The 144,179-nt window shown below is 39.2% G+C and overlaps 5 protein-coding genes and 1 long non-coding RNA gene across 6 annotated transcripts; 3 read left to right on the top strand and 3 right to left on the bottom strand.

The window, feature by feature from the left end:
* The first annotated feature begins 5,424 nt into the window (after nucleotides 1-5,424).
* On the top strand, nucleotides 5,425-8,260 carry LOC130099320 (uncharacterized). The gene is made up of 2 exons (XR_008808377.1): nucleotides 5,425-7,377; nucleotides 7,486-8,260. It is a non-coding gene; the product is annotated as an uncharacterized LOC130099320 (long non-coding RNA).
* Nucleotides 8,261-11,306: 3,046 nt separating this feature from the next.
* Nucleotides 11,307-30,897, bottom strand: klf13 (Kruppel like factor 13). The gene is made up of 2 exons (XM_056264934.1): nucleotides 30,123-30,897; nucleotides 11,307-13,091 (listed from the first exon to the last, which is right to left on the bottom strand). Exons 1-2 carry the CDS (start codon nucleotides 30,571-30,573, stop codon nucleotides 12,766-12,768), a joined length of 777 nt encoding a protein of 258 aa, XP_056120909.1. The 5' UTR covers nucleotides 30,574-30,897; the 3' UTR covers nucleotides 11,307-12,765.
* Nucleotides 30,898-73,386: 42,489 nt separating this feature from the next.
* Nucleotides 73,387-94,026, top strand: LOC130099318 (transient receptor potential cation channel subfamily M member 1). Its single transcript, XM_056264933.1, has 27 exons — nucleotides 73,387-73,619; nucleotides 80,254-80,330; nucleotides 80,747-80,948; nucleotides 81,393-81,606; nucleotides 81,963-82,087; nucleotides 82,240-82,411; nucleotides 82,994-83,168; nucleotides 83,464-83,587; nucleotides 85,166-85,238; nucleotides 85,327-85,427; nucleotides 85,525-85,695; nucleotides 86,497-86,631; nucleotides 86,846-86,896; nucleotides 87,057-87,197; nucleotides 87,282-87,311; nucleotides 87,405-87,697; nucleotides 87,914-88,142; nucleotides 89,442-89,570; nucleotides 90,001-90,132; nucleotides 90,356-90,484; nucleotides 90,609-90,860; nucleotides 90,946-91,120; nucleotides 91,512-91,532; nucleotides 91,685-91,829; nucleotides 92,019-92,221; nucleotides 92,314-92,446; nucleotides 92,518-94,026. Exons 1-27 carry the CDS (start codon nucleotides 73,542-73,544, stop codon nucleotides 93,995-93,997), a joined length of 5,190 nt encoding a protein of 1,729 aa, XP_056120908.1. The 5' UTR covers nucleotides 73,387-73,541; the 3' UTR covers nucleotides 93,998-94,026.
* Nucleotides 94,027-94,549: 523 nt separating this feature from the next.
* Nucleotides 94,550-106,097, bottom strand: LOC130099316 (ras-related protein Rab-8B-like). The gene is made up of 7 exons (XM_056264932.1): nucleotides 105,872-106,097; nucleotides 102,861-102,921; nucleotides 99,366-99,426; nucleotides 98,325-98,402; nucleotides 98,042-98,131; nucleotides 97,720-97,836; nucleotides 94,550-96,420 (listed from the first exon to the last, which is right to left on the bottom strand). The coding sequence occupies exons 1-7, from the start codon at nucleotides 105,993-105,995 to the stop codon at nucleotides 96,328-96,330; spliced, it is 624 nt and encodes a 207-aa protein (XP_056120907.1). The 5' UTR covers nucleotides 105,996-106,097; the 3' UTR covers nucleotides 94,550-96,327.
* Nucleotides 106,098-108,956: 2,859 nt separating this feature from the next.
* Nucleotides 108,957-110,771, top strand: rps27l (ribosomal protein S27 like). Its single transcript, XM_056265037.1, has 4 exons — nucleotides 108,957-109,109; nucleotides 110,097-110,205; nucleotides 110,295-110,405; nucleotides 110,562-110,771. Exons 1-4 carry the CDS (start codon nucleotides 108,978-108,980, stop codon nucleotides 110,588-110,590), a joined length of 381 nt encoding a protein of 126 aa, XP_056121012.1. The 5' UTR covers nucleotides 108,957-108,977; the 3' UTR covers nucleotides 110,591-110,771.
* A 425-nt stretch (nucleotides 110,772-111,196) lies between these two features.
* dnaja (DnaJ heat shock protein family (Hsp40) member A) lies at nucleotides 111,197-122,903 on the bottom strand. The gene is made up of 8 exons (XM_056264931.1): nucleotides 122,809-122,903; nucleotides 122,346-122,493; nucleotides 121,048-121,222; nucleotides 120,789-120,893; nucleotides 120,449-120,676; nucleotides 120,144-120,374; nucleotides 119,835-119,935; nucleotides 111,197-111,841 (listed from the first exon to the last, which is right to left on the bottom strand). The coding sequence occupies exons 2-8, from the start codon at nucleotides 122,475-122,477 to the stop codon at nucleotides 111,626-111,628; spliced, it is 1,188 nt and encodes a 395-aa protein (XP_056120906.1). The 5' UTR covers nucleotides 122,478-122,493; nucleotides 122,809-122,903; the 3' UTR covers nucleotides 111,197-111,625.
* Nucleotides 122,904-144,179: the final 21,276 nt, after the last annotated feature.

Below are 144,179 nucleotides of genomic sequence, written 5' to 3'. Positions count from 1 at the left end.
TATTATTAGTAATAATAACATTATTAATATTTGTCTGCCAAATAAAAGTCATGTTGTAATAATATACAACTTTCAATATTATAATTTTCTCCACCTATGAAACGACTTTACCTTTTGACTGAAACAACAAATGAATTCCCAATAAATAAAATCAAGTCTCGTCTAACTTTTGTTTCATTCTGACATTCATCAGAATATGGAAGTAAAATAGGTTGTGAATGCCATTTCATGTTAACTTCGAAGGGATATTTCATCCAAAAAATGAACATTTTGTCATCAATTACTCACCCTCACGTCGTTCCAAACCCGTAAGACATTCACTCATCTTCGGAACACAAATTAAAATATTTTTGATGAAATCTGAGAGCTTTCTGTCCCTCCATTGACAGCCTATGCAACTGCCACTTTCAAGCTACAGAAAGGTAGTAACCCATGTGACTCCAGTTGTTTAACCTCAATTTTATGAAGCGACGCGAGTGCTTTGTTTGTGCAAAAAAACATAATCTACCACTTTACAAAATATTAATCTCCAACACGCTTTTACGCAACAACATCAGGGCTGTGCTTAAGTACATTTTTATGCCCTTCCCTCACAAACTTCCCTCCATCTTGTTCCGTTGGATGTAGCTATGTCATTGCTTACGTTGCGCAAGTGCACTACTGGCGGAACCTTTGAAATGTGTTTAAATGGAATCTTTTTTCTCATGAATTTGTTTTACACACCATTCTATAGGCCTGTATTTATGCTTAGGGTGAAAATGATAACAATACAGTAAACTATAACAGTCAACGTAGCTTCAAGTATTAAATGTGGTTAAATGTCCAGATAACTCCAATCTCATACACTAGAGTTGTGTGGGTTGGGGGTAAATTAAGCACGATCTGCAGTGAGGTCACAATCATGTTGCGTTGTGGTCTATTGATCTGCCTGAAGTGTGTCATATTCTCAAAAATACTCAAAATCGAGGCATCGAGGGTCTGTCCAAATAAACTCCCCTTCTCCACCAAGGTAAACACACTTCAAAATGGTGGCGGGAATTCCACCGAGGGGAAGTATTTTAAGTTTGCGGGGGTTTTTTATTTTTATTGCAACTGTTTTAATTAACAAAAAAAGAAGAGTAGGCCTATGTTACAAATTCTACAGTAGGCTACAAGAAAATATAACACATGTAACAGAGTTGCACACAGTGGCGTCATGCCCATTCAAAGTGAGGGGGTACGTGCCCCCTCAGATTTTCCCTCCTTAGTGTGACCAGAAGTCCCGAAAAATATACTAAAGCAAAATCTTGATATAAAATATTGAAAACTGTCCGTCTAAACTTTAGTTTTTTTACGCGCGTCATTTGCTCTTGACGCGCGAATGGATTCAAAGTGTTCACGCGTAGGCTATAACTAGACGCGGTAGGCGCGAATTTGACGCGCTATTCGCGTCTGGTGTGAACGCAGCATTAAAGGAGTGATTGATTGGTCGCGTCACTGTGTGCAAAAAAAAACTTCGTCCGGGCCTTATAATGTCTGATGTCGGGTTAGGCCTACACAAAGCAAATCATCTACAAAATGATTTAGTTTTCCTATTTAATGACCGACAATTTAGTTGTAATAATAATTTTGCCATAAGGCTTATTAGCGTTAGGCTATAGCCTGAAAGGTCTGATTTAGCCTACACACTGTTACAACAGTAACACATTTTTTTTCACAATGACATTTGAGTTCATGATTTTAATGGGTTTTGTTTTTTGGCTGACTAAAGACTAATGACAGACTTTAATCTTTGAATTAAAAAATATGTTTTGGTTCAGGTTCATTTCAAATTCATTACCTTTTAATGTAGTCTAATATCATAGTAGGACTACCCCCCAAATCCCTACAGCATAGTTGTTATACAGATCGCTATACATATTGCATTTGATTTGATTACTTTTTTACATTTCTGTCAAATATTAACCATTTTCAAATAAACGGGGTAGTGTTAACCATTCAGCACTGAAATCTGTCAAACTTCTTTCAAAGTCCTTCATCACATATTAATATTAAAATAACTTAATTTCAGAGCACCACAAAGTCAGACCTCAGCACCTGTATGTAGGCTACCTTTAATGTAAGATCGTTCTTGGTCACATACCAATTTAAAATCATAACATAAAAACTGCAATGGTACTGTTTTTAAAATCATGTGTAGTAGGCCTAAGTGTACAGTAAGTGTGTGTGTGTGTGTAAACATGCTTTAATGAAGTAGACTTCAAAAGCTTTTGAATTTGAGCTTACAGTTCTTTCATCAACCTGTCTTTTACATAAACTTACAAAATAGATACTTTAACTTAGTCCTCAGAATCAGATGTGTTGCTGCTAGCTCCGTTAAGGTATTTCTGTCCCTCCCAAACTGCATTGAAATGGTATGTTTAGCAGCCAGAATTTAAAAATTTTCAGGGGGAGAAGCCCCCTGACCCCTCCTAACATGATCCATATCACCCGTTAGAAAACAATTGCAACGTCTCAGATTGTGCCCCCCCAGAATTTTGGCTTGCATGACGCCCCTGGTTGCACACTACGGGGTTTAATGTAGATATTCATAAAGACATTAACTGTCTTTTTCACTGCTTTTTGCTTCATAGAAAATCGAATTGAGTCGATATAAAGCTCCATTTCTTTCTTTCTTTCTTTTTTACAAGAAAATTAACATTTGTGAACACGAATTTTGCCATTAAAAGAATAACATGTATTATATAAAGGGAAGTTTGCGAGTGTAGTTAAACGCAGCCTTGCTCTCGCGTCCTCACAACACGCATGCGTCGTGGTGCTCTCGTGAACGCGCGCGCGCGCACACACACGTACACTTCCGCCGTTCAAAAGTTTTAGATCAAAAACAGTTTTAATTCACAGAAGTAGGAGAGTGTGAAACTAAGTTTGTGTCTCTGATATAGAAAGAGGGATAAAGTAGGAGAAAGCACAAGTGTCTCATGGATAGGGTTGCCACCTATGTCTGATAAAAAACCGGGACATATTACCCGCCCAAATGAGGGGGGGGGGGGTTTGGGGGGGGGAGAGAGGGGTGTTTGAAGACCAAAAATGAACGGTTGAACACCAAAATTTAAATTTTAACTGTAGGCCCGCCTATACACCAAATGCTGCGCAAAAATATATCCTATATTCGCGTATTTTCAGATTTTTGTTCATGATTTTTTTTTTGCCCCTTTAATAAGCATTTAAAATATTCACAAATTATATGGATAAAATGGTTTTCTAAGGCCAAACACTATATTTCTAAGGCTATAGATGATTTATAGGCTATTATAAATGTTTCTGAAAAAGTAACGAGGCATTTTAATTGTTTATTAATAAACTAGTATTTTCTAAATCGGCTGCAACATATCTCCATCTCCGCTGTAAAGCAGATGCGCCTTTAGAGAAGAAATTCATATGGATTACATAATCAGACTGTATTTTCTTTTGATTCGAATTTGTTCGTTTAAAAGTGGACATTTCAAGCTTTAGCCTATGGGCTTGTTTATTTTGAGACGCGATCCAGTTCACGGAGACCATAAAAGAGCGCGACTGATTGTTTTATTTTATTTTACAAAAGCACAACGTTTTCTTGTTATTGTGAGTTTACACAAATAAAAGTAGTTGCGAATGATGTATTGTTGCGAATGATGTTTATTTTCTATGACCAGAAATGATAGAGTAGTAGGCCTATTTTAAGTTGTTTCCACTGTTGATAGAAAAACGGAAGTGCTCGCGCCCGCGCCTCGTGCAGCAAGCGCGCTCCACACTCAGATTACATGCGCTTCTTATGCGCTTCTTGAGGCAGACTCGACTCACACTAGCACACACACGCAAGGTCTCTCGCTCTCTGCCGTTGCGCGCGCTACACAGTTTGAACATACATATTCACGTAGCCTTTCGAAAACCGGGACATTCAGTGTCCCGGGAGAGTGCGTAAATTTCCCGGGACAGGTTATTAAAAAGAAGGACAATCCCGGTAAAACCGGGACAGGTGGCAACCCTACTCATGGACAGACAGAGCGACAGGAGGTGAGCAGAACACACTGGTCTTCTCTCAGCATATTTTTAGCATTTTCATTCTGCTTAAGAAGCTTGAAAATGAGAATAACCAGAAAAGTTAAGGCCGCTCAGTGTGGGTGGTTGTGAATTTATAAAGTGTTGCTCATTACATAACTGAGTGGGACAAAATGTGGGCCACTCATTCTCTAGTTTTGAATCAGCCCTTATTTGATATTCCAATGGTCCAGATTTTCAGTTGTGAGAAATATATGACTTTACACACATAGGGTATGATGCAGCGCACATGTTCCAGGCACATTGCTCTTTTGATATCTCACCATCTTGACCCTCTATATTCAACACCGGCCTTGTTCAGTGTTGCAAATGACAAGAACACACAAATGCCACCTGTTTTGTGGTCTCTGTTGACATGTCCCTGCATCAGTTACAGTAAATATTTGCATGAGTGCACAAATGTCAAAAACACTGTAGGCTTCTTCCTGCAGACGGACGTATCTGAGCGCATCGTTCTACACAACAGGCATCTCTCTGTTCTTGGTTCTTACTGGCATCCTGCTGAGCAACAAGTGCAGCCATTGGCTGTGCACTAAAGGGTTCGGTGAATATGTGATGCTAAGTCTGCCTAGAATTGTGCTCTTCATGCCAGAGCTTTTGAAATTCAGAGCCAGGGACTGCAGTGCGCTCAGGGCTGCCAAATACAGTGCATGTCAAGGGTATCTTTAAGGAGTACAGCCTGTATTGAAGTTAGGCCTACTGAGCATACAAATAAGCAAGTCATTATAGTTTGATGGATTTTTCTAGCCTTAATTGGGATAACTTTGATAAAATACTTTGACTTAAAAAAAAAAAAAATTATGTATGATATCATACCCTTATATCATCCTATCCAGGTTTAAATGCGATAATAACAGGCTGGCTGTAAAATATCCAGTTTTATATGGGTAATAAAATAAATCAAATAAATAAATGCATGCATTAACATGAAAGATACATTTCTTTAAATGAAATAAAATTATAAAATCATTTAAATTTTATTTTTAAATGTATTTTAAAAATATGACATTTTATAGATTTAAATATGAGCTGAAAATAATCTATAAAATAAGCTCTGAAAAATAGCTGATAAATTAAACAAAACTGGAGATTTAATATATATATATATATATATATATATATATATACAATTTAAATATATATTTAATATATAAAACATTTTATAATAACATATTACATTTAAAAATATATATTATAATAATTTATTCAAATTAATGTAATGCTTGGATTCAATTACAGATTTTTGTATTACTATTTTTTTTAAATATGTAAATATTATATTTATTTTAAAATGTTAAATAGCTGTGCACATCTATGCTTAAACATTAAAATTAAATCTATATTGTACAAAATCAATTTAAAAAATACACTTGGTAAACAAAAAAACGAGACAATCCTAGTAATGCTTCTTATTTATGAATTTATTCTCAAATGTAAACTTCACTATTTCATGCATACAAGTTAAGACAGACAACATACATTATTTGACAAATTCTTGTTAATTCTCATATTTGCATAGGACATAGTCACAATATTGTCTAACATGTAAAAAAAAAAGGTCATAAAAAGATACAGCAGAGCAACCATAGACCAGCAACAATAATATAATCTGATTAATTCAAGGAACTGTACAACTGTAATACTTCACTGTAGTGATTTGGTTGATTGCAAATCAAAATAAAATCAAAAATAGTTTCATTATGCGGCAGTTGTCTTGAATGAGGTTATGGAGAACAGAACTGGCCATTGCTAAAGAAGAGCTATTGTACAAAGTACAGAGGTGCTGGGAAATAGAAACCCAGCGCAATGTAGTCACTGGAGCAGGCATCACACGGTGTCGTTAAAAGAGATTGTTAAAATACAGACGAATACGTACAATAGGAAGGCAAGTCGAGTTCACGCGGCGAACGTCTACAGGACAGCATGAGGCCGCTAGTGCCTCATTACGATTCAATATACAACATTTATTGAAATCTCTACAATAGGAGAGTGTTAGCACACGATGTGCTTAACTGCTATGTATGAAGAGGGAGGAATTTGAAATAATTTCGTTCCCATATCGGGAACAACGAACACATGATTTCACAGGTGTCGGAGAAAAAAGTCAAATGGAAGCGAGAATTCGTTCAGTCTTTCAGATGGCTCTTTCACAGTGTCTTATTTTCAGACCGGGGTTTAATCATATGGGAAATGTTGGCGTATTAATTTGAAATGAGTTTCGGTGTTCGGTAGGGGGTCGTCTGCATGATTCTCCCCAAATTAGGGTAGTTTGGTCACCACACCTGGGGATCAGAGTCAAATGGGCGCCCTTCGCTTTTTACAGGCGTGAGGTTGTGCGAACCCAACCACACGATTTGGCAGACGACCAGACTAACAGAAATGACCACAGCCCTCAAAAGCAGTTAGTGTCTCCTGAGCGGAGCAAGAGACGAAACATAAACAACAGTCGAAACTAAGCCACGGCTAAGACTTCAATCCACATCCACCATTAGGTTACCATTACGCAGACCTAAACTTTTCAGCCCATGGCATCGTAAATATCCATTTCTGAAGTTACGCTCACTGTCTAGTGATTCCCGAAGCGTGTCAATGTCTGAAGCTTTGTTAACCTGGATACACAATCACTAAATGGCATTTAAACATCCATAGGTTCTTTGGAGAAACATCTAACTGCAAAAACACAGTGTAACTTTCAACAGTACGAGATCTTTGACTGCACGGTGGGACTATAAAGACAATGCTGTACAGTTGTTTTGTATGTGGATTTATTCCCAGATATGTATTCCTTGGGACTATATTAAATCAAAAAAGCCTTTCCAATGGCTTAGAATGTGTAAATAACGGTTAACCAAGTCGAACATAGTTGATTTTGCATATCCATGTTGAAAACAGCCTAGTTTGATTGATTCCACTAAAAATGAGTTTAGGGTGCATTCATCTTTTGTTTAGAATCTGTCAGCAAAACAAATATTCTTCGGAAACTTTCCAACTAACGCGGCATGAACATTCATTACTTCGATCCTGAAGCCTTTGGTAACGTCTTTAAAACAATAATTCAATAAGAGACTTCCAATGCACCCAATGCCAAAAGTGAGGGCGAAATTACATGTCGTGGCACTACAGCATCCTTGGCAATCGCATCCTACAGCTCTTTAAAGTAAAACGTCATCCTCCTTCAGCACTGAGAACATCAGTTATTCAAACTGACCTTATTTTGCATGGGAAGACAATATTGGAACTGATAACTGCACACTTGTATGGAAGCCATCTTGTCTGTTCTCTATTCTGAGAGGGTCAAGGGTTCTGTTTAATGTATCAGAACATGGCTGTTTCTTTCGGTAAAGAGAGTATGTAGCAGTTTACAGACAAATAAATGTCAGAAGGACAGCAAAGAGGAAAAAAGTTAAGTACCAAATTGAACTATAGTAACAAAAGTCATGTAATACATCACAGTCAAAAAGAGTAATTGCAAAATAAATACATAAAGAAATTAAGCTTTGATGCATTGGTTGGATATAACTAAGCAGCATATTTATAGCAAATGTAATTGCAATCCTTTGGAATGGTCGAGCTTTCACATAGGATGGTGGACAGGTTAATTTCTGAGTTTTCACTTTTACTAATATGTGCATTTGTTCTGTACAACAATGACAAATGAAGAAAAACAACTAAAGGAAACAAAAACTACATCGAGATCACGGCAAAGGGGGAAAATTAGAAATACTTGCGAATCTAAAAACATCATTCACCCCGCTACATACACATAAAAACGTACATCACTCTTAGAAAACTGTACAAGGTCATTTTTATCTTGACTATCACTGTATATGATCAAATAAAATCACCCTTCTAATGCCTTTGGCACATTTTATAGAACTAACATGCAGTTTGTTGAATGTAGGATTCAAATGCAATCAAAATCATTAGTTGGATTTTGTGAACAAATAGCCTTATACAAAACAAATCGTTTCTGGATGAGTCGGGAGTGTGGGTTTATGCAATCCACTGGTAAAATGAGTTACACGAAAGATGATTCGCTTTCAATATGATGCTCTGTGGCTCATAAGACCCTGATAATTCATAAAAAATATTGTTTTAAATTTACAATTCTTTCAGATATGAATTCCCCTACCCCACCCCATCAAAAAAAAAAAAATCATTTTCATAACCTTCTTGATTTTTTTTAGAGGTATGAGTTTGAAAAGATACATGACAGAAAAAAAATTAACACATATATGTGGAATTCTAACGTTAAATAACAAAGAAAACAATAAAACATGAATGTGACTATCTACTCACAATGCTGTGGTCTCTATGGTAATGCGATATCGAACTTGATTGTGCGAATCGCACTCAGTCTCACGCAATGCTTTTGAGAAGTCAGGATATTTCCCTTTTTTTTCAACTAAAACCACCTTTTACCCTCCATGTTTCTGAATTTGGTGGTTATACACCTATATCCTGCTCCTGACAAAGAGCTTTCAGTGTCTTTCAGTGTCCAATTTTACTAGCATCGTTGCAACAGACCGAAAAGAAAGCCTTATGAAACACTAACAAACTTCGCAAGAAATATCAGTTATAATAATAATAACAGCTAAGATCTGAACACAAAGAAAATCAGAAAAATTACACCACAATGCAGAAATATAACAAATAAAGGGAAATGAGTACATCCATGGGTTGTAAGCCGAGAAACGTAGCAGGTACAGTTTGACTTGTCATGACCTAGACATGTTTCCACCTGTGTTCAATGGTCTTGCTTCGCATTCAAGTAGTATCGGTACAGTGAAAAATACAGAAACATAAGCACACGTGTTCGGTTTGACATGTAATTCACACTAACCCGGGCTGACTGAATTTCCATTGAGAAAATACATTTTTTCAGTAAATATTATAAGGAAAAAAATATATATTTAGTCGTGTATACTCTATCTAACCAGTACCCAAATGCGAGAGACTTCTGCTGCCTGCAGGTTTCGGGTTTTCGAGGTTCACTGAACGATACCCAACATGTTTAACCGGGTTTGAGAAGTACTAATGAAGAAGAGGTTGGTTCAGACCGGCCTTATTCCGCCCTTGTATTTCCTGAAATACCCTCTCCTAACCGGCAGTTGGGGGAATTTGCAGATACAATCAAGGGCGGTTGAACAGATACTAATATAAAATGTCTACAAATGAGTAAAGATTCTTGCACACAGTGAACATATGTGGCCAGCTTTCTTTGGAAGTAAAGCTGATGTGAAATTCTGGAGGAGAAATACGCTAAAGTTGGCAACGTCGCGATGGCGATGGTTGACGTCGCATCTGAAATAACTGTCGGGGCGAGGGGAGTGTGCAACCCCAGCTAGACGGCTTTACGGGTGGGTTTATTGCAGAAATAATGCCGCCGTGGCACTGTTTATTTTGATTAGGGCTGTTTTCTTTAGCTGAAAGCCATGATTATGTGTTTTTTTTGTTTTTTTTGCGGGCTATGAGAGAGGCCCTGGGAGGGGGATGGGGGACTGTTAGGAAGGATAAAGGGGGGACAAGGCCTGGCATTCACAGGCCTCCCCACCTGCTCCTCAAACCCCGGAGCGCTCGTCCAGCTGGGTGGCTCTGATGCTGGTCTCCCCGCACTGGGCATGGAGGGTGTGCAAGGAAAACGTGCAAGATAATATGAGACGAGAAAAGACAAGATGGCTGGTTTTGACTAATGAGCTTATGAATATAAAGTGAAAAACTGTTACAGAAAAGTTATTAAATGAATATTAAAGTGTCACTTTAGGAACATTGCCCGTGTGGGAAAGTGAGACCGTGAATGAGGCGGCACCACAATAGTTTTGATAGTGGTGCCTCAGTTCCTGGAGGGTCTTGTATGCCTTTCGCCTGAGCGAGTAAGGCCCCGGTCGACAGTTTCTCATGGTGTCCCTTCATCCTCGGAGGCTGAAGCAACAAAGGACGGCAAATTCATTGTTCAATTGATATGTATGAATATGTACAAATCGAGTAGTAATGCCTAAAGCCCCGTTTTTATTGAGTTAAGTTTGAAAGCAGCTGTTCATTGAGGTAATAAGTGGACACACTGATGTATCAGTGCTCCGTAACAGTAAAAAAAAAAAAGGATGTGCGATTGTTTCCCTGTGCTTGTGAAAAAGTACAGTCATTTAAGGAAAGTGTGACTGATCTCTTCTGAGAAATTGACAGTGCCGAACTGGAGGAAAAAAACACTGATAACATCTCATTGGAAAATTCCCAACATGCTCAACTCTGATAGCATATCATGACCATTGTCGGTGAGACGTTATGATTTGGGCCTCAACTTCCTATTACAACCCCCCCGCCGGCTGCTTGGATGCTATCCAATCAGACGAGGCCATTTTCCCTCTTTAAGCTCCTGCAATGCATTGTGGGATGCTGTTGGCGGGTGAGAGGGGAGTAGTGCAGAGGGGAGGGAGGTTTCTGTGTGAGAGAGAGAGAGAGAGAGAGAGGGAGCTGACTGGGTGTTTCTTTTGCTGGAGTGCTCAGCTCCTGATAAAGCTTCAGTCTTTATCTGTCTCGCTATGGGTCAACCCCCTCTTTCCTGCCTCCTGCAGATAGCACTCTTTGTTCTCATGGAGGCCTGTTGCTCTCCTCACCATAAAGTGAGTCGGCCCTGATCATACACACTCTGACAATCTAATTCACATTGAGTTGTATTATCTGTGTCCTAACTAGTGATCGACTGATATATCAGCAAGGCCAGTTAATCTGCTGATAATTGGCCATTCTGGCGATAACAGTGTCCGACAGACGAATATATATATAAATATATATTGGCTAGGCCGATTAATCGGCCAATATTTGGTAACTTTGAGATTATCAGTATCGGATGATAACAGTATCTTATAGAGAAGCCTAAATAGATTTTAGAATCATTGTTACCAGTGGACTCTACGATCTACTTAGGCTCACAATGTTTTTGGAAAATGCAGCCGAGGCCAATTATTCTGTCAATATTTCTCCATTTTGTGATTACCAGCATCATCCAATAACCACGTCAGACAGACCAATATATACCAACCAGGCTGATTAATAAGCCAATTTTTGGGCATTCGCCATGTCAATTACATGGTTTTGATTTTCGTTTGTTTTGCAATCTCAGATTCAGATTCACATAACTGTATATTAATCTTCAAATATGGCAGCAATATTGTCACCTCACTAATTGTAGCATGGCGCCTGGTTATGACACTGATATCTTGCTTTTAAACTTTTACTTTGGCCCTCCATCCATCTCTCTCATACGCCCACTCCTTCTCATCAGCTAGAGTGAGCGAGACAGAGTGCGTAAAGCTCCACTGTAATGCTCTCGTCTCCCTGGCTAGTGTGCTATGAATAGCCCTGTGTAGGATGATGCAGTTTCCTAAGTGGAAGGCCTCTGCAGATGGACTTCTGCTGCCAGGACTTCTGCTGTTACCTGAGAGAATGCCAACATCCCTCCCTCCCTCCCTTCCATCTTCCTCTGGGTGGAATAAAAAAAACTGTTCTCTCGTTCACACCTTGGTCTTTGGTGGATTCTGCTCATGTGCTTTTTGTCTTTATTTTTATCTGAAGTAGGTGTACATCCAGACAAGTCCCTTTGAATGTGTCGTACTGTAGTGAAAAACCCTGAAGTTGATGAATGTGCTGTTTTTATTGAGGAAACAGCTGCTTTGAAACTTCAGCCTCCAAAATTTCAAGGGGAGTTTAGTTTAGTCCACTGAGAGAAGTGGTGCTGTCTGTTCTCTTCCTTGGGTGGCTCAAGCATGTAAAAGTGGATTGATCACGACATTCATGCTATATTGAGAGGATTCCCTTTGAAACAGCACAGCTCTTTGTGAGTACAGGGTTATCGGGAGTTAGAGATGTTGAAAATAAAGTCATTTCCAGTCTCAAGACAGAATTACCCCCCAACCCTTCGTATCTGCTGAGAGGTTCTGCCACTCTCTTTAAAAGACTGATTTACAAACATTAAAGAGTATGAATGACTGTTAAAACCCAGAATTTGCTTCCCCTGATGTGAAAACCAACCAACTCAACAAACAAAAAAAAAGAGTGCAAAAGTTCCTTTTGTCCAAGTGTAAGGCTGTTTCTTAATGTATGTTTATCTTCATCATGTTCATTCTTTCAAGCTAACGAGGCCATCCCTGAGCAGGGCGCAAAATTCAACCTCTGTTGAATTTCGGAGTAAAGTGATGCTTGTATTGTGCAGTCAATGTGAGTATTAAAGGAGAAAAAAACTGTTCTGAATCCTGAGGTGTGTGTGTGCCCCTCTCCCTCACCCGTTTTAAATAAAAAAGAAACATCTTTACCTGTCAAACCTTTCAACTTTTTAGTTCACTTAAACAGAGCGGTTGTATATGAAAGAATCAGCAACAAAAAAAAAAAAAACATAATGGAAAGAGGCTGTGGCCAGAAGCTATAAAAATACAGACATATGGTACATCATGTAAATATTGCCATGTGGAAAAGGCATTTTCTTTTTTGTGTTTTTTTCTCTTTTAGGGGTTGCACAAGAAAATTGCACTACAAGAAGCAGTTATGTACAGTACAGTACACCACAGCAAGCGACGGGGTTTAGCATGGGCGCTTATTACGCCGGTTATTTTTTGGGGGAAAGAAAAACAATGGATAGAGAAGAAAAAAATCAGCCTGGAGACCCAGGCGCTGTGGGCAGAAAGTGCGGCCAGGTTAAGGCGAGTTGGCTGGGCTGAGGGCGGGGCTAAGGGTGGGGCTTGAGGCATCGGATCGACTGTAATCGCTGAGGGAGCCGGGACGCATGCTGCCCGAAACGGTGGCGTTGCCACCACCATGCTGCCTCTTCAGCATGGCCGGCTGGAAGTCGGAGTGACGGCGTGCATGTTTCATCAGGTGGTCGCTCCGCATGAATCGCTTGTCACAGAGGGGGCAGCCGAACTTCTTCTCGCCCGTGTGGGTGCGATAGTGCCGTGCCAGCTCATCAGAGCGAGCAAACTTCTTACTGCAGTCGGGCCAGGTGCAAGGAAAGGGGCGTTCTCCTGTGACAAACACAAAAAAGCAAGCAGAGCACACAGCTGTTAGAGTTATTACATACATTCATGATCAGTCAGACATATGTGATACTTTCAAAACAGAAGAATCAGTAAAGATATACAAGCATCTACAAATAAGTTTCAGCTGTGCTTCAGAAAATGTGATTGTTGAGACTTTGCTTTGAATTTGTTTTTGAAAAAGTAAAAAACAAGGTGTTAAGGAGGCCACATCATAAACACCACCACGCGTCGCTAACAGCGATAAATAGGGCCAGCGGTGCCAACTGATGTGAACCTATTTCTTTTTTTCAGTCCTTATGTGGACAATGAACTCTTTCAAGAAAGAAAGTCCTACTGGGGCCTTTTTTTTTTTCTACATGGCCCCCGTTAAGCCCGTGCCGACATGCCTCGTTGGTATAATATGCTCTTTTACACTGATGTTGAAGCAGTTTTGTGTTTTCTCTTGGTATGCTAACGTGTAGCATTCACTGAAGAAAAGCCAAACCTAGAACAGAGCACAAAAGCCATACAGGTCCCATACAACCCAAGTTCACACACTAGAACAGCTAAACCACCACAGAATCGAGATCAGTTCACACTAAAAACAACGGTGAATGACCCAGACCATTCAGGTCCAGGTCATGCAGGGGTTTACCTTCCACGGATGGCTTTTAAATCCCCAAATGAACAGTCTTTAAACAGACGTGAAAGACCTGATGTGGCACAACTATTTAGAAGCGGCTCGTGAGAGTGTGCTAATCCTCTCCTATAGAAGCAAAAGTCTCCAAAAAACTTAATTTTTTTCCTTTTACAATCGCTAAGCTAAGTGAAAAGCCCACACATTAAACCAGGAATGCACTGCATTAAAAATGAACCATATGTTCCAGTCCAGTAAGCATTGCGTCATGCTAATTGGAGAATCATGAGAATACATGGGGGACATGTATCATTTTGACTGCTCCAAAGAGGCTTATGGGATTTACTGACTCATTATTGAGATAACTGATGGACACACAAACACATACTCGCTGGTTTATGTGGAACTGGCACACATCTCGAAACGGCCTAGCAGAGTATTTTTTCTTCCCCCCCATTACCGCCACATGTTGCAAAGCCAGACAGCAAGTTTAATTAGGCAGGTTAACAGTCTCTACTCTGGTACCCTGCCCCAACTTGTACTCAAACATGAAACTAGCAATGAGCCAAAAGCATGGGAAATTATACCCTACCCCTTCCCCTTCAGGCAATAAAAGTGGGCTTTGACACAAATCTACCCAAAGCCAGATGGTACCATATATCTCGGTGCGGTTTCCTCAGAGTTTCATGTAAGGCGAGTAGATGTGGTACCAACGCCCTCTTTCTTTGTGCACAAAAGGGCCCACATGTCAGATACAGCATGCATTTTAGTTCCATTTCATTTGCTGTCTTCCACCATGAATGTGCGAACTGCTTTACTTATTTTACCAGCTTTTCAACAGCCGTTTCACTCCCTGAGCAGTGCCACCACAAAGGTCTTGAAACCACCGTTGAAAAACGTATGGGTTCTGTGTCTGCACTTTGCATAATTTTTGAAAAGCAAAGAACAGGAAAAATATCCAGACACCTCAGTTATTACTTGGTTAAATTAGACAGAGTACACAGTGATCCAGACAGCTTGTTGCTGCTGCCTTTGTTTTGTGGTTTCCCCTTAAGGCCTCAAAGAAAAACAACTTCAAACGAAACATATACGTGATACCAAATTTATGTGTGGGACGACAGCTTTGCTGGGGTCCCTTCCCCCTACTATAAAACACTGAGAAAGTGAGAGAAACAGCAGGCAGAGTGAGTCTAGACTGTCTATCTCTGTCACTCACTTTCAGACAGATTTGCTCCCACCATTTGCACAAACACACATACAAAAATGCATGATGGCATATGCACCTCACACATAGACCCTTTTAACATTGTCAACAAACAAAACCTTCACACGCTCACGAGAATAAAATCTGTGTGAAACTTTATGTTCATAACAACGTCTGTGTAGGTTCACTTGTATCGACCATATATTATATCCTCCCACACACCCATGCTACAAAATGCACAAAAATACACAGTTACGCACACACAAACACTCACTCCCACTCTGAGTAAAGCAAATAACTTCTCAGCACTCTCATTGCTTCAAAAGCACATCATCTGATACTCATTTGCCACACACATATTCAAGCCCATCCAAACATACCTTAAGTATACGAAACCACAATTTAAATCCTCTAACCTTCAAATGTGCCACACCCACGAGAACTAATTTGAGAGGGCCACTGTTGTTTGACCTTTTTTAAACATCCTGGATCTTGTCATGATTGTGGCGTATAAACATAAATACACATCTAACATTAGCGTAGTAGGAATTGGACAGAGCGTTGGGCGGTTTAAGATTCTTCCTTCAGTGACGACAGGAGCCAACCTGTAATTTACCGTCTAATTAATTCACGAAAGCGTCTGTGGGAACTCAAGGTTGTAAAGTGTGTGTTATGAGTCAGGGAAAAAAATGGAGGAGCTTCACAGAGTTGCAATAGTATGAATATTTTACAGGTTAAAACAGAGATGAGCAGGACTAGGCCATGTAATGGTGTGAATGGTGACATCAATACAATGCACAGGTGTTAGTAAGTCTAATCCTCACGTGAGCAAAGCAGTTGAATAGGGCAGGTTTAAAAAAAATCTCAAATTCAAATCTTTGCAGTCAGTATTTCAATATTATTTATATCATATTATAGTATTTATTAATATTTTTAAATTAGTTTTTGTCATTTTATCAGTTTGTTTTATTATTTATACAGATTTAAATCATTTTTATTTCATTTTTATAATTTTGGTACTTCAACTTGAACATATCTATTTCAGTTCAAAAGTTTTTTAAGTTTAAGCTTTTCATCTATTTTAATCTTAATTTTTTGCTTGCATGGTGCGACCATAACTTTCAACTGGGACACATTTCCGGGAATATTATCACCAATGAGGACACTCTTGATGTGGCTCAGAAGTAGGCTTATGTAAAAAGATAGCACTGTCCAGCATGGGGCAGTTTCATAACAGATGGAAGTTGCTGCGGCACTATCCAGTGCATCAAGAACCATGCAAAAGGGACAATGAGGACGCTTCTGCATTTTGTCCCTCTGGGAAAACAATAGTGAGTCCGCAACCCATGGTGAAAATGTGTCATGTTGTTCATGCAAATGTCCATGCCAAAATTTATGTAAACTTTACTTTATTGACCCCTTGCCCGTGGTTAATTTTTTTTAATCGCAGCATTGCAACGTGTCACTTAATAATAATAATGGTTTGTATGCCATAGGCACTGGCATGTCATCATACTGATGGGCTACAGCCTCTCTGGTGTGGTGCAACCAGCTCTGCATGTGCCCATGTCTTTTCGCAACTGGGGACAGTAATTAAGAGAGATTAAGATTTGACCTCCATGTTAACGAACACAGTGACCCAGTTACCCTTTGCAGTAGTTACATCACACCTGCTAGTACGGACATCCCATAACGAAGGTAACTGAGCAACAGTGTTTCCCTTCAGAGGTGATACCATTATGTCACAGACAGCAGCCTTACATAAATGTTCCCTTTCAGGGCCACTGGGTCAGTGAATAAACTCATACTTATATCTTCTCTCATGTACAAAAACACATCGCAAATGTTCGATTGCACAGAGGCCTGAATAAAGAACAACTTCAGACTCCCTTGAATCTGTAGGAAACCGAAGAAAAGGGCCTTTTGAGGTGAACAGTCTATGGCACAGACATCTGATCAGGCCACTATCTGAGCAACACAAGTGCAGACTGAATGTCGATCCAGGAGACTTGGTGTCGCTCACCTGTTCCAACAAGAGCTACCAGCATCTCTGTGTGGGTGAGATAAAATTCCTCAGGTTTCTTCAACCGTGAGGCCACTTACGCAGGCAGAGACGTAGGTAGGAATGGAGACAGCCAGACACTGTGTGAGAAAGGCAGGCAGACATTAAGACAGGCAGGGAGGACCTCCAGTGGGAGGTCTTACAAATCCTTTATAACCATGAGCTCAAAGTGCACTCTAGGCTTGCTCAAGGGCAGCACACACTTGATGCCCTAGAACATGCTCTGAAATGAGGTATTCCAGAGATTAAAATCTGCAAGTCCCACGTCAGCTGCTGTCATTCGGAAAACTGAGAAAATGTTTATACTAAGGTAATTAGACAAAGATTTTACATTAATCCTACAGATACCAAACCACACCCATGCATAATGCCCAAACAAAATGGAAGACAGGAGTTTACTGCAGAAACCTTTTGCTATTTGTTCATTTTAACTTGCAGGAATGTCCAGTCAGGACCAGGAGAGTGGAAACTGATCTTAGATTAGTATAAAATACCTATTTATAACCTTAAGTATCTAGAAGGTTACTGTGAATTTGTCCATGTTTTTGCAAGGTTTATTGGCAAGAATTTTACAGACAGTATACATGTGCCTTCAGTTACCTTTAGCCAGAGGCAAAGCAAAAACAATACAACAGATGTAAACTAGAACAAGACACGATGCTTTTAATATCATATGTATTCGATCCCAATGTTGCAGATGGTGATCCCAATTAGATCAGAAGTTCCGAATCAGGGGTACAGTCCTAGTCTCTGGTCGTCCTCTGAATTCATTATCTGTGGAAAACCATAAGAAGCTCCAAAATGGCACCACAAATGTAGTTGCAGCACTTACACAGCAGGTTGTAATTTGTTCATTCTGGGTCATACAGGAATCTGCCAGCTCAAGCCCTCAATGTTAATGATAAGACTGCTTATTTGGGACACTGACGACCTAGACAGGCCTCTTCGCAATCCTAAAGCTTCCTAAACTGTCTGCAAGTAAGTTCTCAGCTTGTCTCAGTACAGCAAACTGGGTAATTTCTGAAAACTACCCAGGTTCCCCTTTCTGCTAAGGCTGAGATGTTTGCCCAGATGACCTCATCACTACCCCATAGGAGCACGGAGTTTTGGAAGTGGATGTAATCCCATCAGCAACCAAGTTGGGAGAGAGAACGGGTTGTGCCCTCCATCCCACCGAAGTTGCCAAGAAGTGAGTTCACAGAGACCGCAACACACCATGGAGACCAAAAACCACAAAGTTGGGCAAAAACATAGTATTTACTTACACTATAATTGTGGGTAATTTAACAAATTATCGTCATATCTGCATTAGACACAACTTCATATTAATCCCGTGAAGGTCTAGTGAGCAGATTGCTGACTGAGCGAAAATTTTCCAGCATTCAGAGACAAGTGTGGGAATGAAAGAAAAAACAGAAGTACAACACACGTATGTGCTAATGGAGGAAGGGGGCGCGGGGTTGACTAACCACATTGAGACTTGGTGAGTCAGATCAGGCTTTAAGTACTCTGTTCGTGCCAGTGACTTTGAGAAACTGAGGATTAATGCTAATGGATGTGGGTGTAACAAAGACATTACGGCTAGGTCAGGTGCAACGATTAGGACTGGAACAGACTTGTCCAGAGACATTGTGACAAAGGCAACTATGTTTAATTTATCATCCTCTATTGTCTTTGATGAAAAACGCCAAAAAACACTTGCTTTTCAATTGCACATTCTCCTCCCAGGGTTTTAATGCTGTTGAGAAACAATAGTGCTGGCCTTGTGTCTGGCAAGAGAGCCTTCACCATCAGGCATTTCAATCAAGCCTAGTAGACATAACTCACTCCTCCCAGTCTCTACAGCACATGTGCACACACGGTCCTAGACACTTTATATGAGAAAGCAGCCACAACTGCTGCAGATTTACGTCCCCTACTCTCTATTTTCCCACCTTGTGAGGAGCGCATCTCACAGCATTGCCCTACTCATGATTACAGCCTTGGAATAGACCTTTCTGCGGGTCCTGGCCTAACTGGGCCACTAGGATTGTTTTGCAACACAGCTTAATTATTTTAACTCCATTTAACGAGGGACATTAAGACAGCTGTAGCCATAAGCCTACAAATGGTAACAGGCAAGAGCAGGTGGGTGGGGTCACCCATTGCTCTGACACTTGTACGGACACAAAGCCTGCTAAATGTCAGGACACTAAGCTAAAATTATATTTTTATATCTACAGACAGATAATATCAGAAATTCCTTGAAGGCTGATCTTGAACAAGCGTCCTCTTTTCAAATCCCAATTTTTATGGACACATTTTCCTGTCCAGCTGGATCATTTCTTTTGTCAACCATGAAATCGTCCAAACATTAATCAAAGCTGTTTGAGGTTCTGGTAACGTCCTTGAATGATGCAAAATTTAAAAGGGATAGTTCCACCCAAAATGAAAATTCGGTTATCACCCGAGCGCGTGTGTGTGTGTGTGTATGAGTGAGTGAAGAACAACGCAGTGCTTACATCAAACGTGTTTACGTGAATACCCACCAAGGTGGGCATTTTGACATATTTCTGTGCATATTTCACCATTAAGGCGCGCAACCGATGACAAAGGCTACTATGCTTGTGTTCACACAGAAAGCATCCTGTCAGTAGCGGATTCAGTTCTCTTTCACAGCTTATTGCGCTTTTAATATTTCTTTTTAATATCAAGCACATCCCGCTATTTACTTTCTCATTCATCCATGTGTCTTTTTTAATATCTTCAAACAGTCCCCCCACTGAAAGCTGCACGGATTATCATACGGACATAAACACGACACCCAGTGAAATACTTCGAAATGTCTTTTGGCACAGCAGAGCACCATTTTCAATAAAAGGATACATTTTAGTCCAGTCACTTTTTTATATAGTTTTACATTTTCGCTGCTGTTCTTAAAATCTATTTTGTTTTTCACCATTACCACAAATAAGTTACGTAGCTGCTTGAATAGGAGTGAAGGAGCTCTAGGTTACCATAGAAATGTAAGTGGTTTGCTGCTGATTGCTGTCGCGACACTCGCGAACAGCACTGAATACACACTTTGGCCGGTACAACCTGAAATATATTATTATTATAAACTTTTCATGAACTTTGGTAGGCTGTAAAACAAATGAATTGTAAATGGCTGATTTTTCGGCAGAAACCTGATCTCTAGTGATGCGTCTAATTTGTATTCGTTTAGCCTATTTGTTGGTAAAGGGTGAGAGACTTGGCTAGCCACATGATTTTTGTCAAAGAGCCAGGTGTGGCTTGCGAGCCATAGGTTTCCGACCACTGCTTTTTAGACTATATTTTAATTGTTTGTTTTCTGCAAAAGAAAACAAAAGTTATTCATTTTTTGAACAAAAAGTAAATAGAGTAAACGTTCATTTTTGGGTGAACTACACCTTGAACATATTTCGTTTCTGAAGATTTACCTTGAGTAGACATCACTGACAGTGAGATCTTCTCTATGCGAAACCACCAAGCCAACCCTTCCCCCATGACTGTCCACTGAATGATCCTTTTCATCCTACAGCCACGCCTGGCAGAGCACACAGGCCCGGGTCCTCCACATACAGATTTATTAGACAGTAAAGGGGTCAAACATCTCAATGGAAAGAGCTAATGTCAATATAAAAGCCTAGGAGGCAACCAAGGTTCTGGCACAGAGCAGAGAACAACCTCTCTCCTTTTCTTTTTGTGGCTCCCCTCAATTTTCATTTCAAAAACCCAAATGCATGCATTGCTTCTGCAAATGTAGAGAATCATCAAATCAGATTGCCAGCAGATGAAGCTGAGCAAGTGACCTACATCAATGGAGGGCTTTGACAACGGATTCCACCCTGTACCCACCCCCACACTTCTGCCTTTCTGTACAGTAAATCCCCACCCACAAATTGCAGGGTTAGCGCCCCACGTTAAGTTTGCGTGAGACTCTAAGTCAGCGGCTCATGCTTTAGCAAGCTGAAAATACAGCTCCACACTAGCTCCAGATCCCCTTCTTCCTGCACAGAGAAATCGACACCCATACATAGTAAATGTATGAAAGAAAAATAGCTCAAACTATACAACGCTTCAGCAGTTCTTTCACCTTACACCCTCACGGGTGGGTGGAGAGGACACAGGGCAATGGGGGATGGTTGGGTAGGAACAGACTGGCTTTTATATGACGCTGCCAAAGCTAAATTAAATAACCATAAGTTCAGCAGAGTACGAAAGGTACTTATAGGAAGCTGAGGCCTAATACCAACTCTATGGTGAGATAACTATGGCTGAGTTGGTCTAATGTATGGTGAATTCTGAGTTGGTTTTTGGTTTTTATAGTAGCTAAAGACTGTATGCTTTTCTTCATATGAAAGAAAAATAAGAGAGCTGTATTCCCGTCAGTGAGGGCTGCTTCAGGAGAGATGGATGACTGCAAAAGGGCGGATAAGCGCATGATGAAACACCCAGGGGGCTTTAGCACTTCAGCCAATCATATTTCAGTGAGAGAGAGATGCACCAAAGCATGGTTTCTACCATTTACACAGGAGGCTGACTGTAAAAATCTGACACAAAGAGACTTTATCTTCACTGAAATGAGAAATGCTAAGTGGACAGAACCGGTGTGTACAGACAACTGGGTCACTACTTATGTTTTCATTCAAAGTTGCGAATTTAACTTATGTGCAAAATGGGAATATCGCAAAAAAAAAAAACAATAAACATTTCGGAGGAAGATGCCTGCTGTTTAGGAATGTAGTAGTCTAAAGCCTGGAACACACCAAGCCGACGCCGACGAACTAGCGCCGATGAAAGCCGACTGTGTTGTCGCCTCTCGTTGCCTCTCGTCGGGGTAAAAAGCTGCACTTGAACACACCGAGAGAACTACAGCCGACTGTCAGCTAGAATGCGCGTTCTGCGCCTGCGTGTAAATGAGACAACTGTTTATTTCTGCAGATATATTCTCTATATTCGTCATTCAAAAAGGGGAAACCGACGCTGCCGGCTGCAGATACACAAACCATAAACAAAGCAGTGCGTGCTTACCGTTTTAAATATCAATCCTGCTAAACACTTAATTTATTCCACTCCGCTCGTATTAATATTGAAATATTCGCCAAGTAACACCCAGGTAAGATGACGTAACATAAGAACAGCCTTCTATCTGTAGAGTTTTGACTTCTATGCTCGCTGTTTTGCTATTATTCTCGTGCATGACTCTTTCACTCAGCTGAACAGCCAATCAGAGTTCCCTCTTTCACCGACGGCCCGACGCCGATTCAACATGTCGAATCGGCCGAAACAAAGCCGACGAGGACCAATTTCAGCCGACGGCACGGAACCGTGCGGAACACACCGAGGAAACTCAGTCGGCCGACGCACAAAAACTGCCCGACGGCCGACCGTCGGCTTGGTGTGTTCCAGGCTTTAGACGTGTAAAGATCGGCCCGCTGGTTAGTCTAGTTATGGCATCCAATCGTGGAGTCACATGATTTTTTTATGCCCATCAAGGACTTTCTTCTGTAAATGTGTTTATGCCCATGGTTTCTTATCGGATAACAATCTACCAGACTCAACATTTTTTTAATTTATGTGATTCTTGGTGTTTCCATTCAGCAATTTTTTTTTGCAATATCCCAAAATGCACATAAAAATAGGTGGATGGAAACATAGCTAATGTCATGAAGAGTGTCCACGATAAATAAAGGCAAAAATCTTTCAAATAAAATAAAAATTTAGTAAAGCACATGTGCCAAGTTCTTAGAAATGTACTTTTGACATTCATGTTCGTTTAATATGGATTTAAAAAAACGTATACCATTTAAGAATTTAAGAAGTTTAAAATGCTAATATCATGCTCTAAAAATGCCATGTGGTGAAACATTTGGGAACACTTTACTTTATTGCAACCTTGTTACACGTTACATGTATTTACTACAGTAATAACTATAAATTAGGCATAATTAAATGCAACTAACCCTAAACCAAACCCTAATCCTACCCTAACCCTATAGTAAGTACATTTAATTACTATTACTCAGAACTTAAATGTATAATTACACTGTAACAGGGACACATTCAAATAAAATGTCATTTAGAAAAATATATATATATATACATTTTTGGGGAGTAGTAACCTAAGACATTTTACAACCTAAACTTATTTTTCTGATATTTTTAAAGGCTAATTGACCTATTATAACTAATTTCTTTTAACTTCTCTTTGTTCTAATCTTCTCTCAAACATAAACACAAGTACACACATAAAACTCATGTGACCCCTGTTTAACATAATTCCCAATTAATGAGCATTGCGTGTATCCTGAATGACAAGTGGGTCAGCCAAACCCAGGCACTCTTGGGCATCTAACATATATTCTGGTGGTTACAAGGTATCAGGCCAGGGGTGTGGAACGGAAAATAGTTTTAGTCAGAGAGAGCAGATTCCTTGTTGTGAAGCAATCACCCTCACACTGCGCCCAGACCCACCCCAGCCATGGCACTGTGCCCAGCACAGGGCAAAAGTGCCAAGGTCCAGCCCATCCTCTAAAACCTTCCACCTGAACCACGGGCAGGATGACTGCACAGGATGTCGTGTCTGTAAATAACCCAGTGCAGAGGAAAGAAAAATGGCTGACGAGTCAGTTTAATTTTGCACGTATTTGCTATAAACGTGGGAGGAGGGTGTGCTTTAATGTGCACTTTAACCAATGGTCCAATCTATTGTTCGAATGAAAACATTTGACTATGTACACGGTTTTTATCCATACGCTTAATTCTGTAGCAAAACAATGTCATCTATACATTGTGCACACTACTGTATCTCCTGGGACTCTTGAACACAATATAAAGGATCACGTAAGGAACATAATGGTTCACCGTCCGAACAAAAAAGCTAACCAACTGTGAAATATGTGATTATGGGCTTTGTTTATGTGTATGTTAAAGAGGGGTGCTGCTGGGGATTGAACCTAATGCGTACTAGCCACACACAGAGGCAGCATGACCTTTTCTAATGGCCCGATAATCACGTAATTCATAACAGTCAAGGCAAGTGGTGGACAACAGAACTACATCATGCCGAGATGTGATTCCAAATTAAACATGTTTTAATTTCAACAATCTTGTTAAATTAGTTAAGGATAAGTGTGAGGTTATCAGTTTGTAAAAAGCCAATCCTGTCTTTGGTGGCACAATGTACTTGTTAGCATCCTTCTCCCAACAAAGCTGCTTTAGCCAATCTTCCTCATCAATTTGTGACCAATTCTGTCCTCTTATTCTCTTTCGGTCTGAAGAGGAACCCCGCCTCCTCATATTCACAGGAGATCAGACAAAGCTGTCTGGTAACCTTAGACCCTCAACCTGCTGTGTTCCCCTTCTCTTCCCCAACCCACTCAGCAGAATGAGCAATTTGTGTACCGCGTTTGCTCTCATCTTCTACGTCCCACCGCTCCACTCGCTCAAACTTACCATCTCAATGCTACGGAGGATTACAAAAAAACCTCTGAGGCCTTGGAGGTGATCTCATTTAATCTCCCTCGCACAGCACATCATGCAACAGTGTGATCTGAGGCGTGCTATCAATATTCAAGACTCTCTCAAGTACTTAGTGGCTTGATGTGGTAACATGCCCCTCCACTTCCTTGGAGATATTCCCATGAGTAAAAGGACTAGTGATTCAGGTCCTGAGTATCCCAATCAGAATAATGAGTCTAGGATCTGGGCCCAGATGACATTATAGAGTTGTCCCGGGAAAAGATTAAATTATGGGGTGAGGGAGATTAACCAAAAACACAGGGGCCACATGTACCCATTCTGATCACGAGGATCTGTCATGGGTTTGCCACTGAAAGCAATTTGTGAACCTAATGAACTTTTTCATTTAACCTTGACTTTCAAAAAGCATCAGAAAAGAATGCTAACAAACACAATTATGGTGAATTTGAACAGGATTATATGGGAAAGTGATTTAATCGAATGCAAGCCAAAGGAATATTTCGGGTACAATTTCTGTAAAAGTTAAGATCAGGTGACTGCATCTGTGGCATAATGTTGTTGTTGGGTTTTTTTTCCCAACATTTTTAAGTGAATTGTCCATATTCAGGGACATTAAAATACTCACTGTTATAATCGTACAGCCACAAGACAAACAAAACAGATGGAAACCTGCAAAAAAAAAATGCTTACTAATCTTTTATGTAAAGTTGCATACAGTTTGTTGAAAATTATTATTTAAACAGATTTACAAATCAAATAACACGTTTGAACAGATGTGCTTCTCTGCTTTTAAATTCTCAAAAAATTGTAAGTACCTTTTTTTTACTAGTTGAAATTATATTTTGAAGTAATCAGCATTATTGAACCCAAAATATTTCTTTAGAAAGGAAAATGATGTTTTTTTTGCATTGCGTTAAATCTTTAAATGTGTAGAAACCGAATACTGTAGAGGTAAAGTACTAATCCAGCGGTTTCACTTTGAAAGTCAGGTGTCACAGTCGCATGCAGAATACTTTCAGAGGAACTACATTTACGAGAAAAGTCACATGCACCGAAAGGACACCATGTCTTTTTTTGCATACTGAACCGCCAGAATACGTCACAGTCATGGCCTTGGCTTTCTTCTCAAGCCATGTCACTTCCTCTTCCTGAACCGAAACCTGCAAGTTTCGTGAAAATCTGTTTTTTTTTTTGCTCCCGGATGGCCCCACACCCATTTAATCTGCATATATGCCTACCACAAGTTCCTTTTCTCATCACAAGTCAACTGCAGTCTAATAAAGTAATGAAAATGTTATAAATTATCATCTGCAAGCACATTGTGCACCATTACAGTTAACAACTCATCGAATGCAAACCAAGCATCTCTCTGAATCTGTCCATCTGTGATTATTAGGATGATTAATTAGCCCTTCCTCATTCAGCCACATGCTGGTTGGAATATTTTCCTTTCTTTCTACCCTCTCCAACTTTTCATGTGTGTCCTCCTTTCTTGCCTTGAGACTCAGCACAGCCATAAAACATCTGTCAAATATTACGCTTGATGCTCTCCTAGGCCAAGTTCTAATCTTAACTTGACTATAACAGTGGAGATAAAAGTTCAGAATGCACCCAGACAACAGAAGCAGTGCTAGTACAGACTAAACTGAAACCATCCTCTCGAAAGGTCACAAGAAGGTTATTTTACCAAACTTATCTAAGTAAAGGACACTCTGTAACCACAGGTTACCACAGAATTACTGAGGACAAGAACTTACAATACATAGTCTTTAAAAAGAAAACAAAGCTACAAATAGATCCTGAACCTAAAATTGTTGGCTTGGCAAACGTATGTGGTTTGAGATAGTTAGCGAGATGGAAAGGGTCTTTTCAGTCTGCAAACAAGTGCTTTACAAAGAGCTAGTAACAAATTCCTGGGAAGGGACATAAAACTTTTTTTAAAAGACTCTGACGCTGACATAGTTATCTCTATTAATGCAATAATGTCTTCAAAAGTACAAAGTCAAAGGTTCCTTCCATTTAAGAACATTACAGTTTAAACAACTGCATTTGCGGCAGTGGATTTCAAAGCATTAAGTTGAGCCCTTTGCAATATTTCAATGTTGTATAATCGTGAGAGTACATCTGCTCCAGCTCTATCATAAAACGCCTTCTTTTTCCAGCAAGCTTGCACTTGTGATGGTTGGGCCCTCCCCCCCTTTCCCCAAGATTTACTCATTCAACCGTAGAGCACAAGAACACTGCAAAAGTCTTGTAAACAAATGAAATATTTACACTTTATTACGAAGTTGCCATGACAGAAACATGCAACAAAGAAACATATCAAGACCTGTTGCACATGTCAGAAATTACTAATCGTTTTTATGAAAGCAGTTTGACTAGAGTGACTGCATCTCTGCGCATGAAGGAAAGCCCAAGCTTTTATCCTACCGCTGTACTATATGACTCCATCGACCACACTGTGCTCTGAATAGAAAGCTGGATGCAACCCTGTGCCCAATTCCTTCTGGATTAAAACAAATGATCCAAAGCAGGGTTCAACCCAGAACCAGCAGGGAATTCAGGGCGTTTGCTGAAGTCAAATGAGGTCTTTAGTACTTTTGGCTCCCCCAAGTTTGTTTTTATAACTCCGTGTTCCCCCTTCAGTTCAAAAAGCAGCGTGTTGCTGGGAGAAAGATCCATTCTCTCTTTGCTCCATTGGTAGAGACTGATGGAAAATCCGCTGAGTACTTAAGAAAGGCTTCCATAACAGAGCAGGTTGGCTGAGCCTGAACTCAAATGACCCACATTCTCTGATTACCAAAACAAATGAGATGGAACACTCATTGTTTAACCGAATCATGGTCAGATCGCCACCCGGTGACTACAGTGAAACCCAATCTAAATTCTGGAACTTAGAGAATAACCCAACAGAAAGACAGGGAGTGAGGGAGGTCTTAAATGCACACCATAAACAAAATCACCAATGATGAATTGTGCTGTTTATCTGCTCTAGATTACTTACTCTGACATGTTAACACAAAACTAGACACATATAACCAACACCATACACTGGACCACAACTGGAGCTAGAGTTTTACAAAACAATATGCCTGAATGCAGGGTGGTATTTGGTGTGTTCCGACATAAACATGTCATTATATATACTGTTAAAGGCCAAACCTATTATCAAGCAAAGTAAAAACTAAAAGAAACGGCAACCGTGTAGATGACACGCCCTCCTTAAGTACTTCAAAGCTAAGTTAGAGTATTATATACAAGGCGTGTACTGGAAATCTGGTCAATCCACACTATATAATTATTTTAATGTATCTATGTAATCGTTTAAACTATTAACATTCTTTTAATTGTTAAGATATGGTTTTGGGCGTAGTCTTGCCAGCCTCACAAGATATGATTTTTGTGGTGGCAGCAAATCCTGATAAGCATGCAAGACAAGATGTGCAACCAACATTTTCAACACATTTATTGTTGCTAGTACATCCTGGTTGTTTTTTTATACCTGACAAGAAGTGCTGCCTTTGTTGAAGTTTCAAAGATGACAGTTTAAAGTCATCGTAAGCAGATATGTCAGATTTTCAGAACACCAGAACCACATGAGATGAGTCACTATGGTTGATTATAGATTCTGGATTAGTGAGAATGACTAGTTTACTCACATTTGTGTTACATTGTTTTACTTTTTATGTTATTTATTTTTAACTGTAGTGCTTTAATTAGAATGCTAACAATGTGCTGTGATTTACTTGTTCAGTTTGCACAATAGTTTTACTTCAAAAAAAGATTTATACAGGACTACCTTAAGATTGATTCATTAATGTGCAAAACTGCATGTTTTCAGTCAGTGGATTGCCCAAAACAACTAGTTTGAAAATAAGTACACTGTAAATTTTTTTAAAAAAATTGTACTTAAATTTGAGGCAGCAACTTTTTTTTTTTTCAACAATGTGTACATGTCTCCTCCCCCAATATTCAGATAAGTGATCAACCAACATGAGTTTTTCCAATTACACATTCTTAAACTTCTACATCTGGTAAATCAGGCAAAGATGATGATAAAGACTGGTTTCACAGACCAGGCTTAAACTAGTCTCAGACTTAAAATGCATGTTTGAGTTGTCAGTGCTAGTTGCTTTCAGTTAAGACATCTCCCAAAATATGTCACTGCCATTGTTTTGTCTCAAGAATGCAAATCAGTCATGTTTTTTTTCCTATGGCACGTTTATAAGCTACTTAAATGTCCTAATTGAACTAAAGTCTAATCCTGGCTTAATCTAAACCCTGTCTGTGAAACCAGGCCTGAGTGTATCAAAATTGAACCATCACACAATTGACACCAGATGATTGACAGAAACACTTAGCTGTGTCTGAACATTCATCATTTTAAGTAACTAGGTTGTGTTTCTGGAAACCCAGACACAATTTACACACTTATGCGATTTTTCTCTGATCTGAGGCCATAATGCCTTTTAGGTGTCAAGAACGTTTCGATTCAGCTCAGCGTTTCCTGTCATGAAGTCTATCTATTGTCTGACGAAGACAGCAACACATAAAATGATAGCGGCGGATTTGCACGCCACGACGCGTGAAAACGTGGTACAGAACGTGTAATTACTCTCCTAAATATATTTTCCATTCTAACGGTCAATTATAAAGGCTTGAGGTGTGCGCCGACTCCGCCGAGGGCGGGCACTCTGTCTGCGCGGCTCCGCGCTCGGCTGGTCGAGTCTGTTGCTGGCCAGATCAGCTGGCAGTCTGTCTGACGGGGGTGTGGCACATCACAACAAAGAGCTTAACAGTCAAACAAGCAACCGCAGAAGTCTCACCAACCCCCATCTTTTATTCAGTTTTCATTTTCAACCCCCTTGAATATAACTAACGGACTAACGCAAAGAAAAAACGCGAATCTGCTCTTTTTGGACCGTTATTGTCTGTCTGGCACCGCGAGCTACTACCAGTGCACTTTTCGCAAACCACCACCACCATCGACTCCTGAAACTATAGACTACCAAGACTTTTATGAGTGATTACATCATGGGGTTCCTGGCTTCTTTGCTGCAGTGTTAGATTTAATTGCGTGCAGATTTTTGTTATGCCAAGGTATTGAATATAGACTGTGCTACAACAAGTCTGTATGCACGAGCACATATGTTGTCAATGGTTTGTTATGCTATGTCGTGTTGAATGTTTCTTCTATAGTATTGTTGTTACTATTATTTATTTTATTGTTTTCTTTGCTGTCACCGTTCCTATTGTGTGTATTACTGCTTTAGGAATTGTTCGCAGAAAAAATCATACCAATAAAGTGCTTTTTGAAACTCCAAACCGGTGGGCTTGTATGTGTGTGTTGAGGTGGCTCATATATAGGCGAGGCTCTGGGGGAGAAGAACTGTTGCTGTTTACCATATAGCTTCCTCATGGTGGGCGTGACAATATTTACGAGGCTACATCGAATAATATACTATTCCCTTCGAACGACAAGTTAGAGTAAATGCACGTTTTATCAAATATACCATCGTATTCAGTGCGACAACAGTTGTCCCGTCAAGTAAAACTGAGCTTGTGCGGAACATAATGTGCCCGAATGTGTCGCGATGTTTACATTGGATCTGCGAAACGGCAATACACTTGGCAGGAATGGAAACTGACCTGTATGTGTCCTTAGGTGGGCTTTGAGATGGGACGATTTGCCATAAACTTTTTCACAACCTGAATAGTGGCATTTGTGCTTTTTCTGTGGGGGTTCTTGTTCAATTCGCCCCCTAAATCGTTTGTTTCTTTGTTTAAGAGCAGGGTCGCCGGTGATGGTGGTAGGTGTGGCAGAGTTCCCATCATCTCTGGTCGGGGTTGCTGTTGGTGGCGTGCTCTCCTCTTTTACTTTTGCCTGCTCGGCAAAATTGGTGGGGGTCTGTTGATTAAAATCCGCCAGAATTCTCGCCACCACAAAAAGAGATGAGTTGTCTTTCAAAGGCTCCCTGGTTTCTTCTCCATTCCTCTGTGCAGACGCAGTTTCGGGCTTGATCTCTCTATTCCCTTTTGGACCGTGGACAATTGCTTGGCTGGACATTGACACAAGGCACTCTGCTGCGAAGTGATCCATTTCGTTTTAAGAGTAGAAATTCTTTATGACATTCAAACCCAATGACAGCAGACCACTGAACTCAGTAGATCCCCTTTGTGTGGTGCTGAATAGGCAGCTCTCATAAGCAAACTCACTTTGCACTATCTTACCGGCTTTTCAGCAACACTGACATCCTGCATGTAAATCATGCGAGATCAAGCCGTGAGCACGCGACACCGACTGCTTTCTTCCTTTAGAGAGAAGTTTCCGGTGATGAGAGCTCTGAAAACTTGTCTTGATTGAGTATCAAAACTCCCATCGTGGCTGTAGTCCTCACGACGATAAAGTGACAGTATGCTGTGCGCCGATTAGTGCTGATTGTATCCATGCTGGGGGCGTGTCGGCCGGTAGCGCTTGGCAACGTCATCCGAGCCACGCGCACTCATTGGATGGCGACGTGTCCCGGAGTTCGCTACCTTACTTGCCCCCACCAAACTTTTACAAAGTATAAAAAGGAACTCCACTCAGGAAGGAGATTATTTTAAAGCATTACATTTCTATCCATAGCCTAATTTAAATTGGTGGTTATCATATATAGTGAAAAATGGTCTACAGCACATGTGTGAATGAAGCAAAGCAATAAAGATTTCCCCTCACCCTCTCAAAGCATTCTGATCAAGATTAGCAATGTAAAAAAAGCAGGATTAGGGTCAACACTATATCAAATGATCTACTGAATGGCAGAACAGTGCTGCTATAGCTCACCGTCACACTTAAGCCCACCCCAAGAATGGAAACAGTATGGAATACTGTAAAATAATTATACAGTCGGCTCCCGTTCAAGTCAGACACTCCAAGGGCCAAGTGACACAACTTTTCTAAATAAATAGCGCATAGACACTGAATCCCAGACTGGAAAATATATTCATATTCCTGCATTACACAAGCAGACTGTGGGGGTGATGGAGATGGAGATCAGTGTTTCAAAAGTTACTTAATCTTTTATTTTATATGAAAGCAGGAGAGGAGAAAATAAAGGGCTGAACACCAACACTTCAGCTCTAACGATGCACTGTTCTCCTGTGGGAAAGCAATGTACTCTCTTTCAGTCCTATTCACAGTACTTCTCTGGAAAGTTCTAAGTGTTCATTGAGAGCAAGGCTATATGGCATTCAGAGAGCCATCTGGTTGTATTACTTTACATATTCTTTCACCACCACAAGAACTGGCTGTTCTTGCATTTCATGTAGTGTTTCTGAAGCAAATCACAGCATACCGACAAGACGGCAGTTCAAATTTCACAAGATGGCTGCCTCACGTCTCAAATGGAAGAAAATGACCCCTAAAAAGATTAATTATATACAAATATTTATTCATAATTGTAATTAATTCTATTATGTGTTATTATTTTATATTAATTTTTATATATTTTACAGAATTATTTTTGCTCTTTATATAATATTCTGTAAATGATTTTCTACACCTAAATGTTCATTGCATATTAGAATGCATTTATTAACATGTCTGTGATTCAATAATAAGTGTAAGATAGACCTAACATTCTTGAGCAATGTTTCTCCAAGAACACACCACAGGATATAAGTACACCTCACCATACAATTTGACTTTTACCACTCAGCAAAATGCATTTTTTGATGCCAGTGAGAACATTTAAATGAAACTCAATGTCCCACACATTGAATATCTGTGTTCTTCTCTCAACAATCAATAAAACGTTTCAGGAGTGTTGAATCACATTCTCGATTTCACCACGCGAGTGAGATGACTCAGCCATTCTCCTATACTATCAAGAAATATTGTATTCCCCTGGGGCTCTGCATCATTAGGCCACTGATGATTGTTACACTTGTCCTCTCTGGCTTTTGAGATGTAATCCCATTGGACTTACAAACAGTTTGTGAGGACAGTCTGACCGTACGAACAGGTGGAACTGCCCAATGAAGGCCATGCTGTCCTAGAACACAAGGCCCATATAGCCGTGTGGGCTGATTAGACTGTTTCCTTGTATGGCACATGGGAAATTTAATATAATCTTTTTTATTGTTTATAAATACAGAACTTGACTTAATTAGGCTCTTTCTGCCTTTGTCAATATAGGATAAATTTAAACATTTATTTTCCTCTGTGGAACACAAGAGAAAAAGTGGTTAGGACAGACAGACAGACAGACATACAGACAGACATATGACAGACAGACAGACAGACAGACATATGACAGACAGACAGACAGACAGACATATGACAGACAGACAGACAGACAGACAGAGAGACAGACATACAGACAGACAGACATACAGACAGACAGACATACAGACAGACATACAAACAGACAGACATATGACTGACATAAAGACAGACAGATAGACAGACAGACAGAGAGACAGACATACAGACAGACAGACAGAGAGACAGACATACAAACAGACAGACATATGACAGACATAAAGACAGACAGACAGAGAGACAGACATACAGACAGACAGACAGACAGAGAGACAGACATACAAACAGACAGACATATGACAGACATAAAGACAGACAGACAGAGAGACAGACAGAGAGACAGACATACAGACAGACAGACATATGACAGACATAAAGACAGACAGATAGACAGACAGACATATGACAGACATAAAGACAGACAGATAGACAGACAAAAAGACAGACATACAGACAGACAGACAGACAGACAGACAGACAGACAGACAGACAGACAGATAGACAGATAGACAGATAGATAGATAGATAGATAGATAGATAGATAGATAGATAGATAGATAGATAGATAGATAGATAGATAGATAGATAGATAGATAGATAGATTTAAACTCCCTCAAAGCCCTGTCAGCTTTACCTAAGCAACTTGATATGTTTTACAGAGTCATTATAGGTTGAAACTGATACTTTCCAGTCATGACTCATGTAGGTTGTGCATGTGATTCCTTTCCCTCACTAAACAAGCAAAGAAGGACACTAATCTGTCAGCTCTAACAGTGTCTATCATAATCACCACTTGACTGCACGCTTCCTAACAACGTGTCATCGTGATCTGAGAGTATGATTGGCAAACACACCTCAAAGGACTGAAGGTCACATAATACAGTTCAGTTTGTCTCCTTTCTGTGGAAGCCATAAATTAGAAATGACCTGCACTCTCATCAAGGCCTGACTCTGATAACCAGGGCTTGATTGCTGCAGAGGATTTTGTGAGGCCGTTTCTTTTTTTCTTTTCTCTCTTTCTCTCGGTTATGTTTTTGTGTGTTTTTACATTGACCTTACTGCATTTAAATGTCAATTCAGCAGCTCTGTCACATGTGAAACTCAGAGGCTGTTTACTACTTGTGGTTAAGCTTTGTACTTTTGATCTAGAGTTGGGAAACGTATCATTTCCCATCATGCATGTAACAACTCTTCCTGTTCGTCTTTAGACAGTGTCTTTATATGTTGATCTTGGACCAGCTTTGTCTCAGACCAATTCTGATTTTAACCATCAAAAGACAAACCACAGATCTGGCCTCAGATCAGCTCCCAAAGACAACTTCAACAACACGCCTCTGCAGACTTCAGCAGCACACGACATATAACAAATGTGCTTATACCTACAAAACAAACCTGATCGTGAGAATAACAACCTGCATGAACTTCCCGGATAACATCAACAGTGCTCTTGCATAATATACTGACTGGTCAATCATTTCACATGGTGAAATTTCCTCCCTTGTCCTTGGCATGGTTTCTGGCCTCAATGACTCCTGTGGATCACACTGTTCTGCACTGTCCCAAACACCACAGAACAAACATCCCACAATATATTAAGCAGTTTCTAGATAAACTGAGAACAATGAGATTAATGTATCATAGATGTTAAAGGGATAGTTCACCTAAAAATAAAAATTCATAAGTGTCTCTGATTTTTGCCCAAAACTCCAAACTGCAGTTTATTCAATCAGTGTCCAGAACTTGGCTTTGTTCCGGCTGGATATTTAGGTTGCACATGCAGGGCCGTCGCTAGTGGGGTGAAAGGTGGTGACAATTATAGGGGCCCCCGCTGCCCAGGGGGCCCCACAAAATCCAGCAGTTATACTATTTAGGCCCCTGTAGTATGAATAATTCTAATATTTATATTAGTTGTATGCCTGAGATTTAAATGAAAACCACAAAAACGTGCAATTTGGGTAAATATTTTTCCAAATATCTGCTTCTCTTACCTCCATAAAAATGGTTTAGTCCGACCTAAAGTATTTATTAATTATTCAGTCAGAGTCAGTGACAAACATCAGATGGACCCAATAAAATTGTAAGTCCCGCCCCAGCTCGTGAACAGAACCAATCAGAGTTGAGGCGGCAGCCTGAAGTTAACGATGAACTTGGTGGAAGAGCAGGAGACTGACTGACTGAAAAATGTCGGGGAAAAGAAAACATAAATCAGGGAACCAGAAATGCCAGGAAAAGACGGAGAGGGAGGCAAGGAGAGTGGTTGTATCCCAGTCGATCAAGACGTTCTTAAAGACCGGTTATATATTGTTATTTCGCTGGGAATTAGAAAACTTCCATCTACAGTCTGCTGTGTACAGTCATTTTTTATTATCGGTGCGCGCCACAGTCGACCGAATGATTACGTGGTCTAATTCCTGTCTTTTTACACTATTGTAACTAGAGTTTTAAAAAAATTACACGAGTCACGACGCATTGCATTATGCATCTGACCTGCCGGCTGATGATATTTAAAACATAGAGAAAACACGAATACAACACACTGCACTTGGATGAATAAATGTATTCGCTTTATTTAATAATATTACCAGTTCCATATTATCTTTATTAAAAAATAAGACAATTAATGGTTTTATTTTTTTAATTAGACTGCATTCTTGTCAATTTCTAAATGTTTACTTTTTGATTTATGAATTATAACAGACTGATGGGGGGAAAAAAGTATTACTTTTTAAAAATTGGTTTTATTATTATTTAACAATTTCTTGCTTTTTTGTTAGTTTTTATTAGTTGTAATTTTTATATAAACATTTAACTTTTAAAATAAAGGTTTTACAACTACATCACCATCTTCTGTTATGTGGGCCTCCATGTTCATCTATTGCACAGTATATAATATTGGTGGAGGGTGGTGGGGGCCCACATCAATATTTTTTCAGGGGGCCCCGAATCCTCTAGCTACGGCCCTGTGCACATGCCACAAAGTTATTTTGTCAATCTCAGCAATAAAGTAGCGAATTGTCATTTACAGTTCAAGTTGTAACAATTAAGTCACTTTAATGTCACATAAATGCACTGTCACATAAATGCATATTTGAAATATATAGTCTGTGTCGTCTGGGACAACAGACCAAAAATGTTGATGACTTATCCTGCACCACACAGATTTTTGTCCAATCAAATGCTCTCTAGAATTAGAAAGTCCAGCCCCTAAATGTCTAGCAAGTAGAAAATGTCTTATGAATAAGTGATTACTAAAAAAGTACATTCTATATAGTATGAATGTGTGTGAATGTAAACCGGATGTACTAGATTTGTCATGTTGTCATTATCACGTGTCTTAAGTTGCGTCACTTCACTGCCATTTATTAATCCTCTCCCATGGCCTCATGAAGGCGGTGGGCCGGACCTCGAAATTAGGAATTTAATACTTACCTCACCGCTGTGTAAGTTTTTTTTTTTTTTTTTGCTGAGGTCATGTAAAAAAATCATATAAGTACTACAGACATTGTTTCCAACTTTGTTGTATGAAAATTGGACACAAAATGTCCTTACAAACTCTTACTTTTTTAAACCGGCAAATAAGCAGGATTACTAATCATAATGTTAAAAGCATTTTTGTTGACAACCAAAGTAAATAAAGACCAAAGTTTCTAGAGTGGAGCCAAATGAGTCTTTGTCGGTGACCAGGAAGCTGCGTTCCTGAGAATTAAATTGTGATTCTTTGAAACTTTAATCATAAAAAATTTAGTTTTAGTAATGTAGTTCAGTAATACTGAGGTAAAAATTAGGTGTAATTTTACACTTAGCTTCAAGTGTAAAAAGCCCTGTAACCCCCTTTTCCCACACTGTAAAAAATTTCTTGTCAAATTAACAGTAACTTACTGGCAACAATTATCCAGTAGTTGCTGTATTTCATTCAACAGTAAAATTACTGTAACACTAACTACAGTAGTGTTAAGCATACTGTAAAATTAAATACATTATTTTACTGTAATTTTTTTATCATGTTGAACTACAGTATTACACCGTTAATTTTTAATAATACTGTATAGTATTATACAGTTATGAAATGTTATTTTATTTCTTTTATAGTGCTACTGTGTAACCTGTAGAATATGTAGAAAATCCGTAGAAATATTATTTTAACTGTTACTGGGAAATAGAAAAAAGAACAATTGAAGATTTAACTGCACAACCAGGTTTATTGTGTATTTTCAAACAATACATTAGTAATAATAATGTAATATAATACAACAATAAAAATCTGTTTTAAAAAAAGACTAATGAACAATTTATCATTAATAATTAAAATCAGTGAACAATTCATGTATTTCAATTCATGCAAAAATTATCCTGAAGAGGTAAAATAGAAACAGGTGAGGATGAAGGCCAGGTGAGGAAAAAAGTGGAAGAGCAGCGACAGCACTTCTGATAATCCTGCAAGAAATGATAAGCACAAATCAATCAGAGGCTAAACATTCAACTAATAAATAAAAAAAACTAAATCACATTATCAACACCTTTTAAGGGGATTTTTTTTTGCCTATGGTATCCACCTTATTTTTCACAGAAGAGTGGGCCGGTTTCATACGCTTACAGTTATTTCTAACTGTACACAAAAGCTTGTTATGCTTCTTGATATTGCAAACTGGTATTCCTGACCCTATTATTTTAATGTATTGAATTTGTCATAATTGTAAACACTAGTTTGAGGCACAAATATTTTTATCATTTACAGCATTTGTTATTCATCTCTTATTTCCTTATAGCGGCTAATGAAGTCTCGCACATTCACAGAAAATAGCTTACTTCACTTTTGAAGTTGAAAAATAAGGTGGATATACTGCTTGCATGTTGTGTGGCATACATGGATATACATATATCGACTATATTAGGGGTGGGGGAAAAATCGATTCACATATGAATTACGATTCCATCTTCTGCGGATTCAAACCGATTCACACAATTCAAAAATCGATCTAAATGTTTAATAATGTGATGATGTTGTTTCAAAGAAGGACAGTTTAGAGAGTGCACAAGCTTGAAACAGAGGAAGCATTATGAATGAAGCTTATACTACAGACTACAGAAGTTCATATCAATATCTTAACAAATAGAAAATAGTCTTAAATAATGTTTAGTTAGTCGAGCACACTTCAGGCTTTTCTTGCGATCTTTCCATGTACAGGTAGGCTACTTTAGTTTTTACATACAAGAAACACGTTCAACATGGACACGCAAACGGTTTTCTGTGGTAACGAACAAATACCGCCTATAAAAGAGCATGAACATGTCCTGTATCAGAGGCTAAAGTAATAAATATTGAGAATGCAATGGCCCTTATTCTATATCTGACTCCAAACAATCGGCCACTGATGAGGGCTGCGTTTCCCCAAAGCATTGTAACCTTAAATTAATTATAGAACATTTACCACCAATGGTCTACAATCAATTTAGGCTTACGATGCTTTTGGTAAACGCAACCCAGATCCTGATGATAGTCAGTTCCTTTCATAGATATGTCTGTTGACTTGATGCTAATTTGAATGATGAAAAAGATGCGTGTATGAACGCTGAGCGGCAGCGGGCTAGATTAAATTAACGCAGATATGAGGTGTATAATTTAAACTAAATAACTCCCACTCGATTGGGAATAGTAGCTGCTGTTTATTTCTATGCTGTTCGATTTTGAATCAAATTTAAATTTGATATATGCATAGAATATATTTAAAATCTATGATCAAATGTAAATCTATGCATATATCAAATTTTAATTTGATTCAAAAGAGAATTGATTTTTGAATAAAATTGTGACCCCAAGAATCTATTTGAATCGAATAGAAAATGTATGGTTTAAGTCATTTCCGCCCTTTTGGGATTTTTCAAAATACAGATTCAGACACAAATAATTTCTACCGATATGGGCTCCGCTGCACATCCCTAATATATCTTACCTTAATGATTTTGCCAGTCATATTCTGCAAAGTCCCTGATGAAAGATGTGTGAATTCAAAGACATGTTCTTCCTCCGAACAACCTTCCCACTCTTTCTGCTCCCCTGGAACTGTGATGTGCATTTTGAATTTTCAGGATTTATCCTGAAACCTGTAAATAAATAAATAAATATTTTCCAACTGAATAAAAAACAACAACTCTTACGGACCATTGCTTTAATTATAGTCATTCTAACTGCATTCTAATAGGCTTCATCGCGCAGTTTAAATGGATAGTTCACAATTCTGTCATCATATACTCACCCTCCAGTTGTTTCAAACCTGTATACATTTCTTTCTTCTGCTGAACACAAAGGAAGATATAAGAATGTCAGTAACCAAACAGTTAACTGGGCCCATTGACTTAGTATTTTCTTTATCCTACTATGGAAGTCAATGGATCCAGTTAACTGTTTGGTTATGAAAATATCTCCCTTTTGTGTTCAGCAGAAGAAAGAAATGTATACAGGTTTGCAGGGGCGTAATTTGTGGGGGGGGGGGGTGGGGGGGATATAACCCCCCCAATATTTAAATCTATGCATTACAACCCCCCTATTATTTATACCATGATCACAATATCAGGAGGCATACCCAAACTTGAGGGTGATGATGACAGAATTTTCATTTTGAAGTGAAATCAAGCTTGACTCTCAAGGCGTCGTTTTTTTCCCTTCAAATGAGTAGTCAGTTTGCACATAGTTAAAACAACAATTACGATATTATAGCTGACAATACTGTAAATGACATACCTAGCTTTGTCTTTGGACAAAAATGCACACTTTTGAGCGCTTCCATCAGATAGACTGAGGTAAATATGAGCGCGCAACTGCACAAGGTTTACTGGCTGATCGTCAGGTCCTCACAGACGAGTAAATAGTGATTTACACGAAAATAAGCGCGAATAAATCGATAAGAGGAATCGTAATGTTAATTTTTATAACAATAATCCGAATCCTAACCTTGGCTATCCGATTTCAGGACACATTTCTCGATTTTCAATTCCCAACCCTATGAAAATGTAGGCTACGTTACCCGCAGGCGCTTCCACCGACTTAAAATGGTAAATAACAAAATGTTTAGATCATTCTGACCGTATACGTGGTCAGCTAATAACTGTAAAGTTAACAATTAGCTAGAATCCATGTATGCATACAAATAATAAGATTTATTACTTACCAGATGACGAAGTTCCCCAGGTCGGCAGAAACAGACACGATCGATGCACTGACATGACAGTCACAGAAGAAAAACTCGTTCAAACTCAAATGCGCCCTCATGCACCCCCCACTGACAGAAATTAATACTGTCATGGTCACCCCATCCTGAAAATGTTTTATGTAGCCTAAAAATAACGTTGTTATACCCATTTTTCCTGCGGAATTGTGTGTGTTTTTTTTCGCGGTCAATTTGCACTGCTGTATTTAGATTTACAGTAACTGATAATTTCCCAGAATGCATTGAAAATCAACAGTAACATACTGTCAACTGTGTGCACAGAACATAACTGTTGAAAATACAACATAATACTGTGACAACATCTAAATCTACTGTAACTTACTGTACATAGGTTATACAGTAAGAAACTGTTGAGAAAAACTGTATAATCCTGTGAAAACAACAGAAATCATTTACAGTGCAGACAAGTTGGGCAAAGTTTGTGCAATGTACACACTTATGGGTGAACTTGCAAACCATAGAGAGTACAGTAGCTGAAAAATCCATATTGGCATTTAACTTAAACTCCGAAGACATCCGAGATTTGCCGGCTAATGTTGGATTTCACAGAGAATGCTACATGCACTTCACCAACAAAGAACACATTGAAAGAGCACGTAAGAAGAGAGAAAAGGCAGCTATTAACAGTGAAGGTTTGTATCAAATGTATAATTTTTACATACAATAAATACAACAATATGAAACAGTAGTGTGAAAGTAGTTGTCCAGCTGGAAACCCGATGAAATCTGAGTAAGCGGTAGCTGTTCTCTATAATTTATACCCCTGGCTGCACCAGAAACGCCTCCTATTCCCAAAACGTCACCCATACAATCAGAATAAAGGTTTCCAGCCAATCAGAATTAAAGTTTGAAGCGAAATCGATGCGCCTCTGAAGCGTAATCCGCTTCTTGTGGGAGTGGCAAGTGCTAGGCGGTTGTCTGTTTGCAAGATGGCTGATGTTGATCGAGCATTCATCGAGAGAGTCACCGCTCTGTATTTGCTCTGGAGAGCAGAACAGCAGCGTAGGGGTCATCGTTCGCCGTTCTTGGGTCCACCGGACCCTCCGGAGGTGTTCCCAGTTTGGCGAGCTTGACCATTTGCTCCAGGAGCTGCGCCTGGATGACGGCCGCTTTCAGCGGTACTTACACCTGTCCTGCGCCCAGCTTGATGACCTGTTGTCCCACATCGTAGCGAGGATCACCCTCACCAGCCTAATCTGTCATTTATTTTTGCTGTGATTAACCTGTCCTGTTATTTCTTTCTCACATAACACTGTCCAGACACGAACTATGTTCTTATGCACTAAAGTATATTGGTTTTCTTTACATTAGAATAATATGTTTAATATAATCTAGATTAGATATGGAATAAATAGCATTCAATACAAAATTGATATGTCTCATATATTGAAATCAAGTTTTTATGTGAAATATTTTCTTTGTTGTGCATTAGAACCACACCAGGCATTTAGTCATATTACAAAATAATTTATTGAGACCAAACATATAAAATAAGTTATTGAGGAACATATAAAATAACATTATAAACTGAAAAGCGGGCCTGTCCCCGTTTATCACGTCCCTTCTTTAAGCAGCAAGCAGGCTTAAACGGCTCATTAAACGGCTCATTCGCGCCATAGGACCTCCAGACCAACGTAAACGCGTCTTTACATTGACTTAACATGGAAATCAATCGCGCCAGACGCTCTATTCGCATTTGGTATGAACGCAGCATTAAAGAACAATCAATACAGTTAAACTAGTATCATGTTTATAGTCTGGCGAGTATTTACTAAGCATAACCTGAGTGTTATGTAGTTGTGTGTGTGCAGCAGAAGAAAAAAATATATATATATTTTTTAAAAGCCTCACTTCTGATGGCTTTTCATTCATCAAATAAAGCCCCGTTCACACTACAAGCGACAAAGCGACACGATACCATTCATTTCAATGGGGAGCTGGCGATTTCCGGCGACACGCGCGACAGCGACCGTTGGCGACCGGATGGGGCGTGTCTGGCGACGCGACAAAGTTGAGATCTGTTTAACTTTATGCAAATGAGGAGCCAAGACACACATAGCCTTAAGTCACTTGTTCTAAGCCAGTCGGCAAGGTAGCCGAGGCACACATAGCCATAAGACACTAGTGCTATGTCAGTCAGCAAGGTAGCCAAGGCCCACATAGCCTTAAGTCACTAGTACTAAGCCAGTCGGCAAGGTAGCCAAGACACACATAGCCTTAAGTCGCTAGTGCTAAGCCAGTCGGCAAGGTAGCCAAGACACACATAGCCTTAAGTCACTAGTGCTAAGCCAGTCGGCAAGGTAGCCAAGGCACACATAGCCTTAAGTCACTAGTGCTAAGCCAGCCGGCAAGGTAGCCAAGGCACACATAGCCTTAAGTCACTAGTGCTAAGCCAGCCGGCAAGGTAGCCAAGACACACATAGCCTTAAGTCACTAGTGCTAAGCCAGTCGGCAAGGTAGCCAAGACACACATAGCCTTAAGTCACTAGTGCTAAGGCAGTCGCAAGGTAGCCAAGACACACATAGCCTTAAGTCACTAGTGCTAAGCCAGTCGGCAAGGTAGCCAAGGCACACATAGCCATAAGATACTAGTGCTAAGTCAGTCGCCAAGGTAGCCAAGACACACATAGCCTTAAGTCGCTAGTGCTAAGCCAGTCGGCAAGGTAGCCAAGGCACACATAGCCATAAGACACTAGTGCTAAGTCAGTCGGCAAGGTAGCCAAGGCACACATAGCCGTAAGACACTAGTGCTAAGTCAGTCGCCAAGGTAGCCAAGACACACATAGCCTTAAGTCGCTAGTGCTAAGCCAGTCGGCAAGGTAGCCAAGGCACACATAGCCGTAAGTCACTAGTGCTAAGCAAGTCGGCAAGGTAGCCAAGACACACATAGCCGTAAGACAATAGTGCTAAGCCAGTCGGCAAGGTAGCCAAGGCCAAGGTAGCCAAGGCCCACATAGCCGTAAGACACTAGTGCTAAGCCAGTCGGCAAGGTAGCCAAGGCCTACATAGCGGTAAGACACTAGTGCTAAGCCAGTCAGCAAGGTAGCCAAGACACACATAGCCTTAAGTCACTAGTGCTAAGGCAGTCGCAAGGTAGCCAAGACACACATAGCCTTAAGTCACTAGTGCTAAGCCAGTCGGCAAGGTAGCCAAGGCACACATAGCCATAAGATACTAGTGCTAAGTCAGTCGCCAAGATAGCCAAGACACACATAGCCTTAAGTCGCCAGTGCTAAGCCAGTCGGCAAGGTAGCCAAGGCACACATAGCCATAAGACACTAGTGCTAAGTCAGTCGGCAAGGTAGCCAAGGCACACATAGCCATAAGACACTAGTGCTAAGCCAGTCAGCAAGGTAGCCAAGACACACATAGCCGTAAGTCACTAGTGCTAAGCCAGTCGGCAAGGTAGCCAAGACACACATAGCCATAAGACAATAGTGCTAAGCCAGTCGGCAAGGTAGCCAAGGCACACATAGCCATAAGATACTAGTGCTAAGTCAGTCGCCAAGGTAGCCAAGGCACACATAGCCTTAAGTCGCTAGTGCTAAGCCAGTAGGGAATGTAGCCAAGGCACACATAGATAGTAAAACATGCGGTCCCATTAGTACATGTCTTGCCGATAGATCTGCTTGTTTTGGGGAGGTTTCGGTTATATCCCTTCCTGTCTATGTCATCATTGTGCAGCCATATACATATCTGCCGATGCAGCAGCTTGTTTTCTCACTCATCAAGCATATGTATAGAACTTATACTGTCTGTTCTCTCATTACCCTGTGCAACTGTGTGTGGTGAAACATTGCTTTATAATGTACAGCAATAGTGTTCTTTTCAGCTTCTGCACAACAGTTTTATCGGCATTGGGTGTACAACCTGTAAATTATCTGTTTAGATGTTTGTGTTGAAGAGGGCTCTGCCCTTTTCTCTTGTCTCCTGCTTTGTTGGGGGGTTAATTCATGTATGTTACATGTGCAGCAGCAGCAGCATGTCTTGCATGCTCACAGCAATGTCTGTGAAGGTATTCGCAGTAGCAAGTCTCGGTACTTGCTCTGCAGCAGCAGCAGCGTAGCAGATCTATTCCGCCAAGACCAAATACATTAACATTGCCATATCCATTACCATGCCAATCTCTAATATCATATTAATGAGAGTTGTCATGACAGAACTGCTGTTATAACATTTTTTCTTTTTTTATTCAAAAATATTCACCAATTTGTTAGCTATAGCATGAAATATCTGATATTCCAATTGTCAAATATGTGCAAGTGGATGTGTTTTGTTGTTTAAACACCTTTATAACTATCGCATCACATAGTTGAGCTGTATGTGCCATGTTACTGTGTGCCACAGATCAGAGAACCGAATCAGTTGGATTTACAACACGTCAGTTCATCCACTTCTCCCTAAATACATGAAAGTGGTCGGTGAACTGGGAAAAAAATAGGGTAAACTTTAAAGTTACTTACACAATGTGTGTCTGATATGATTAAAACGTGTCGTCTAATTATAATGAAAAGGATTATTATAGCCGCTTCCATAGACATCAGTGTATATTACAAACTCAAATTCATTGTTTTGCTAGTACTTATGTGATTTTAAATGTCTGAAACCTAAAATAAACATTATGTGGTTGAAAACAATGAATAGTTGTGATATATGACATCGCTGAATGCTTCTGTCTCTGGCTCAGCGGCAGCCAATGCGCGAAAGCATGTTGGGATTTAGCAGTTGATCACGTGATGCACTGACCACTCTAATCACACCGCTGTGATCGTACTTGCGAAAGGGTTAACTGTAGATAGTGTTCTTTTCAGCATACGCTTCATTCTTCTTCCTCCAGACATATCGCTGATCCATAGTGCCGAAAAAGTCTAGTTTTGTTTCATCGCTTCAGAGAAGAGAATCCCAAAACTTCTGTGGCTTATTTATATGATTTTGAGCACTTGTGCTTTTGGGTCAGTAGTGGTGTACGTCTTGGAGTTCTGGCATGGAAACCGTATGCGTTTAATACATGCCTATAATGTGCAAGCTGAAGCCTCAGTGTCTGTTGCCACCAAGTCTTGCTGCAGGTCTTTTCCAGTCACTCAAAGGTTTTTTCTGAACATGCCTTCTCAGAAATCTGGTTGCAGCCATTGATAGCTTCATTTGTCTGCCCCACCCAGGTAGTGTAATCACTGTACCTTTAACTTTGAACTTGCGGACTATGGTTCCAATGGTGTCTCTAGGAACATTTAGTGCCTTCGCTATCTTTTTGTATCCTGTTCCTTCTTTGTCAAGGGCAATGAAATCTTCTCTTACCTTTTTGGACCATTCTTTTGACTTAGCCATTTTTCTAACATGCAGTTAAACGTGACACTCAAACCTACCCAGTTCAGATATTTCATGTGTTGTAGCTCAAGCACACCTGGTGCAATTAATGAAGCCCTTGATTAGTTGCATCAGGTGTGCTTGAGACAACACCTGTTGTGCAGATTTGAGCTGTTGTAAGGGATTCTATTCAGGGGGTTGAATAATTTTGAGACTGCAAAAGTCATTAAAAGTTGCATTTTCAGTTGAATTTGTGGAAACCACTAGAAACATTTGTTGTGTTGAGCTATTTCAATTCATTTTGTTTGATTTGTTCATTGCAAACAGCTGGAAGTCTGTAAATTTAGCCAATAAACCAAATTTGCAATGGGGGTTGAATCATTTTGATTACAACTGTATTTTTTAAAGAAAGTCATTAATATGGCCCCAACTTCCTGTTTCAACAGAACATACATTGGCATAAGAATCCAATCTGCAGTGTTTTCAATGCTAACATTTTGATTGTTCAAATTCAATAACCAATGTAGTTATGTTCATTAGCAAAAGTCAGTGACAGGCTAAGTGAAGCGTAGATTGATTTTATTTGGCGGATGCTTGCTGAGGCTAGCAGTAACCCACTCTGAAACAATTCTGCAGCGAAAGACTTTGTCGTCTCCACACAATACAGCCAAAAAGAACACATTGGAACAAACACACTTAAACTAAGTCTCCTACTGTAGATGTCAGTAAGGAGCAGCTCTATTCATGAGGCATCAGTCAGTGGGCTGGTGGGACATGTCTGATGGAGGAAACCCTCATCTCTATGTCTCTCTTGCCCTCTCTCCATTCAACCGCACAGTTTGACCCCAGGCTCTGCATTAGCACGCCTTGATGATGGCATGTGTAGAGGGCCTTTTGCCTACCCCTATTCAAACTCAGCAATGATATGTAATCTACATGCAAACTATGTGCACTATGCTCGTGTAACCTACATCACACAATGGCATGGCCTTAGGGCACATGTATGTAATTTACTCAAGGTAGAACTTTGAACATTGTTGTTCCTGTTCTTTAGCAAAAGACCGTTGGCTTTTATCAAAAGACTTTTTCCATGATGGAGTTCCACAGTGACCACCCACTTTTTTAGGAGCCTTTGTTACAGTATTTTTTCCCATTCATTTTCTTTATAGTGATTTCAAGTCGAGTAAAAGGTGCAAGGTGTAATTATTCTTTGAGGGAATTAACTTTTAACCATTACATGCCAAAATGTTTCACTAATCATTACTACATATTCAGGTCTTTAGCGACCCAGATCTATATCTAATACTGATGGATCTCTACCTGTCGTGATAATTGAAAACTTTTCTGATTTTAAAGTAACTACGGAGCCCCCCTAGTCCCACTTTGTCAAAAAAAATTATTATAACTATCTCGTGGCCTCAAGATAGTAACTCATGGCCTCAAGATACTATCTCGTGGCCTCAAGATAGTATCTCGTGGCCTCAAGATAGTATTTCGTGGCCTCAAGATAGTATCTCGTGGCCTCAAGATAGTATTTCGTGGCCTCAAGATAGTATCTCGTGGCCTCAAGATAGTATTTCGTGGCCTCAAGATAGTAACTCGTGGCCTCAAGATACTATCTCGTGGCCTCAAGATAGTAACTCGTGGCCTCAAGATAGTATTTCGTGGCCTCAAGATAGTAACTCGTGGCCTCAAGATACTATCTCGTGGCCTCAAGATAGTAACTCGTGGCCTCAAGATACTATCTCGTGGCCTCAAGATAGTAACTCGTGGCCACGAGATACTATCTTCAGGCCACGAGATACTATCTTGAGGCCACGAGATAGTATCTTGAGGCCATGAGTTACTATCTTGAGGCCACGGGATAGTATCTTGAGGCCACGAGTTACTATCTTGAGGCCATGAGTTACTATCTTGAGGCCACGAGATAGTATCTTGAGGCCACGAGTTACTATCTTGAGGCCACAAGTTACTTATCTTGAGGCCACGAGATAGTTATAATAAATTTTTTTGACAAAGTGGGACTAGGGGGGCTCCGTAAGTAACAATTACAGAAGAATAAAAAAAAACATATTTTGTTATCTTTTTGAGCTTGTAAGGGTTCATTTTGAGCAGATGTTTTATACCATCAACACTGTCCTCATCGGAGCTCATTTCCCAGTAAATTCAGTATCTGGCTTATATTTGCAATCTCTAACATATTCTCAAAACGAAATAATTTTCAACATCGCTGACAGCTTCTTCACCAGATCCACCATCAAGTCACAGTGACACTAATATTAGACTGCAATCAGAACTTGCTCTGCAGTAAATCGCAGAGCCATTTCAAGTTTTGCTGATGATACTTCCTATTCTTTTGTTTTCTACCTGTGGTAATTATGAGTGAAACATCACGTCATCATTGTGTATCAGACATTGCCACCTTGTGGAATAAAGGTGAATTGCATTATTCAGTCATCAAAGATTCAATTATTGTTGTGTAGAAAAAAATATACTTACACAATTTGTAGAAAAAAATGAATGGAAAAACAGGCATTTTATTATTATTTTTTTGTGTATCGTTTATAATGAATAGATTGAGGAATACTAAGAAGGTTGATGTCTAACTTTAAAAAATGAATGAGGAGGAGGGTAGCAAATGACGTCCTAGGTCACTAAAGACCCGAGGTATGCGTTTATTCGTTTAAGTGTCAATCCAATAAAACATTGCAAATTACCTAATGGAACAAACAAATGCTCCCCCTACAACAGTCTTAAAGGGGTGGTTGAATATGATTTACTTTTCTAACTTTAGTTAGTGTGTAATGTTGCTGTTTGAGCATAAACAACATCTGCAAAGTTACGACGCTCAAAGTTCAAAGCAAAGGGAGATATTTGCTTTTAAAGGGGTCATATAATGGTACATGCACTTTTACAAGTTGATTGTACTGAAATGTGTGTTAGCAGTGCCTGTACACAAACATCATATAATGATAAAAATCCATCCAGTGTTTTTGTTTTAACCTCCTTATATGTTTTCTCCTGCCTCAAATCGAGCCGTTCGTTTTTGTGACGTCAATAAAACGGACGCCCCTCCCACGATTGTTGATTGACGGGAGCGTTTCAACACAGACCCGCCCTTGCACATGAGGTAGCTGTCAATCATAGTCTGCGCGGCACGGACCGGACCGGCGCGGTCATTGTTGATGTGCCGGAGCACTGTCTATGAGCAGAATGGCGTCTAAGCGATTGTGGTGTTCTGTTCTTGGGTGTATTAACGAACACAGTCATTTTAATGTTCCTGAATCCGAACCGCTAAAGACGCAGTGGCTGAGTTTTGTTTTCGAAGGGAATATTCCACACGAGCAACGTCAATGCTTTCATGTTTGCGCGAATCATTTCACACACCAGACTGCTTTATAAAAGAGGATCAGTATAAAGCTGGATTTGCTAAGAAGCTTTGCTAAAAAGGATCGGTACCAGATATTCGTGTTCCTGCTGAACCTCCAGAAGAACGGAAGTGAGTGAGACGTTTTATTAAACTTTATATTAATATATTAATCTTTGCAAATCGCTAGCTGCACGCTTCACAATGAATGCGTCTAAGGTTTACACTCAGGGTACATTACGGCATGTTTTCTATGTATGATGTTCTAAATATAATTCATAATTCCACGTTTATACTGAACAACGCGTTATGGTTATTGTGTTATTGTGTTACAAACGGTGTATGCACAGAACAGAGGGGCGGAGTGCGCGCAGCTCATGATCATTTAAAGGCATATGCACTGAAACGGCGTGCTGAAAACAGAGCTGTTTTTAAAATAGGTGTTTTCTTACAATACTAATGAGAATTTTTAATTAAAGTATATTACAAACTTTTAATTTAGACCCTAAAGAATCATATTAGCTTGTACAAAAATGGCATTATATGACCCCTTTAAAGAAATAGTTTTTTAAGGACTACAACAAACGGCTGGTAGGGATTACACCACATTCCTCCAGGGTTAGTGACATCACTAACCCTAGCATTTACATAAGCCCCGCCCCTGAACACAATTTATAGATTATCAAGACAGAATATGCTAATCAATGAGTAGAAGTTAACTACACATAAGCTACATAAATTCATCAACTAACCACTCAGAAATGTCCTGTTGTTTCTACATGTTGCCACTTCTTCTTGAGTCTCTCCATTATTGTCTGACTCCGTTTGAACATAAACATTGGCATTTTCAGTGCATGTCTGTGTGAGGTAAAAGGACACAAGCTGTTGAAGCTCCACCCCCTGTTCTGAGAGGAGCAGCTCATTTGCATTTAAAGGGACAGACACAAAAACAGCGCGTTTTTGCTCTCCCTAAAAAAATTACAATGCTACATGCTATATAAAAATATCTGTGGGGGTTTTTTTAGCTAAAACTTCACATACACACTCTGGGGACATCAAATAATTATTTTACATCTTGTGAAAAAGGTATTTTAAAATTACCCCATTAAACTACTTATATATTTGTATTTAACCTAGAAAAAATGCATTGATTTGTGATTTACCACCAAATTGACACTTATGGTCCAGTTAAAATTTTCAAAAGTTTTTTAATTCTAATGGTTAAAATCTATTGAATGAATGGGCTTTTTTCTTACTTCCTGTACCCTACTGTTGCAGTCTTTTGGGGCACAATCAATAATCACATATAACATCCATCCCACCCCAACTTTGTCATTCAGGATAAACTATGGAAATTGACAGAACATCAATATTCCAACATCCACACCTCACTGCAGATGTCAATAGGGTGAACATATGATGAGCCAAACAGGCCATGCCCTCTAGCAGCTAATAAGAGAACAGATTAACAAAGCTCTCATTAAATGAGAACAAATCCTTTTGAAACACAAAGAGGTCACAGGCTGGATTTGAAGTCAACTGCCACACTGAAAAACACCAAGATCATTGTTAAAACCATTAAATGATATTTTGAACACAAACGATTTAGATCAGAATTTATTTAATACTGTCCTCGTTCAATATCGTTTCAAAAACAAAACAAAAATTTGGATTGTTTTTATTGATTTTTTTTTTTTTTTCGGGGGATTTGTGCTTGAAGGAAATGTTCTCAGGGCAGTCAAACTGACCACAATAAAAACAAGGCTAAACACAAACATAAAATGACCACTTACTCTTTATGGAAACTTTAACTCCATAGGTCTGCATAGTAAACATCTATATTTTTAGTTATATTACTTGAAGCCAATGCAGTGGGTGTGCATTTCTGCTTTCAAACTTGATTTTTGTCAGGAAATCTTATGAAACCAAAATGAAAATTGCAGCTGGTAGCACATGAATGTAATTTTCCAGTGCCTGTGGCTTTGTAGCTTGTTCTTTTGGTGCTCAACAATGACTCCAAAGGACTGTGATATACAGTCTATAGGTATCCATTGTGAAATGTGGATGTAATTATAGCTACACGAGATATACCCACATACAATAACGCATTTTTCAATAAACAAGCAAATCCAGTACATTGGCTTAAATAACAGTATTAAATGCTGACCTCACCCTTGTTGAGTAATGTATGGATTTTATGGCATATTTTTTTTGCGTGCAGGAGGTAGCCTTATATGTATTATTGCATGTTCTCACATGCTGAGGTTGTAATGTATTTGTTATTATCGGCTTGAATGGAATTCATTAGTCACATCTGACACACGCTCTTTGCATTCAAAATTGGACTTTGGAAACATAAACAATCGAGCACTGTACACAGAACCACTGTTATCGAGTTGCACAAGTGTGGATAAATCACAGGCAATAATGTGAATTATCTTAAACAAGAGCTCAGAGTTAGGGAATAAGCAGAGATGATTGTAACACTTTTTTGGTTTGTTTATTTATTCAGAAAATGTATAGCCTAAAGCTTTGAAATTTTGCCTAAAATATACTGTCAATTCAAATTAGGTTCCACTTTATTTCAATAGTCCACTTTAGACATTCTACATTCTACTAACTATAAGTAACTTTGCAACTACATGTCAACTAACTCTCATTATACTGTCAGTAGACTGTTATGTTATGGTTAGGTGTTAGAGTTCGGGTTAGTATAAGTTGACTTATAGTTGTCATGGGTGGTTGTGGGAAGGCAAACACAGACGAAGATAAGAAATCCAAAATGAAAGGTTTAATGGTAATTCTGGCAAACAGACGATCAGGTAGCAACACACACTAACCAAGACGGTGAACAGACAAGGAGTGACTGAAAAGGAAGAACTTATATAGGAACACAAACTAGGAAACAAGCAACACAGCTGAACAGAATTAACTCATAATGAGGTGATCATGCAACCAGGAAATGGCGGGAAACAAAGGAAGGCATGTGACGTGAAAATAAACTGAATGCATGATAACTGAAATATAACAGAACAGACTGTGACAATAGTCAGTAGAATATATGTTGGGGAACCATCAAAATAAAGAGTTAGCAGATATTAAGCATACAGTCTACTAATACTCTAATGACAGTAGGTTGACATGTAGTTCCAAAGTTACTTATAGTTAGTAGAATGTCTAAAGTGAACTATGTGTTACCTAAAATTATAACTAAAATGGGTCAGATAAAATAAGACAAGATGTATTGGAAGTAGCGAACACCTTTGAAATGGATTATAAAAAAAATGTGGGCTGGGGACTTTGTTCAATCCACTGGTTGTTGATTGGATGGAGTCAGATCAGTCAGATGAATGCAAGCTTATAGTCAATTGTAAGAAAGGGGCGGGGTTTATGCGGATGGAATGATTGGGTCCAGCATACGCCACCAGAGAGAAGTCGGCAATTTCAAGAAGTCTACAAATATTTTGATAAAAAATTACAACGTAAACATAAAACATATGGATGAGTCATTCACAATGAGATCAATAAAATGCATTTCTGTCATGACAACTCTCTAAGTGTTTGGCATGGTAATGGATATGATAATGTTGATATGTTTGGTCTTGACTAATGGTGGAATTGATCAGCTAAACTGCTGCTGTTGGTTTTTGCTGCTGCGGCAGAGCAAATACGAGACTTGCTACTGCCGACACGCTGCTATGAGCAAGTAAGACATGCTGCTGCTGCTGCTCATTACCTGTAGCAGACAGGTGGAGCTGGGGAAGGTGGAGGATTTATGAAAGCAAACTGCAACAGCAAATGCTGGCCAAGTATTTGAAGGTTGAGCAGCGAGATCATTGGCTACTGATACAGTAGGAACTAAAAAGCTGTGCCTTATAGAGAATGATGTGATTGCAAGCAGATTGAGTTAAGGGTCGCTCTCAAAAATATATAATTTTTTTTTCCTTCACAAAAAGAGACATGCTTTATGCTGTAGTGTAGCCTAGCGAATGGGGATGCAGCAATTCACTGATTTTGTGAACTGAACCAACCGATTCATGGAAAAATCTTATTTAAAAAAACGATACATTCATGAATCAGTCATCTCATCACTCTTACAAACACCAATCATATGGTCAACTTTTATGATAGTGTTATGGTGTTTTGGGATAATTTGGAGCATGACTGCTACCCTATTAATTTTCAATATTTTAAGAATAACATACATCAGTAGGGGGGGGGGGGGGGGGGGGGGGGGGGTCATGTCTGGCACAAGAGAAAGAGTAAATGATTTTTATTTTGTGTTGAACTATTACTTTTATTTCAGAAGCATTTTAAACATTTATAGCTACTATTAAAATAGATTTTTAATGCACCATCTATTAATACTTCAGTTCAAGTATCATAATGGTAGCTACAATAAGATGTATCCTACCCCTCAGACCGAAAACAAAACCCTCCCCCGTTGAGTGCACATTCTTTGTATGGTTGTTTTCATCGGAGTGCAGCGAGTCAACGGGTTCAAAAGTGGGCGAGGCTCAGAGGCTGCGTAGCTTTCAACTCTTTTTCCCCCTCAAACCCATGTGCTTTCTCACACGACAAAACGTGTGTTAATCCAGCGAGAAAACTTAATATATATATTTTTTCTCGCAGCCTTACCAAAAGCTGCAGTGCTCAAGAAATACTGTTCACTGTTTGTCCTCAAGTGACCCGCTGCAGAAGTGAGTACATCCCGTTCCTGTGATATTAATAGCTCCCTTGCGTCACCAAATTGTGCTAGACTGCTCTGCTAGACACGCGATGCTAGCCAAACGCGCAGCTTCGCATTCACACTCCAAACAAACATCGTTATAAAACAGATATCCATCGTGCATCAGATGACTGTCTAGGTCGGATGTGGGAACGTGTGCACAAACGTCATACGTGGTGTATTGATTACACCGGAGGGCTTAACAGGAAGTGGTTATGCTAATTTTCAAAGTTCAAGAGTATTAGCCTACTTAACAGTAATCTCTCAAGATCACATGCGTTTGGAAATGCAATTTTAAATGAAAGTTGCTTTTAAACTTAAGTTAGTTTAGTCATGAAACCTGTCAGGCAGAGAACTGAAACTGTAACATAGTTCATGAAATCAGAATGACTGCAGGCTAAACAGTAGACTACAATAGTAAACCATATTTATGTTTCCATTAGTGCTTATATGTATTGACTACATATGTTGTAGGCTGTTAGAATTGGCACAAAACGTAATAGGAGTGTAGTGTCATCTTCAATGATCATCTTTGGCTTTTTGATACGTAACACACTGGATACATGTGACAAGCAGGCTAATTTTACGTTAGTTTGGTTAGGTAATGTTAAGTGTACTTTCTAATGACGACTGTATAGCCTATGCTACATCACAGTACTGTAACATTTTTCTTTTAGTGCCTCTAAAGGCGCTAAAAGTTTTTTTCTAAATAGTTTTTTAATCATTTTTTTATATATATATATCGGTATTGGTTGATTTTAGGTGTTGAATTTTTCATGCTCATTTCATATATTTTTACATTTAGATTACCTTTGCTGTTATCTAACACTCACTTAAAGTTAATCTTTAAACACTAATAAATTGATAACACTGTTAAACGTAATCTTTATCAAATCACGCATTTTTCATACTGTACATAATAATGTTGCGATGCATACATTCACTTGTAGCATGTACAATTATTTTATTTTTGTGTTTTAGTTTAAATGTATGTTGACAAAATAGTGTGACATTTTAATAACGGCCATTTGGTTTTTCATATCGGCCAGAGTTATAATATTTCTTTCCAAATTCTCACAGGTAAGTATTCACATCTAATCTAATCTATAGATAAACTAATCTAATCTTATTCCATTTTTCTTCATGCGTTGTCTCAGGTGAAAGCCAACATTTAAATCCACACCTGATGCTTCGAAATCCCCATGTCAATACATATGATTTTGTAAGCCTATTTTGTCATTGCTCTTGATCTTTGTAAACTGCATGATTCACATCCACACCTGTTGTTTTCAGGAAACTCTTTAACCAACATGCCACACGCAGTTTGCAATGGCTTAGTAACATGCCCTGCAGTTGCAGCGATGTATGTGTATCTGGTTACATTATTAGAGCAACCGCTGATATCATTCATTAGCTTAATATAACAATGTGATTAAAAGCAAAGTAAAGCGGACGCGATCGGCTTCCACCATGCTGCTGGAGTTTAACGCTCGGGTGCAGTGGGATCTTGGCCCGGCCCCAGAGAAAGGGGATAGCAGACAGAGAGGAGGAGGGAGAAAGAGACAGACAGAGGAGGGAGGTGGATCTTTCAATTGCTGGGTTCAGTGTTGTAGTCTGTGGGGAGATGGGGGTGTTGATGCATAGAGACAAACCTGACCGAGCTCCCCTGTGTGTACTGAATGCAGACTAACCTATTCAGTCACAAACAACTCACCTAGATATTTTTTATTTGACTTTATTTGATCTGTGTTACCTAATGGTGTTTTCTTTGTGTGTGTATGATCATGTGCTCCATCTAGCTGTTGTCACCAGCTTTTTACCGTACATTTTACTGGATATTATTTAACAGTGTAATTCTGTTTAAAGAAGACCTATTATGCTTTTCAACTTTCTATAGTGTGTAAGGTTGTTAAATATGTGAAAACAAGTACTAGTTGACCACAAAATCAAGAATTTGTTAAAGGGCATAATAGGTCGCAATCTGTTTCAGGCGGTACAATGATAAAGCATGACAACAGACATTATGTTTTTACTTTTATTTAGATTTATATATCACAAAACACTTTTAGTATTCATTTTAGTGCTACTGTTTTATCTGTGAGATAATTGAAAATTAGCTATGGAACTAACTATGGAAGCTTGTTTCCGCCAAAGAAAAAAACATTTTAAAAGATAATTGCGACTTTTTTCTCAGAATTGCGAGATATAAAGTCAGAATTGTGTGAAATAAAGTCGCAATTGCGTGTTATAAAGTCCAATTCTAAGGGAAAAAAGACTGACTTTTTGTTACATTTGACTTTGTGATACAATTGTGACTTTTAAACCCACAATTGCGACTTTATATCACGCAATTCTGAGATAAAAAGAGATGTAAACTCACAATTGTGAGAAAAAAGTCCGAATTGTGAGATATTACCTTTTTTTTTATTATTATTCTGTGGCGGAAACAAGCTTCCATAGCTAACTGTGCTACTGGCATGTGTAAAATAAGTGGAGGAGATCCTCTAGTTCATCACAACCCCCCGTCTACCTAAAGACACATCCCATCTTGGTCCACTTCTAGCAAACCAGCAATTACAGGACCCGTGCATGAGAGCAACATCCCTGGGTCTCGGTTCAGTCAGTTCAGTCAGAGCCTCACCCAGACAGCAGGCACCATGCAAATTACAGCACAACCCCAAACACACCCACTTACAATTACCAGTGAGACAGCAGCCCCTATGGAAGGAGCACGTCCCTCTGAAGCAGACCCAGACAGATAGTAGAACAGGACTGACAACTCAATGATGAACCATTTGAGTCATGAAAAGCAGAGGCCCTGCCTATAGGCCTCACATTTTATTACCCATGAGGGTGATTTGTACTGCCATTAGATACTCAGGATCGTAGCTGTGCAATGTTTTGCCATGTCAAAACACAAACCTACTCAGGCTGAATGTGTTGGATGAACAAGCAAACCATTGTATGGTGCTTATAATGATGTTTGAAACTATTGATCTCTGAAACTGCTGCTATCTCTTATAGATGTGCAGTGCTAGGTATGTCACTTGTTTACTCAATACTGCTTAGATTGCTTTTTTGTTTTCAAAAAGACTTTCAGTTCCTGTCCTTACACATGAGTGATAGGAGATTGTGCTGAACCTGCAGTCGTGATTCTGGAGAGTTGCGGGAGGCTGCCAGGGTGTTGTTAAGGTGTTCTGTGTGTTTTTTAGCATGTTGCTAGGGTCTTCTGGGTGGTTTTGTACCTAAAAGAGCCCACTCAGAGTTTCTAGATATGGCACTGTGTAAAGAAACATTACATGCCTATAGACTGAACACGAATTATGCATACGCATGACGTCACCGTTTTCACAAATTCAAGTTTTTGTTGTTTACATGGAGACTATAACGGTATCGTTTTCAAAAACTAGCGATTTGAAACCCGGTTTCAAAAGCTTGCATTTTTAGGCTGCCAAAACACCATTGTCATGTAACTGAATGACCAAAATGCATAAAAAGTGTAAACGTTGAAGTACTAAAATAACTAAAACTAAATTAGTTTAAACTTAATAAAAACTATATATAGCCATTTAAGATATATATAATAATGACAACTCACAACACACAGCACACAACAAAATTACTAAAACTGACAAAAATAAAAATGAATAAAGAAATCTAATAAAAAATTTACCAATTTATACAAAAATATATAAATTATACTAAAATAACTCTGGTATTGGCCAGAATTTAAAAATTGGTGCATCCCTATAGTTAGGTGTTCATTCAGATCACTAACCCCAAGTATTAATGCATAACATATTTTAACTATATATAATTTAGAGTAATACAGAGTAATGAGAAAATACAAAATGTTATTTGGAAATTCTTGTTCCCTTTATGCTGCATAGCAACTAAACTCTTGGTAAATATTGGGCAAATGTTGTCACGGGGAATTCCTCTTTCTAAAATATGCTTCTGCTAGTTCTAGGTTCTTCTAAAGAGCACAATGTTCAGGACATTATGAATGTGGGTCAAATATTTGTGAACAGGGAGAGCCTTTGGTCGTCCATATGGACACAACAAAATATCAAGGTGTTATTTTGTGTGAATATACAGTATATATATTGGAGATAATATGAATGAACGCTTTAGCCTTTAAATGAACCCTAAAGCTTGCAAGTATATTGGGTCTCCTTTCTCTACAGATACCACATGGCACACACTAATCTCATTTAGCCTTTGCCCATAGTCAACTTGAGCAGGTTCTGTCCACTCTGCTGAAGCATAGCCAATTACGACATTTCCTTCCCATTTGCTGTGACCCCCCCTCCCCACACACACCATCTGTTCTTCAGATAATACATCCACAGATAAGGTCCCATAAATACAAGGCAAGACAGCTATCATCAGCAAGATTAAACCGATGCTAATAGGCTGACTCCAATCCATGGCTTCGATGAAATGTTATTTTTGAAATGCAGAATCAAGTCTAAGCATTAAAGATGGACATGTTTTCTGAATGTCCCTCGTTGCACAGTGTTTTTCACTACAGAGTTACATTGGCCTTTGATACACCTCTGTATCTGATGAGTGAGTTTTACTCTGACTGGATATCGATTCAAATTTCCTGTTTCGGTTAGCTTCTGATTCACAAGGTTTTGATTCCAATAGGCTATTTTTTTATTTGATTCCAGTTCTATTGAGTATATTTCATTTGTAATGTCGAGTTTGCTTACATATAAAAGAAATCCTCTCTCTGCTAACTCTGTAAAATATAGACGGCAGTGTTTTGACTACTTCAAACCAGTAACTCGTCTTTTTGAACTATTCATTTAAAGAATAGCCTCAAAAAAGTAATTTGGTTTGGAATTAGCCTAAACTATAAGCATGAATCACTAAAAAGAATGAGTTCATGAGTCTTTTCTTTTTCTTTTGATGAATTTGACCACACTAATCCTGCTGTTTGGTTTCGATACACTTAAAATAATTGATTCATAAGAGTCAGTTGTTCGTGAATTGGAAAGTCCACATCTCACATATGGTTTTGATTCTCTATAAAGAGGTGCTGTATGCTGAATGTTTATGATTCACCAAAGTAAACCTGTTCATATAGGCCTATATTTCATGCAGCCCATGAGGACCTCCCAACTGAAAGTTTCTTGTCATTATTTTGCAGTACACTGTTTTTTTTTATTCCATACCATTCAAAATCAAATGAAATATGAATTTTTACCTAGCCCTATCATCTGCAAATACATATGTCAAACCCAAACAAGAACAATATTGCCAACAATGAAATGGGATGAATGTTCAGTCCTTATCAGACCAAAGATCTTCTATGCACGTTCATTTGATTTTTTTTCTTCATGTCCCTCGTTTCTTATCGTTTCATCTCAACTGTTGCTTGACGAGTCGGTGCTGGTGCTCCAACGATAAACAACAATTGTCTTCAATGTCTTCTCCACCCAAAATGTTCTGTTGAGAACTAGATAATAACCCTCCTGCATCACTCTTGACAGCAGGCATATTTGTTTTGTGTCTCGGGCTTTCCAGCGGACCCACAATTACGTGCGCTTTTATGCAGTCACAATCTGTCCACATCAACCTTTAAAGTTCAATTGCAGGTCACATCTTTGTTGAAAACTATGGGACAGAACAAGCGCCGAACTATAAAATGGCGAGTAAATGAGTGTGAGAGTGAAATAAAGCACAAGACTACATTTCAGATTTGTTCTGTTAACATGCAGTGTAATCTGCCGAGTGGCGCTGAGGCTCGCCACAAATCACCCTGAATTCCTGCTGAGCTATGTGGTTTACATACTCAACACACTGACCCACATTCGTCTCCTCCATTTAGCAAATAGGATCCTTGGCACAACTAGAAAAATCTTAATTGATGATTTGCGTATGCCATATACAATGTTTCAAGGTATCATACTTCAACTGGATTACAGTTCTGTAATATTTATGGGACATTGAGATGCCATGCTGAGAATGATTACGCTTCTGTAATCCAACGACAAAGCCTAATTTGGCTAGTGCTGAGTAGCTGACAACATCCTTTGGCTTAGTTGGAACAAATATTGACCATCCATGCTTGTTATACACAATAATCCCAGTCTACACTCATAAACCAGCAGCTAGCATCTATCACCCTGTAGCCCAAGACTGGCTGCCCACTGAAGCTAAGCAGGGTTGAGCCTGGTCACTATCTGGATGGGAGACCTCCTAAAGTAGGTTGCTGCTGGAAGAGGTGTTAGTGAGGTGCTCAGTGCTCACCCTGTGGTCTGAGTGGGTCGTAACGCCCCAGTATAGTGACGGGGACACTACACTGTCAAAAAGCGCTATCCTTCTGATGAGACGTTAAACCGAGGCCCTGACTCTCTGTGGTCATTAAAATCCTTTGAAAAAGAGCAAGTGTAATTGCCTCTGTCCATCATCATGGCCTCCTAATCATCCCCATACTGATTGGCTTTATCACTCCGTCTCCTCTCCACCAATAAGCTGGTGTGCATCATCCAGGTGGATGCTGCACATTGGTGGTGGTTGAGGAGATTCCCCCCTTCCATATGTAAAGCGCTTTGGGTCACACTTTATATTAGGTGTCCTTAACCCTCTGGGGTCCAAGGTGTTTTTGGGGTCCTTGAGATGTTTTGACATACTCTGACATTTGTGCTTTTTTCAGTTGCTTATAAACATATTACTGGCAAAGGTGTAATTACACTCTATTTAGCACACACAGGGCTACCATAATGTGTTATCAACATGTATGTACATTTTTGTATTTTTGAGAGAATATTGTTTATGCGTGGTTATTGAAAAAACTAAAAATTAAAGTTTCTGAAATAAGGCCACAAAACACATACTAAATATCTGTCCACAAGACTTTTGACTAATGGATGTTGTCGCCTAGAGTTTTTTCTTAAAAATGATCTGAAAATCATCCTGCCTTATCATTCACATAAAACAATAGATTGGTTTAAATTTAAAAATGACACTTTTTGTTTGGAAAGGCAATATGCGCAGGGGTGTGACCTGCTGTAATTCACACCTGAGAAGACATAATGAGCGCATAATGAGCGCATAATGGGGCTGCATACTAATGACCCTTTCATTCAGGTGTGTCACTGAGCCACAAGAATGCAATGACAATATATATATATATATATATATATATATATGCCTATATAATACAAAATTGGTTCACAGTTCCAATTATTTATTTATTTTTCAAATTGTGCTTGCAAATTGTATAATATCAAATGTAAAAATGTATAGTAATTGTGCAGTTAATTATCATACTGTTTTTACAGAAAGTTTGGGAATGTATCCCAAATGTGTCACTAATAAAACACAATACAAATAATTTAAAGAGGAGGCTTATATTGAGCTTTTAAGATTTACCTAAGATTTATTTATATGTAGCCTACATATATTTTTGCTATTTTAATAAAAAGGTTACAATTACAACAACAATTAAAATTTTAACTATATTTCAAATGTAATCTTTCTTTGTATTATATACTAAAGTATACATTTTATCATACATATTTCACAGTTGCGGATTAATTAGTTTGAATATAGCTTACAATCGAACAAATACTATAATAACATCTTAGCAAACAAGCTTATTTGATGTGGCAGTATTTTACAGTAAAAACGACATCTTGTCTTTCATATGTAACATTTCGTTTTTATGATTAGGACATATTTGTTAATTTGCAGTTTAATACGTTGCTTATACAAAAATATTTTATTTCAACATATTTCAGTCGATTTTTACTCATCTCAGTATTGGAATATAGTTAGGTAAAAGCTGTTCATTCATTCACACACAAAAACGCGATTCAAACAGTCTTTTTGTTTACAGACACTATTTCATATCGCGATTAGCACAAAGCACTTGAAAATAAAGAATGTTGTACCTATTTCCTCAGCTGGATCCGTTGCTCCTCCAAATGAAACTACCTGTAGCCTACTTCTGAGGTAATTTTTTCCAGGATTATTATTAAGATAGTATTATTCCTCACAGTGTCGTAAATATGAGTCTCTTTCGGTGGTTATCCAGCTGATGTGGGCGTGGATCGCCTCAGAGCATTTGTGTTTGAATAGAGCGCGCGCTCCGTGGGCGTGGTCAAATTAACTTTAATGAGCTGAGACGAGAACGACTATCATCTCTCTCTTTTCGTACAGATTACATAAAATGAGAAAAAAAATTTTTTATATAAATTACTTCATTTAAAAGAAGATAAGTCAGGCCTCATGCCTGTGTACCTGTATACCTGTTTGACTGAGTATTTGCAGAGTTACAGTTCATTTTTCGGACGCGTTTCACTGACAGAGAGAACGCAGAACGCGCATCATGTTTATTTTTCTTTATTAGGCGAAAAGCACAACACTTTGTTTTTATTATGAGGTTCCACAAAAAAAATACAAACTTAACAGGATCGAATGATGTACAACACTTATATGTAAGATCAAAATTAACAGAGTAATTTGACTCTCTTTTGCACTGATAAGGAAAAAAGTGAGCTGGTATCGCCGGCGAGACCTCCGACCCCAGAGAGTTTTAACTACTATGTACGTGCATCAAATATTAAGTACAATGTACTTATTGTGGTCATATTGTATTGCAAAACACTTTTTTATTGAGGTTGGATACGGGTATGGTTAGGGACAGGTTTGGTGGTATGGTTCGGTTTTAAGGGTTATGGTATAAGAGAAGGGTCAACAGTGTAATTGTAGATATAGTTTAAGAAATACCTGCATGTAATTATAAGTACAATGTATGTAAATAAATATAAATGTAACACATTATTATTATAATTATTAGTATTAATAAAAATAAAGGTTAAAAATAAAGGAACCTTTAACATCCATGGAACCTTTCACACAAATGGTTCTTTGTTGTGGAAAAGGGTTATTTTGATTATTAATATGTTCTTCATACTAATACAAAATGTGGTTTCTTTAAGATCTGTTATTTGGAGAACCCAGAAGGTTTCTTCTATGGCATCACTGTGAAACCCTCCTTTTGGAACCTTTATTTTTAAGAGTGGTAGTCAGTCTTTGTCTTGTGAGTCAGTCAAGCGTTATCGAGACTGATACAGATCTTTGGTGATTATATTCTCTTGTTCGATTACATTATGGCCATATAATGGAGAGTTTGTTACTGTAAAATGCATGTGTGATGGGCCGTGGTTTGAGATGGGGTTTGCCTCACAGTAATTTAGGTTAGTTATAGGATTCTATATGCTGGTTAATGTAAACATGTGCAATGTAGACATGTGTAGTAATGCCATATGCCTGTCTCGTGAGTAGCAGACATGTCTATTTTCGTCTCTTGTTGTCTTGCAGTCTTGGAAATTACCCATACAGCAGATTTGTTGTTCCTCACAACATTCCGCTGGTGACACAAACATCACACTAGTAGTTCGCTCTGGTGCGAATGCAACAAGGTATAGTTCAACCAGAAATGGAAATTCTGTCATTTACTCACTTCTAAATCTGTATGACTTTCTAGAATCTTGCCTAGAACACAAGAAGTCGATTTTGGAAGAATATTGTGGCCAGTCATTTTAATGGAAGTGAATATACAATGTTTCAAGGTATCATACTTCAATTGGATTACAGTTCTGTAATATTTATGGGACTTTGAGATGCCATGTTGAGAATGATTACGCTTCTGTAATCAAACGGCAGTCTAATTTGGCTAGTGCCGAGTAGCTGACAACATCCTTTGGCTTAGGTGGAACAAATATTGACCATCCATGCTTGTTATACACAATAATCCCAGTCTACACTCATAAACCAGCAGCTAGCATCTATCACCCTGTTGCCCAAGACTGGCTGCCCACTGAAGCTAAGCAGGGTTGAGCCTGGTCACTCTCTGGATGGTGGAATAGATGGACAAATCTTTTCAGTTCTTGATTGTTAAAGCTTTAGTCCTCATGTATTATAATTGCTGGAAAAGAGCAACCAGTGAAGTCTTGTTTGACAGAAGAAAGTAAGTCATACAGATTTGGAACAAAATAATACAGATTTGATGACAGAAGTTTCCCCCCTTTTTTCACAAAAATGTCCCTTTACAGAACATTTGAGAGATCTTGAAATAGTAGTTTTCTCCTATTTTGTAAAGGCACATCAACTCCAATTGAACCTTGGAAGTTGACTTAGTTATCATAAGAGGCCACTGCTGAAAGAAAACAGGGGCTTAACCTAAGCCTTCACTCTGAGGAGAAAAGCCACTCTTTTTTTCCGCTAGACAGATTTTTAAGTTAAATCGGACAGTGCTGACAGTTGACAGGTCAAAGTGACTTAATAGCCAATCTGACAATCTTTGTTTACTTAAATAACTAACAGGATCACACAAGTTACTTCCAGTTACAAATTTAAGGACACCAACAACTCACTGGCCATCAAATCCATCACAGCTCATCAATTCCAAGCTAGTGAGCAAGAGGAAGCCTCTTCAGAGGGATTTCCCCTCACTCATCCAAGTGTCCTGTTTGGGGGCATGACCTTTTGTCCAACTTTGTTCTCCGAGTAGAAAGGGATTGGAACATACAATTACACGGCTCACTGTTCCCCATCGCCCTTTCTAGTACTCGAAGAGGGGGATTCATGGAATGCAGTATCCCTCAGGGAGAGTTTCTAAGAAGTGTTTACCCTAAATGTGAGCCCTGTGTTGAAAACCGAGAGAGAGCAAAAAAAAAGGGAGGTAGGTTGGTCCTGAAGAGAAACATTGAGGTTGTTCCACCCATGAGGCCTCATGATTTCAGGGGCAAATTCTCTCTTTCCCAAGACCCAGAGACAGACGTTGGGCTGGATTGCTCCTCCTCCACCAGCCCCCATCCAATCTGGGGCATGACACGTAGACTGCTACACCTTAGAAGCAGCACAGAACGGACACCACCTATTCCTATGTTTCCCGTCAATGCAGAACACCTGCTCTATTTGGATGGTTCAGCCCCCCTCGGGAAGCTTTGGGAGAGAACTGTCGTTAAAATACCTATATAATATATAAAGAATATGATTTTTTTTTTTCTCCTTCTCATGACTCGTGGCACGTGGCCTGTACTGCTACGAACATGAATTATACTTCAAATCATGTGAATTGTTGTGATTAGACTTGTTTTTTTTGTTTTTTTACTTGGTAAGCAATAAAATGGACTAAAAAATCCCATAGACTAAAAATGAAGGAGGGATTAGGCCTAAGGAATAAAATATGATGGAGACTTGGAGGTGGTTGTTTTCTTCAGAAGAAGTTGAACCGAAAGTAACTGATTTAGATGGCAAGATTTCATAGGTTTTATAAAGCTCTTTATTGCCAAATGTATATTTATGAATAATGTAAATGATAGTAATGTGCTGTCTTTGCCATGAGTGTATAAGCAATGGCATCAATAAATCATTTTGGACATCTTGAGTTTCATTGGAAGGGACATTGTGCTTTGAATATTCATCGACACAGAGTGTATCAGGAGAAAGTCTTTTAATAAAAGCAGGAAAACATCAGAATCAGCATGGAAACTGCACCACTCGAATGTTTACCTAAAACATCCAGTGTAATTACAGTAGGTCTCTCATGAGAGTGATATGACACCTCTCCCTGTCTGTCTCTTGTGTTCCTTCCCTCCCACCCGCCCCAACCCACACAATTCCACACAATTCCACACAGGAAACAAGCTGTAAACCTCATTACTGATGTTGTTTTTTACTGCTTTGTTAGGGCTGGCTGAGTAGCAGTCAGTCAAGACGAACACTTTTTTGAACATCTGACACTTAAAAATGGTCCTCACACTAATAGTGCAAACACAATTATGTGGAAAGACTGGTTTCATTTGTGTAAAATGGGTAATTATGACTCCTAGCAATAACAAAGGTTGCATATGTAGCCTACTACAGAAAGAGAAATCTAAAAGTGTGAAACAGGCATCTTGGTGTCTGTGGCCAACTTATAAACCCAGGGGCGGACTTAACCATTAGGCAAAGGTCGGCAATTGCCTTGGGCCCCGAGCTACCTAGGGGCCCCAAAATGCCCCATTAAATTATGCTTAAGTTTTTTGTTTTGTTTTTACTTTTCGCAAATTATATATTTCTAAAAAACATTTGCGAAAAAAGGCATCAAATCATTAGTGTCGCAGACAGGAGGGGGCCCCCCACCTCACTACATTGGACTATTCCATTATCTCACGTGCGAAAGTGGCAAGGCTGTAATGCGCCAAAAAACTGACGGAGAAAAAGAAGTGATTAACAGACAGTGAGTGACTGACAGAGTAGTAGACAGAGTAAAAATTAAGCGAAGCTACCCAAGCGGTGCTGAAAAACCAGGAAGCGGGAGGAAAGCAAAACGTTTTGAGCAAAATTGCAGAAGGTAACAAACTTTTTTGTGATGCCCGCTGACAATGACAACAATGCTAACGATATGTTACAAGTCCATGGCCGTATAGCAGCTATGAGGTGACCGAGGTCCGGAACTCTGTCATTTTTTTACATTCAAAAATAAAATGTCAAGCTCTCTGAATGATTAATTACCCGTTTAAACCACCTCATACGTGTTTGCAATTCATGTTGCTGCGAGAAGCTAGCGCAGTGAACGGGGCTTGAGGGCGCGCGTGCAGCCTCCGTGTTGCCAGATCCACTAATGGAAAGGTGGCAATAGTCTCCTGGACCTGTTTTTCTGATTTAATGTGACACTTTAGGAAGTTATTAAAGTGGAAAGTTGCATGTTAGGTGTAGTGATATATTAATCTTATTTCCAAAACACAAGCTTTGAACTTATTTCGGATTATTATTATTATTTTGTTTTGTTTTGCTTTTTTTCCTAGCAATATCTGGCAACATTTTACTGTCGGCATTAATAAATAAAATAAAAAAGCTTATAGACAAACTGTAATTGCATAAGCTACCACATTCGGTAAGACAAACGCAATGACAATCGTGATTATCTGTAAGAAATGTATAACACTATCAAAAACAATAGCATAATACAGATCTGTATGTTAGCCTACAATGTTAACCTTTCACAAAGTCATCATAAAAACATTAATTAAAGCAGTGTTTCTCAACTAGCAATCTATTCAGTCAGCATATTTGTGTTTGATCTGTGTGAATTACAGAAATATAAGACTTGCTAGACCTACTTTTTTCTATATTTCTTTGCACAAAACTCTCCAGAAAGTGCCATTTTGTTTTATTTAAAAAAAAAAAAAAACTTTTTAAACTTTTTAATAACTCTTTTAAAGATCGGATGGGGGGGCCCATACTACTTTCGCCTTGGGCCCCCAATTTGCTAAATCCGCCACTGTATAAACCAGTGCCTGATTCATGTTAAAGCAACACTAAGTAAGATTTTTTACCTTAAAATAATGTTTTCAAAATCGTTTCAGTGGCTCATCAAGTTGTGACATGGTGAAATGCACTTTTGCCAACCCTTTGCGGTCCTTTATCTGATATATCCACGCAGGGATGGAAATTAACTTTTTTGTCCACCGGCCACTGTGGCTGGTGGATTTCAAAATCTACCAGCCACTCAATGTTTTTACCAGCCACTTTCTTGTTTTTAACCGACAATGTGTAACTGCATGTGAAAATTAATACTACAAGAATACTTAAGCAGTTTATTTAATCTCAAGTCTCAATGAAATACTGACATTTTCTCTTTCTCTCACCCTCGGCCTCATCCACCTAATCTGTCATTTATTTTTGTTTTGATGATAAATTGAGCCAGCCTCCAAAAGTAAATAACCTGTCCTGTGATTTTTTTTTCTCTCACACAACACTCTCCAGACACGGATTTATGAGCTATAGTATGTTGGTTGCCTTTACATTAGAATAATATTTAATATAATCTAGATAAGAAATGGAATAAATAGCATTCAATACAAAATGAATATGTCTCATATATTGAAATCAAGTTTTATGTGATAAAATATTTGCTTTGTTGTGCATTAGAACCACATCAGGCATTTAATACAAAATAATTTATTGAAGCATCCAGATACTTCACCACGTGACAGCAGCTAGGCTCCTGATTGGTTAACGCGGCGCGAATTGACGCCAAAGTTCAGATTTTTCAACTCGGGCGGCAGACGCGAATTCGCGTCAAACGCGTGAATGCACAAAAGCACTCAATAAAATCATGCGCGCGGAACGCGTCAGACGCTCGAACTTGCCGCGCGAATGAGGCGTATTCGCATCTACCACGGCGCGCTCTACACCTCATTCGCGCCGTAGGAATTTTTTACGCGCGTAACGCGTCTTTGCATTGACTTAACAATGAAATCACTCGCGCCAGACGCTCTAATCTCGTTTGGTGTGAACGCACCATGATGTTTTCTCTGCAGACCTCTACGCCTGCGATGTAACGCCACATTTTTGTTTGAAGGTGTGCCTCCTCTAAAAGTGTCCGCCGTCCGGGTGAATCAGTATGCTATTTTTATTTACCCGCCACGGTGGCCGGTAGGTGAAGCGAGTTTAACACAAAATCACCCGCATTTGGCTGGTGGCGGGTGCTAATTTCCATCCCTGTATCCACGCCATGTAAGATTGCCAGATCGGGTCGCATTTCTGTAGTCCGAATGAGACATAAGAAAACTACAAATTTGACTTGCTTTACGGCAAGCACTACAATTGCCGATAGGTGCAGCGTACTCGACAGTAGACTACAACTACATGTAAGATGCCTTGCAGCCGGGTAGCTTTTGAATTGTCATCATGATTCCAAAGCCGGTGCTGCATAAACAGATGTGTTACACAACAGCTTGATGTGCGTGCGTGCGCGTGCGACAGTAGGATGCGGTAGGCTAAATTATTTACGACAGCAGTAATGGACAATTCCGCTTCCAACCTGTAGGGCGACCGCAGAGGAAAAGTTACTTGGTGTTGCTTTAAAAGGTCTCTTAAAATCATGAAACGGACTTATATATTTCCTCACGGCTGAGGATAGTCACTAGTGAATGGTTTAGGCTGTGAACCAGACAAGCACCTTCCATTTAGATGAATGGAAATGCTAACGCGTAACTCTCCAGGTATTATAAACCTCCCTGATTTCACATGTTCTGCTGGGCATGAATTGGTACAAAATTAAATGAGCCAATTATTAATTAAAAATAGCATGACCTTTTTTGTATTTTCTTTTTGTGTTTGACAGCTCTTACAATACTTGCTTTGCTTTTTTTGTATGGAAAAAATTTGATATGAACATACATTATTATTATGTACAATAATTATTATGAATCGGGGAAAAAATGCAAAGGTATTAAGAATGGCTTTAGTGAGTAAAAATAAACAACAATAAACAATCCCATGAAGCACTGCAAACAGCATAATTGAATTAAAAATGATGGAGGAATATTAAACAACGCGTTTAAAAATGTTGATTATTTATATGCATATATTGAAATGTTTTGAGAGCGTTAAGACTCTCGAATTGATGGAATATTCTGTACAGCATTATGGGTAATGTAGTTTTTCACCACAAATTCCGCTGTTAAACACGATTATTTTAAAACTAAGTTGAAATAATGCAGGCTGTAGGCTTCAACTGAAGCAAATGCCATCGATTAAGAACCTCATAGCTCACAGTAAGGCTGTCTTTAAGGTTTTATAAGTTTTCATTAAAAATAAACTATAGATAAAATGAATGGAGGTTTTACTTCTGGATCTCGACTGTTTCACTCTATTCGGATAAAATTGACACATGCATTTTTTTGTGCTGATGTTTAAATGTTCACAAGATTTTCTTTCATTTTAAAGCCTTGGGTACATTTCAGAGTATTATAATGTCAAATTATGTAAATACGTTCAGGCATAAAACTCTAATCGAGCACTGATTGGTTCTTCCAACTGTTCTTCAGTACTTCCTAACCCACGTAACCATGTATCTTGTACCCTAGCCTGCAATCTCCCTGTTGTGCGATTTATGAAAACTTCTGTCCATCCCTCCTCCTCCCCAGCACCACCTGTAGAGATCTACTATGAAGGTTTTACCATTTTCTTGCAGCAGCTTCTTGTTTGTCCGCCAAAATCAAGCCTATGTATATTCCACATGCCAATAAATGCTGGTTGAAATAATCCACTCCGAGAGTTATGACTGAAATACATTTAATAAATGTGAAAAATGGCATGGAGCATATTTAATGTAATTAAATAAATGTAAGCATCCTTTTAATTCCAGGCCTCAAGAAAGCCAACTAGAGGCCACTGGCCTCGATTTCAACAAATATGAGTGATGTTTACCTGAAGGTGAGGATGATTAGGAGAGGCGCGTGCATGTGATGGTCTCACACTCAAAGTATGCAGTGATGTGGTAATCAACGGGTGCGTCCCTCACTGCATGCGATACTGGGACTTTGTTATGACTGCCAGTAAAAAAGACCAATTGTGCACTTAAGTTCACAGTGTTTTTTTTTTTGTATGAGGAAATGAAAAGAAAAACAAACAAAGTGAAATGTACAAGGTTAGTGATTCTAGGTCCATAGCAGTCTCTCCAGTGTGTCTGTTTTGACATATCCAGTACGTTCTGCTGTACTTCATACAAGATTGACTAGTTGAGCTAGAGCCACAGGTTCAAATCCTCCAGTCTCAAAGCTCTGCTGGGAGAAATTGACATGCCGTGGCATGCCCTGATATAAGCTCTGTGTAAAGTTTTCCTTTCTCTCTGATGCTTGTCTAGCCTGTGTTTCCTTTTTGCAGGATGACATTAATTTTGAAAGACCCAAACTTCGTCCCTTCTCTGAGATGATTCTCTCAGAACATGAGAGTCTGTGGTGTACGTGATTCACCATTCGTGTCCATCAAGTTACCACTTTCCCGACCCCCACCCCTCGTCGAAACACACAGAGGGTAAGGAGCGGAAACGCACACTTTATGCCTGCTGGGGCTGTTGTCTGTGGCCATAGTAACCAGGTGGGGCTGTCAGCTTCCAGGTATAGACACCTGCTGCATTATTCATCTTTGTAATGCGTATAGCTGCCTGTAATCTGACTACGCAGGAACAAATATCTCTTTACGCTGGTAATATATTGTCTGTAAGGTTACTTTTCCACATTTACTTTGAACCCACTTCTTTTATTCTGTGACTTTGCTTTGTTTTTGACATAAAGGAGGTTGAAATCTGGCCTTGTTATACGTTTCTAAGAAGTGTTTTCCATAGATTGCCACATATGGAACTAATTTGGGGGGGTTTAACCTGCCGGCCAGCTGTTTACTATGTTTTCCTTTTTTTTTGGAAACATGTCAGGGTAAAAACATTTGGAAATTAACAAGTAGAAAACAAAACAATGCATTCATGACAGCTGTTGATCTACAACACAATGACCTTTGTGTCTGTGTGTGTTTGTTTAGTCGGCTTGATGGTTCGGGTGACTGGTTGGATTAATTTTTCCCATGTGGACCAAGCGGTGATTCCGATTTTCTGAAAGGTTATTGGACCTAAATCTGAGCTTTTGGGTGAATCTGATGGGTCCATATACAGACTTTGTACGTGACCCTCTGGAGTTTGCCTTGACATTGACTCATGGACATGACCACCAGCAAGGTGCATGCGATAACTGGTTCTGCAAAGATACCTGACATAATTGCCTGAAAAACATATGAGTCATTTTCAGACTGTTGCTTAACACAGAAAGTGTCTGTTGACAAGGAGTACAACAGGAGGAGACATTCAAACCGAAAGCAAATTAGTATCTAGTAGCCTGGACTGTTGACCTAAAACTTGTCTCTTATGCAAATCAGCCAGTGCAAGTTCATGCCAGCAACTTCTAGTTAGAAAAAGTGAGATATGTGAGAAACAATGCTGTGTGAGCGCCATCTAGTGGTAAGAAATATATCACAACCCCAATGTAATGGTCTGTTAAACACCTGATAGACAGTGATAATAACCTATATATATATATATATGAAATCAAAAGTATTTTATATATTTAATATTTACAAAATGATTTTATTGTACTTAATCTGTCTGTCTGTCATTTCCACTTGTCTGTCTGGTAGACTGTTTCTAAAATAAGGCAATCTTGTACATTAGCTTTATGTAAAACAACTCATTCTGGATGTGAAATTGGACTTGGATGTGTCCCTACCAGCACAGATGAAATGTTCATGTTCTTAATCCCGCATTGTAAATTAAGGTCTCTGGTCAATGTAAGTGTATGGAAATCCAGATAAAGATGATGGATTGGGTTCAGCACATTCCTCAGAGGAAGATCATGTGATTTGTCTTCACATGTTAAATCAAATAAATGAAAGCATTCTAATATTTATTTTTTCAGGACGGGTCAAAGGTGTAGGGTAAATACATTTACCGTTTCAAATTACAACCCTGTGGTTTCAGGGGGCAACATGCATTTTTACATTTTTCATGTTAAAAAGTCATATAGTTTTCAGCAACTACTTTCTGTATATGGGAGGCTTCGTGTTTTTTGGAGAGCTCAACAGGCTCAGGGGTTGTAGGGAATTAGAATGTGCGCCTGAGCCATCTGCGTCCATAAAGCTCATTTGTGTCTGCTTACGAGGAGAAATTATGCATTATCTGTTCTTAAAGCAATGGAAACACTTTGAGTATTGTTTCATGGAGGGAAGGCACTTCTGTTTGAGGAGAACTTTCATTGTTTAGACCACAATATAATCTGATGTCAAGTTCACAGAATTCAGCACAGGTAAGAGCTAGAATGACTGCTATAGACTCAGTTCATCTTTAGGCACTTCATATTTTATTGTTGTGAGATTATTGTAGGCCTATGTCCAAGATTCAATTAGCAAATGTACTCATCTGTGGCATTTAATCAAGTGTTGGAGGAATTAGTAAATGTTTTCATTTTAGCCTGTAAACATATCAGTGTTTGTCCTGGCTTGTTTTAAATCCCCTCGTGCATGAAGCCATTTTTTGGATTGATTTTTATATTAATTATGATATTGTCATTTTAGTAAGCACAAAGCCTCACAAATAATACAAAATCAAGCTATTAACAAATCACTACTCTTATGTAACATTAGAAACTTGTTTATTGCTAACAAGCTGACAGGTTCTAAATTTGACCTACATAATTCTGTCTTTGTATGCATTAGATGAGGCATCTTATAAACTCATATTATACATGTATACACTCATAAATATTCTAATATGCATTCTGATATTTATTTGTTCTGGGCAGCCACGATTGGTCAAAGGAAATGAGGAGCATTTTATAGTGAAACGAGATGTAGGGTAATCGATATAATGTTTATAATGCATTGTGTCTAACAATACAGGTTATTGTTTGAACATTAGTAATTCATATAAAGTGTGTGTAACATGGACACTTTAATAAAAAGTGACCCTGAACACACATACAATAACAACAATAAGCACAAGGGGGCAGTATTCTATTTTACTTTTTCAAATGTTCACACTGCATTTACAGAAAGGTTCCTCTCAATGTAATTTATTTGAAAGGTTTGGAAGGTGCGCATCTGTTTCAGGTTTCATTTGATTGACTCTTATTTCTGTGTGCATGTATGTAATATATTTTAAATAATCCCTTGGTTGTAGAGTGCTAGACTCTTGTATTGGACTATTTAAGATGGTTCACTTAACTTTAACAAAAAAAAAAAAAATTACCAGGACATTTGTGATAAGACCATCATGATCTAAGCAGGTAAATATTGTTATACGGTTTGCAAACCTTTCCATCCTCACAGACTTTCTCATCACTATACAACTATACCACAGTCATTCTGACATATCTCAGGTAGTGTACCTGTTATCTTCCTGCAACTCAAGTCTTCAGTCCAGGAGACATATCCTCACAAAGTTCTTCAAAACCTTTTTGGGCCACAGTGTCCCAAAGTAGATTTACCTTCAATAACCATTTATTAAATCTCTCCCCCATTAAAGTCGCAAGCTCCCAAGAGCTGGCTGCATTAATCCTGATTACAGGCTGTCAAGCGGAGGAAACGGGGTCTATGTGTCAAGCGTGTCATCGAGAGATGTTTTATCCTCATCTGCATCTCTCTGTCTTGTCAGTTAAGGGCGGGAGAACCCAAAGAGTGAACATCAGGAGATGAGCTTTTACACTGCTAGTGCTGGGACCGCTTTAGAGATAGAGCAAAAGAGGGTCTTAGAGGGTCCGACACGGTCATGAGTCTTTGAGGTGCAGCGTGAACCGGACACATGGAGAGGGGCGGCAGGAGAGCCAGTGGATCCATCACACGGGCCTCCATCAAACGCACACCATCAGGGTCACAGAAGGTAAGAGTGTCCACTGGTTTTAGGGATGTTTAGGGATGTTTCCTATTATATGATTGAATTATATAGAGGTGATTGAAAAGAGTGAAAGTATGTTTTTCTTTATGGGTGAAGTCAGGAGTATGTGACATGATACTGAACCAGGTATTCACAGCAGGATTCTTATCATTAACTGAAAACTAAAAGCATAAAAATACACTTTCAAGTACTACAATAACTAAAACTAAACACTAAAACTTAAAAACTATTTAGACATAAACTTGAAGGGTTTAGTCTTCGTCCAATCAGCTTGTAAGAATGGGGCTGAGTGTAGAAGACAGTCCAATCAGCTCGGGCTACATATTGTTTACAATTCTTTTCATGACATTCTTTTTTGACTTGGATGTAGTATCATTTCCCTTGTTAATATTTCTTTGCATATGCTTCTTAACTTGTTTTTGAATTGTTAGTGAGGCTTGGTAAGCTATTATCATAATATATTCATACTCAATTTGTACAGTTGAAGCAGTTTAGATCAAAGCCTTCGTATGTCAATACTGGTGTTCCACAGGGGTCTGTTTTGGGTCCTCTTTTATTTATTTATCTTCTACCCCTTGGTAATATTTTAGGAAATTTGGTATTCAATTCCACTACTATGCCAAATAATACCCAACTTTACCTGTCCTCCAAACCAACCTCTACTTTTCCTCCATCTATCATCTCAGATTGTATAGCTGAGATTAAAGAGAGGTTTACATAAAATCTTGTTAAACTTAACAGCAGCAAAACTGAAATTCTTCTTGTTGGTTCAAAAAACAATTTGGCCAAATCTAAATTTTCCCCTTTGAATATTGATAATTTGCCAGTATCTATTTCTAAACAGGTTAAAAGTTTGGGTGTCATCTTTGACAGTACTTTATCATTCGAAGCACATATACTGTAAACAGTGTCATTCGCTTTGCAAATTTGCACGTACGTAATATTAATTGACTTCATCCGGCTCTCTCACAAAAGAGCACTGCGCTTGTTCATGCTTTAGTCACTTCCCGTATTGATTACTGTAACACTCTCTTTTTTTTTATGGCCTGTCTTCAAAGCATCTCTACAAACTCCAGCTATAGAGAATTCAACTACTCGTATTATTTGCAGAACTCCTCTAAATGAACACATTACTCACATATTACAACACTTGCATTGGCTCCCGGTTAAATATTGTATTGATTTTAAAATCCTTCTTCTTACCTACAAGGAACTCAGTAATCTTGCCCCTTTATACTTATCTGACCTTCTTCATATCAACACTCCTACTTTAAGATCATCTTCTGCACTCACTCTTGTTCTCCCTCAAACTCGCACAGCTTCTAAGCTTCCGAGCCTTTAGTCATGGAACTTATTTATGGAAGTTGTTGCCACAGGATGCGTGAAACAGTGAAAGTATTCTTGTTTTTAAATCTTGCCTTAAGACCCATCTTTTTAGGCAGGCTTTTATGTGATTGCTTTGATGCTTTTGTCCAGTCTGTAATAATGATTATTTGTTGTTTAATGTTGATTGTTGTATTGTGTTTGTGAGGTGTCCTTGAGTGTCATGTAAGGCACCTATAAATAAAATGTATAATAATAATTTATATATATAATATAATATGCAAAGGGATATGTGAAAAATGTATTTGTAAATTTAAAAAACTGATTTCCCTCTTTAAAACTTGCAGATTATCTCTACAGTTGCACCACTAACCACGGCTGCTCCCATGAAGCTAAAAAGCAAATTTAACTTGTTGCTATGTTGCGAAACATGAAGTTAGAGATAGAAATATTATATAAAACAGATTTGCATCTTTTAAATCTCTTACTAATCCAAATCCTAATCTTAACGATCGCAAGAGAAACCAAAAGGGCACTAAGCCCGAACAAGCAACGCAACCTTCTCCAGCAAGCACCAGAATGAGCGGCACCTCTGTGGTTTGATGCTCCTCTGCTGCCTCTAATCCCCCATAATGCCCAGTATGCACCAGCATCTAGGCAAGATTAAGCACTTTAACTCCCTACTTTCAAATGTCCAATTTCATGTGATTAACACTGAAAATATACCCTTCAGAAGGAATCGAATATATCTTTACAGCGGTAGACTGTTGCCAATGCCAAGAGGCACATTTTGGACTCACGTAAAACATGTAGGTCAAAGTAAAATCTTCCAGTAGAGGGTAAATGAGTCAGAATACGTAAATCAAATTCCTGTGAATGTTTATGAATGTGAGATTAGTGAATAAATGTAATACTGCTATTATTGTAGCAGTACAGTGAAAAACTAATTTCACAAAGAAAAGTAACTACAATGATTGGGAAAAGATGACAGCACCTGCAAATAGACAAGTTTTTAAGGGGTTGTGTCCAGTCTAAGGATATGGTTATTTAAACACTTCCTTTGACATTTGCATGCATCCTCCAAAAATTCACAATAAATTTCTCTTTTCGGTCTCTGTCCCTTCCCCCCTCCCAGACAGAGAAAAACACTCTCACACAAACATAGTTGTCTAAAAATGTGTCTTATGACTAAGAAATCTCAAGGCTAATCAGTGACATGTTGGTCTCATGTGATGATGGCTAACTGGATTTTCAAATCCACAGAGACAATGAGTCTTTTTAGAGGCAGAGTAAGAGAGGAAAAGTACTGTTTTAAAAAGGTTAAGCATGTTAAACTTGCCCAGACCTCTACAGACAATTGTCTTCAAACTTGGTGTAACCTCAATAATACTGCATTGAACCATCAGAACAAATTACGGCAAACAAAAAAACATATAGTTTTTCATCTTAAAATGACATAAAAAGTTCTTTACAAGCAAGATCTCAATCTCAATTTATTTATAAATCACAATAAAAACAACAGTAGGTGACCATTGTGTACAATATGTACAACAGTATGACAGTAAAATGCAACAAACACAAATGAAACGTAGACTAGCCCCATTTAACTCTTATAAGCCTTCGCAAAGAGAGGTTTTGCGTTTTTCTACTCTCCTTGAGATGTAAGAAATTTTGTGACATCCATGGTTAAATGCCTGACAAAAAAAGAGATTAAAGCACTCAAACCATGGCTGTCATTTTGCGTAAAAGGCACATCGATTTGCATGTATAGAGAAAACAAAATAGGGGCAAGGATAGATCCTTGGGGAACCCCACAGGTCAAGACTGATTTAGAGGATGAACGTCCATCCACAAAGACCGAGAAAGTTTTACTGTAGGTTTCAAATAGAATTTAGGCCACAAAATTTAATACTCACAGTGTTCAAAGAAATTTGTCTTTCTCTTGCTAGATGTTCACAAATATACTAGATAGATAGATAGATAGATAGATAGATAGATAGATAGATAGATAGATAGATAGATAGATAGATAGATAGATAGATAGATAGATAGATAGATAGATAGATAGATAGATAGATAGATAGATAGATAGATAGTTTTTTTTTTTTTTTTTTTACAAAGTTGTGAGTTGAACTGTGAGCACAAATCAAATCCCACACTGCTCATTAGTTCTAAGGAATGGGTCACCGGACTGTTGCCCTCTCATGTGATCCTCAGTGTCTGGTTTTGAAGAAACTCAAACAATGCATGAAGTGTGTTAACAGGCTATGCTATATCAAATTTTAGAAAGTATGTATTTATTTACCATGTCTTTGGGGGTTTTGCCTTTACAATGTGAAAATGCAGACTTGATCACAAACTGTGGGAAAGTTTTGCATAAACTTTTAATCTGATTTCCCCTTCTCAGCTCTCACAAATCGCAGCTGCAATCCTATTTATGAACAAATGCCCTTTTAGTTAAGCAACAATGTGCGAGATCTCTGTGGAAAGACTCAATGGTGTTGATTGTTGCCAGGTTTGCTATATGCCTTGTTAATTTGAGCAAGAAAATCAGTTTTTTCCTTCCAGAGAGCTTTTGTCCGTTTTCCGAAGAAAACTCTAACAAAGCTGATGAGCGCTCAGCAGATTTGAGTTTTAATTGCTGTGGATAATGAGTTTAAACAAGCCGAAATAAGTGCGTCATACTGGCTGAACTACTGCAGTGGCAAGAGCCCTTTGTCTTCAAGAGCTTTAATTACCAGTAGTCCACGTGCGTTTTGAGGACAGTATCAGAATGCTGAAAGAGTCAGATGGAAATAACCCATTGAAAAGCACTTTAAACCAATGATCTCAGCACTTCTATTTGACCCATGAAGGGCTAAATGGACATCTTACTTTTGGGTGTAATCTCCCCACGTTTGCAATGGTTGACCAAGCAACCCTGCTGAATAATATAATATATGTAACCAGCCCAATGTTAAATAATCTGCCTGCATGGCCAAATTGGTCAGACTGGTCTGTTTTGAAGGCATTTTAAGCTGGCCATGCTAGTAGACCAGCTAAACACCAGCTTAACCAGGTTGGGAGACCAGCCAAAACCACCTTAGAATTATTTACTGATATTCTTTTATCAACTACTGATCGCTTCATAAAACCAAACCACTAGTTTATTTCACATTGTATTATTAATATTTTCACAAGAATTGGATCTTCTTAAATCAACAGATGAAACATCTTCTACTGAGTAGTGTTCCTCACTGGTTAAAGACTTCTCTTTTTTTTGTATAAAAGATTCTTCCCTAAAAGAATAAAGTCAGTAGAGTCATCAATGCTTAGACGTGATTGTTAGTCCGTCAGAACCATTTTCCCTCCACAACATGGTTGGTGAAAATAGAGATTAACAACAATTAGTGTTGGATGACCTTGCCCCCAACTGGAGTCCTGTCATGTCTTAACTAGGCCTCTTTTCAAAAGAATGCCCAATTCTCTCAATTATGCAAATTGGGCTTGAAATCAAAGTGGTCGGAGGAGGGTGACACTTTCAAATGAAAGGCTTTGGTGAGTTCCCATTCCTGTCCATTTCTAGATACAAACCTGACTCTCATCAACTTGTGAAGAGTGTTTGGAGGTAGAAAAGCCTTCGCAAAAGGTTTTCTGAGCTTAAGGAGTGTGTTTCGTGGGGGTTGTGAAGCTATCAAAGTAGATTTGTTGTGCTTTGCTCCAGCGAGGGATGAAAATACCCTGTGGGCAAGGAGAGAGGGGTCATGGGACTCCCAAAAGGATTACCTTGAACTGGAGTCATGGGACGTGCCCCGAACAAAGAGCCTGCTCACATGCTCATCATATGAACAGCCCCTCATAAAGTGATGAAGTTTCATGTCCTGTGGGATTCATTGAGCGCTGGCGCTCTGGGAAAGAGCACCCCTCACCAGCAGAGCTCCAGGAGGGACACGGATGCAGAAAGTTTCCCGTTGGCACCTTCTTAACGTCGACTAGAGGCTCCACAGGTAGGACCCCTGCTAGCTAACGCTAGGTGAACAGAAGGAACCCATGGATCCATGGTCTACTGATGCGGATGGGATAGGAATGATCAGAACTGGGTTTACAAGATCGTAGTATTGAAATCTAAAACTTGAGAATAATTTACCAATATTTTCTTGTGTTTTCTCCCTGCAACAGCAATGAGCAATTTCCAAAAAAACATCTTTGTTAACAATGTTTGTTTTTATATATATATATAAATAATGTAAGTTTTCATTGCTTTACAGTTTTAATTGTGCAATGGAAAGTCATGGTTTGGTGGGTTTCTAACATGTTCTGTCTTTCTTATCTTGGCTACTGCCCTGTGACTGATTTTTCGGAGGAGATTTGCCTCAAAAGTTTTCGTCTTAATTAGGGCTGAACCAACAACAAAAGCCCAGACAGATATTGCTTTGAACCAACGGTTATTTTTGTCCTGAGCAAGAGGACAATCACAAAGCTGGCACGGCCTTTTGCAAAAGCTAAAAATGTTGGTGGGTTTCCATGGCACTGAACAGAAAAAAGAGATGAATATCTCTGGTTTGGAAAAGGGTTTGAACTCTAATTTGCTATGCACTAATAATTGCAAGCAAAACAGGCCACAGCCTAGACTCTCTGGATGGTCTTTCATTCAACTGATATATCTACACATACTGACCACAAGCAACAGTTGATTTACAGTGTTATAACAATGGGGACTGTAAATGACCAGCATTATCTGTGTAGTGTATTACTAAAAGCACTATCTGTGATAATGGTGAACAAATGGATTTCACAAGAAGTGCCCATAGTTATACATTTTTATGCATTTGCCATGTACATATTTTCTCTTCGATATTTTCTGTATATCTACGCTTGCGCGTACTGTACCACTCATACTTTAGTAAGGATTATCATTGTAAAGAGGATTTACTCCATTCACTCTAGTCTAGGCAAACTCAAGGGACTAAAAGCAGTTATTGCTGTAATTGATGTTGAAATATGAGGTCTGATGGTAAAAAGGGATGGTACATTAAATACTGTATATGTGTAATGTTGAAGGTTTGTGCTTGTATAATTGTTTCTAGAACCAAACTACTGTTTATTTTATTTTGATTTCATAATAATGTGAATTATGAAACTTTAAAACCTATATACGAAAACTCTTGCACTTTATTCACTGCCTTCTCTGCTTCTGAGGGTCAGAAAGGTTTTGTTTTATTTTATTATTTTATTTTAATAATCTGAATTGTGAAACAGTAACGTATATTTTCAGATAATTTTACACCATATTTACTTTTTCTTCTCTGTTTCCTAGTGCCAGAGAGCTTGGATTGAGAGAATCTTTTACAAAAGAGAATGTATCCATATATTTCCAGCCAAGGATCCAACCCGGTGAGCTATAAAGAACACGCAACCAACTACATATTGTGCAAGACAAATTACCTCTGACTCATTTTGTTTTGAGGCTTTTTAGACTCTTATGTAATGAGGGGTGATTGTGTGACATCATAAGCCCTTTTACAGATCACTGTGTGGGCATGCTTTAGGGCTGAATATGAAGGGATCGGTGTAGTTCAGTCCACCACACTTCCTGTAGGTGGAGGGATGCCAGGATGTGCGCTGATGCGTGTACCAACACCAACCACGGTTTAGACACAGCCCAGATAGGTGGTCTATATGCGTAGAAAGAATAGACAGTACCCTCCAACCAAATTATTTCAATGATGAAATGTCAGCTAATTGAGCCACATCTTGTTGCATACAATAAAACAAACCTCCAACATTACTTCTGCTGTGATTTTCCTCAGGTGCGCCTGTGGTTATCTAGTGACTCAACACACGGCCATTGCAGTAGGCGCCGTCACCAACAAGCCATCAGAAGAGAACCATCTTGTGCAAGTGGACCCTCCTCAAGAAAAATGGTCTGTGGTTAGACATACCCACACCACCCCTACTGACGCTTATGGCACCATTGAATTTCAAGGAGGAGGATTTGTCAACAAAGCCATGGTATCTATTCTGAACATTATTGGGTGAATTCACTTACTAGTTGCGCTACTTTTGCACTTGGTATTTCAATGGAAAACTTATTCGTTAACTCAATGGGGAATTTATTGAGAGTTAGTTTGTTTATTGCCATGCACTCACAGGTAGAGTTGAGTTTTACATCCGACAAAGTCTAAATAACCAACCAAACCACTTTTGCACTTGGTATTTCAATGGAAAACTTATTCGTTAACTACCTGTGAGTGCATGGCAATAAACAAACTAACTCTCAATAAATTCCCCATTGAGAGTTGAGTTTTACATCAGACAGTCTAAATAACCAACCAAACCACTTTTGTGGTTACATAATTGCAGGAAAAGATTCATGAACCTGCTAACATAGTTTGAAAATAAACAAGAATGCCAGTTAAATTTGCCTTTAATCTTAAAATGCAATCTTTCCTACAGTATATTCGGGTGTCGCATGATACTAAGCCGGACAGCTTGCTGCATCTCATGGTGAAGGAATGGCAGCTGGAGTTGCCCACGCTGCTCATATCAGTTCACGGTGGTCTCCAGAACTTTGACCTGCAGCCCAAACTAAAGCAAGTCTTTGGGAAAGGCCTGATCAAGGCTGCTGTGACTACCGGAGCATGGATCTTCACTGGTGGAGTAAGCACCGGTGGGTATTTATGGTCTACAACAGGGACAAGCAAATCCAGTCCTAAAGGGCCACTGTCTTGCAGAGGTTAGCTCCATCCCCTGTCAAACACACCTGAAAAATCTAACCAAAATCTTCAGGATTACTAGAAAATAAAAGTAGGTGTGTTTAATTAGGGATAGAGACGAACTCTGCATGACAGGATCAGAGGTGCCTACTCCTGGTCTACCAAGTATGAATTCAGTCCACTCAGTTGAAATCATCCAAAATTTGGATCCATCTTCAATCTGGTTTTCTTAGGGATATGTGATATGTTTGATATCAGATGTGCTTAAGAAAGTTTCCTTAATCTGTTTTATGTTACTCTCACAATGTAGGAGTAATCCGGCACGTTGGAGATGCTTTGAAGGACCACTCTTCTAAATCCAGATGGAAGGTCTGCGCTATAGGCATCGCTCCATGGGGAATCCTGGAGAGCAAAGAGGATTTAATTGGAAAAGATGTAAGCATGATCTATCGGTATATAATACAAATCATGATGGTGCTCATAAACTTGTAACCTAAACTAATATTCTGAGGAGTTATGCTACGTCAACTAATAGTAGAAGCTTCATACTTGTCTACTGACATCCGCAATGTTTTGTACCTCTTCAGGTGAACAAACCGTACCAGGCCATCTCCAACCCTCTGAGCAAACTTGCCGTTCTCAACAATAGCCACTCGCACTTCATACTATCCGATAATGGCACATGTGGGAAATACGGGGCGGAGGTCAAACTACGCAGGCAGTTGGAGAAACACATTTCACTCCAGAAGATTAACACGCGTAAGTGCAGTAGCATCAGCGAATCTTATCTGCTTTTAGGTCTAATGTATCTCTGATCTCCTGAGAGGGTGCATTTGAAAGCTCGCTAAGGGTTTGAATGACACAAGATATATCCTGATTATCAGTGATGAGGTCAGGGACCAATAGAGATATGCTCCATGCCATTACAGGTTTGATCAAGGCTTTGCTGTCTGTGACCTGTGGGTTTCCCTTTGTCATCCTATGCCTGGAGCTTGTGATAAGGCAGGGACAGCAAAGGGAGGCTCAGCTGTCACCACTCACATCGTCATCGGCTGATCTAGGATCAGACCCGGGAGCAGCAAATTAAAATGATTGTACTCGCCGAATTTCCGACTTTTAAATACCGCTCCTTTTGTTAATCACAAAAGGGCTTTTAGATTTTTTTATGTGCATGCATTTGGAGTAATTGAAAATAAGACTTAAAAAAACAACACCCAAAAGGATCAAACATTCAGGCTAATGTTTTGTAATAGTATTATATTGATATGTGCACAATCCGTGTACTAAGAAAATCAAAACATTTAGGTAAGTGAATTGCTTTTTTGTGTGTATGCGTGTTAGGATTGGGCCAGGGTGTGCCGGTGGTGTGTCTGATTGTGGAGGGGGGTCCCAATGTCATCTCCATCGTCCTGGAAAGCCTGCGTGAGGAACCGCCTGTGCCTGTAGTGGTTTGTGATGGCAGTGGTCGAGCCTCTGATATTATTTCCTTCGCCCACAAATACTCAGAGATTGAAGGGTGAGTATTAATAATCATTATTAAACAGATCTCTGGAATACATTACTTGATTCTGATTTGTCAGTCACAAAATTCCATAGTTTTTTATTTATTTAATTGATGCATAGATGTCATCAAGATCAGACCCCTTTTGCTTCACCCTGAAAGGGTCCCGATTGGCCTTTTAGGGATTTATGTACCAATAATGACCAGCTACCTGAACATAATCCCTTACACTTCTAGTACTGACCCATCATTAATAGGAACACTGAGAATTAGTTGCCCAATCTGTTCATTATCAAAACTGTATTTTCAGACTGGTAAATGAGGACGCAAAAGAGCAACTGCTGGTCACCATCCAGAAAACCTTTAACTACAACAAAATGCAGTCAGGGCAGATTCTGTTAATGGTCATTGAATGCATGAAGAAGAGGGAGTTGGTAAGTATTTACAATGGCGTAAGATCATGTAACAAATGTAGAACAATATTCATTAAAACAAAACCTTGGTGAAAAAAAAAACTGTTTTAACCAGTCTAAGACGCTCTTAGGTGGTCTCTCAGTCTGGTCAGGTTTTGTGGTTTTAGAATGGCTTTTCAGCTTGTTCTAGAGAGACCAGTTTGGCCAGGCTGGGAGACCAGCTAGATCAGACTAAATATTGACTGAATATTCTTTTTATATTTTGTGCAAACTTTCATCAATAAACATTCCCATTCATTATTCATTTTGTCATGTGTTTTTATTCATGTGTCTGTCTCATGCATTCATCTACATTTGCTCCCTAGTTGTATTAATCAGGTACATCACATCACATCCTTACATTTGCATGTAATGTACTTAGCAGACACTCTTATCAGAAGCGACTAATGATTTTGCTTCACATATGAGACCGTTGTGATTTAACAGATGACAAGCATGCAATTTACAACATTATCTGGTAGAAAAGAAGTGCTTTCTGAGTCCATTAGTTAGAACAGACTTCACGATCACCAGATATTTACCTATACATTCACATACAGGGTGACCCAGTGAACTGGGAGCTCGGCTAATGGTAATATTTGTGATGCTGCAGCTTTAACTGAGGGTAAGTGATAAGTATTTAGTAATACTGCCTCAGGGCAGGAGATAATCTGTAGCTCTATACATCTGGACTAGGATCAGTGTAGTGCCACCTGTTCTTGCTTACCAGCTATGCTCATTCACCCTGTTCCTGAATACGAGGGGAGGGAGGGAGGGAGGGTGGATCCGTTTCTCTCTAATCCACACTGTACATCTCCTGCTTATTACAGTGATATCACATCATGTTGTCTAGCATTAGATAGGCTAATGGCTTCCACAACAGTGTTTTTCATAAAATGAGATGCTAATGTATGTTAAGAGCTCAAGTCACATACATAAAACCTTTGGTTTATATGAATATTAGGGACATAAATGTACATAAAAATTTCAAGCACACTATTAAAAGTGACTATTGATAGCTTAGCCGATGCTAGCATGAAAACAAGCATGCTAATGTTTCCCCAAGCCATTTGTGTAAAAAATGGTTTGCTTAAACAGAGATATTTAACATGAAATTGAAATACATCCATTGTCAAAATATAGGTTTAGGTGTTGCAACCTATTGTGGCCATGAGATACTAATCTAACTGCAGACTCAACCATAAGTTTCTCATTAGCAATGAATGCTAACACTCAGGAGTGTCTTGAAATAAGGCCACTCATCCACGTCAACGTGATCACATGTAATATTACCGTGCATGTGACTGCAGCTCCGAGGTAATTGCATTTGATACCAGACATTTTAAACAAGGAAAGCAGTTTTACTTAATTTGAGAGCTATGAAGTTATGCAGAGTTAATACTTCTGATCGAATTAAGCCAAGCATTCATCCATGAAAACAGATCTTCCATTAATTTTCACCACCGTAATTCTGAATGAGCTCACATCCTTGCCCTAAATAAAGGTATTAAAAAGTGTCACATGTTAGTTTTGCTGCCTTATTTAACTTGTTATGTGTAGATAACAGTCTTTCGAATGGGCGCTGAGGGACAAGATGACATTGAAATGGCTATCCTCACTGCATTACTGAAAGGTATTGTGAGATTGCAGACCTTCTAAAATGTCACCACAATTTTGGTCCATGGTTAAAAATGAGCTCAAATGTGTTCATTGTAATTCAGGAACAAACGCATCAGCTCCAGATCAGCTGAGCTTGGCTCTGGCTTGGAATAGAGTTGACATAGCACGCAACCAAATCTTTGTGTATGGGCACAACCTACCAGTGAGTGAAATATGTGACTTTTCAAAATATACCCAAGAAATAAGACAATAATTATTTCCCAGAGACTTTTCTTAAGTTGTAAAATGTGTTTTCATAGCCGGCGAGTGCCCTTGCTAGCATCTCCACCAGCACAGCACCATCTCGCGAAAAGCAGAAAGGAGCAACTCAACGTAACAAAGGAAAGGCTAGAGGAAAAAAGGGCAAGGGCAAAGCCAAACCAGAACAACCAGAGGAAACTGACCCCAGAAAGTTAGAGCTACTCAACTGGGTAAGACCGTGTGGTCCCTCTGCACCATCATTTCCACCATCATTAAAGTATTTTGTATATAATATAATATAATATAATATTTAACCCATTTTTATATGAAGTCTTGCTGGTTTTCCTCGTGAACATTAAGTAGGCTACACACAACTTGAAATGAAGGATTTGTCAGACTGATTCAATCCAGTAACTCCAGAGTTCTTGAGTCTTTGGCTGCATCCGAAATCGCATACTCTCTTGAGTAGGTACTTATTTTGAATTTGAGTAATTACTAAAAAAGTATGTTCTATAGATTATAATATGAACACACACCAGAATCTCGCTGGAAGTAAAAGGTCACCCAGGTACTTTTTTGCCTACTCTTTTATCAGTACTGTGAATTTGGACATACCGCTTTTGTCACATACTGTTTTTCGTCTACTATATTAGGGAAGTATGTGATTTTGGACGCAGTTACCAATTCATTAAAAGAACCAGCTCAGAGTCATTTGATTGTGAATCAGACTTCACTGTTTGTGCTGTAGGTTTTTGAATCACTAAACAGAAGTGGCTCATAAGAGTAATTTGTTCATGAGTTACATTCATGTAGCTTGCTTAACAGACATTTTTTCTTGCCATTATTTTGTCGTACACTATCTTCTGCAGTAATCACTAGTCCTTAAGTGAGACTTTTGGAACAGGGTTTATAGTCCACCATTACCAAACTAGATAATCCCACATATACGACATACTTAGCTTTAAGTTTAGTGCTTCAGTGTGTTTAGCTTTTCCTCACTGTAAAGTCTTGCTCACTGTCGCCCTCTTCAGGTGAACTCCCTCGAGCAGGCCATGATGGATGCTTTGGTTCTGGACAGAGTGGATTTCGTCAAGCTCCTGATAGAAAACGGTGTAAACATTCACCATTTTCTAACCATCCCTCGATTAGAGGAGTTATACAACACTGTAAGCACCGTAACCATTATCATTTTGGAGCTTATCACAAAGGAAGCACAATAGAGGATGAGAGCAATTCATTAATCCACTGGGGGGAAAAATGCAAGCCCTGCTGTCATATTTTTTAATATTGCTCATATTATTACTCAATCATACGCAATCTCTTGGCTTCAGTGTGTCTGTGTGTGTGTGTGTTTTGTTCTTGTTTGTTTGTTTTTATCAGAAACTTGGTCCTGCCAACACTCTTCATATTGTAGTAAGAGATGTTAAAAAGGTAAAGCTATCTGACTTTCATTTTATATTCTCATTAATTCAACTCGACTGCTTATGTTTTTTGAAGAAAATGTGAAAATATAATATTTTGTGCATGTATTTTCAGTAAACTTATGACAAACATCTCAGGAGAAATAACATTTGTTCTTTTGATTTTTAAGGGGAATCTCCCACCGGATTACCAAATCACATTGATTGACATCGGACTGGTAGTGGAGTACCTGATGGGCGGAGCCTATCGCTGTAACTACACAAGGAAAAACTTCAGAGCTCTTTACAACAATCTTTATGGACTGAAGAGGGTGAGACGTAGAGGTTAATAAAATTAGTAAATGTTTCAATAATGTACAAATAGTCTAAATAATTTAATGTCCCTTTATTTGTAGCCTAAAGCCTTGAAGCTGCTTGGAATGGAGGTACACGTCAAATATTTGACCTTCTTTTAATTATATTCTCTGACAGATCCCACAATATCTTTATTAATATAAATATCCTGCTCACCTCATTAGGATGATGAGCCCAGGTCAAAAGGCAAGAAGAAGCAAAAGAAGAAGAAAGAAGAGGAAGAGGACATTGACGTGGATGACCCAGAGGTCTGTCGCTTCCATTACCCGTTTCATGAGCTGATGGTCTGGGCAGTGCTGATGAAACGGCAGAAGATGTCTCTGTTTCTGTGGCAGAGGGGCGAGGAGGCTATGGCTAAAGCTTTGGTGGCCTGTAAGCTCCTCAAAGCTATGGCTCACGAGTCGTCTCAGAGTGAGATGGTGGATGACATATCTCAAGACCTCGATAACAACTCCAAGTGAGTTAATGCAAAGTCCCTTTCAAGTAGGGTTCACTATATGTTGACAATAGGCATGCAAGTGCAACTGCTAAATGCATGCTATGGTAAATGCTAAGTGTTATTTTTCCTAAATTGTTTTACAGTGTTACAGTAAATCAAAACAAGTGTATTTGTTACTTAAATACAGCAAAATTGTATTTCTACACTGTAAAATTATTCTTCTGCCAATTATAGGGAGTTTGGAACCTTGGCCTATGAGTTGCTGGATCAGTCCTACAAACATGATGAACAGCTAGCCATGAAACTGTTGACTTACGAGTTAAAGAACTGGAGTAACTCCACCTGTCTGAAGCTGGCAGTGGCTGCCAAGCACAGAGACTTCATAGCCCACACCTGCTGCCAGATGCTCCTCACTGACATGTGGATGGGCAGCCTGAGGATGGGTAAAAACCCAGGGCTGAAGGTGAGGAATTTTCTTTGAGACATTTCAAGAGAATGTGCAGAGTTCTTCATTTGGAAATGTACATATTCATAAAAATGTATTTTACTTGTAAACACAAAGTTTTGTCTTGAAACTCTAGATGGCGCAGGCTAAACTCAATCTGCTTGCAATCACATCATTCTCTATAGGGCACAGCTGATTGGTTCCTGCTTTATCAGTAGCCAATGAGCTTGCTGCTCAACCTTCAAATACTTGCCCAGCTGTAGCAGTTGCAGCATGCTTTCAAAAACCCTCCACCTTCCCCAGCTCCACCTGTATAGATATGCTATTGGTAATTCATGTATGCTATATTATACAGCAGCAGCATGTCTTACTTGCTCACAGCAGCTTGTCATGCAGTGGCTGCGTTCCACAAAAACCTAGGCCTATATGGCATGACTCATTCTGGCCATTAACAACAACATTCCCAAGTTATCAAATTATATCTAAACAAAATGTGGACAAAAGTCCACCATACTAAAATAATGGGCAGAGTCCACGGATCATGCACAGACTTAACAACAATAAGAAATCAATGGAAATTCTGAAACAGCCCTAAGCATACACTGTTCTTACCAGATAATTTGAGAAAATTATGAGAAAATGTATCTTTTCCATGGTAATCAGAGTTTTTTGTACTAACCAGCCACAACGGAGATTCGCGACAAATCAATTTTCCAAACAGTATGTTGGCTGGAACAACATACAAAGTATGACAATGATAATCTCAGGATCTGATTATGTGCTTTATTTAATGTAAAAAGAATTTAATGTGAGTTTTAAAATCATATAGCCTACCGAAAGGAACAATGGATTGGCTAATTCACCTCAGATCTTGAAAATAAATGAAAGGAAACAACAGTGTTCAAACTGTCAACTCATAGTAAAGAAAACAAGTGTATTCTATGATTTTTTAAAAAGACTGTTTCAGTCACTCAGTATGTATTTTAATCGTGCTAAAATGGTGTAAGATTTAAGAATGCACAATGTAGCCTTATCCATTTTATTGCGACTGCAGTGAGTGCGCTTACAGAGAAAGCCCACCCACACGCTCTTCTGATTGGCTGTGATTTTTGATTGATTTTGTCATGTCTCGGGTCTGTTTAGGACACGGAGAATTCACATAAAAATAAAAGTAAACAAAATGTAAAATAAACATATGCACACCAAAGAATTAAACAAAATAATTATAAGTTTGATATGATATAAAAGTACATTTATAATTGGTATTAAGCTATTTCTTGATTGTAATATGCATTTTGCTTCTGTCAACTCTTCCAGGTGATACTCAACCTCATTTTCCCACCTTTTATCCTGCTGTTGGATTTCCGTCTGGGTGATGACATGTCTCATCAAGTCACTGTGGATAATGAGGACAAGAACACCAAGGATCATGATAAGACCAGCCGGGTAAACTGCACCACTCCTTCTATTCAAACAAACCCCTCCTCTATTAGATCAGTGTAGTGTACATAACTGAAAGCACTTGACTTGACATAATATGAGCTTAACCCATCAGTAAACACACAGGTATTGCGTGACACATCCACACATGATGTAGATAGAAAGTGGAAGGAATTTAATTAGTTATAGAAAGCATATAGTGTGCAGATACTTTTACAATCTATTACAAACTGAGTAATTACGGTTAATCTAGGGAGGGAGGGGGAGGGGGATAGTCAGGGAACTCTAGATGAGAGGTTAATGCTGCATCAAACGGCTTCTTAATCTTATGTTTGGTCTGGTTAAAACAAATCCTGGATGATTTAGTGTTTTAGATTTTAGCAACTGCTGTTTCTATGAATCCTACATATTGTGAAAATTCCTCATGTATATCTAGGATGCCAATGCCGATGCAGCCTCTAAGAAAGGAGATGAGGAGGAAGGCGATAAGAAAATGAGGCAGATTCCAATTGGGAGAAAAATCTTTGAGTTCTACAATGCCCCTTTCACCAAATTTTGGTTCAATACTGTGAGTAGAATATTCATTCATCCATTTTCCAAACTGCTTGTCCTAAGGTCGCAAGGATGCCAGAACAGAGTATATATTTTTAAATACATAATAAATTATATTATGGTTTTATTTAATGCAATAAAATAAAATAAATGCTGTATATTTTTGTTATATTATTAATAAAATAAAATAAATAAAGTTTTTTTTCTTCTGAAAAACAAAATTGCCTTGCATTGTGCAGATTTCCTACCTTGGCTATCTCATGCTGTACAATTACATAGTACTGGTGAAGATGGAGCGTTGGCCATGTTTACAAGAGTGGATCGTCATTTCATACATCATCACTTTAGGGCTAGAGAAAGTCAGACAGGTAAAGATGTAAATATCTCTCCTTAAATCACCAGCTCTAGAAATCGATGCAATCAAGTTAAATCAACTAAGACCCAATTGTAAAGAATCAGTTTGTAGCCTATTTCTGGTACTCTCTCTTCCAGATCTTGATGTCTGAACCAGGCAAGCTCAAACAAAAGATAAACGTGTGGTTGGAGGAGTACTGGAACATCACAGATATGGTGGCCATCGCCACTTTCTTGTTCGGGGTATTACTTAGGCTACAAAATGAACCCTACATGGGCTACGGTCGTGTGATTTACTGCGTGGACATTATCTTCTGGTATATCCGCGTGCTGGACATATTCGGGGTCAACAAGTACCTAGGACCCTATGTCATGATGATAGGGAAAATGGTAACGTAATTCATTGTACTAAAGTTATTATACTTTTAGACCTTGTACACTTGATTACCAACTATACAGACTTTTTTACTTGCAGATGATTGACATGCTGTATTTTGTGGTGATCATGTTGGTGGTCCTGATGAGTTTCGGTGTGGCACGACAGGCCATCCTCCACCCAGATGAGGAGCCCACATGGCGCTTGGCCCGCAACATCTTCTACATGCCTTATTGGATGATTTATGGAGAGGTGTTTGCAGATTCGATAGACCGTAAGACTAGAATTTATAGTAAGATTTTGTTTCCTGCCTCCAGGGTAGATAGATAACAGTCTGATCCACCATTCTAACACCTCACTAATATCTTCATTACCTCTGTGATCCTGTTGTTTGTTGCAGTTTACCCCATAACATGCTTAGTGGCTTTCTTGTTGAGTTATGAACGTTTAGAGTTATTTCAAACTTGGAGACAGAAAAATGTGTTAGTCAAATTGTTGTTATTTCAGTATTTCAGGCTGTACACACTGCAGCAGTTTTCTAGTTGATTATCCTGCCTGTCTCTTGATTGATATTGTGTTTGATTAATTCTTGTTGCACGCATTGGTTTCCAATTGCACTAACTGACTTGTTCGTCTCTATTTTGCCCTTCTGGAATGGCCTGAAGTATACGCAATGGAAATAAATCGTAAGCACACCGATGAACATTTGACACAATGACAAACACTGTTTTCATGAAAAATAACACCACTAATGGTATAATGACATTGGAATTGTTGTGAATGCAAAACAAATTCATCGCTGGTACTATAATGTAACAAGAAAGCTTTTTCTAAACAGCCCCCTGTGGAGATAATTTATATGATGAGGATGGGAAAAAGCTTCCACCCTGCATCCCTGGAGCATGGCTGACTCCAGCCATCATGGCCTGTTATTTGTTAGTGGCCAACATCCTGCTTGTGAACTTGCTCATTGCTGTCTTCAAGTAAGAATGCTACCATTACAATGTTTTGATTACTTATTTGCATGTAAAAACAAACAGTGTAGGATCGGCTGCAACATAAAGAATAAGTTGAGGCTATTGGTCTTTACCAAAATGTCTTCATTGGTGTATCTTTAGTAACAGTTCAATGGTTTTGATTTGATAGTTGCAATGTGTTTCCTCCCAATAAAGCAACACGTTCTTTGAGGTTAAGTCCATCTCCAACCAGGTGTGGAAATTTCAGAGATATCAGCTCATCATGACCTTCCATGACAGGCCTGTGCTACCTCCACCTCTCATTATATTTAGCCACCTCTACATCCTATTCCGCAAACTCTGCTGTCGCTGTAACAAGAGAAAGGAGGGAGAACTGGATGAGAAGGATAAAGGATTAAGTGAGTTTCATAAAATAATTAGACCAAAGTATAAAGGATCAAGATGCAGGTGGTCAAGCTATTTGTTTGTATTCTCTGGTTTCTTCATAAAGAGCTTATTCTTACCCCGGAAGAGCTGAAGATGCTGTATGAGTTTGAGGAGCAATGTGTGGAGGAATATTTCAGGGAGAGAGAAGACGAGCAACTGTCTTCAAATGATGAGCGTATCAGGGTTACAAATGAAAGGTAATTGAAATACACTAATGTTTTTCATTATGTGATCATCACATTAACATACTCTTCTTGTTCCTGCACAGGGTGGAGAACATGTCCATGCGCCTTGAGGAGGTGAATGAGAGGGAGAACACAATGAAGGCCTCCCTTCAGACAGTGGACCTTCGTTTGGCCCAGCTGGAAGACATTAATGGCCGAATGGTGAATGCCTTGGAAAGACTGGTGGGAATCGACCACTCTGAATTGACCCGGACACGCTCAACAGCCTCCTCTATTTGTGACCCCTCTTCTCTTCAACGTCACAGCAGCATCAACAGTGCTGATGGGTACAGCCTCTACCGCTATTACCTGGGTGTTGATGAACGTCCACCCGAGGAAAAAGAGGCAGATCAGAGTAAAACAATAAGCACTACAAACCTCAACACAAAGGAATATGGCCAGAATCTAGAGGTAGATATTCCAGGGACAAGAAGACGCCTTGGCTCATGTGTGGACATCCGAATCTTCCCTTGTGAGAAGGGTGTTGAGGTTGATGGGACAAAGCCAGAATCACCTAAATCTTCAGTTCCTGACAAGCAGACTTCTTTGGATAGTGCCACACAGAAAGAAGTCTTGATGACTGAGAGAGTGAAACTTCAGGCGACTACCTCCTACCCTCTAGAAAAGGTGAAAGCTTTCAGATACTATCCCACAGAAATACAAAGCACATCCCCGTCCACTGTGCGAAAGTATAGGAGCACGATCTCATTTGATCAAGCAAGTGAAAGGGAAGCAAATCAAGAAGGGGAAGGAATGGATGCGTCTCCAGCTACAAGACGTTGGAGTGCTGGTTATGAGTATAAGGTACACCCTAGTCTTTTTGGTCAGATGCCAAAGGTATCAATGGTAAGACCCTTGGTAGACCAGATTGACAAGTTCAGCAACAGTTTCAAGGTAGATCAACATTCTGACCAGTCTGAGCAACAGAGGCTGAGAGTTTCTACTATAGACAGTAAAGAGGACATGGGAATGCAAGAAGGAGAGAAGACACTGGACAGTTCGGATGGACCAATCAATCATGAACGAGTTCAGCTGATAATAGAAGATGGGATGACAAAGGGTGGAGAGCTACACTCAACAGGGGCGACTGGTATAGAGCCATTGCTGGATGTAGATCAGGTAAACCAGGAAGAAAGAAGTGACGAAGTGGACAAACGCCTGAAAGATACTCAGCAGAAGATAGCAAAGGATCCAGATGATCCTGCAGTAAGTCTGGGAAAGGACAAAAGTTTAGAGAAGCAAGATGGAGGGCAAACAGAGGAGATAACTACAGGTGCCGTTTCCAGTGATTCTGAAGTCCAAGTTGATGGTAGCCACCTGCCTCTGCCAGAGGACACAATGTTCCTCCCTGGAAGATCCAAGAGCTGGTCCACAAAACCTTGCAAGTCCTTAGGAAACAGTTTGAAAAGAGCCCATGAATCAAGCAGTGAAAGAGACCTTGCTGGAGCCTGTGGAGACTCTCCTGATGATCCAGGGAAACCCGCACAGAAGACAACAGATGATGTACCTTCAAACGAGCCGTAGCCATACACAAAGGGGACACTCTTAAAGGAGTCCAATAAGAAGATACATACCTCAGATAAGAACGATGCACACATTCAATTCCTTTTATGCACCTGTAACACTAGATTAGCAGTATGTACTCAAGTTAAATGAGTAGCAAACTCTGAAACCATATCATCAACTGTTCATTAATTGTGTGCTAGCACTAAAAGTATTTTCATCATTATATATATTTAAGGTACAAAATACATTATATTACAGTATGTAACCTTGCTCACTGTTCTGGTACTCATCATGCCATTTATGTGTTATGTGGATTGGTAAACAGTATACAGTATTATACAGTATAATGACAATTAGTGTAAGGCTATGCAAACTGAACTAGTCAAAAGACAAAATGAGTCTACCTCAATGCAAAATGTTTGAAGTTAGCAGGTTGTATGTGATGTGCATTCTGTTTATTTTATGATAAGACTGTCTAATAGCACCATCTACTGTTCTGTATGATGTATTGCTGACAAAAAGAAGATGAAAGTACAGAGGTGGAAAAAAATAAGCTGAAAAGTATAAAGATATGTTTATACAGTATTTACTTTGGTTATATGTAGTATAAAAATCTACAATTAATAAAACCACACTTCAAATTCTTGTTCACATTTTCTTTGTTAAGGTTTTAACATGTTTAAACGAGCATATTAGCTTTTCAGGTAACTAGTTGCGTTATAATGTCTCTTTAAAAAGATCGGTCATACAGTCACAAATATGAAAGAAAATACATGCATAACAATGGTCCCATCTGAATATCAGTGGTCATGATATATGCTACATTTGTCAAAGTAAAATGAGAATCATCAAAACATTCTTTCAAAATACTACGGCAGTATCTGTCCAACTCAGATTAATGGAGACAGATCCAAGGCTTTAAGGTCCCTAATATCAGCACAAGTAGTCGGAAGTAATTCCCAAATAGGGACATTTTATTGCTGTAATCTGTACTACTTCTTCTGACACAGCCTTTAGTGCAGTTTCAATAGGAGACCAAAATGTCTCACACATTTGAAACATAAGTGCTGATTTAACCAGTTGAATTCACCCTGGATCCTTTGACTAAAACAACTTACACACATTGACAGTCAAGCATGAAAATCACATAATACCACTTTTTGGCAACTCTATGTTTCTTTTAAGAGCCTATGGTGAAAAAAAAAATGTAAACCAGAAATAAAAGTTTGCACAGTATTAATATATCATGCACTGGACATTTTCAATCAAAAAATGAAAAAGAGCTACAAATGTGAGAAATATCAAATTGAAATACAAAAAAGCTCAGTTTCCGTTAATGGATTACATAAACATGCATCAGTGACTTTTCTTTTTCTATCATGTTACAAAACATTATACTGTAGAATTGACACAAGGACCCTAGCATTAATTTTAAATGCTAATTAAATAGTTAATGATCATCTTAATTTTCAAAAAAATGTCACAGAATTTTCACAAATCAGTGCTGGGCTGAATTTGAACATAAACCCAATGCTTATAACCCTAAAGCTACGGATCTACAACACAGGCACAATTTTTCTTATTCCCTTAATACTGATGGTTCCCAGGTTTGGCGGGCTGTGTCAGACACTCACTTCCAATGGGTGATTGTGATTTTGCCAAGTAAGACCTGTTCCCTTTGATACCCTATTCCTTTACCCATCATGCTCTGCAGCCATCATGTTCTATCTTTGCAACCTTCCAGCGGGTGGATTGATGTCCGTCTGTGCTATACATGGACATGTGCCTGTAAGAAGAGCTCATTGAAAACACATGTAAAGTGCTTTTAACCCACTAGTGTTCCAAAAATTGCATTTGTACAGATCTTCTCTATTACATTTTTTGAACCAGTGCAAGAACAGTGTATATGCAGTATAAAAGACACTCAGGAACATATTACAACAAAACAGACTCGCTCACTACTTCATAAATATTGTACGCGATACATTTAAGCCCTCAGCAGGAAATGTTTTAAGCCAGCCAGTGCTGTGTCTATATAGAATATTTTACAAAAACATATCAAAGCCAAACCATTTATATTTGATCCATTATCTTTTGACACAATCATCACGATTATCACCACACAACAAAGGAGACGTTTCCTATTGTGACTCTAGCACAGAGTGAACCATGTAAATCTCTCAAAACGGCATCATTCCTCTGTTCCATCTTGAATTTAAGGGCTTGGAAACACGAACCTTCTGGAGCCTGATGGTCCAGCTCTTTTGCAGGGGCTCATGTGATATGTTATACCAGCTGAGCTGCCGCAGAGACACAGCAAGTGAACGTATCCACGCGCTGCAAATGAGTTACAGCAGAGCACACTTAAAGATGCTGTGCTTTTTGGTGCGCTTCTCTGAAATCTTCACCGGCCCCCCACCATCTGCTTGACCACCATCATTCTAGGCAATAGAAAGACAGACACATTTTAATTTTGCTTTGTAAAACCTATAAAAAAAGAAATTAGGTTAATAATATCAGGGTTGTAAAAAGATTTATATAGTTAAAACAAGTAATCCTGAGACTTTTTGTACTTAATTGGTGAACTGATATCAAACTAGATGCAGTAATAAAATAATGGGCCTGTTTTTTTTACCCCATGATGTGGTTTGATTCATTGTAACAGTTATACATGTTTAAAATGATTTAAAGTCCCTCTGTAGTCAATAATTTTGTCCCTTAAAACTCATCTTTGATCACCAAAATTACATATTTAAGCGTTTTTTTCCTAGAAAAAAATCTTCATGGCTTAAAATAGCTTGAATGTAACTCGACACCCTTGTGTCATTTAGTATATGTGGTTCTATGAATATGCAAATTAGCCCCGCCTCCACTCACTCACACCAGTTAAGAGATTCACTCCTTGACAATCACTCATTGACCTGATTGGTTACAAGGTAGTTTGTGATGTCAGAAGCACCAGCGATTTCAAACCGCGTTTTTGAGACTGTTTGGTTCACTGCAATTTTAAGGAGAAATACTTGGCGATGGTGCTGACTTATGAATTTGATCATAGTTTGTCTTAAACCATATTAAAAACACCACATATGTATATACACAACATTAAAAACTTGATTTTCACCACAGGTGGACCACAGATTTAAATTTAAAAAAATTGAAGATAAATGATATGTAGTATTTTTTATTGCTGAACCGATAGAAAATTAAATGCAGTTAAAAAATAGAAGGTCTGTTTTTGGTAACACTTTACAATAAGCTTTTTAATTTGTAACATTAGTTAACTACATTAATTAACATGAACAATAAACAATACTTCTACAGCATTTATTAATCTTAGTTCATGTTCATTTCTACATTTAGTAATGCATTATTTAAAATCTAAATGTGTGTATGTTAACATTTGTTAATGCACTGTGACATTGTTTAACATTAACAAACAAGTTGTGTACTAGTACTAACATTAACAAAGATGAATGAATGCTTTAAAAATATATTGTCAGTTCATGTTAGCTAATGCATTAACTAATGTTAACAACTGAGACCTTATTGTAAAGTGTTACCGTTTTTTTTTACCCACAGTAGTGATTGTTTTAAAACGATTCATAGTAACAATGATTGATGTTTACAATTATTTGAAATATTTTTTGAATAACTATAAGACAATTAATCATAAATGAATGATATACAGTATAATGCATTTGTGTTTTGTCTTTGTTTTAGAAGATTTACAAAAAACACACCATTTTTCTGTTGAGTCGAGCCATAATGTCTCTGCCAAGGGTGAAAAAGGCCTCTTCGACATTTACACTGGTTTTTGCACTCGTTTCCAAAAACTTGATCCCGTAATCAATTGCCAACTGGAAAAAAAGGGGCAAAAATTACAACAGTTACTAACAAATATCCAGTATCACACAAACTAGCTCATTCCAAATAATACACCTATAAATAGGTAGTATTACAATAATGAATGAATATATATGTTTTATTAATTTTAAATGATTTCTTTTATCCATCTATTTGTGTGAAATACTGTAAAAGCGTATAAGACTTGAAAGATCTCACTTTCTCTCCTCTCTCTTTGGACACCTGTCTCCTGTCGTTCATGTCACATTTGTTTCCGAGGATCATCTTCTCTACGTCAGATGATGCATGCTGAAATGAGTGATTGAGAAGTTCAGCAGTCAAAAGAAATGTAATTCTCCAACAAATGTATCAAATACTTGAAAAATTATATTTGATATGAATTTACAGCATGGGTAACAAGCCTATTATACAATGCCCTCCAATTAATTAGACAGGCAGTGTCATTTTACTTTATCAATTGAACATATGTAATGTCAGTAACCTCTTCGATGTTGCGGATCCAGTTTTTAATGTTCTCAAATGACTTTTCGCTGGTGATGTCATATACCAACATAATGCCCTGAAAACAAAGCCAGCAGAAATATGAAACATCCATCTTCAGCAATCAAAACTTATGCGCGCGCACTGTTGACGTTGACAGCAGCGCGGATTGATAGAAATGGATAGAAAATAGTGCCGATTAAAACTGAGGTATGAATTTTGACCGGCGTGTTTTTTGTGTGGTAAATTAATCAAGCTTTGAAACGCAAATCATTTTTTCACGTAAAAACGCACAGTTTTGTGGCCCCGGAAAATAACCGGGAGTACTTTATTGAAAAACTTCCAGCGGCCAGAACTCTGACCAGGGAGGTGACAACAGAGTGGGTCAGTGTGTATGCACTATAGTGCTGGTAAGGATTGCATACAACTTCATGTCTTAAAAGGGCGAACTAACCCTTTAAGGTTAAACGGATTTGGCTTGCTGTTCGCAGAGGAGGGCCTCGAGAAAGCGGCCTTAACTTGAGCTTAGATATACCCCCCAGTGGGACTTTTAAGAACTTCACTTGGGTTCGGTGTTAAAAATGACAGTGTGAATGCTAAGCGAATTTGTGTGTCCATGCTGCTCTTTCGTTTTCCGGGATATATGCATTGGTTTCTATGGCAATGACTTGCGTTAGTAGGCATACGCCAAAAACAACAACAACCGCAACATGGAGGGTTTTGCAATGCAGATGCTGCCTTCTTTACAACATGAGTTTAACTAAAATCTGTAGCCTCCGCGCTGGACTACTTCGTCTTATGAGGCAGCGGCAGAAACGGCAGAGGCTTGTTTGTGCGGATTTATTCGATGCTGTCGTCTCCGCCGGTTTCAAAACATGCCTCCATTTTATTGTCATTTTCTGTTTTTCCGGCAATTTGTAACAACACAACATTGTTTCTGCAGCGACTTTCGGCAGTCTGACCTGTTTTAGATATTTGTACTGGAAATCAAGACAAAAGTACTGAGTAAGAAATAAAAAAAAATTGCAGTGTAGTGTCTTACCATAGCGCCTCTGTAATACGCCGTGGTGATCGTCCTAAATCTTTCCTGCCCCGCAGTGTCCCTGTAAAACAACCAGACAGTCACATGCAAATACGCATCCTCACCTCGTTCCTTCTGTCTTTTCGTTCCTTCTTCACCTCGCTCAACCTCAACACTTTACATTGGTTTGTTTCCTAAATTTTTATTTAAACATCCAGTAATAATCAATAATCAATAATTTATTGCCATGTCAACTAAGTTGATAGGAATTTATCTTGGTACAACTCTCAGACATAAATAACCAAAAAACAGACATCATAGTACACCAACAATGAACCCAACAATCCCCAGCAACCATAGGACATAGGACCAAAACCCTGCAGACATTAAAAAGGACAATACCCTATGGCAGAGAAAGTGCACAATGCATACAGTTAATGAGGTGCTGCTAGCCGTCAGTGCAAATTCAGATATCTGATAGCCAGAGGGAAAGTGCTGTCTCTAAAACGTGATGTAGAAGTTTTAATGCTCCTATATCTTCTTCCTGATGGGAGTAGTTTAAAGAGATGGTGAGCAGGATGAGAGTGGTCCGATATGATGTTTTTAGCCTTTCTGATAAAATGTGCAGATCGAGGGCACGGATGTCCATGACACTATTGTTTACACGTCTCATCCTTCATTAGTCTGCTGGACAGGGTGTGTGAGCATTATGACTATTAACAGGAAGAATAGCCACAGTGTGTGATGTAATTTCCTTCTTACTTATCAAGTACACTAAAGGACTATTATAATATCAGCACTTAGGGATCCCAAAAACCTTCGTATAGTGCCTAGATATTAACTAGCATATTGCTAGCTCATGAACTGGTTTATTTAACTGTTTTCTCTTTTGTTTAGACATATTTCCAGTAAAAAAAAAAAAAAAGAAGTTTGAAGGGCTTATCCAGTTTTAGAGCAGAAAAAGTGCAAATGTATGAGTGTTAGTGAAACCAAAAATAACAAACCATGATTAGCTACTTGCTATTAATCATAGGCAAGTTAGTTGTAATAAAAAGAAAGTACACTTCATTGTATTACTTGCAGATAATATAATATTAATTTAATAAAAGGCCACTTAAGTGTACATCCAAGGGTGTCTTTGTTTCCGCAGTGGTTTAAATTTTGATATTTTTAGGTCAAACCGTTCTTGTCTGTCAGTCATATAATGCAGGTCTATGGTCACCACCTCAAAGAGCATGCACAGAGAAGTCCAAATTAAACATGATTTAATGACTCGTAAATGTAAGTACACATTGATGGCCTAAGACACGAAACGAGCGGTTTGTGTGAGAAAACAAACAGTATTTATATCGTTTACCTCTTGTAACCACAGCCACGTCCAAGTGATCTGAGGGCGCGGGCGCTTCGGTCTGTGCAAGCGCCGGAAGTGATCTCTCGCGTGTGTACGTCACTCATTGTTTACACAGAACAGAGATTGTAGGTAAGACGGCTAATTAATATCGTACTAATTTGCGCTTATCAGGGATGTTTAAACCGTCGTAAAAGAAAACAATTACGTATGCTCGCGCGAACTCATCCGGGAGTGGTGAGTTTTCACTTCCGGCGCTTTCTGGCGCTTGCACAGACCGAAGCGCCCGCGCCCTCAGATCACTTGGACGTGGCTGTGGTTACAAGAGGTAAAAAAGATATAAATACTGTTCGTTTTCTCACACAAACCGCTCGTTTCGTGTCTTAGGCCATCAATGTGTACTTACATTTACGAGTCATTAAAGGTGCCATATGTAAAAATTGAGGTAAAAATATCCAACAAATGAGCTACACATATCAAAAGAATGAGAAGAAATAAATGCAATGATGTCATTAAAAAAATGACAAGTTATAGTGCTGCCGAGATATAAACCTGAATTAGCATGCTAAATTACTAGCCCCGGCCCGGCCGGTGTCATAATACCAGTTTCGGCCATGGGAGGCGGTATGCGGGCAACATACATAACCACCAGCCAAACTCCAATACACGAATAACTCGCACGGCTTGTGGGCGTACTTGAACCTGATGTCAATCGCGTCTATATGAGACCGGCCATTATAATTTAGTGTTGAGATGTTGTTCATTGAGTCTCTAATCTCTAAAAATCTCCAAATGAACTGCGGTCTTACGATCGTGTCAATTGATTTGATTAATATGCACGAGGGAGAGAGAGAGCAGGAGGACAGCGCTCGTGTTGTTTGAAGACGTGAGAGTGCGCGCGCGCGGCCGGGGCGCTCTCTCTCTCTCTCTGCTCGTTATGCGCCCTGTCAAGCGCAGCAGTCATTCTATTCTACATCACTCACCGATCAAAATAGGCTTTGGCGGGACAAAGCGGACGATTTGACGGTTTTAGAAGATTAACAACCCGAAACTAAAAAACAGACAAGAGTAGGCCAACTTTCTGGAGGTATACTGCCCCCATCTGGTATGGAATATGTGGATTTTGAATTGATTTTTTTTACACAAGGCACCTTTAATCATGTTTAATTTGGACTTCTCACCTGCATTATATGACTGACAGACAAGAACGGTTTGACCTAAAAATATCAAAATTGAAACTACTGCGGAAACAAAGACACCTACATCTTGGATGCCCTTGAGGTAAGCTAAAACATACCAAAAATTTATTTCAAAGTGAACTATCCCTTTAAGTACACTTATTTACTGTACACAATGTCGCATTCAAAGTTTTACTTTAAAGTACATTTTAAATCCTTCTGTTTTGCCTACTATGCTAAAGCACACATATATTTTAAATGTACAAAATTGCAATTACATCATTACAAATATGTAATTACAAATATATTTCAATACAAGTTTCAATAGAAATGACATTAAAATGTATTTTAGTACATTCAGCAGTACACTTTAACCATATTTCAAAGACAACAGGAGTAATTACGAAAATTACATATAAAGATGGACTTAAGTGGGCCGAATAAGAAGATTTAAGTTTAACTAAAATTAGCATTTAATAAAAACTATATAATACAATTTATTTAATTGCAAATGACATGCAGTTAAGAGTCTGAAAACATATTCAGTTCGCACTTAAGTATATTATTTTGAAGTATAGGCCTATATTTTTATAGCATAATTGTAATAAGTATTCATTTTAAAAGTGTGCTAAAGTGTACTTCTATTTTCACAAGTTGCATTGTCATTCTAGAGAGCATTTTATTGGACAAAAAATGTGAATATTTGTGTGCAAGATGAATAAAATGTTGGTATGTGCTTTTAGGAGTAGACTACAATAGCATAATGTCTCGAAGCTAACTGGTATAATGTTTAAAAGCAACACAACTCTAATTAAGTGTAGAATCTGTTCCCTATATTCAAAAGTCTGTTTAGGGTGTGAGTATCTCTTTAAACAAACTAAGAGTTTACACAGCTTTAAATATCTCTAAAGACGAAGTGTAAATGATGACATAACAGGATATAAGACACAACTTGGCACTGCATATTAATGACAAACGATATCTGCTCACCATATCTGCAGCTTGATTTTCTTGCCGTTCAGCTCGATAGTTCTGATTTTGAAATCAATTCCTGGCAACAGAGAAGAAGGGAAACATCGTCAGATCTTCAGTGACTGGCACCACATGGAATCAATGGTACAATCAATGTTACACTGCAGTGGTGAAGATATAATGAGCTATTTCCAGTTCCTGGGGTTAAACTGCTCCTCTTTCCTTTTTATTTTTGTCCTGCTGGTTAGTGGAAAATTGCTTGTTGCTTGTATCAGGCAACAAGTTGTGTACTTTGCAACAAACCTATAATTTTAGGTTGTTCTCTGAATCTCTGTGTATCTGACATCTTGAACCTATTGACGTTGTAGAAAGATGGTTTCCATTCATGAAATAAATCAAGATTTCTAAGCTTATTTATGAAACAAATTCAATAGAAATTCAAAAGATGCCTTACACTCAATATAACTAGAGGCTTTGTGATGTGATTTTCCTGTGGGAAAAATGTCTAATGCTACAACAATATAGTAGTTCAAGATCTGGGCTGGTAACTAAGAGGTTTATAAGAACAGTTCTTGTTTTACGCATAAAACCTCATTAAATTTAGTTTGATTTCTCTGACAATAAGATCTTCATCTTATGTCATTTTGGCATATATTTATCTTGTTAGATATGTATACTGGAAACAAGACCATATACTGACTAAAGGCCCATTCACCTTAAAAACCATTACTATGAAGCTAACTATAACAATTTTGCGTCGACATCAACGCAACGCACGATAACGTTCTGTTTATTATAAACACACGCAGCAGTTTTGTCATCTGACACTTTAAATGCTCGAGCTCTCTCGGGATGGATTCTGATTGGCTGTCAATGTTTTTATCGTTCATCAGCTGGAAAAGAATCGTGAAAGTGACTCCAACGCTATATCGTGGCGTTATTGTTGTAGTTCTGGTGTGGACTCTCCTATTCTTTTAAATAAAACAATTTTAAAAAATATTTCGTTATCATTATCATTACAGTTATCGTCCATGGTGTGAACGGTCCTTAAGAAATTAGTTTTTTTTGCAGTTTAGAGACCATAATATTATATTTGGAGACTTGGGTGTTGCTTTACACCCAGAACATCCAAACACCACTCCAACATTGTGGAGTTCATTGGCATTTCAATCAATGAAAATTTGAATATTGCATTTGCATTCAGTACTTTACCAGATGCTTAGCTACAGTTAAAATAAGGGACATGACAAGCAATTTATCAAGCAATCTAGTTAAGCAATATCACAACCCTGAGAGAAACACACACACACACACAGAGAGAGAGTCACAGGAAGTGGAGGTGGAGGTGGACAGCTCAGAGAAGTGTGGGGAAGTATGCAGAGTGGCCACAACTGGGGTCATGGACGTCCTGGCACAAGAAAGCAGATGCCAGTCAAACGCTCCACTGCATTGGCGGAAGAATGCTGAGATGGGCTGAGTGAATATCACGAGAACATGATGGGGATTCAAACAGTACAGCTCTCTGTTCACGGTCAAGTCTACTATGACCCCACACAAAGGAACCGTACTTTCCCCAGCACTCCGTCCTGACTTTGTCATCAAAATATTGTTTATGCAAAGTGGTCGTGATGATTTCTCACATCTTAAAAAAAAAAACTACTTTTTTCAGGGAAATAGCTGTTTTGACTCAGAGAATGTGCTGGTTTTGCAGATAAATGGGATGTAAATACAAATGAAGTCTGAAAGAAAGTCGAGGCTCAGAGAGCCCATTGCAAGACAGCATCGCAAACAAAGGCAGAGGGGGGCGGTGATGTTTTAATCAGATGGAAAAACTGACAAAGGAAATGACTAAACTCTCTGTGCAGGCAGACGAAAGACAACTGTGCAGCTTTCACACACACAATGCAAAAAGTATTTTGTCTAAAAAATCCTTAAAGCAAGATAAGTGTGCATGAGAAGTTAAATTGTATGAGAGATTAACACCTGTTTTCATTTTTTCTTTTTTTAAAACTTTTTTTCTTGTTTTAATCGTATATTAAACAAAATGTTATGAGGTTTATGCTGACAGGGAAAAACAATTATATAAAATCTATTTGAGAAAGGCTGATGAGGTTATTTAAGCATTTGCAATGCAAATTTCGCACTTATTCATCCTGTATGCATATGAATATTATTTTACAGCATCTTAGGTTTTCTGCATCAAGAGGAAGCATGTTCCTTGTTTGTCATCATATGGAAAACAGCATATGGTCATGGGTTTTAAACCTGAACAGTGAACACAACAGCAAAACATCTATAACAGCAACTTACTAAGTGGCTTGAACCCATTAGCATGAACACAAAATGTATAACTCAATAATACAGTTTATGTTTCTCTTGTGTAGACTCCTGTATGAACTTGTAAGGCCATTAGTGAGCAGGGTTTGACAGGTTAAAAGTAGATACAGCTGTGGTCAGCAAAATATGACTCTCACACCTTCACCGACAGCATTGTTTCCAGAGTGTATCTGTGGATCTGTATCAGATATAGATAGATTCTTCTATCCATCTACCTAACCTATCTATCTATTTATTAATCTATCTATCTGATTATTTACCTACATATTTTATTAGTTGATACTAATTTTTAATACTGATTTGTATAGAAATAAAACACATACCAGTAATACCGGTACATTTAAATTATATAACTTATTAAAATAAAAACAATTTATTATATATATATATATATATATATATATATATATATATATATATATATATATTAAACAAAACATTATGAGAAATATATATTTTAATTTGTCTACATAAGCTATGTAATCAAAGGCCTATGCATGTCTAAAATCTAGATGTTTTAAACATAATCATATAATTAACTGAAAAAACACATGTGCTTTTCAAACCTACTTTATCAATGCAAATGAAACTAGAAACTTAATTATTACAGTTTTACTGTATCTGAACACTATTGTCCTGCATATAACGGGACACCGTCCAATACCTTCTACCCAGATCACCGGTGAACTGACCGATTGTGGAGATGAAGGTGGTGTTAAACGCGTCCTCGCTGAATCTGAACAGCAGACATGTCTTTCCAACTCCACTGTCTCCAATTAGCAAGAGTTTGAAAAGGTAATCGTAAGTCTTCGCCATTTACCAAGCCAGTATTTCCTTAATGAATGACAGTGCACAGTTTCCCTTGTTCATGGCATTGACACAAAAATCATACGGTCTCGAGCGAGGGCGGGGCCTCGTTGTGTGACGTCAGCGCGACGACACGTACGCGATTGGTCAATGTAGTTTCTAGGAGGACATTTTTTTCCTTTTAGGATCACAGTGACACGGTAGGCTACCCTAGGAGCCCATAGACATAATTATGTCTATGTAGGAGCCCCCCAGATACATCACCTGTGGTTATAGAGAAAGCAATGCATTTATAACAAAAAATAATTAATCTATTGTGTGGCTTGTTAACACATTTTTTAAAATTTCATACCGATATTACTAAGTGTAAGAAGGATTTTTGTTGTCTTTAGAAAGTCTTTGCACATCAAGTTTCAGAATAAAAAATATATATCATCGTTTTTTCCAAGTCCAGTTAGGCTAATGGTTTCGTTTTGAAAAATATCTATCTATCTATCTATCTATCTATCTATCTATCTATCTATCTATCTATCTATCTATCTATCTATCTATCTATATATCTATCTATCTATCTATCTATCATATTGGTTGTGATGTGCTGGAACAGTGGATATCTCCCAGATGTCCTTAGAGATGCCAACATCATCACCATCTATAAAAACAAGGGGGGCCGTACAGACTGTAACAACTTCAGAGGAATATCTCTGCTCAGTCTTGCTGGCAAGATATTTGCTCGCACTATTCTACCACGTCTACAAATCCTTGCTGACCGTATCCTCCCTGAAACCCAGTGTGGGTTTCGTGCTGGCCGCTCCATAGCAGACATGGTTTTCTGTGTCCGTCAACTACAGGAAAAGTGTATAGAACAGCATAAACCTCTGTTCTTGGTGTTTGTAGACTTGACCAAGGCCTTTGACTACGTTAGTCGATCTGGACTTTTCCTCATTTTACAAAGACTTGGCTGCCCTCCAAAGTTACTGAAGGTGATCACTGAGTTTCATGAGGGCATGAAGGCAACTGTACAGTCTGAAGGCACTCGCTCTGACGAGTTCCAGATAAGGTGTGGGGTAAAGCAGGGATGTGTCCTTGCTCCTACCCTCTTCGGAATATTCTTCTCTGCCCTACTACGCCGTGCCTTCCCTGATGACTCGGGTATCCTTCTACATACCCGCAGCTCAGGAAAACTGTTCAATCTGGCCAGACTGCGGGCGAAGACTAAAGTGCGCCATATTCTGGTACGTGAGCTGCTTTATGCTGATGATGCTGCCTTTGTTGCCCACTCAGAGGCAGATCTACAACTACTCTGCTCATCTTTTGCTGCTGCATGTCTAGAGTTTGGTTTGCAGATTAGTCTTAAAAAGACAGTTATTCTTGCCCAACCTGCAACCCTAAACCCTACAGTATACATTAACAACACATGTCTATCTGTGGTAGACAAATTCACCTACCTGGGTTCCACCGTATCAAACAACAATAACCTTGACGCAGAGCTTGACATGCGCATTGGGAAGGCATCATCAATGTTTGGAAAATTGAGCAAGCGTGTCTGGCACAACAAGAACCTCTCAATGCTCCTCAAAGTCCGTGTGTACCATGCATGTGTATTGAGCACCTTACTATATGCAAGTGAGACATGGACAACATACAGGAGGCACGAACATCGCCTCAACGCCTTCCATTTTCGCTGCCTTCGTTCCATACTGGGTGTATGCTGGAAGGATCATGTGCCAAACTCTGTCATACTTGAGAGAACTGGTTCCAGTGACCTGTACACCATCCTTAGTGAACGCCACCTCCGTTGGACTGGGCATATATATCGAATGAATGACACTCGCCTTCCAAAAATCTTTCTTTATGGCGAGCTGGCAAATGCCCCCCGCAAACATGGTCGCCCCCATCTACGTTTTAAAGACGTCATTAAGAGGGATCTTCAGGCTTTCTCCATCAACCTGGACAACTGGGAGGCAATTGCAAATGACAGAACCAAATGGCGCACAGCAATTAACAACGGCCGCAGGGACTCTCAGGAGGCCTACAAGTCATTTCTGGAAGAGAGACGCTCAAAACGGGAAGCAGTTTGTCGTACTCGACATGAACGGCCATAGATATCTATCTATCTATCTATCTATCTATCTATCTATCTATCTATCTATCTATCTATCTATCTATCTATCTATCTATCTATCTATCTATCCATCCATCCATCCATCCATCCATCCATCCATCCATCCATCCATCCATCCCAGTCTATGATCTATCCTAAGAAGATGTCCCTCCCTGGTCGTATTGTTAGGGTTAGAAAAACCCAGGTCTGAAAAACCTAAATTCTGCCATTTAACAGCCACTAGGGGGCGTAGACTACCAGATTAAAGAGATTGTACAGATAGATTAAATAGTAGATGTACGTCTACTCAACGTTCGTATACGCTTCAATCAAAGAAGAGTAAAGAAGAACAAGTTAACTAAATCAAACAATGAAATGTGTTTTGTAGTGGAGGAAGCTGCTAAGAATAAAGGAAGGAAATGCATCTTAGGAGCTCTGAGAAATGTCAGGGTTGCCAGTACGGGAAATATCACCCAGAGGGTCTATTTGTTTTATTTTATTGCAATTGGAAATCATACAGCTTTATCATTTTTAGATAGATAGATAGATAGATAGATAGATAGATAGATAGATAGATAGATAGATAGATAGATAGATAGATAGATAGATAGATAGATAGATAGATAGATAGATAGATAGTTAGATAGATAGAATCTGATACAGATCCACAGATATACTCTGGAAATAGATAGATGGACGGACGGACGGACAGACAGACAGACAGATAGACAGGTAAGGTCCTTCACGCTGAGTCCGAAATTTAACCCCTAACGGATACAAACGCATACGAAAATTGCGGACTCAGTGTTCAAGAACCTTTAGACAGATAGATGGTTTTACAGGGACCAATGTATAAAGGAGTGTTTTATTGTTGAGCATGCCTGGGCATGTCTGATCAGATTTACTTTATGAAGCTGCGCGTGGCAACCCTGCAGTTACCCGAGCGAGGAGGAAAGCAGCAGACACACACACACGCGCGCGCACACGAATGCGAAAATCAGCAGCTCCCGACAATGCCAGTAAGTGGATTTGCTCAGCTAGACAACGAATCTTGCATTTGACAGTTGTTAATATAGATTATATCGTCTGCCGTTTTAATATTAATCCAGCTGTTGATTATTTTAACCGTGCGATAAACATGGGAAAGTTTTTGATCTCACATGGCGCTGGTTCAGATAAGGCCTAATGTTTCACTTTGCACGAGGAACATTTCAACTGTTACATACCACCGAGCAAAACGATAGATTGAATCAGATTGATGTTTCATTTGTGTTTTTAAAAGTAAGTCATTATAGTTTTCAGACTGACAAAGAGGGAAGTGATCAATATGGCTGTTGAACAATGTTGTTTTTGTGTGCAGAAGCATGAAAGAAGCATGCTTAAAATAGATTGCAGATTTTCTAATTAAGAGATTAAAATAACTGTCATATTGTTTAAGGAAATTTATATAGTAACATTATGTGTGTGTGTGTTTATGTATAAGTGTGTGTGTGTGTGTGTGTGTGTGTGTGTGTGTGTGTGTGTGTGTATAAGTGTGTGTGTGTGTGTGTGTGTGTGTGTGTGTGTGTGTGTAGTGTCCAAAAGTAAAGAAAAACGAGAAACTCACAAGAAAAAAAGGCATGCATTGACTACATCATAATCAGTTATTAATATTTTATTGGTTCTCTGTTGTTGTTTTTTTGCCTGTTTATAATTTCTCTGTATGATAGTCTGGCCAAAAATCATGACAACACAATTTGGCATGTTTCACAGCGTTATCACAAATAAAACAACTGACTCGAGCACAACTACGCAATATGCTTAAACAACCTTTAACACATTTTTAATATTAATAATGTTTGAATAAAGGGTGAAGATGTCAAATGTCCTAGGCCGGACATTACTTTTGGCCACTACTGTGTGTGTGTGTGTAATATATATATATATATATATATATATATATATATATATATATATATATATATATATATATATATATATTTATTCATTTATTCTTATTGTAACAGCTGGCCAAAGATCTACTCAACCCGTCCTTTGATTTTGAACGAAGGCAGCATAAGAAGAAAAGGCTTGTGCAGAGTCCCAACTCATACTTCATGGATGTAAAATGTCCAGGTTTGAGATCTATAGAAGAAACTTTGTTTGCCTTATGTGTAATATTTCACTTGTAGAAAATGTAATCTTTTCTGCTTATTTCCACGTAGGTTGTTATAAGATCACAACTGTGTTTAGTCATGCACAGACAGTTGTGTTGTGTGTTGGGTGTTCAACCGTTCTCTGCCAGCCAACAGGAGGAAAAGCTAGGCTGACTGAGGGTGTGTATTTATCTACTGTATGATTGTAATATGTCCAGAGTTACTGTTGATTTTGTATTTTTGCATCAGAAGTTACTGCATATAATGTTATCTATCTGGTGATACAGTGTCTCATATTGCAATATGATATGAAGCTACATTTCTTTTTCCAAATAGGTTGCTCTTTCAGAAGAAAGCAACACTGAGAAGGATGAAAAAGGAATGATGCTTTGAATACAAAGAAATTGTGCAACTTCTTAATGCCTTACTTTTTCATTGATTACAATGAATGAACTTTAAATGTGATTATAATTGGTGCATGGCAGGTTCTTTCTACCATGTTATCGGTTCAGTGGTTCTAAATAAAGATTCTTCTGCATGACACAACTGCATCCTGAAATTTAATTGTGTGTGATGTTTTACGTTTAATTTCTCATCTTGTGCAATAATCAGCATGTTGACTTCATGTAATGCCATTTTTACCATCAACACATTCAAAGTTGCTGAGGATATTGTTATCCTTGCCGTTAATAAAAGTTTGGGGTCGCCAGATTTTTAAAATATTTTTTTATGTTATGAATTATTATGTTTGTTTATTTGACCAAAATGTGTTAAACTAAATGTTTCACCTTAGATTTTATGCTATCTTCATCTAGAACTTTTTGCTTAAATAAATGAAAAATATACCATTCCTAAATCGCTTCCATTCAGTTGCACATGTACAAGTAAACAAAGGAGGAAATGTTTTATTTGTGAAAAATAGAACACATTCAAGGGAAGAAACTTTGACAAGTTAAACATACAGAGTCACATTCTTAGAAAATATACAAATACCGATTTTATTTTAACTGGCAAAAAAGTGCACCAGCTCGACCAAATCACATCTAACAGAAACATAAAAGTGAACATACTCACACAGGATGAATAATTTACATGCAAAAAAAGAAGTTACTATTAAATCCTACATGGATGACATTTTTATTCAAAATAATTCCTTTGTCTGTTAATACTTATTTGTGGTGGATGTTGCAAAACATTCCTGGTTCCTCCTTATCAGATGCTTCAGAATTAAGAATTCCAATGGTGACAAGAGAATGGTCCATTTTGTAAGGCTTTGGTAGGGGGAAATCCTTGCTGCACGCATTACTCTGCAAGAACTAGATTTAACCACCCTAATATTCAGTGTAGACTTGCAGTCATATTTCAAGAAGTATTCCACAAATGTTCCTGATCTATGACATTTATTGAGTCTGGCATTGGACACCACTTTGCCGGGGGCCTTCATCTTCATCGTAGGCTTCACTGCTGTAGTTTCTCTTCTGTGTTTCATAATCTACTTCACAGAGGTCAACCTCTTCCATATCATCTGTCACCATGACGTGATCTCTGGCGGGAAGCAACCTCTCCAGGTCAGGCCGCATGTGCTCAGGTAGCCAGTGTTTATCTGGGAATTCAATCTGAGGGAACAGAAATGTTTCTGTGAGATGTGATCATCCCAACACAAGATACAGATAACCATTGGTTGAAAGAAAGGGGGAAAAAAATATATATATACAGTGAGGAAAATAAGTATTTGAACACCCTGCTATTTTGCAAGTTCCTCCCACTTAGAAATCATGGAGGGGTCTGAAATTGTCATCGTAGGTGCATGTCCACTGTGAGAGACAATCAAAAAAAAAAAAAAATCCAGAAATCAAAATGTATGATTTTTTAATTATTTATTTGTATGATACAGCTGCAAATAAGTATTTGAACACCTGAGAAAATCAATGTTAATATTTGGTACAGTAGCCTTTGTTTGCAATTACAGAGGTCAAACGTTTCCTGTAGTTTTTCACCAGGTTTGCACACACTGCAGGAGGGATTTTGGCTCACTCCTCCACACAGATCTTCTCTAGATCAGTCAGGTTTCTGGGCTGTCGCAGAGAAACACAGAGTTTGAGCTCCCTCCAAAGATTCTCTATTGGGTTTAGGTCTGGAGACTGGCTAGGCCACGCCAGAACCTTGATATGCTTCTTACAGAGCCACTCCTTGGTTATCCTGGCTGTGTGCTTCAGGTCATTGTCATGTTGGAAGACCCAGCTTCGACCCATCTTCAATGCTCTAACTGAGGGAAGGAGGTTGTTCCCCAAAATCTCGCAATACATGGCCCCGGTCATCCTCTCCTTAATACAGTGCAGTCGCCCTGTCCCATGTGCAGAAAAACACCCCCAAAGCATGATGCTACCACCCCCATGCTTCACAGTAGGGATGGTGTTCTTGTGATGGTACTCATCATTCTTCTTCCTCCAAACACGGCGAGTGGAATTATGACCAAAAAGTTCTATTTTGGTATCATCTGACCACATGACTTTCTCCCATGACTCCTCTGGATCATCTAAATGGTCATTGGCAAACTTAAGACGGGACTTGACATGTGCTGGTTTAAGCAGGGGAACCTTCCATGCCATGCATGATTTCAAACCATGACGTCTTGGTGTATTACCAACAGTAACCTTGGAAACGGTGGTCCCAGCTCTTTTCAGGTCATTGACCAGCTCCTCCCGTGTAGTTCTGGGCTGATTTCTCACCTTTCTTAGGATCATTGAGACCCCACGAGAAGAGATCTTGCATGGAGCCCCAGTCCGAGGGAGATTGACAGTCATGTTTAGCTTCTTCCATTTTCTAATGATTGCTCCAACAGTGGACCTTTTTTCACCAAGCTGCTTGGCAATTTCCCCGTAGCCCTTTCCAGCCTTGTGGAGGTGTACAATTTTGTCTCTATTGTCTTTGGACAGCTCTTTGGTCTTGGCCATGTTAGTAGTTGGATTCTTACTGATTGTATGGGGTGGACAGGTGTCTTTATGCTGCTAATGACCTCAAACAGGTGCATCTAATTTAGGATAATAAATGGAGTGGAGGTGGACAATTAAAGGCAGACTAACAAGTCTTTGAGGGTCAGAATTCTAGCTGATAGACAGGTGTTCAAATACTTATTTGCAGCTGTATCATACAAATAAATAGTTAAAAAATCATATATTGTGATTTCTGTTTTTTTTTTTGATTATGTCTCTCACAGTGGACATGCACCTACGATGACAATTTCAGACCCCTCCATGATTTCTAAGTGGGAGAACTTGCAAAATAGCAGGGTGTTCCAATACTTATTTTCCTCACTGTATATATATATAGTTTTGTTAATTCTGTCCCATGTTTTAGTTCAATCAAACTCATTCCCCTGTTTTAGGGGCCATTTACACGATGCTGTTTTCAACTAAAAATGGAAACCTTTTTATGCGATTTGGCCGTTAATTTACACAACAACAGCGTTTTGGGGGCCTAAAAAAGCAAAAAAAATTAAAATGGGTTTCAAAGTACAAGTTTTTAATCTTCTCTGAGTAAACTACAAAAATGTAAATTTGTGAAAACGGTGACATTATACGCATGCATATGACGCGCTCAATGCTTTCACCATCTTGACTGTTTGTATTCATTTCTCTGTACTCATACATAATATAGTTTTTGCACCTTTAAGATTTTCATTCATCTTCAGAACACAAATTAAGATATTTTTTAATGCAATCTGAGAGATTTCTCTCCCTCCATTGACAGTCTACACAAACTTTGATGCTTCAAAGTGTTCATAAAGAGATCGTAAAACGAATCTATATGAAGCGGTTTAGTCCAAATTTTCTGAAGAGACTCAATTGCTTTATATGATGAACAGATTGAATTCAGGCTTTTATTCACACATCGGTTGTGGTAAATGGAAGCTCAAGCATGTTCGCTTGGCGTGCAAGAACCAATGAGGTTCATTCTCGTGTTACGCAGCACGTTTGAGCTTCAGCAAGAACCAATGAGGTTCATTCTCATGTGTTACGCAGCACGTTTGAGCTTCAGCAAGAACCAATGAGGTTCATTCTCGTGTTACGCTGCACGTTTGAGCATCAGCAAGAACCAATGAGGTTCATTCTCGTGTTACGCTGCACGTTTGAGCATCAGCAAGAACCAGTGAGGTTCATTCTTGTGTTACGCAGCACGTTTGAGCTTCAGCAAGAACAAATGAGGTTCATTCTCGTGTTACGCTGCACGTTTGAGCTTCAGCAAGAACCAATGAGGTTCATTCTCGTGTTACGCTGCACGTTTGAGCTTCAGCAAGAACCAATGAGGTTCATTCTCATGTGTTACGCAGCACGTTTGAGCATCAGCAAGAACCAATGAGGTTAATTCTCGTGTTACGCTGCACGTTTGAGCTTCAGCAAGAACCAATGAGGTTCATTCTCATGTGTTACGCTGCACGTTTGAGCATCAGCAAGAACCAATGAGGTTCATTCTCATGTGTTACGCAGCACGTTTGAGCTTCAGCAAGAACAAATGAGGTTCATTCTCGTGTTACGCTGCACGTTTGAGCATCAGCAAGAACCAATGAGGTTCATTCTTGTGTTACGCAGCACGTTTGAGCTTCAGCAAGAACAAATGAGGTTCATTCTCGTGTTACGCAGCACGTTTGAGCTTCAGCAAGAACCAATGAGGTTCATTCTCATGTGTTACGCAGCACGTTTGAGCATCAGCAAGAACCAATGAGGTTCATTCTCGTGTTACGCTGCACGTTTGAGCTTCAGCAAGAACCAATGAGGTTCATTCTCATGTGTTACGCAGCACGTTTGAGCATCAGCAAGAACCAATGAGGTTAATTCTCGTGTTACGCTGCACGTTTGAGCTTCAGCAAGAACAAATGAGGTTCATTCTTGTGTTACGCAGCACGTTTGAGCATCAGCAAGAACCAATGAGGTTCATTCTTGTGTTACGCAGCACGTTTGAGCTTCAGCAAGAACAAATGAGGTTCATTCTCGTGTTACGCTGCACGTTTGAGCTTCAGCAAGAACAAATGAGGTTCATTCTCGTGTTACGCTGCACGTTTGAGCATCAGCAAGAACCAATGAGGTTCATTCTCGTGTTACGCAGCACGTTTGAGCTTCAGCAAGAACCAATGAGGTTCATTCTCGTGTTACGCAGCACGTTTGAGCTTCAGCAAGAACCAATGAGGTTCATTCTCATGTGTTACGCAGCACGTTTGAGCTTCAGCAAGAACCAATGAGGTTCATTCTCGTGTTACGCTGCACGTTTGAGCATCAGCAAGAACCAATGAGGTTCATTCTCGTGTTACGCTGCACGTTTGAGCATCAGCAAGAACCAGTGAGGTTCATTCTTGTGTTACGCAGCACGTTTGAGCTTCAGCAAGAACAAATGAGGTTCATTCTCGTGTTACGCTGCACGTTTGAGCTTCAGCAAGAACCAATGAGGTTCATTCTCGTGTTACGCTGCACGTTTGAGCTTCAGCAAGAACCAATGAGGTTCATTCTCATGTGTTACGCAGCACGTTTGAGCATCAGCAAGAACCAATGAGGTTAATTCTCGTGTTACGCTGCACGTTTGAGCTTCAGCAAGAACCAATGAGGTTCATTCTCATGTGTTACGCTGCACGTTTGAGCATCAGCAAGAACCAATGAGGTTCATTCTCATGTGTTACGCAGCACGTTTGAGCTTCAGCAAGAACAAATGAGGTTCATTCTCGTGTTACGCTGCACGTTTGAGCATCAGCAAGAACCAATGAGGTTCATTCTTGTGTTACGCAGCACGTTTGAGCTTCAGCAAGAACAAATGAGGTTCATTCTCGTGTTACGCAGCACGTTTGAGCTTCAGCAAGAACCAATGAGGTTCATTCTCATGTGTTACGCAGCACGTTTGAGCATCAGCAAGAACCAATGAGGTTCATTCTCGTGTTACGCTGCACGTTTGAGCTTCAGCAAGAACCAATGAGGTTCATTCTCATGTGTTACGCAGCACGTTTGAGCATCAGCAAGAACCAATGAGGTTAATTCTCGTGTTACGCTGCACGTTTGAGCTTCAGCAAGAACAAATGAGGTTCATTCTTGTGTTACGCAGCACGTTTGAGCTTCAGCAAGAACAAATGAGGTTCATTCTCGTGTTACGCTGCACGTTTGAGCTTCAGCAAGAACAAATGAGGTTCATTCTCGTGTTACGCTGCACGTTTGAGCATCAGCAAGAACCAATGAGGTTCATTCTCGTGTTACGCAGCACGTTTGAGCTTCAGCAAGAACCAATGAGGTTCATTCTCGTGTTACGCAGCACGTTTGAGCTTCAGCAAGAACCAATGAGGTTCATTCTCGTGTTACGCAGCACGTTTGAGCTTCAGCAAGAACAAATGAGGTTCATTCTCGTGTTACGCTGCACGTTTGAGCTTCAGCAAGAACCAATGAGGTTCATTCTCGTGTTACGCAGCACGTTTGAGCATCAGCAAGAACCAATGAGGTTCATTCTCGTGTTACGCTGCACGTTTGAGCTTCAGCAAGAACAAATGAGGGTCATTCTCGTGTTACGCAGCACGTTTGAGCATCAGCAAGAACCAATGAGGTTAATTCTCGTGTTACGCTGCACGTTTGAGCTTCAGCAAGAACCAATGAGGTTCATTCTTGTGTTACGCAGCACGTTTGAGCTTCAGCAAGAACCAATGAGGTTCATTCTCATGTGTTACGCAGCACGTTTGAGCTTCAGCAAGAACAAATGAGGGTCATTCTCGTGTTACGCAGCACGTTTGAGCATCAGCAAGAACAAATGAGGTTCATTCTTGTGTTACGCAGCACGTTTGAGCTTCAGCAAGAACCAATGAGGTTCATTCTCATGTGTTACGCAGCACGTTTGAGCTTCAGCAAGAACAAATGAGGGTCATTCTCGTGTTACGCAGCACGTTTGAGCATCAGCAAGAACAAATGAGGTTCATTCTTGTGTTACGCAGCACGTTTGAGCTTCAGCAAGAACAAATGAGGTTCATTCTTGTGTTACGCAGCACGTTTGAGCTTCAGCAAGAACCAATGAGGTTCATTCTCGTGTTACGCAGCACGTTTGAGCTTCAGCAAGAACCAATGAGGTTCATTCTCATGTGTTACGCAGCACGTTTGAGCATCAGCAAGAACCAATGAGGTTCATTCTCGTGTTACGCTGCACGTTTGAGCTTCAGCAAGAACCAATGAGGTTCATTCTCATGTGTTACGCTGCACGTTTGAGCTTCAGCAAGAACCAATGAGGTTCATTCTCGTGTTACGCTGCACGTTTGAGCTTCAGCAAGAACCAATGAGGTTCATTCTCATGTGTTACGCTGCACGTTTGAGCTTCAGCAAGAACCAATGAGGTTCATTCTCGTGTTACGCAGCACGTTTGAGCTTCAGCAAGAACCAATGAGGTTCATTCTTGTGTTACGCTGCACGTTTGAGCATCAGCAAGAACCAATGAGATTCATTCTTGTGTTACGCAGCACGTTTGAGCTTCAGCAAGAACAAATGAGGTTCATTCTAGTGTTACGCTGCACGTTTGAGCTTCAGCAAGAACCAATGAGGTTCATTCTCATGTGTTACGCAGCACGTTTGAGCATCAGCAAGAACCAATGAGGTTCATTCTCATGTGTTACGCAGCACGTTTGAGCTTCAGCAAGAACAAATGAGGTTCATTCTCGTGTTACGCTGCACGTTTGAGCATCAGCAAGAACCAATGAGGTTCATTCTCATGTGTTACGCAGCACGTTTGAGCATCAGCAAGAACCAATGAGGTTCATTCTCGTGTTACGCTGCACGTTTGAGCTTCAGCAAGAACCAATGAGGTTCATTCTCATGTGTTACGCTGCACGTTTGAGCTTCAGCAAGAACCAATGAGGTTCATTCTCATGTGTTACGCAGCACGTTTGAGCATCAGCAAGAACCAATGAGGTTCATTCTCGTGTTACGCTGCACGTTTGAGCTTCAGCAAGAACCAATGAGGTTCATTCTCATGTGTTACGCTGCACGTTTGAGCTTCAGCAAGAACCAATGAGGTTCATTCTCGTGTTACGCAGCACGTTTGAGCTTCAGCAAGAACCAATGAGGTTCATTCTTGTGTTACGCTGCACGTTTGAGCATCAGCAAGAACCAATGAGATTCATTCTTGTGTTACGCAGCACGTTTGAGCTTCAGCAAGAACCAATGAGGTTCATTCTCATGTGTTACGCAGCACGTTTGAGCTTCAGCAAGAACAAATGAGGTTCATTCACGTGTTACGCAGCACGTTTGAGCATCAGCAAGAACAAATGAGGTTCATTCACGTGTTACGCAGCACGTTTGAGCATCAGCAAGAACCAATGAGGTTCATTCTCATGTGTTACGCTGCACGTTTGAGCTTCAGCAAGAACCAATGAGGTTCATTCTTGTGTTACGCAGCACGTTTGAGCATCAGCAAGAACCAATGAGGTTCATTCTCGTGTTACGCTGCACGTTTGAGCATCAGCAAGAACCAATGAGGTTCATTCTTGTGTTACGCAGCACGTTTGAGCTTCAGCAAGAACCAATGAGGTTCATTCTTGTGTTACGCAGCACGTTTGAGCATCAGCAAGAACCAATGAGGTTCATTCTCGTGTTACGCAGCACGTTTGAGCTTCAGCAAGAACCAATGAGGTTCATTCTTGTGTTACGCAGCACGTTTGAGCTTCAGCAAGAACCAATGAGGTTCATTCTCGTGTTACGCAGCACGTTTGAGCTTCAGCAAGAACCAATGAGGTTCATTCTCGTGTTACGCAGCACGTTTGAGCTTCAGCAAGAACCAATGAGGTTCATTCTCATGTGTTACGCAGCACGTTTGAGCTTCAGCAAGAACCAATGAGGTTCATTCTCGTGTTACGCAGCACGTTTGAGCTTCAGCAAGAACCAATGAGGTTCATTCTCGTGTTACGCAGCACGTTTGAGCTTCAGCAAGAACCAATGAGGTTCATTCTCATGTGTTATGCAGCACGTTTGAGCTTCCGCAAGAACCAGTGAGGTTTGTTCTTGCGCGTCAAGCAAGTACAATTGAGCTTCTGTTTATGTCCGCAGATCAATGTTTATTTGTGAATAAAAGCCTAAATTCTGTTCATGATATAAAACGATTTAGTCTCTTCAGAAAATTTGGACTAAACCACTTGATTCATGTGGATTAGTTTTACAATCTGTGTATAAACCTTTTGAAACGACAGTGGTAGTTGAGTGTACTGTCAATGGAGGGACAATTAATTTTAAAAATCTTCTTTTGTGTTTTAAAGATGAGCACAGGTCTTGCATGTTTTGAATGACATGAGGCAGAGTAAATAATGGATTTTTTTAAAAAAAAAATTACATTTTTCTGCGAACTAACTCTTCAATTTGTGACCACGATTTAACTAAAATGAGGGAACAAATTAGTAAATCATGACCACAATTTACTAAAATTAGAGAATTAAATCTTAATTTGTGGCCATTTTTGTCTGCATGTCATGTGTAGGGCTCTATACTTTCACACACGTTTTTCTCCATATTTTTATTTATTTTTATTTTAATAATTTTTTACAAAATATCAGAGAACTTTTTTAAAATGTTTTAAACTAAAACCTTATAACACAGGGCACCGACTTACCTCAAACTTTATGATGAGAAGACCTTTCTCACAAGGGTCTCTGTACAGAGGCATGCCCTCGTTATGAATACATTTTAGCTCATTAGGTTTTATTACTTGACCTAAAACAAAAAAGACAATAAAAATTCTAACTGAATCAAAATTAAACTAATTAATTAAAACGTGTATGTACTAAATATTAATTGAAATATTCACACAAATGAATAGTATGTGGGAATATATTTAATTTTAATTAAAATGTTTTATTCACTAAATATTATTTTTTAAAAATAAAATGTTATACTCAATTAAATGGTATATAGTAAATACCTGGAGATGAATTGACGAGCAGCGATCTGTTATCTAATGTGCGGATTGTTTTTTTAAACCCACAGAGTGCCTCCACCAGCTTGATCTTCATCGTCATGGTGAGGTTTTCATCTTGCCTTTGGAAGACAGGGTGTTCTTTCAAATCCAGTACGATTAAAACATCACCAGGCTCCAGTCCAGGCTCTTGATCGCCTTCTCCATGGAATGTGATTTTCTGGCCATCCTTCATACCTGTGACAACGATCATTATTCGTATACTTCTGGAACGCTTGCTCCAAATAATTGAAACAGAAGGTGTTGTTTACCTTTGTCAATGTGAACTTCAAGAATCTTCTTCTTGCGCTCTACTTTGTGTCCATTGCAGTTTTTGCAGCGGTCCTTGGAGTTGAACTTCTCTCCTTGTCCTTGGCAGTCTGAGCACATGCTCTGAGTCTGCTGGATCATTCCGGGTCCAATCTGTTGCACCTGGACCTGAACCCCTCTTCCTTTGCAAGTTGAGCATTTTTCAATTGTGCCTTTTTTGCCTCCATAACCTGCAACCATTCACATCTTAAATCGATAAATCAACATTGGGTCTTTAAGAATAATATTAATATAACAAGTTTCCCAATAAAGGTGCACAAATTAAATAATAAACCTTCTTACCGTCACATTTCTCACAGATCACATTCTTCTGAAGACCAAGTTTCCTCGTTGAGCCTTTGTACAATTCCTCCAGTGTGACCCCAAGTTGGTGAACCACATTTTTACCTGAATAAGGGGAAATAACAACATACAAGTAATGAATGGATAATTGGATATTACTAAACTTAAACTTTGAAGTACATAAAATGTATGCAAGACCCCCACTAAACCTTTTTGTTTAGACTTTCAATGGGGGGACATAAGTGCACACATGTCTCACCTCTCCTTTCTCTCTGCATTCTGCCTCCACCACCAAAGAACATGTTGAAAATGTCCATGGGAGATTCTCCTCCTGCCATGCCTCCCTCCTTGATGGCTTGTTCGCCACCTTGGTCATACAAATCCCGCTTTTTGGGATCTGACAGGACATCATAGGCTTGTGATATGAGTTTGAACTGGAGAATAGAAAAGATCCTAATATTACTCATTTTAATAATGCATGAACACATCCCAGGAAAAACACTTCTCATCCTTGATCAGTGCCCATGCTGCATTTAACAGATCAAATGTGTGCCTGTCTTAGTCTTTTTTTCTTTATCTTTACTAAAATAACTTTTTTTGGTAACACTTTAATATGGGGTCCAATTCTCACCTTTAACTAGTTGCTTATTATCATGCATATTACTAGGTTATTGGCTGTTTATTAGTACATATTAATGTCTTATTCTGCATGACCATATTCTACATCCCTTAAAGGGCTAGTTCACAGAAAAAAATAAAATTCTGTCATTAATTGCTCACCCTCATGTCGTTCCCAAACCCGTAAGACCTTCGTTCATCTTCGGAACACAAATTAAGATAGTTTTGACGAAATCCGAGAGCTCTCTGATCCCTCCATGCATAGACAGCAATTTAATTACCACTTTCAAGGTCCAGAAAGACATTTAGAAAGACAAAAGTATTTCTGCTTTTCAATAAGCGCCGTCTACTGTCAGGGAGTGAATTTGCACGTTCATTGCCACTGAAAACTGCTTGGGTATGAACACAAAGATTCGTCGAAAAACGTCTCATTGGTTATGATCATCTTTGCTCGCTCCTTTTAAGTTATCTCTAGTAAAACAGCTAATTTTTTCACGAAGCACACACAAAAGACCTGAACTAGAAGCGATACAACCTGTTTTACAGAATACGGAAGTTAAGTTGCACATAACCCCTATTAATGACAGAATTTTCATTTTTGGGTGAACTAATCCTTTAATCCAACCAAATTCCTACCCAATACCTAACTTAAAAACTACCATACTAACTAGGTATTATAAGCCTATATGATCAGGGACCTGTTTTTTTTTTTTTTCTTTTTTTCTGCCTTATTCAAAACAAAAACAAAAATACAAAGCATTGACTATTTGCATCAATAAATGTGGATAGATCCCATAGCAATGCAATCCTTCGCCGACATGAGTGCTCGGGACACTTCCAGAAAGTTCCTCTCGCTTCTGTCGCTGTCATTTACAAGGCAACGAACGTGAAACACTACACTGTATCTGCATTTGGCTCAGCCCCAGCCCCTCCACTTACTTTCTCTCCTTCATTCGGGTTCTTATCCGGGTGATATTTCAACGCCAGTTTGCGATATGCCTTTTTTATCTCGTCCAGCGAGGCTTTGGGACTCACGCCGAGCAGGTCGTAGTAACCGGTTTCTCGAACCATCTTTGATAGGAATCAACTACAGTATAGAAAATAATATCAACAGTCCTGCTCACTTCAAGAGTATGGAAGCTATGCGTATGCCATTGTATTAAGCTTTAAATTATGTTTAATCATGCCACGAGACATATGTTTGTTAAATTAAAAAACAACAACATTAGAGCATTGAGTGGTCACCTAGGCTATCACTGTTAGTTCTTGAGAGAAAGCTAACGTGTCACACAACATTCCTCAAAACTGTCCCATAAATTCGCGAATTAGTCTAGAGAACACTTCAACTAAAGCCTCGCGCTTGCAGCCTACTTGTGAATGTTATACGTTTTATAATACTTACACAAATAAAAGAAGAGGAAAAGCCGGTTCGCTGTGTCGCCGGGTTCGTGTCTCTATCTGTGACTGTTGTTCTGCTGTGTGAACGCAGCGCGCGCTGTCGCTCTTATATAAACGGTGGCGCTCCAGAACCTTCTCGAGCTCGCGCGCCGGAACCTTCGATGCGAAGAATATAGAGATCATGGGATGGGTTAAAAGAAGGGCAGGCCGATTCCCATGCGATTTGAGTCGAGACTAATGTGTATGAATGTTATTCTGCCAAGTATAAATCAATGCTTCCAAGTATAGGCCTAAATGCTACCAAAAATGTAATAATGAATTTGCATGGTCTTTTAGAGCAGGTTTTCAAACTGGGCACCGGGGACCCCCAGGGGGCACAAGGAAGTCCGTGGAAATGTTTAGAGAAAAACAGTGTAAACAAAATGTAAAAAAAAAAAAAAAAAAAGAGACCTACATAATAATATTATTAAAATAGATAAATTAAAATATTTAATAAAAAAAAAATATTAAAATACAATTGTAGTATAAATAAATTAATAAAATACAAAATATTAGTTTAAAATAAACAAATAAATAATACACCGTGCAGTTGCCTGCTATACTGGGTAGGAGAAGAAGAAGAAACTTAGGTCCCTGTGCCCATATCTATGCCTGTGCCGTGCCCCTCTGGTCGACACTCGACACACTCGAGCTGGCCCCTCACGCACACACTATTTTCTTGCATTGCAAACTTTACTTTGTTCATTATCAAAATAAAATATAGCGTGCAGTAAACCATATAAAAAAGTTAAACTGCTAAATTGAACTAGTCCGTACAATCCGTGGCGTTCAGCGTGAGCTGAGTATTAAAGTACAAAGCCTAATTTACATTATAAATAATATAATTGTCTGTTCTGGCAAACGCCCAGCAGAGGTCGCTATTTAACTATCTAAAATGTTCTGCCAGCTACTAAATGATTATGATGGATCTTGTAATAGGATTATATGTTATATGCCTAATTATCGATTTCTGTGCATTAACAACAATAGGAGTAATAATATATTATTTATTTAGCTACTGTATTTTTATTTATTGAAAAGGATTTAAAAACAAGTTTTAGTAGCCTATATTCAATTGATTTGTTTGTGTAGGCTTTGTGTTTAATAAGTTTAGCCTAGGCATATTAAACACACACACAGTCAGAACTTTCTATTGACTTCTATTGTTTTTATACTGGGCCACTTGTTAAATTTGTTCAATTATGTGTATCAAGCACGTTGCTTGTGCTGCGGGCCACATCTGCGGGCTCGGGAACTGCTCTCTCAGCTTCGGGCTCGGGGCACTCCTCAGTCCTAGACAGACCTATCTTTCAGAGACAATGTTCTTTATATGGTTCAAGTGATCAGACAAACGTGGGATTTAATGAGGGTTGGAAGAAAATATCATTAGCTCATGGCCCGGCCCCTTAGCCTACAGGTAGCCCTAAAATCTGTCTTTGTGTAATTAACTTCATGCACTGAAATACTTCTAAATAACGCATTTATGATTGGATAATACTGACCGGTTGGATGAAATTTGGTTGGGGATGAAAGAAAAAATGATGTGGACGTCGAAGATCTCAAAAATGGTGGCAAAGTAGGCCTACACCGGGTCGGGTACGCCTTGGGTTCACCGGCGTCAGAATGAACCCAGAACATCCCAATCTTAAACCCTTTATCCTGTTACAGTTGAGCACTCTTAATGTAAATGAAGTTGCTCTTGTTGTAACAGCTGTGTTCTGTATGTTAATGAAGTTGAGACACCACATTGTCTGAGAAGGTTCTCTGTGTCTTACACCAGAAGGTGCAATCCTTTTTTGTAATGTTGTATTAAGAAGACAAAACTAAACTTTGTATTCATAGAATCATAGTTTTACATGTTTTACAGTAAGTTGACTTAACTGTATTGTTATATAATTGTTGGCACTGGCACTTATATACACTAAATGGGTAAAACATTGCAATAAAATAGGCTTAGTTTTGGAGCCAAATGTTGGAGTTGGAATAAATAACTGTTTTTTTTTTTTTTTTGAAATAAAAGCCAAATGCTTGATCATTTTACAGCCACATCATTTTCGTTATGCATTTTTTGTTTTGGTTGTTTAAAAACACACCAAAAAAAATTATCCGATTAATACGCGGCAATTTTGTACGTGTTCCTTTTGAACGCGTAGACACGCTCATTCTGGTCGTGTTAAGGCGTCAGTTTTCGTCGTGTTACTTTACCCTAACCCTAACCCTAACCCTAACCCTAACCCTAAGACGCACAGTTTTACCGTGTGGAGACGACCAATTTGAACGTGTTTCTTAACGCGCACATTCTGTACGTACCCAGCAAACATTGGTCCAACGGCAACGTCGTGTCCCTGGCCAAAAATAGTTGCGGCCAGGACGTCATAAATCGGTAAAAAATTTAACACAGAACATTTCCTAAAAATGCATTCAGATACATTTGTACATGTCTACAGTTGCATGTATAATTGTTATTTTAACTTTTAGCTCGTGTAGTTATGTTTAGTGTATCGGGTGAGAGGACGTCACCTGGCGACGTCTTTTACACGTGCATTTATAGTCCATCATGACCCTCTATGAAATCCTTGTTAAATATGCAAAAGCTGCGCTTAATCCTCGCATGGTTAATACTGCAATAATTAATGTAGTTGCCCATGAAGTTTTTAAGAGGTTGTGAAGAAGACGTCCACTGGCGTCTTTTGCACGTCTAGTCTAGCAAGATCGTCATCACTTTATGGTAAGGACCTATCGTCCTGTGAAATCATTCACTCACAGACAGCATACCATAGACAGTAAAAGAAATGGACACAGCGACCCCGTTGATTTCAACGGAGAGAGTTGAAGCCCAACATGGGCACTCACTTCCTGATAGCCAAGCGTTCTGCGCAGGCTCAAACTGAGCTTGACGACGTAGTTGTCACGTGAGCAACCGTTCTGGCCTTCTAGTAGCTGTGCCGGGACAAATCTGAATTGAAATCTGAAACAAATCTGTTGTTGAAATATTTTGTCCCGTTGCTTTTATGAACTCAGGGGTCTCAAACTCAACTTAACTGGGGGCCGCTGGAGGTAGAGTCTGGGTCAGGCTGGGCCGCATCAAGTATTCCACAAAAAATAGTAGGCCTATTCAAGTATTCCAAAAAAGGAGCACAACTGATCCAATCTTCATGAGCTGTCCTTCTGACAGTTGAAGTTCATTTTCCCGAAATCTTTGTGATACTTCATTTTACAAACATTCTTTTTCTTTTCCTTATAACACATATTTGTGATACTTATATTTGCTTATGTCCTTTTTATTTTCTTTATACAACACATTAATGATATTGGATGTTTTTTTGGAAGGCACATTTCCTTTTATTATACTTAGAAAAACGATTATTGCTTTTGAAATACAAATATTTGCAGTCATGTCTGCCCGTCTTAGGGCCGGTTCACATATCGCGTCTTTTGCACGCTCAAGTTCGTTATTTCAAATGTAGGTGCGCGGAATGCGCGCTCATAATGGAAGCGACGCGGTCGTGGTGCGACGCACTCTTTTTTTCCAAGCGCGTGCGCGCCGCATCGAGATACAAACATCTCAACTTTTCAGAATGCCGCAAGCTCACCGTAGCTTAGCAACGACAGACGCCTACGGAGCGCAACCGCCCTAGCGCTTTGGAAAAAGGAGAACGCGGCGCGCCTAGCGTTTTCTACGCGTTTTTGGGCGCTAAATGTGAATTCAGCCTTATTTAATTATTTCTACACATGTATAGTGTCTCAGGCAAATTACTGACTTTGCACAAATCAAAGCAAACCTTCTTATCAACCTGCTGAACACATATTACAAGCTCAAAATTATTATTCTCACATTGTTTTAGAGCAGGGGTCTCCAACACGTCGCTCGCGAGCTACCAGTAGCTCGTGGCATGTTCACATATCGCGCTCACATATTTTGCTTGCTCAAGTTCGTTATTTCAAATGTAGGCGCGCGGGAATTTTTTCCAGTCGCAGTAAGTTTGTACTTCGCGGTTGTCTATGACAACTATTGACAACAAACCCACCGTAAGCTGTCATGAGACTATCTATGGTAGCCCAAAAGGGATTAAAAAAAAAAATATATTTTTAAAACGCGGCACACGCAACGACGGGCCGCACTAACATTAAACTTTAATGTCAAGTAGGGGGCCACAAAATATCACCCCGCGGGCCGCAAATGGCCCGCGAGTTTGAGACCACTGATCTATGGGCTTCTCCCTTGACTTTATGCCTCCATGTCCACCCGATTGCCTCATAGTAAACGATTGCCAACGAGCTTCTACTTCTGTCTATACGGTAATTTCTCTACTGTGCGACAGAGCGTCCCGTGGTTATGACGCAATCGTTAGCCTATTTTTACAAGAATGGCTTCTACGGGGCCATAACGTAAGATACAAAGTAATGGGAGCCTTTTATACATTGTCGTGTTTCTTTAGAAATAAATAATGGACAAATGGAGTCTCTGGACGCCTCAGATGTAAAGTTATTCGCTGTCAAAGTGACGCCAAAATGAATGGGAGTCAATGGGATGCTAACAGCAGGTGATAGCCAGCTACAATGGCGCTCCCCGGAGGCAGCTTTAACCATAGACATAATAAATACATAGACGCCCTATTGGCCGCTGGAGCGTACGTCAACGGCGCCGCCATGTTGGGGATGGCAACTTTCCCATACCTCTAATACCGGGAATTGGCTTTATGCACAGCTACACTACTTCCTGAACTTTAGCCAGCTCCTTTATTTCCTGTCTGCCATTATTGGACAAACTGATTAATCCAGGTGTGCCTGGTTATTGTTACTGAGGCCAGGCACACCTGGATTAATCAGTTTGTCCAATAATGGCAGACAGGAAACAAAGGAGCTGGCTAAAGTTCAGGAAGTAGTGCAGCTGTGCATAAAGCCCATTGAGAAAAATGCATGATTTGTGCGCTGTTTGGGGCTGTACAAATCGCCACACAATTGAAAACAGCTTTCGAGGAATTACCTTTCACAAGCAAGACTGAACGTTTGTTTTTGGTTGTATTTGGTCATGATTTACTTAGTAATAGTAACGTTCAGAGGATAAATTTAAAAATAGGCCTACTACTGTTATTGTGTCACGAAATGTAGTTTAAATAGTTTTTCAGTCGACAATGTAGTTGTTTAAAGCTCATGTGGTTTGTTTATAAAGATAGCGCCTATTTAAAAATTTGATCTGACGTTTTCGGAGTTGTAAGATGCGCTCAGCGCTTGTCTACCCCGCCTGGAACAGCCGTACCTCGGCCAGTGCTTTTGAAGTTTTGCTGCTGACTCGGATGTCTGTAGTCTAGTGGTTAAACATGAGATATAATTCGTCTTGTGTATATCTAACGGGCGATCTTTGGTCTCGTTAATCTATAAATGGTTCCCTGGTAAATCGTTTTGGCTGAGGGCAAAGTAAAGTTTCATAACTTTATATTTAGGCTATTTTAACATTGTATTCTGCTGTATGTTTGACTGAAGCTGCTTCTGTTATAATGGCTATTACTGATCAATAAAACTGAAATTTAACAAAAAGAGTTAAATATTAAAGTCACTATTTAACTTATTTTTTATTGTGTATATTCTGTAATTGATATTTCTTATGCTATTGCTATTATCATAGTATTATTAATAAACTATGCTATTATCAATATGTTTATGATTGTATTATTGTACTTATGATATTATATAATTATACTAATCATTACTATTTTATTTGCTGTATACTATTTGTTTATTTTATTGACTAAACTATTTACTATTACTTCTCACTTTGTTATATTTACTGTTTGCATTGCACTGTAGTTGTACCATAACGTATTATCATAAAGGATCCATCAGTTATCTTTGTTATTGCTAAAATCTGGTCAATCACAGAAAATGCTTTTTCCACAATAATAAAACTTAAATTATATCTCAGTATGGGGGTCTTCACCATTCTTATCCAAGAATAAAAAGCCAGATATATGACAAGCCTGAGCTTTGACCATTCTTTATTAAAAAAATATATTTTACAAGTCTAACTATCGAGATTTTAAATAACTAGAGATGGAAGTTTTTGTACACCACATACAAACCACTGAAATCGGTTGATAAATGTAAAAACAGTTTGTTTTTATCCAGAAAAAAACGCAGCTCCCCCGTTTACTTACATTTGATTACAGTGCAGTCTTGCCCTCTGCAAAATGGCGGACCCGTTGACGTATCGCAGCAATGTTCCAAAGCAGCCAATGGGGTCTATGCACGGCGGTATTTCCGGTGAAGGTCTAAGGATCGGATGCTGGATTACTTCCGCCGATCGTAGAGTCCAATGCTATACCGAGAATTTATATTGGTTTTTATACTCTATTGCTATACTAAAGAAACGTTAGTCACAAAAACAGACAAAACAGACACTCCTCGTTTTGTTTATGCTTCTGTGTTTATTATATTAAATAAACATAACTATATATAAAATTACATCTAAACGTATTAAAGTTTCGTTTCAAAGACGAGAGGACAGTAAATTTTGAAGACTCTGCCATAATCCCGTTTTCCTTGGTTTTCCTCCGCTTTAAATCTCCCCAACCGGAAACGCACGAGCATCCCATAGGGCGTCTATTATTATGTCTATGGCTTCAACTTCCGGCTGATGGATTACCCCCTTGGGGAGAACCAGAGCCGTTAAATATGAGAACGCGTTAAAATCTCGCGAGATAATCTATTCTATCGCGGGATTTTGTTGTCTTGGCAGCACGGTTTATGGTTTGCAGACATAAATGGTGACCGGGTATATTACTGTTTTTGTATATAAATACATTACATAAAAAATAACAACGAAAACATCAGGTACACCAGGTTAAAATAATGACTAAAATGCAGTGGCTTTGCAATCACTTGACTATACTGGCCATTTTGTGATTATAATTTATAAAAACAAGATAAAGTAGATATATGTTCTTTTGTATATAAATTGTGTATTTCATAAAGATATAACAGGTTAAAATAATGACTAAAATGCAGTGGCTTTGCAATCACTGACTATACTGGGCATTTTGTGATTATAATTTATAAAAACAAGATAATCGTGTATTTTATAAAGAATTATAATTCCTGATAATTTTTTTCTGTCTTGCTAGACTAGACGTGCAAAAGACGCCAGTGGACGTCTTCACAACCTCTTAAAAACTTCATGGGCAATTACATTAATTATTGCAGTATTAACCATGCGAGGATTAAGCGCAGCTTTTGCATATTTAACAAGGATTTCATAGAGGGTCATGATGGACTATAAATGCACGTGGAAAAGACGTCGCCAGGTGACGTCCTCTCACCCGATACACTAAACATAACTACACGTAGCTAAAAGTTAAAATAACAATTATACATGCCACTGTAGACATGTATAGAAAAAAGAGGCCGCACTTTGCATAGACAGTTTATTTTACACAAACGCGTTTCGGCGTGTGCCTTCTTCAGTGTGCAAAGAATCATACTTTACCCAATCTTATATACCCACACCAGTTGACACCCATAATCACATCAACCAATAATTTTAAAATGATGCACATGTTACCAATGTTTCAATGAGTCCATTGATGAAAGACAAAGACACAGATTAGATACAGCATGTTTACAGGAAACAGCTTAAGGACAGGTCCTCATTCATTCCATTGGGGATACATGCATTATGGGTATTAACTGGTGTGGGTATATAAGATTGGGTAAAGTATGATTCTTTGCACACTGAAGAAGGCACACGCCGAAACGCGTTTGTGTAAAATAAACTGTCTATGCAAAGTGCGGCCTCTTTTTTCTATATATGAACTTTACTTATTAGGCCAGCACTCTTAAAATTAAAATAAATTTAAGTGTAATTATTGAGTGAAGCCTGCTCCATCCTCCATTCATTCACTGTAGACATGTACAAATGTATCTGAATGCATTTTTAGGAAATGTTCTGTGTTACATATTTTTTACCGATTTATGACATCTCCCACACAGCAGGAGACTCCTAAGCAGATCCGTGTTCAAGTCGCCAAACCCGCGTAACTGTCACATTCGTTTTGGGGCCGCCCAGAGGATCAGCTCCGCCTCCGGGAGGCGCCGTAAATTCTACTGTCAAACAACGGATCCAGTGCGGACCCATGTCGGATCCTAGGACGCGGACGCGCCTTTACTGTACTGGTTGAACTACAGCACACCAAGAGCCGATCATCAGTCGAGACTTAATGTTCTCTATGGTTCAAGGGATCAGACAAACGTGGGAAAGGGCTTAAAAATACACTTAATAACATCTTAAGAAATCAGAAAATGTAGGCTACACATATTTAATGAGGGTTAGGGAAAGAAAATATTATTAGCTCATGGCCCTTACAGGTAGCCCTAAAATCTGTCTTTGTCTATTCATCTTCATGCGCTGAAATACTTCTAAATAACGCATTTATGATTCTATTACACGATCATCTCTGCAGCTTCGAGTTCGGGAACTGCTCTCTCAGTGGCGGGCTCGGGGAACGCTCTCAGCTTCGTGCTCTGGAACTGCGAATCGAAACTTAATTCCGCCCCTGCCCCAGCGGAGGTCTGTGCCGTGAACTGTTGCCGCGCAAACGGACTCCTGAACGGATCCGCAAAACAGGTCCGGGACGGGGGCCACTTGACTGCGCAACGGATCCGGAACAGATAATGATATACGGATCAGGACCAGATACGGGGATACCAGATAAGTCCACCCGACGCAATTTCAACCGAGGAGGAGGTCCGTGGATGCCATGCAGTGTGTAGCCGAAATCTTGCAGCCGCAATGTAAGCCGAAATTTGAAAGCCGGACTCAATTCTATACACGCCCTTTGATGTGGGGCGTATTAGGTGGGCGGAGTCTGCCTGGGTCACTGCGTTGCCTCCTGATTTGTCATTTCTAGTTTTGACTCTGAAGTGTGTGGAGCAGAGCGAGGGAATTTGTTTACCTGAAACCTTCATCAGCTTGAGGAGGTGCGTGTTAGGAGGGCGGGGTCTGCGTGAGGCATCTTACCGTACCCCAAATCTGTCATTCATGGTTTTGGTCTGAACAGACGTATTTCGCTGACCTCCCTCACGAGGAGCTGCATAAGAGTTTTGTTCTTTAACATTATAGAATCGAGTCAAAATTTTTTTTTTTTTTTTTTTGTGTGTGTTCAGGTGGCAAACTTAAGAAAAGTCACCAAGTCTTACCGTTTAGTTCAAGGGAAGTATTTAAAAAAAAAAAAAAAATCAAGAATATTTTGCCCACATTTGTCCGAGGGTTAACAACGTAAATTACCTCATTTTGCGATTTCAACCGAGGGGATTCGGAACGTAATTCCGCCACTGCCCCAGAGGAGGTCCGTGCACGCCATGCAGTGTGTAGCCGAAATCTCGCAGCCGCAATTGTAAGCCGAAATTTGAAAGCCGAAATTTGAAAGCCGGACTCAGTTCCATAAATACTGTAGCACAGATGGATTTGAATGTCATTTTATTCTCCAAAATCCTGAGGAGAACAATATCTACGGCATGGACACAGTTACTTTCAACTTGAGTGTTAAAGTGGAAGTGGATATAACGAATGATGGGCGTGGACTTCAGTGGAGAGTGAGCACTGCCTTTAACTCTCCAACTCAGTTCCGTCTGAGCACCATCTTCTACCTGCTTCGGCGTGTTTGGCAGTGGATCATACTCTCCCCATATAGAGTTGGAGATAACAACTGATTGGAACAAAGATGTGACAGCAGAGATTTTCCTTCCATTCTTCCACCACGATCCACACTCAGTGAGTCTGACGATGGGACTATTGACGGCGAAATCTGCAAAAGTGGATCGAAAAACAATCTGACAGCCTGTCACTTTGACCAAGACGAGAAACCCACGGATGATCTGATCTCATCTCCTGAACTTTCACAACCTCTCCGAGTCGTCCCGGGCACTATTATTCTGTAGAACCATTCATTTGTGAGTTTTGTGGCTCATCAACGATTATGTGATTGAGCTTTTAGCATGACTTTGTCAAAGATGTATATATATTCTCTAATAAAAGATCATAAAGTCCTTTATCTCATCGATTAATTTCCAGTTGAAAACTTCTGTGCGGTATCACTTAAAGCCTATATAATGCATTATGAAAGTATTAATAATGTATTAATTATGCCTTGTAATACACCTTATATTGCATTGTGTTCACATGAATAATTGTAAAATATACGCCTTTGGAAAGAATAATGAAAAACTGCATGACAAACAGCCATTTTCAGATGTAACAAGGAATCTGTAAATATTATAATGCATTTTAACTTTTGTTACAACTATCTATAAAAAGATATGATGAATAATAACGTATACCTTTATAATGCATAAAGGCAACAAGCCTACATGTTTTACATGTATTACGCATTAACAATAGGCCTTATTTTAGAAACGTGCGCTTAAGTGACGTTTTCTGGCGGGTTTCTTTCAGAATTATTGGTCTAATTCATTTTTATACTAAAATAAAAGTGATGTATCATAATATAGCAATGGACAAGAAAAACATCTCCCCTTTATGTACCGTCGCTATTCAGCGAAAACAAGCTGTACCTCGGGGGAAAACCTTGAATCCGATGTGAATCGCTTGAATAAATCCGTTTGGTAAATGAAACAATGTAAAAGTTTAATTTTCCATTTCTATTGCCATTTTTGCATAGGCCTTATTGACAAAATTGAAGTTTGGAAATTAAAGGAAAAGTTCATGTTTTTCTCAGATTTTTCAATATTTTAATCAGACATCACATTGCATATGTCATTTTTTTAAGTCGGCTACATGTGCCTTTAAAAGCTTTCAGGGCATTTACTTAGCATAATTTGTTTATTTTTAATCTTAATAAAACATTTCTTATATTCATTTAACTGTATAGTTATATGAATTGGTGATATTCCTATAGTCCTCCTATTAAGAACAGAACTATCTGTCAGAGACAATGTTCTCTATGGTTCAAGGGATCAGACAAACGCGGGAAAGGGCTTAAAAATACACTTAATAATATCTTAAGAAATCAGAAAATGTAGGCTACACATATTTAATGAGGGTTAGGGAAAGAAAATATCATTAGCTCATGGCCCTTATAGGTAGCCCTAAAATCTGTCTTTGTCTATTCAACAGGTCCGGGACGCGGGCCACTTGACTGCGGAACGGATCCGGAACAGATAATGATATACGGATCAGGACCAGATACGGGGTGAAAGTCCACCCGACGCGATTTCAACCGAGGAGGAGGTCCGTGGATGCCATGCAGTGTGTAGCCGAAATCTTGCAGCCGCAATGTAAGCCGAAATTTGAAAGCCGGACTATGACGAGTGGATAGTGTCACGGATAACCTACCGAAGTCGACAGTCGTGCTTTAACGTGACAGAAGGGGTACGCTGTGACACCGACGTGTGACTCCAACGTCGCACCACAGCACACCGCACCACAGACGCGTGACACCAACGTCGCACCACAGCACGCTGTACCACAGACGCGTGACACCAACGTGTGACTCCAACGTCGCACCACAATAAATTAATATCTATTTCCCCCCCTAGCTTTTCTTATCTTTTCTTTTCTTTTGTTATAAAAAAAAACAACAACTATATTTTGACAATAAATTGATAAAGCATAAGAAACTAAGCATGTTTTCTCAGAATACCACCTTCTCCACGTCATTAAATGTTGAAGAAAATGTTGAATGACTTAAAGAGAATTAAGGCGAGATCACTAAAACAAGGGGAAAAGAAAAAAGATATGTGCATGGGCTCTAAGGGCTAGTAAAAAAGAATGCCATTGATGTTCAAAATATGTTATTTTTATTTAAACACTGACGTAACAGCCAATATATTTACACTACCGTTTTTTGAACGGTACGATTTTTAAATGTTTTTAAAACAACCTGGTCTCATAGGAAATACGTACCTCTAGAGGCACACTTTTTGCAGCGCCACAAATATGTACCACCCGGTACGTATTGCTTCAGTTTTGAAACACAAATGTCCACTGGGGTCGCTAAAGAGTGACATTGTTTATTCTAACTGCAGTTCGTGACATATTCATGAAATATAATCTATTTATTCGTGTTCTCGTGTCACTCAGCACGACTTTCAATCTAATGTTTTGTGTCTGCACCACGTTTTTCTTTCAGCCACTCGGGAGCATTGTTTTTTTCTCATTTTAAATTGTCATAATTTTTTTTTTTTTTTTTTACTTTTAACAAAAAAAAAGTATTACCCGTGATCCCAAGCATCCGTTGCTGTAGAGACGGAGCCAGTCCGCTTTGCGATTGGGTGATTTCTCATTGCGCTCAAACTACTGTCCAGGTAAGTTACGAGGTTCATAAGTAATATTTTTTTTTCTTAAATATTATAATTGATGCCTTTCTTTGTCATTAGACTCACATGCTTTACATGTTAGGGCGACGAATTAAAGTCCGACCAATGGTTTCCTCATTATAAGTGAAATAAATAAAGTCCTCTTTTGAAATAAGGCTTGCTAAATTGTTAGCTAACTTCAACATAGGCCTAAGCTAACTTTAGTTATCTAGACGATGTCATTTTCTCTCGAACGTCATTGTAATGTGTCAGTCGGAAATAGGAAAAACATGACTTTACATGTGCTTGCAACATTGCTGCTGTTGCTGTTGTATCAGTCAGTGGTTAAATCAGCATAGCAGTCAATAAACGGGACAAGGGACGTCGCGTACGGGACAAATCAATTAGGCCCAATATACAGGATGTCCCGGCGAATACGTGACAGTTGGCAACCCTAGTTGCTAGGCTAGCCAGTAGTACTACCCGCCTTTATAGTAACAACCTAGTCATAAAACAATTGTAACGTTATAATTGTGCCTCTTGTTACTGGATCTCATCTTACTTTGCCGGGAGTTTCTATGGTTTAAATAGCAATATGGTTACAGTTCCCTTGCTAAAATATGCTGTGTTGATTTGGTTTCAGATTGTTACTGCATTTTCTTATAAATGTATTGTTTTTATAAATTAATTATAAACTTTCTTTGAAAAGATTTGAAGATCATCTGTAATCTCACTATCTCTCTGCCTTTTGCAGTATAACGCAGATAGGTGAGTTAATTAAGGCTAGTTGGTTGCTCCGCTTCGGACCTTAAACACTCGCATCACCAACAAATCACCGGCACCCAATTACCCAGCATTGAAAACATTTATCTAAGCACTGCCTTCCAGGGTAGGAAAAGAAACCTCATCAATGATGTTTCCCACCTTAACCATGAACGTTAAATGCTTCAGGAAGTTGTATGCAAACCACTACCCACATATTTTCATTTGTTTTTTGAGAAAGTAATCTGATCGGCCTACAGCATTGAAAAATATGGAGGAAGAAAACACAAAGGAATATATTTTGAAGAACGATTGGAACTTTGGCACCATTGACTTCCATAGTATATATTTTTTTTCTACTATGGAAGTCAATGGTGCCAAACAACTGTTTGGTTCCAATCGTTCTTCAAAATATATTCCTTTGTGTTCAGCAGAAGAAAGAAACTCATATATGTTTGCAACAACTTGAGGGTGAGTAAATGATGACAGAATTTTCATTTTTGGGTGGAGCATCCCTTTAATTTCATAAATCCGTATTTGCATCCTCAACTCTGACCTAATCTCAACCCAACCAAACACCACTTTCAATACACAATATTCACCATACTTTATTTAACAACACTTTATTGGAGGACACAGCAAAGTTGATAAAGTAGCTATTCTGCCCTCACTGTTAGACTCAGACACAGCTATGCAGATAGATAAACTCCTCGACAATTGACAGTTGTGATGTCTTTTTATTGACGTATCCTTCAATTATCGACAGAGTGAAACTACAAAAAGAAACAAATAAACAGCATGTATTCTAATGTATGTTCACATGTATTTATGCAAAGTCGGGCTAACATTCATCAAAACTAAAAACTGTCAAATATAATCTTGTTTAACAAAAATGTTCACAAATTGAATTGTTTTCAAGACTCATATTAAACATAAAATACTCACAAGCATTGCTTTCTGTAAGACAACAAAGAAGGATGAATGTAGATCACGTCAGAAGTGGATTCTGCTGTCAGTCATATTTCAACATGTGCTGTATTTCTAACTCTAATGCTAGTAAAGGTTAAACATAACACTTGTTACAACTACAACGCCTCCTGCTGGAGGGAGAGAAAACTACTCCAGCACACTCCCCGCCTGACGTCCATTGGATGTCACCCTTAATTCTTGGACCGTTGGCTACATTCATTGGAGTTGCGCAGCAGAAGTACAGTCTCTGTATCTGGTCTCAAGAAAGATTTGCACGTACCCCCAGAAGCAACTTTTATCTCTACTTTCCTGACTTTTCCATCTCGGCTGGGGAAGGTATTGATCACAACTCCCATGGGCCATTGGCATCTTTTGGCTTGGTTGTCTTTGAGAAGTACAAGATCTCCTACTTGTAGATTTGGCCTGTTCGTCTGCCATTTTCTTCGATCTTGCAATGTTGGCAAGTATTGAGTTCTCCAGCGGTGCCAAAAGACATTAGAAAGATGCTGCACCTGTCTCCACTGGCATCCATACAAGTCTGACTTGCCAAAGCTTCCAGGAGGGATAGGTGGAGAACCAGTCTTCTGGGTGAGGAGTGTAGCAGGTGTAAGAATGAAGGGACAGTCGGGATCAGATGAGACAGGAATGAGAGGTCGAGAGTTCACAATGGCGGTTACTTCTGCAAGAAGGGTTACAAGAACTTCATGAGTCAGCAGCTGAACTGAGTTGGTAGTTAACATTGAGTCGAGAATACGCTTCACAATCCCAATCATGCGCTCCCAACTTCCTCCCATGTAAGGGGCATGAGGTGGGTTAAAGACCCACGTGCATTCACTCTTATCCAAGAAATCTCGTATCTCCGGGTTATCACACTGGTTTGAGGTTATACCAAGCTCCTTGCATGCACCCAGGAAGTTGGTTTCGCAATCAGACCTGAGTTGCTTTACTGGTCCACGAATGGAGATGAACCGTCGTAAGGCGTTGATGAAACCGGATGACTCCATTGACTCGATTACCTCGACATGGATGGCCCTGGTACCCATGCAGGTAAAAATGACGGCCCAGCGCTTACTATTGGCAAGACCTCCACGAGTTAGACGAGAACTGATAGTCCAGGGTCCGAAGACATCGACACCAACGTAAGTAAATGGTGGGCAGACAGTTACGCGATCAATTGGTTGGTCGGACATCTTTTGGGTTTCTGTGTTCCATCTCAGTTTGCGACATTTGACACAGTGGTGAATGATGGAGCTGATGCAATGTTTTCCGCCAACAATCCATAATCCGGCTGTTCTTACAGCGCCCTCTGTGAAATGGCGTCCCTGATGCTGTACTTGTTGGTGATAATGCCGTACCAGTAGTGTACTCACGTGGTGCTTTCCTGGGATGATGAAAGGATGTGCTTCATCATTTTGCATGTCGGCTTGTGAAAGACGACCTCCAACTCTAAGGCAGTCAGCGTCATCTTTGAAGGGCGACAGGTTTCTGAGTGGATTTTGCTTTGGTATCTCTTTCTGGGCTTCGATGCATGCAAAGACTTCAGGATAAGTCTTGTGTTGAAGACAGCTCAGAATAACGCTTTTTGCTTTCCAATAGTCCTCTGGGGTGATACTTTTGCAAATATGCCAACCTTGAGACTTGCTTCCATAAGCATTTCCCTTGTAGCATCTGGTGATATGAACGAGTCTTGCTATTGCTCTCCGCAGTGATGTCCAAGTTGAGAAGGACTCAAAGCGACTTGGATCAAGGAAAGAGTCTGTGAGACGAGTTGCAAAGGCCGTCACCGTAGGGCAAATCTCAGGGTCAGAGTCTGGACTGAGTAACTCAAAACAGCACTTGGTCTCTTTTGCGTGCGCTCGAAGCAGGAAATCTGGTCCTTTGAGCCACATGCTGGACATCAGAGTGTTTGCTGGAATGGACCTGGAAGCTTCATCGGCTGGGTTTAAATCTGTCTGCACGTAGTTCCATTGTTCTGGGCTGGATGATTTTCTAATCCTTTGAACTCGGTTACACACGTAGACATAGAATCTTCTGGATTCATTTTGTATGTATCCAAGTACTACCTTGCTGTCTGTGAAGAACCTTGTACAATGGAATGGAACATCGATCTCCTCTGAAATCAAGTCTGCAATCTCGATGGCAAGAACAGCTGCACATAGTTCCAGCCTCGGGATAGTTATCTCTTGTTGTGGGGCAAGTTTAGCTTTGCCAAACACAAATCCAAGTTCGCTCTTGTCTTCTGTATCTGTGACCTTTGCATAAGCTACAGCAGCAATAGCTTTGGTGGACGCGTCACATAATATACAGAGCTCCCTTTTGGCTGCACCACAGAAGGATATGGATGTATACATTCTTGGTATTCGCACTTGTTCAAGATGCTTCAGGGATTCTTTCCATGTACTCCATTCTTCTCGCATTCGTTCTGGAAGTGGGTCGTCCCATTCACCTGCATCTGTTGAAAGCTCTCTCAAAAGGGCCCTGCCTTTGATGCTGACCGGAGCTGCGAAACCTAGAGGGTCGTACAAGCTGTTAATGATTGATAGTACCCCTCTACGAGTGTAGGGCTTCTCAGCGGTAGACACTTGGAAGGTGAACTCATCTGTTGCTATGTCCCAGCTTATTCCAAGACTCCTTTGCATTGGTGGACAGTCTGCTCCTAGATCGAGATCTTTCAGACCCTTTGCGAGATCCTCCTTGGAGAATGCTTTCATTACTGTGATGTCATTAGAGGCGATCTTATGCAGCCTCAAGTTAGATGAGGCCAAGGTTTCTTGAGCTTTTTGAATGACAGAGATGGCCTCGGTACTTGATGGCAAGGAGACAAGCCCGTCATCAACATAGAAATGACGTTCCACAAGATGTTTTGTTGTATTGTCTCTTTTCTCTTGATCTTCTGATGCCCTCCTGAGTCCATAGGTTGCTACTACAGGCGATGGGCTGTTGCCGAAGACGTGTACCGTCATTCGGTACTCCACGATTGGTTGTTCCATGTCGTTATTCTGGTGCCAGAGAAAACGCAAAAAGTTCCGATGGTCCTCCCTGACCTCAAAGCAATGGAACATTTGCTTAATATCAGCTGTTACGGCTACCTTCTCTTCACGGAGCCGCATGAGCACTCCTAGCAGGCTGTTGTTGAGATTCGGACCGGTAAGAAGGACGTCATTGAGGGACACTCCTTCATATCGCGCGCTAGAGTCGAAGACAACCCTTATTTGGTCCAGCTTGCGGGGGTGATATACTCCGAAGAAGGGAAGGTACCAACACTCTTCTTGTCCAGTAAGGGGTGGCGCTATTTCCGCATGGCCGTTGTCAAAAAGGGTTTGCATAAATTCCTGGAAGTGACTTTTCATATGAGGACGTTTGTTCAGCATATGACGAACTGAAGCTAGGCGCTGGACGGCTTGCTGCTTGTTGTTGGAAAGGCGTGGTCTAGGTGAACGAAAGGGCAGTGGAGCAACCCAAATATTTGTATTGTCGTGATAGACTTCCTTATTCATTATCTGCATGAAGGCTGTTTCTTCTTGAGAGCAACCAGGTCTCTCATCCAAACTTGATTGTTGGAACACGGTTTCTCCGATGGACGTGTTCTTAATATGGTTAGGGAAACTGACCTGGGTTTGTGGGATGCTGCGTTCCTTTACTTGGATGAAGTTCTTGCATGGAAGGAAGTGACTTGGGCGACCATTGTCCAAAATGTTCGTCTTGAAAACGCTTGCCTGTACGGGTTTGTGAGCTCCACCCAAACAAATGTTTCCAATAATCACCCATCCTAGAGCTAGCTTCTGAGCAAAGGGTGCATTTGGAGGTCCATTGCGTTGGTCAAGAACTTTGTGTGCTTGAATAACATCCCTACCAATGAGAAGCAGGATCTTAGCGTCAGGATCAACATCTGGAATGTCGGATGCAATGTCTTGGAGGTGGGAATGGTTACGAGCAGCTTCAGGTCTAGAAATCTCATTGCGATTGTCCGGCAGCATGTCACATTCGATAAGTGTTTGGAGCTTTAGGCGTGACTTGCTATCAACAGATTCGACGATGAAGTTGTATGCTCTCCTCCCCGTAGCTTCCTCAAGGCCTGCACAGGTTCTCAGCTTGTATGGGAAGCAGCCTTTGGTGATGCCAAACGTATCGAAGATTGAAGATCTGGCAAGTGACCTGTTGCTTTGATCGTCCAAAATAGCTTAGGTTTTGAGTTTCTTCTCAGGGGAGCCCTGCGGATAAATGAATACAGGACTGATCTTGCCACATGAGTGACTTTCAACTTCACTCCCACAGACTTGCGTACATGTAGACGTGGCCATAGGTAAAGCTATATTGCACTCCCCGCCGTTGTCGGAAGTAGGCTCTGTGGTGGTTGCCCAAGGTGCAGGACCAGGATGAAGAGCAGTAATGTGTGAGTTGGAGTTACATTCTGCACAAAAGGTCTCGCTTTACATATTTTTGCCTGATGATTAGTGGATGCACAACATCGGAAACATATCAGATTCCTCTTCAAATAGACCTTACGCTCCTCCAAAGGCATTTCTCTGAAAGCTCTGCATTTTTTAAGCGCGTGAGGTTTCTTGTGGATTGGGCATTCTTTATTTGGGTCATGGATGTTTGTTCCTGCAGTTGGATTTGGCTCAGTGCTGACCACTTCGGTCCGGATGACTGAGATTGCTTCTCTCTTACTCAGCTTGTCCTGAAACCTCATCTTAATGGGTACAAGATCGGGTTGCACTGAATGCTTAAAGCTTGGGTCGTTGCGCATTTTTGATTCCCTGCTAATGAAGGCGACAAATGCTGAGAATGGTGGAAACTATACAGAATGCTCCTCCTTGTATTTAGACCCATACGTCATCCACTTTTCTTGCATACCGAAGGGTAACTTCTCCACAACAGGATGAATGCCCCTTGCAGTGTCGAGGTACAGTAGGCCTGGGATATAGCCTTCGTCTTTTGCAGCCTCTATCTCTAGGAGAAGATCCTGAAGTTCTCTCAAGAGGTATGGGTCTTTGTTGGAGATTCTCGGAAAATGCTCAAGTCTGTCGAGTAGCGCCTTCTCCAGGGCTTCGGGGGAGCCGTAGCACTCGTCCAGTCTTTCCCATACTTTGCCCAATCCTTCAGAGGGTCTGTTAACCCTCTGGGGTCGGCGGTCTCGCCGGCGATACCAGCTCACTTTTTTCCTTATCAGTGCAAAAGAGACTCAAATTACTCTGTTAATTTTGTATTTTTTTTGTGGAACCTCATAATAAAAACAAAGTGTTGTGCTTTTCGCCTAATAAAGAAAAATAAACATGATGCGCATTCTGCGTTCTCTGTCAGTGAAGTCCATTCTGAAACGCGTCCGAAAAATCATCTGTAACTCTGCAAATACTCAGTCAAACAGGTATACAGGCACACAGGCATGAAGCCTGAATTATCTTCTTTTAAATGAAGTAATTTATATAAAAAACACATTTTCTCATTTTATGTAATCTGTACGAAAAGAGAGAGATGATAGTCGTTCTCGTCTCAGCTCATTAAAGTTAATTTGACCACGCCCACGGAGCGCGCGCTCTATTCAAACACAAATGCTCTGAGGCGATCCACGCCCACACCAGCTGGATTACCCACCGAAAGAGACTCAGATTTACGACGCTGTGAGGAATAATAGTACTATCTTAATAATAATCCTGGAAAAAATTACCTCAGAAGTAGGCTACAGGTAGTTTCATTTGGAGGAGCAACGGATCCAGCCGAGGAAATAGGTACATTCTTTATTTTCAAGTGCTTTGTGCTAATCGCGATATGGAATAGTGTCTGTAAACAAAAAGACTGTTTGAATCGCGTTTTTGTGTGTGAATGAATGAACAGCTTTTACCTAACTATATTCCAATACTGAGATGAGTAAAAATCGACTGAAATATGTTTAAATAAAATATTTTTGTATAAGCAACGTATTAAACTGCAAATTAACATTTATATGTCCTAATCATAAAAACGATATGTTACATATGAAAGACAAGATGTCGTTTTTACTGTAAAATACTGCCACATCAAATAAGCTTGTTTGCTAAGATGTTATTATAGTGTTTGTTCGATTGTAGGCTATATTCAAACTAATTAATCCGCAACTGTGAAATATGTATGATAAAATGTATACTTTAGTATATAATACAAAGAAAGATTACATTTGAAATATAGTAAAAATTTTAATTGTTGTTGTAATTGTAACCTTTTTATTAAAATAGCAAAAATATATGTAGGCTACATAAAAATAAATCTTAGGTAAATCTTAAAAGCTCAATATAAGCCTCCTCTTTAAATTATTTGTATTGTGTTTTATTAGTGACACATTTGGGATATATTCCCAAACTTTCTGTAAAAACAGTATGAGAATTAACTGCACAATTACTAGAAATGTTTACATTTGATATTATACAATTTGCAAGCACAATTTGAAAAATAAATAAATAATTGGAACTGTGAACCAATTTTGTATTATATAGGCATATATATATATATATATACGTATATATATATATATATATATATATATATATATATATATTGTCATTGCATTCTTGTGGCTCAGTGACACACCTGAATGAAAGGGTCATTAGTATGCAGCCCCATTATGCGCTCATTATGCGGGCCCATTGTCTTCTCAGGTGTGAATCAAAGCAGGTCACACCCCTGCGCATATTGCCTTTCCAAACAAAAAGTGTCATTTTTAAATTTAAACCAATCTATTGTTTTATGTGAATGATAAGGCAGGATGATTTTCAGATCATTTTGAAAAAAAAAAAAACTCTAGGCGACAACATCCATTAGTCAAAAGTCTTGTGGACAGATATTTAGTATGTGTTTTGTGGCCTTTGTAAGGGGTATACAGTCAAAGACCCAGAACCAGATATGAAGAATGAAGACCCGGAGTCAGACTTATAAAAAATTAAAGAAAAGTTTTACTGAAGATAGTTTGCATTTTTATCAGCAGAAGTCAGCTTCAAGACTCCCACAGGAGTTCGTAGGCCGCCCCGCTTACAGTTACAAAGATCACAGCAGTTATACCATTTCCAAGGTCTAAGCTACGTCATTGCTTACAGGTTGAATGATTCTCATTGGCTAAGAAACATGAAAGCCTAAACAATTTAACACATGTGAGGAGATAGGGGTGCCTATCGCCATTAGTAAAGATAGTTGTCGTCCACTCATTGGATTTAGGTCTGTGGTGGCCTCGCAGGTTAGAGAAGGGCGCCGGGGTGTCTGGTCCGACCGTCCAGAACCTACATAGAATGTCATACGCACACACACACAAATAACAGACACTAGCAA

The sequence above is a fragment of the Rhinichthys klamathensis genome, unplaced genomic scaffold (genome assembly GCF_029890125.1).
Source record: "Rhinichthys klamathensis goyatoka isolate OS25496 unplaced genomic scaffold, OSU_Roscu_1.1 h1tg000228l_1, whole genome shotgun sequence".
Lineage (NCBI taxonomy): Eukaryota > Metazoa > Chordata > Actinopteri > Cypriniformes > Leuciscidae > Rhinichthys > Rhinichthys klamathensis.
Note: the sequence above shows the minus strand (reverse complement) of the source record. Positions and strands in the feature narration are given on the sequence as shown.

Coding starts and splice junctions, on each gene's coding strand:
- klf13 (XM_056264934.1), bottom strand. CDS start 30,573: ATGGATCACTTCGCAGCAGAGTGCCTTGTGTCAATGTCCAGCCAAGCA. Junction 13,092..30,122: donor CCACCTAAGGACACATACAG/GTCAGTTTCCAT, acceptor TGTTTGTCACAG/GAGAACGCCCCTTTCCTTGC.
- LOC130099318 (XM_056264933.1), top strand. CDS start 73,542: ATGGAGAGGGGCGGCAGGAGAGCCAGTGGATCCATCACACGGGCCTCC. Junction 87,198..87,281: donor ATCTTTATGGACTGAAGAGG/GTGAGACGTAGA, acceptor CTTTATTTGTAG/CCTAAAGCCTTGAAGCTGCT. Junction 91,121..91,511: donor GTTTGCAGATTCGATAGACC/GTAAGACTAGAA, acceptor AATGGCCTGAAG/TATACGCAATGGAAATAAAT.
- LOC130099316 (XM_056264932.1), bottom strand. CDS start 105,995: ATGGCGAAGACTTACGATTACCTTTTCAAACTCTTGCTAATTGGAGAC. Junction 98,403..99,365: donor CGTATTACAGAGGCGCTATG/GTAAGACACTAC, acceptor CTTTGTTTTCAG/GGCATTATGTTGGTATATGA. Junction 96,421..97,719: donor CTCGACTCAACAGAAAAATG/GTGTGTTTTTTG, acceptor TCTATTGCCTAG/AATGATGGTGGTCAAGCAGA.
- rps27l (XM_056265037.1), top strand. CDS start 108,978: ATGTCTGATCAGATTTACTTTATGAAGCTGCGCGTGGCAACCCTGCAG. Junction 109,110..110,096: donor AGCAGCTCCCGACAATGCCA/GTAAGTGGATTT, acceptor TTATTGTAACAG/CTGGCCAAAGATCTACTCAA. Junction 110,206..110,294: donor CATGGATGTAAAATGTCCAG/GTTTGAGATCTA, acceptor ATTTCCACGTAG/GTTGTTATAAGATCACAACT.
- dnaja (XM_056264931.1), bottom strand. CDS start 122,477: ATGGTTCGAGAAACCGGTTACTACGACCTGCTCGGCGTGAGTCCCAAA. Junction 121,223..122,345: donor ACCCGAATGAAGGAGAGAAA/GTAAGTGGAGGG, acceptor TCTATTCTCCAG/TTCAAACTCATATCACAAGC. Junction 120,677..120,788: donor GATCTGTGAGAAATGTGACG/GTAAGAAGGTTT, acceptor GAATGGTTGCAG/GTTATGGAGGCAAAAAAGGC.